The following is a 144,179-nucleotide window of genomic DNA, read 5'->3' as shown; positions in this document are numbered from 1 at the left end:
TCATGCACTGAGGTCTGTTTGTTGCAAATTTCTTTGACTTGTTTTTATGTCTTGTAATGTTTATGTGTGTATTTATGTCTTGTATTGCTGGTAAGTAACGTTCTTTTACTGAGGTCTGTTTGTTGCAAATATCTTTGACTTGTTTTTATGTCTTGTAATGTTTATATTTGTATTTATGTCTTTTAATGTTTATGTGTGTATTTATGTGTTGTATTGCTGGTAAGTAACTTTCTTGCACTGAGGTCTGTTTGTTGCAAAATTCTTTGACTTGTTTTTATGTCTTGTAATGTTTATGTGTGTATTTATGTCTTGTATTGCTTGTAAGTAACGTTCTTGCACTGAGGTCTGTTTATTGCAAATATCTTTGACTTGTTTTTATGTCTTATAATGTTTATATGTGTATTTATGTCTTGTATTGCTGGTAAGTAACTTTCTTGCACTGAGGTCTGTTTATTGCAAATATCTTTGACTTGTTTTTATGTCTTGTAATGTTTATGTGTGTATTTATGTCTTGTATTGCTTGTAAGTAACGTTCTTGCACTGAGGTCTGTTTGTTGCAAATATCTTTGACTTGTTTTTATGTCTTATAATGTTTATATGTGTATTTATGTCTTGTATTGCTGGTAAGTAACTTTCTTGCACTGAGGTCTGTTTATTGCAAATATCTTTGACTTGTTTTTATGTCTTATAATGTTTATGTGTGTATTTATGTCTTGTATTGCTGGTAAGTAACGTTCTTGCACTGAGGTCTGTTTGTTGCAAATATCTTTGACTTGTTTTTATGTCTTGTAATGTTTATGGGTGTGTATATGTCTTGTATTGCTGGTAAGTAACGTTCTTGCACTGAGGTCTGTTCATTGCAAATATCTTTGACTTGTTTTTATGTCGTATAATGTTTATGTGTGTATTTATGTCTTATATTGCTGGTAAGTAACGTTCTTGCACTGAGGTCTGTTTGTTGCAAATATCTTTGACTTGTTTTTTTGTCTTATAATGTTTATGTGTGTATTTATGTCTTATATTGCTGGTAAGTAACTTTCTTGCACTGAGGTCTGTTCATTGCAAATTTCTTTGACCTGTTTTTATGTCTTATAATGTTTATATTTGTATTTATGTCTTATAATGTTTATGTGTGTATTTATGTCTTATATTGCTGGTAAGTAACGTTCTTGCACTGAGGTCTGTTCATTGCAAATTTCTTTGACCTGTTTTTATGTCTTATAATGTTTATATGTGTATTTATGTCTTATAATGTTTATGTGTGTATTTATGCCCTTTATTGCTGGTAAGTAAAGTTCTTGCACTGAGGTCTGTTTGTTGCAAATATCTTTGACTTGTTTTTTTGTCTTATAATGTTTATGTGTGTATTTATGTCTTATATTGCTGGTAAGTAAAGTTCTTGCACTGAGGTCTGTTTGTTGCAAATATCTTTGACTTGTTTTTTTGTCTTATAATGTTTATATTTGTATTTATGTCTTATAATGTTTATGTGTGTATTTATGTCTTATATTGCTGGTAAGTAACTTTCTTGCACTGAGGTCTGTTTGTTGCAAATATCTTTGACTTGTTTTTTTGTCTTATAATGTTTATGTGTGTATTTATGTCTTATATTGCTGGTAAGTAACGTTCTTGCACTGAGGTCTGTTTGTTGCAAATATCTTTGACTTGTTTTTTTGTCTTATAATGTTTATGTGTGTATTTATGTCTTATATTGCTGGTAAGTAACTTTCTTGCACTGAGGTCTGTTCATTGCAAATTTCTTTGACCTGTTTTTATGTCTTGTAATGTTTATGTGTGTATTTATGTCTTGTATTGCTGGTAAGTAACTTTCTTGCACTGAGGTCTGTTTGTTGCAAAATTCTTTGACTTGTTTTTATGTCTTATATTGCTGGTAAGTAACGTTCTTGCACTGAGGTCTGTTCATTGCAAATTTCTTTGACCTGTTTTTATGTCTTGTAATGTTTATGTGTGTATTTATGTCTTATATTGCTGGTAAGTAACGTTCTTGCACTGAGGTCTGTTTGTTGCAAATATCTTTGACTTGTTTTTTTGTCTTATAATGTTTATGTGTGTATTTATGTCTTATATTGCTGGTAAGTAACTTTCTTGCACTGAGGTCTGTTCATTGCAAATTTCTTTGACCTGTTTTTATGTCTTGTAATGTTTATGTGTGTATTTATGTCTTGTATTGCTGGTAAGTAACTTTCTTGCACTGAGGTCTGTTTATTGCAAATATCTTTGACCTGTTTTTATGTCTTATAATGTTTATATTTGTATTTATGTCTTATAATGTTTATGTGTGTATTTATGTCTTATATTGCTGGTAAGTAACGTTCTTGCACTGAGGTCTGTTTGTTGCAAATATCTTTGACTTGTTTTTTTGTCTTATAATGTTTATGTGTGTATTTATGTCTTATATTGCTGGTAAGTAACTTTCTTGCACTGAGGTCTGTTTGTTGCAAAATTCTTTGACTTGTTTTTATGTCTTGTAATGTTTATGTGTGTATTTATGTCTTGTATTGCTTGTAAGTAACGTTCTTTTCCTGAGGTCTGTTTGTTGCAAATATCTTTGACTTGTTTTTATGTCTTGTAATGTTTATATTTGTATTTATGTCTTGTAATGTTTATGTGTGTATTTATGTCTTGTATTGCTGGTAAGTAACGTTCTTGCACTCAGGTCTGTTTATTGCAAATATCTTTGACTTGTTTTTATGTCTTGTAATGTTTATGTGTGTATTTATGTCTTGTATTGCTGGTAAGTAACTGTCATGCACTGAGGTCTGTTTGTTGCAAATTTCTTTGACTTGTTTTTATGTCTTGTAATGTTTATGTGTGTATTTATGTCTTGTATTGCTGGTAAGTAACGTTCTTTTACTGAGGTCTGTTTGTTGCAAATATCTTTGACTTGTTTTTATGTCTTGTAATGTTTATGTGTGTATTTATGTCTTGTATTGCTGGTAAGTAACTGTCATGCACTGAGGTCTGTTTGTTGCAAATTTCTTTGACCTGTTTTTATGTCTTGTAATGTTTATATTTGTATTTATGTCTTTTAATGTTTATGTGTGTATTTATGTGTTGTATTGCTGGTAAGTAACTTTCTTGCACTGAGGTCTGTTTGTTGCAAAATTCTTTGACTTGTTTTTATGTCTTGTAATGTTTATGTGTGTATTTATGTCTTGTATTGCTTGTAAGTAACGTTCTTGCACTGAGGTCTGTTTATTGCAAATATCTTTGACTTGTTTTTATGTCTTATAATGTTTATATGTGTATTTATGTCTTGTATTGCTTGTAAGTAACTTTCTTGCACTGAGGTCTGTTTGTTGCAAAATTCTTTGACTTGTTTTTATGTCTTATAATGTTTATATGTGTATTTATGTCTTGTATTGCTGGTAAGTAACTTTCTTGCACTGAGGTCTGTTTATTGCAAATATCTTTGACTTGTTTTTATGTCTTGTAATGTTTATGTGTGTATTTATGTCTTGTATTGCTGGTAAGTAACTTTCTTGCACTGAGGTCTGTTCATTGCAAATATCTTTGACGTGTTTTTATGTCTTATAATGTTTATATTTGTATTTATGTCTTATATTGCTGTTAAGTAACGTTCTTGCACTGAGGTCTGTTTGTTGCAAATATCTTTGACTTGTTTTTATGTCTTATAATGTTTATATGTGTATTTATGTCTTGTATTGCTGGTAAGTAACTTTCTTGCACTGAGGTCTGTTTATTGCAAATATCTTTGACTTGTTTTTATGTCTTATAATGTTTATGTGTGTATTTATGTCTTGTATTGCTGGTAAGTAACTTTCTTGCACTGAGGTCTGTTTATTGCAAATATCTTTGACTTGTTTTTATGTCTTGTAATGTTTATGGGTGTATTTATGTCTTATATTGCTGGTAAGTAACGTTCTTGCACTGAGGTCTGTTTGTTGCAAATATCTTTGACTTGTTTTTTTGTCTTATAATGTTTATGTGTGTATTTATGTCTTATATTGCTGGTAAGTAACGTTCTTGCACTGAGGTCTGTTCATTGCAAATTTCTTTGACCTGTTTTTATGTCTTATAATGTTTATATTTGTATTTATGTCTTATAATGTTTATGTGTGTATTTATGTCTTATATTGCTGGTAAGTAACGTTCTTGCACTGAGGTCTGTTTGTTGCAAATATCTTTCACCTGTTTTTATGTCTTATAATGTTTATATGTGTATTTATGTCTTATAATGTTTATGTGTGTATTTATGCCCTTTATTGCTGGTAAGTAAAGTTCTTGCACTGAGGTCTGTTTGTTGCAAATATCTTTGACTTGTTTTTTTGTCTTGTAATGTTTATGTGTGTATTTATGTCTTATATTGCTGGTAAGTAACGTTCTTGCACTGAGGTCTGTTTGTTGCAAATATCTTTGACTTGTTTTTATGTCTTGTAATGTTTATGGGTGTGTATATGTCTTGTATTGCTGGTAAGTAACGTTCTTGCACTGAGGTCTGTTCATTGCAAATATCTTTGACTTGTTTTTATGTCGTATAATGTTTATGTGTGTATTTATGTCTTATATTGCTGGTAAGTAACGTTCTTGCACTGAGGTCTGTTTGTTGCAAATATCTTTGACTTGTTTTTTTGTCTTATAATGTTTATGTGTGTATTTATGTCTTATATTGCTGGTAAGTAACTTTCTTGCACTGAGGTCTGTTCATTGCAAATTTCTTTGACCTGTTTTTATGTCTTATAATGTTTATATTTGTATTTATGTCTTATAATGTTTATGTGTGTATTTATGTCTTATATTGCTGGTAAATAACTTTCTTGCACTGAGGTCTGTTTGTTGCAAATATCTTTGACCTGTTTTTATGTCTTATAATGTTTATATGTGTATTTATGTCTTATAATGTTTATGTGTGTATTTATGCCCTTTATTGCTGGTAAGTAAAGTTCTTGCACTGAGGTCTGTTTGTTGCAAATATCTTTGACTTGTTTTTTTGTCTTGTAATGTTTATGTGTGTATTTATGTCTTATATTGCTGGTAAGTAACTTTCTTGCACTGAGGTCTGTTCATTGCAAATATCTTTGACTTGTTTTTATGTCTTGTAATGTTTATATGTGTATTTATGTCTTTTAATGTTTATGTGTGTATTTATGTCTTATATTGCTGGTAAGTAACGTTCTTGCACTGAGGTCTGTTTATTGCAAATATCTTTGACCTGTTTTTATGTCTTATAATGTTTATGTGTGTATTTATGTCTTATATTGCTGGTAAGTAACTTTCTTGCACTGAGGTCTGTTCATTGCAAATATCTTTGACTTGTTTTTATGTCTTGTAATGTTTATATTTGTATTTATGTCTTTTAATGTTTATGTGTGTATTTATGTCTTGTATTGCTGGTAAGTAACTTTCTTTCACTGAGGTCTGTTTATTGCAAATATCTTTGACTTGTTTTTATGTCTTGTAATGTTTATATTTGTATTTATGTCTTTTAATGTTTATGTGTGTATTTATGTCTTGTATTGCTGGTAAGTAACTTTCTTTCACTGAGGTCTGTTTGTTGCAAATATCTTTGACTTGTTTTTATGTCTTGTAATGTTTATGTGTGTTTTTATGTCTTATATTGCTGGTAAATAACGTTCTTGCACTGAGGTCTGTTTGTTGCAAATATCTTTGACTTGTTTTTTTGTCTTATAATGTTTATGTGTGTATGTATGTCTTGTAATGTTTATGTGTGTATTTATGTCTAATATTGCAGGTAAATAACGTTCTTGCACTGAGGTCTGTTTATTGCAAATATCTTTGACTTGTTTTTATGTCTTGTAATGTTTATGTGTGTTTTTATGTCTTGTAATGTTTATGTGTGTTTTTATGTCTTGTAATGTTTATGTGTGTATTTATGTCTTATATTGCTGGTAAATAACGTTCTTGCACTGAGGTCTGTTTATTGCAAATATCTTTGACTTGTTTTTATGTCTTATAATGTTTATGTGTGTATTTATGTCTTATATTGCTTGTAAGTAACGTTCTTGCACTGAGGTCTGTTTATTGCAAATATCTTTGACTTGTTTTTATGTCTTATAATGTTTATATGTGTATTTATGTCTTATATTGCTGGTAAATAACGTTCTTGCACTGAGGTCTGTTTGTTGCAAATATCTTTGACTTGTTTTTATGTCTTGTAATGTTTATGTGTGTTTTTATGTCTTGTAATGTTTATGTGTGTATTTATGTCTTATATTGCTGGTAAATAACGTTCTTGCACTGAGGTCTGTTTATTGCAAATATCTTTGACTTGTTTTTATGTCTTATAATGTTTATATGTGTATAGTAATGTTTATGTGTGTATATATGTCTTGTATTGCTGATAAGTAACTTTCTTGCACTTTATTTTGCTGTGGAAAATTTAACAATAACCAGCAACACAACCAGTGAGCTTGATTTGAATTGAGTTTAATAAACACATTCCAATGTTGAGAGAGCATCCCAGTGAAACACCAGGGCCCTGTTTCAGGAAGCCGGTTTAGTGGAAAAACTGAGTAAGTATACCCTGAGTTAACGAAAACTCTGGGTTTTCGGTTTCACAAAGCGAGTTCAGCTGCAGCCTGAGTGAGTCACTATGACGACACACGCCGTGAAGCTAACCTGCCCCCTAGCAGGTTTACCACAACTAACCCTGACTGTCTCCGCCCCTTTGTCGGAAACCTGACAGTAGGAAGTCTCAGACATGGCGTGTCCCTTCCTTGAAGAGCCGGTAGATATCGAAGCCCAAATTCTCCGCAGAGCTCTCCGCCGGGAGAGAGTGATTCGAGCGCGTCTGGACATCTTATCATTACCTGATGATTTCCTGTGCGAACGTTACCGTTTCTCAGCACAATCAATAAGTTATTTGGATAACATCCTCAGGCCATATATTACGCATGTGACACATCGCGGACATGCGCTCAGTCCATTACATATTCTTTGTACCGCACTCCGTTTCTTTGCAAACGGGAGCTTCCTGTACAATATCGGTGACGCTGAGCACGTTTCCAAGGCTACCGTCTGTCGGGCAGTCAGGAATGTCACAGTAGCACTGAAACGTCTCCTGCACTCGTTTGTGGTGTTCCCCGGTCACAGACCCACAAGATTCATCAAAGAGGGATTCCACAAAATTGCAGGTATCAGGAGGACCTAAACGTAATGTATGATGTGGTGATACTTGAACTACTACTCAAATGGTACATAAATTTACAGGGTTCCCAGGCGTGATTGGCTGTATAGATGGCACCCACATCCCAATCATTGCACCCTCAGCAAATGAAGGAGACTTTGTGAACAGGAAGTCTTTCCACAGCATCAATGTACAGGTACATAATTCCCTGTAGCATTTCACACCAACAAGTGATGGCATCATGGTAACGGATGCTAATATGTGTACTCTGCACTGTGTAGATCATATGTGATGCTGCCAACATCATCACAAATGTGGAAGCCAAGTGGCCAGGCTCTGTCCATGACTCACGGATCTTCCGAGAATGTACACTGAGCAACAGATTTGGACATGGTGGGTCGAAGTAACTGTGAAATATACAGAGACCAATTGCCACAGGGACGTTTGCACTGACATGTATTCTTCTGTCCTAGGAGAGTTCACTGGCCACCTGCTCGGTGATAGGGGGTACCCATGTCTACCCTATTTGCTCACCCCTTACCCTGACCCTGAACCGGGCCCACAGCAGCGTTATAATCTGGCCCATTGCAGGACACGGGCCAGAGTTGAGATGACCATCGGAATGCTCAAGGCCCGGTTCCAGTGCCTTCGTGGACTCAGAGTCACCCCAGAAAGGGCATGTGACATCATTGTGGCATGTGTGATCCTACACAACATTGCCACGATTAGAGGTGAACAGTGTCCAGCTGAACCAGACGACAGCAGTGATCCACATGATGAACATCCTGACCCACCCACGAACGTACAGGATGGGCGAGCAGTCAGAGACACCATATGCCACAACCATTTCCTGTGACCCGGCAACCCAACATGTCACGAGACAAATACACAGATACTGTGGTCAACTTGTTTTATTGCTCACCCTGTATGTCCTGTGCACAATGAATAAATGCGAATATTAGTATGTTGTACGAACACTGACATGATTCGTCCATCTATGATCACTCCACCCACCCTTAACTGTTGTTCCAGCAGTACAATCTCCAGCTTCGACTTCTGGATCTGCAGCTGGAGGTGCACCATTTCCATATCACACTTCCTTATCCTCCTGGCCAGATATGTTCTATACAGCTGCTTCACAGGGAGCTATTGCAACAAAGGACATAGCATTGGCATCCATAGTACATGCCTACTTAGGTTGGTTGTGAATGTGTGCTGGACAACCCACTGCGGAAAGCTTCGTTGTAGGAGTGGCTGGACCCTCTTCCTCCTCATTTGCAGCATCACTCTGCCGGGGACATAGTAGGTCCATGGTGTCATCATAGTGCCACATTGTAGTCAGTTGTTATATTTTCCACTGTACACTGTATACCTCATAGTGTGGCACTGATGCGGCCTCCTCTGTAGCAGCTGTCACTGTGTCGTCATCATGTGCCTGTGGTGGAGACATTTAACAACATTGCTGTTCCACTGTTGACACATGTAGTCTGTGGAGTATTACGAGTACTCACAACTGCATGTCGGTCTGGCTCAACAGGGGGCTGCACCAGATGCAGTACACCATCACCGTCAACTGGGGGAATATGGGGTTCATACAGGTCACTCATGACTTATGTGGGCGCAAATGGCAATTACCAGACATACCAATCACCATACACCTCATTGTCAGTATGCTCTCGGAGACAACCGACACTGAGGGAAGGCAAAATCAGTAGGTGTCAGGGTGGGAACGCCTTTATGAGCTCTATGTTGCATTGAGGTATATGTTCATATGTTACACTCATTGGGGAGGGTACGGAATGTACTACTCGCTCTGTCTCTGGGAACAGGGAGCTCACCCTGTGGGGGGTTAACACACACACACGTATGCAAAATTAACGGACACCGCTATGCACATAATAAAGACGTACCACTGCAGCTCGGTGTGTGTGAGTCTCTCCCTGGGCCCTCACCCGTGCAGCACGTTAACAGTTCCCAAGTGTCTCAGTGTTGTCTATTCACCTAACTGTTTGATGACTGTCATTCTCTGTCAGTAGGACAGTAACTGCACTGCGACATAGTTCATTTTGGTCATGGTGACTGTGCAGAATGGATGTGTGCACGCCATGTATTGTTTTGGATTTACCCCTTATGTAGGCACTTGTGTCTTGCGGGGTTATTGACTCAGAGGATGTCCCCGCAGAGATGCCTTCAGCCACAGGGCGCCCACTGTTTTGGCTGAGGGCCAACTGCTCAGCCTCTGTGAGTGGTGGTGGTGGAGGACCCCCACCTGTTTTCCGGGCCTCCGCTTTTTTTCTGTTGGCTGTGACAGCACACATTTGAGCATACAGAGTAAGCAAGTATGTACTTGTAATGTGCTCAGATAGTTTCAATAAGTGCTCACAGAGGGGAAATTACTGTGGCCTCTAACTGCAATTGATCTACATAGGACACACAGACCAAGCACTATGGCTCATGATACAATTACACCTCACCTGTTTGGACTATGTTCTTGTATTTCATTTTTACTTGCTGCCAGGTACGTTTGGGGCCTGTTGGGTTGCACCTGCGCTCACATCACATCACATATTAATATGTAGCACAGGACAAATGGGGTAACATATAATGAAATAACGTGTTAAATGGGTGGGAATCCCTAGATCAATGTTTACATTACCACTCACGCATTGACTCTGTCGGCTATGTTTTGCCATGCATGCTCCCTTTCCTTTGCAGCTGCGGCTGTGTTGCTTTTTTTCTGCATGATGTGCATGCTGTCGGCATATGCTGCCATCAGAATTTCCACCTCGAGCGCTGTGAAATACGTCGCCCGCGCCTTCTTTCCCTCCGTCTCCATGGTGACTCGCTTAATCTGTGCTCCGCTTATCAGGGCTTTATGTATCCTCGTCCGCGCGCTTCACTTGGGGTTAAAGCAACTCCGCCTTGATTGAACTAATTGTTATCAGCCTTTCTGGAACGGAATATTCCGAGTTGGACAGTTCGGGGTTACTCAACCGTGAGTGTCGTTTTTCACTCTGAGTTTTCCAAACCGGCTTCCTGAAACAGGGCCCAGGACCGTCTCTGAATTGTGGCCACCGCTCTTACATCTTATATACAGACACATAGACAAAGAACCTTCCACAAACTCACATGTTGGCCCCTCTCACAGGGGGGCTATACCTTCTCCCTCACAGAGAGAATTATGACCTTGTTTTCTGCTTGGCCGTCACGTAAGGATTTACATCCCTGATAAGCAGAAGGAGTCCCACTATCTGTTTAACATCTCCCATTACAATGGCCTCACTGTGTTAACATTCCACATGCATGTAAACTAGTGACAGGAGTGCTCTTACTATAGTAAAGTGAGATAGTGATATTACTATAACTAATGTGATATGATTCAATATGTGATTAATACATGAGAAAAGAAATCTGCCACCACAATTTCAAATATTTGTTCAATCTGTAAAGGTGGTCTCTTGTTTTTACATAAGGTATAGCCTGTGGCTAAGGGATCAGAGGTAAGGTAAAAACACATAACAGATGAAAAGTAAATTGAACAACTCTGTGATCTGTGAATTCATGCTTTTCTCTTTGTCTTTTTGTCTTCGGGTGCTTTAGACTTGTCCTCTCCCAGCATTCAGCACTTCAGACACTCAACGTCCAAGACTGAGCTAACACAGAGAGATACTCCACCCAGAAGACAGCCTTACCCCAACCCGATGAGAAGGATGGATGACCAAATGACAAACTGGAGAGTGGTGCTGTGTTCCAGCTATGTAAGTTATCCCCTCACATTGGCTACAAACTGTCTTGAAGACTAAATCCTTCCAATAGCTGGTGTAAATCATCGTCCTACAGTACTGTAGGTTTAAGTTTATTTATAGTTATTGTGTGTATATGTTGGGTTTAAAATTGCATTTTAACAACATGCTGCAGCTGCCAACAATGAAAATGCTGTATTGTGTTAAAATGACGTCTTTCTCGTGTTATTGCTTTGCAGAGCAGCTGAGAGTGGACAGAGCTGCACAGAGGACCAAAGATCCACTCTCAGCACTTCATACCTGACTGGCCACAGCACCACCCCTCCTCAGGGGTGGTGATTTGCCCCAGCTGTGTTTCCCTCCTGTTATTCATTCCCTGATTGCTCCTTCTGTGTATTTAAGCCCTGTGTTTCTCTGTGTCCGTGTCGCGATCTACCGTTTATTTTGCTGTGTGTTTTGTCAATCCGCTGGTGTTAGTTTATTTTTTGACCTTTTTTCCCAGTTATGTTATGTTTGAGTTCAGCATTAAAGCTGTTTTGGTTTAAGTTCTGTCTCCGGAGTCTGCACCTTGGGTCCTATTCCTGTCTGCACACAGCCACACCTAACAATGGGACAAAAGGGTAATGTGACAGCCACATTAGTTCCCTTCCCTTGTTTAACAATGTGTAAGCAGACTGCTTTAACCTGCAATTTACTGCATGTTGTTAGGCTGCATGGTACAACCACAGTCTGTGGTGGTCTGTAAGTGAATAAAATACTGAAAAAAACATCTAGACACTAAATACAGTCACTGTCCACTTCATTAGTTACACCTGCCAGTACTGTTTCACCTTCAGAACCGCCTTAATTCTTTGTGGCACAGATTCAACAAAGACCTGGAAACATTCCTCACAGATTTAGTTTCATATTGACATGATAGCATAATCTGCTGGACTGACATCCATTATAAGATGAGTATACTGTGGTCATAAAACGATGGACATGGGTCATTGTCACGACCGCGCTGGCAGACGTGTGGAATTGGAGAAAGGACCCAAAATGCGGCAGCTCTGGTGCAGATGAGTATTTATTTAACAAAAGAAAATACAAACAGCAAAGGTGTGGGTGAAGGTGAAACAGGAAAACCTAAACTGGGTAAAACTAACAAAACAAACCAGAAACGAGGATGCAGGGAGGTCCGGAGAAATACATGCAGGGAGGTCCGGAGAAATACATACGGGGAGACCAAGGGGAAACAACACAGACGAACCAGCAATTACTAAGACAGAAAATACAACTTAAATACACTCAGAGAACACAGGGAGATTACACACAGGTGGGAAACACAGCTGGGAGTGATTAACATGACGAGACTAGGGAGGCAACTGAAAACACTCACATAAGACGCAGACCTTCACAATAAAACAGGAACTTACACATGAAAGGACACAAACTAAGAAACGCGGACTAGATACAGGAACACACGGGGGGAACAGGGTAAACACTAATCAGAGGAAGAGCAGAACCAAAATCGTGAAGAGAAAAACACAAAACGCTGGGTCAAAAGGACCCAGGATCATGACAGTCATGGGCCTTTGAAATCATCAACTTGCCTCAAAGCAGAGGCTATAAGGGCTGCGCTTTGTACAATGGCGGCTGCTCTTAAGGCTCAGGAGGAGCAAATTAGGCAAAAAAGGAAACTGAATCAAATTGCTGCCCAAACTGCAAGAGTGACTGTGCTCCAGTACAAGCATTTATGTACAGAGTTTATGAATTCATTCATCACGAAATGCAAAATACAAACCTCTTCCTAGCTTCAATACCACTGAGTTTGTTCCATAAAGCTCAAGGCAACAGTTTAATTGTCCACCTATAAGAGGAAACAACGCTGCTGTTCCAGGGGAAACACATCACAAAGAAATTGGCGTAAAAGAAGTTGGACCAAAAACTCATGATCATTAAGTATTCTTCTGTCACGGCTGCCGAAGCGAGCCATGTGGTGTTGGAGGGAGGTAGGACCCAGAATACAAGCAGTGGATGAGAATACTAGTGAAGCTTATTTACAAAGAGGGGTGGTGGCAAAACAGGCAAAGAGGGAGGACAATAAACTAAAGAAACCTAAACTGGGAAAACATATATATATATATATATATATATATATATATATATATATATATATATATATATATAAACACCCAGCACACCCCTGCGGGCGGTTTATCCTTCAAGCTCGGGTCCTCTACCAGAGGCCTGGGAGCTTGAGGGTCCTGCGCAGTATCTTAGCTGTTCCCAGGACTGCGCTCTTCTGGACAGAGATCTCCGATGTTATTCCCGGGATCTGCTGGAGCCACTCGCCTAGCTTGGGAGTCACCGCACCTAGTGCTCCAATTACCACGGGGACCACCGTTACCTTCACCCTCCACATCTTCTCGAGCTCTCCTCTGAGCCCTTGGTATTTCTCCAGCTTCTCGTGTTCCTTCTTCCTGATATTGCTGTCATTCGGAACCGCTACATCGATCACTACGGCCGTCTTCTTCTGTTTGTCTACCACCACTATGTCCGGTTGGTTAGCCACCACCATTTTGTCCGTCTGTATCTGGAAGTCCCACAGGATCTTAGCTCGGTCATTCTCCACCACCCTTGGGGGCATCTCCCATTTTGACCTCGGAACTTCCAGACAGATGTTCCTGTACACTATGCCGGCCACTTGGTTATGGCGTTCCATGTATGCCCTGCCTGCCAGCATCTTGCACCCTGCTGTTATGTGCTGGATTGTCTCTGAGGCATCTTTACACAGCCTGCACCTGGGGTCTTGCCTGGTGTGATAGACCCCAGCCTCTATGGATCTTGTACTCAGAGCTTGTTCTTGTGCTGCCATGATTAGTGCCTCTGTGCTGTCTTTCAGTCCAGCTTTGTCCAGCCACTGGTAGGATTTCTGGATATCAGCCACCTCCTCTATCTGCCGGTGGTACATACCGTGCAGGGGCCTGTCCTTCCATGATGGTTCCTTGTCTCCCTCCTCTTTCTTGGGTTTCTGCTGCCTGAGGTATTCACTGAGCACTCGGTCAGTTGGGGCCATCTTCCCAATGTGTTCTTGGATGTTCGTTGTCTCATCCTGGACTGTGGTGCTGACACTCACCAGTCCCCGGCCCCCTTCCTTCCGCTTAGCTTGGGGTGGACTTGGGGTGAAACCCTCCATGCATGGTAAGGAGCTTTCTTGTCTTTATGTCAGTGGCTTCTATCTCCTCCTTTGGCCAACTTATTATACCATCTGGATACCTGATCACGGTCAGGGCGTAGGTGTTGATAGCCTGGATCTTGTTCTTACCGTTCAGCTGACTCCTCAGGACTTGCCTGACCCTCTGCAGGTATTTGGTGGTTGCAGCTTTCCTAGCGGCCTCTTCATGGTTCCCATTCGCCTGCGGGATCTCCAGGTACTTGTAACTGTCCTCTACGTCTGCAATGTTGCCTTCTGGTAGTTTGATCCCCTCCGTTCTGACTACCTTCCCTCTCTTTGTTACCATCCGACTACACTTCTGAAGCCCGAACGACATTCCAATGTCATTGCTGTATAGCCTGGTGGTGTGGATCAGTGAATCGATGTCTCGTTCACTCTTGGCATACAGCTTGATGTCATCCATGTACAGGAGGTGGCTGACAACTGCTCCGTTCCGTAGTCGGTATCCGTAGCCAGTCTTGTTAATGATCTCACTGAGGGGGTTCAGGCTTCTCCAGAGCATCTCCTTGGTAGATCCCGCACTTGATGGTGACTTGTGCTATGGGCTTGGAGTTGGTCTCTAGTGTTGTACGCCACATCCCCATTGAGTTCCTGATGAAGGCTCTCAGGGTCCTGTTGATCTTATATAGTTCTAGGCATTCCAGTATCCAGCTGTGGGGCATTGCGTCATTGGCCTTCTTGTAATCAATCCAGGCAGTGCACAGGTTGGTCAGCCTGGTCTTGCAGTCTCGGCTGACTGTTCTGTCTACCAGTAGCTGGTGTTTGGAGGTATATTGATATAAGGCCCTGCTGATGAGGCATCACCTGGTGTGGATGTTGAACATCTTTTCTCGTGTAGCAAAAGGATTCATGGGCCAGACTTTCCCTTTTGTGTAAACCAGGAGGAACCCAAGCCTGATTTTCGGCTAAGCAAGGAGTCTCTGGCAGTGTTGCTAAATCTCCTGAACCAGGATCAGCGGCATGGTTGGGGTGCCACAATTGAGACCCTGGTGTGTGGTTTGGTAAGTGGAGCATCCTACAGGGTGGTCTCAAGAGTGTTTGGGAAGCCTTGTTCTACAGCCCACTGTACAGACACTCAGTCTACCCTCCTCCAGGGCATTTGATTCTCGCAGATGGATGGTACCCATGCCTCCAACGTCCACTCCCCAGGGCTTTAACAGCCATCATTCTAGAGCACGCTCCATTATAGAGCGTGCCCTAGAATGTGTCCGATTCCAGCGTCTCATTCCAAAAGAGCCTGATGATGTTGAAGGGCCACAGAACATGTCTGTGACCATGCTGGAGATCAGCACTGGGGTCGAGGCTGAGGAAGTCAATTGAACTGAATTCCGCGGGGCATGTTTCTCCACAGAATCTCTCTTCCAAAATACTGACCGGCTCACTAATTTTCACAGAAATATGCACTGGTGAAGACAAAGGTAAGTTTTCTCAAAGGAGCAGGCAGAGCAATCACACGAGTGAAGGAGCTGGGGCTTCACTAACTGTCAGTTGTTCAACACTCCAGCAAAGACTGAAGATTACTGACAACTGCTCGTAGACCAAGGGCAGGAATCTGGCATGAGTCCTGGCCATGCGCTAAAAAACAAAACAAAAACCCCACACACAAACACACAGAGTAAAGATAGAGTGCTTAAGGAAGAGAGAGAAAGAGAAAAAGTGGTAAGCCATCCCAGAGAGGACTCATGGACCATGGCCCTAGCCCTCCCTTAATAAGTGTTTCCTACGACCCACTAACCCATAGGTGTCAAACTCTGGCCCGCGGGCCCAATTTGGCCCGCAGCCTAATTACATTTGGCCCGCGAAGCCATACCAAATTCCTATTAGAGCTGGACGACTGGTATTATACAGCTAATATATATATTGTTTAGTATTAAGCTTTGCTTGTTCCATATTCAGTTTTCCAGCAAAACTTATTTGAGTCCATAAGAAAAGATTCATTCTTATATCTGGAGGAAGATTTTTTTTTCAATAAATATTAATGTTAGTGTTAGATTTGTATTGTTGATTGTCATTTATGCTTAGAAATATTTACTCACATATGCTTAGAGGTGTATAATCATTTGTAGATTGAAAGAATGTCTCATCCTAGGAGGTCTGTAACGGCTCTGAGTAGCATGAAGGGGGAGTGCATTCACTCCCTCTACAGAGTGTTCTGGCATAGATCACACACCTCCTAGGAGAAGTCGTATCTTCTCTTGCTGATATATGGTATAGCAAACACACGTATATCTGTTTAAGTATAAGAGCCTTTTGTTCAGATGGACCCGCTCCTGGCACCAGCGTTTGGGGAGTCTCCACAGGGTCACACCTTGACCCCACACACACACACACACACACACACACACACACACACACACACACACACACACACACACACACACACACACACACATACACCCACATACACAGGCAAGGTACTCTTTGTGTGTATGTAGACGTCATGTGTTAATGAACCGATGCATATTCATGTAACCTCAATAAAAGAACAGTGGTACGGGAGAACGGACGAGAGCGACTGGGGTCAAGCGAAGGAACGGCGCTTTGTCCGGTCATTTCTCCCGTGCACGAGAAACATGAAGTCTTTGCCTACTTGTGTCTTGCTTTGCAGTATAATTATATTGTCTTCAACGTTCCAGCGCATGGGTTCAAGCTACAAACCTATCAGGTAGCCCGCGACTTTGTTCCAGTTTTGAATTTTGGCCCACTGCGTATTTGAGTTTGACACCCCTGCACTAACCTTTTTAGGATTCCTCCAGTGGAATTCTGTGATCATTACCTTGTCCACAATGTTGAACCGGAGCAGGAGCATTCATCCAGGCCATAACCTTCTCAGTCTACTAATACTGGAAGATCGTCCCGCAATAGCTGGCATGCATAATTCGTATTATGGAGTAGGCCGGCTGGTAGTCAGTGACATGGGCAGGTGGAAGTAGCCTAGAAGATGGGACTTGATGGATTAAACTGGATCGGTTTCAACTGGGAGGCATGGGAAACATTATCAATCCTCATAATTCAACGTTTCACATTTCAAGGCAATTTAGGTGAGCAGAGTTGATTGTGGATTTAATTCGAAACGCACTAATGTAGTTGAAAGAAAGTTTCTTTGTCTCAGAATTTAATGGGACATTTTTAGCTAATAACCAGACCTTCTGATACGGATGATATGCGAGTGCTGAAATCTGATAGTGTTTGTAATGTTCCTTTGTTCTCAGGAACGTGGCTTGGGTGGACTTGCATACACACTGAAAATGGTTTCAAGTTTTATTGTCATGTACAGATAAACAGTGTAGCCCATAATGAAATTCTTTGGCTTGTGCTCCTCTGCTTTACATGAGCATATAGAAAGTGTTAAATTAAGACATTTTAAATGTGTGTTTCCTTGCAGCCATTGTTGCATTATGCTGGTGCGGACAGCCCGGCTGTTCCCCTTCATCATCTCCCATCACCTGCATCCCTCTCGCACACATTCAGCCGGACAGGGATTTCGGTGGAGTGCAGCTGCTGCTAGCAGGGGAGTGAGAGTCATGGAAACTGAAGTTCCTACCTCTAACCCTCCAGCTGCATCTGCTGAATCTTCAGCAGATGGCTCTGTACCCACTCCTGTAACCTGTGCGGTAGCGTGTGTGGTGTAAATAGAGCGTTTTGCTTAGCACAAGGATATTACTTCTGTAAAACAAATTACAGCAGGTGGTAATTGTGTCTAGCATGCCCATTATACTAATAAAATAGTATGTATTCCCCAAACATATGCACTGTGAACATATGCAGTTTCTTTATTTTCATGGCTCAGATGATCCATGCATTGACTGTCCTGAAGTCTCACTTCTTCCTGTGTTTCTGTTATAGTAACTCGTGTTTAATTAATTATCCAGAGCAACACAAACACAAACCAGTATGCAATCTCAAGTGCAAAAAGTTGGGACCCTGTGTAAAATGTAAATAAAAACACATTGTAGTGCATAAACTGAGACATTTTATTAAATTATTTGCTCATTTTGAATTTAATGGCAATTGCACGTCTTAAATGTTGGGCTGTGGGGAATAAAAGGCTGAAAAAGTAAGTGATACTATAAAGGGTCACTGGGACAAACATTTTTCAACTAATTAGGTTATTTGGCAACAGGTCAGTAACATGAAGGAGAATCAAAAAAGTATCTTAGAGAGACAGTTTGTCAGAAATAAAGTTGGCCACAGGTTCACCAATCTGAGAAAAATCAAAATCCAAAAAATCTGTAAAATTACAGAAATCTCTGTGCGGACTGGACAAGGCCATAAATCATTACTGGATGCCCTCAGGCAGCACTGCATTAGAAACAGGCATGTTTCTTTTATGGAAACCATTGCGTGGGGTCAGGAAGACTTCCAGAAATCAGTGTCAGCGGGCTAGCTGCTGGCGGTTAAATCATGGGATGAACATGCTCCAGAAACACTGTCGTTTTAGGGGCAAAAGCCCATTTAAAATGGGCTGAGCCAAAGTGGAAAACTGTTCATAATATGCAATTCTGTTTGGGAAAACATGAACACTGACTGCATCATTTAACATGGTAGTAGAAGAGTCCCGGTGCTGAAGTGGCCTGCCTCGGGGCAGGATTTCACTTTCATCAGACGGTGACGTCCCTGTGGCTTCATCCATCCTTTATGTACAGTAATAATCTGCTTTTCCTGTCATTTCATTAACAAAAGTGTGTTAATTAATAGAAAAAAGTCACAAAGTCACTGCTCATTCCCTGGAGGACGGGGCTGTGGCCCCCCCACACCCTCTAGCAGATCATTACATGAAGGAACCTTTTAAAAAAACAAGCGCGTCCATGCTCACAGGTGTACACACGGGTGATCACACCCACAAACTACACCCTTTTTGGCTCCTACCTCAAAGCACACTGTGTTCTGTTGATCTTATGTGCTGCACAATAATGTTTAACATTTAGTATTTACTGTCATATTCCCATATATCATTGTGATGTTGTTTATTCTATTACTCTTGTTCTCTTCTGCTTGTTTTCTTTTTTCTTTCTCAACAGGTGATCCAGGTGGTCGATATATGAATTTTTTTTTTCTTCTCTGCTTATTCTGTTGGTTTTTGTTTTTTGCCCTTCTCCCCCGTCCCTCTTCTCAGCTGTTTCTCTTTCCCTCTTTCTTTCTCCCCCTCATTCCCCCAGTCAAGTCTGTCCCGTATTCAGCAAGTGAAAATAAAATAAAGAATAAAAGGTGAATCAAATGGACCATTACGGCAAGGCTGGGATGGTCAGTTTGGTAAAGTAAATCCGTTGGGCATCTTTCTTTGCCTTTAGACAATAATTCTGATGGCAAAAGAGCCAAACGGGACAGGCAAAAAAAAAGTCACAAAAACCCCTGAAATGCTGGTGACTTTCCCTGGTCAGGGAGAAGATTGTTAAAAATCGCTTCTACAGTGGCCTCAAAAGTATTTGCAATGTTAAACAATCAGCAAACTTCCTGAGCTTTGTTGACCTTTCTTTTTTACAGGATGAATTTTTAAGAACTTGCCATTAAAACAAAAAACAAAACAAAAAAACATACCATAACGTATATTTTTTACTACTGGCCACAAAGTGGCACAATCGAGACCTGCTCTTTGTTCTCAAGAAACCATCTAGATTCATTAAATTTGTCTTTTTGCAAGGTAGTTTTGAGAGACGAACACTTCAGAGCAACACTCAAGACCGAAAACCTAAAACCTTCAGCAGGACATGGCTGCTCTCTTTACATAGAAAACTCATCACTCAGTTGCTGTTTGACAACCTTGTTTGAGCATCTTTGGAAAGATCGAGCCACAACTACAAGAAACTACAGAGCAGGATTTGTGATTTTTTTTCTCTCTCTAATTTTCTTATTGGTCTTTCATCTGTGTGGACACATCTCCCGTGTCACAGGAGATGTGTCTGAAGGAGAGAGAAAGTCCTGAGAGTTACTGCTCTGCCTGGACCCCGTTCTCATTTTTCTCTCACGTGTGCGTTTATAAGTAAACATTCCCTTTCTTCTTTCCAGATGTGCTGTGATCACAGAGTTTGCGAGAGAGCTGCTGGCTCAGCGAGGGGTGAAGGTGGTGTTGCCAGGCGAACAGGAGAGGGTGGTGGTCTCTCTGTCAGAGGAGACAAACGAGGCCGAGGCACAGACGGAGGAGAAAAACGGATCAGAGGAGCCAGCTGTAACGGCAGCTGCGGGGGAGAGATGTGAGGTATGTAAGAGTGATTTATTTATGTATTTTTTAGTGCAGTGGCACACCAACAGGCTTTTATTGCTATGTATGAATACAAATGCAGGATTTTAATGGTACATGTATCCAGCTTCTAGTTTAGAAGGTTTTGTTCATGCGTACGATCCAGAGCCTGATTTATTCACGTGTGGAAGTTAAATTAAATACCATCTGAAGACTTTAGGATGATAATGAACATGAACAAGGCAGAACAAGTGGTGTACTTGTATTTCTATGTGAATGGTTCTGTATCTAAAAGCCAGGTATTATTACTGCCCAGAGGGAGCTCCCATGCTAAAATCATATGCACTGGTTCCAGTGGAAAATCCTTCGATAGAGGCCAATTTCACACTTTGGGGGCCACAAGTAGTCGAGAGGCAATTGGATCATTTTCAAGAAACTTCAAAACATGTCATGAAGTTGATATAATCTCATTAGTGTCATTAGACTGAAGGTTTTTGTCTTTGTTTTGTTAATTAGAACAGTTGCTGGTGATCCCAGCTTTCCCTGAATACAGCTCTCACATTTTTTAATTAGTTTCAGTTTCACTTTGAGTTGATTAATTCTCAATAAGGAAGGAAAAACATGAGAGCAGCGACCAGCTTCAAAATGAAAATGTTTTTTTGAGGGAATATGTACACAGAGGGAGCAACGTTTTCACATTTTCTGTTCCAGCAGTTGTGAATTGACCTGAGAAAAATAAAGAGTTGTTCCACACAAGTAAACATAAAATCCTCCTCAGCACTGTTTCTGTGTCTTCCAGTCAGTCTTTGCATTCTTTTGCAGAGTCGATGATCAATCATGAGCTCAGTGAAGAATGTTGTTGTTAAAGAGTTGGATTCTTTTTTTTATTGTTATTATCGAGTTATTGGAGACCAAAATGAAGCGAAATGAGAGTAAATGTAGTTGTAACTGTAAACTTGCTCTCTTGTGGGAAAATCTTACTCAAGGTTTAGGAGTGTTTATGGGAATTTTTGAGCATTCTTGTAGAAGTGTATTGTGAGGTGAGACACAGATATTGGATGAGAAGCCCTGGCTAACAGTCTCCACTCTAATTCATCCCGAAGGTGTTCTGTCGAGTTGAGGTCAGGGTTCTGTGAAAGCCAGTCAAGTTATTCCAAACCAAACTCGCTCATCCGTGTCTTTATGGACTTTGCTTTGTGCACTGATGTGCAGTCATGCTGGAACAGGAAGGGGCCATCCCCAAACTGTTCCCACAAATTTGCTTGTTTTTATACACCTGTGGCCATGGAAGTGATAGGAACACCTGAATTATATCAGAGACTACTACACCATATATCTGGAAGATGTGGTGTATATTCAAAAACGTAAAGCAACTCTTTGATTAAAGAGCTCGTAATTTTTGGCCAGCAATGTGTAATTTTCGTTTTCAGGGCTTGTTTCTGTTGCTGCCAAGAGGCCAAAGAGTGCATGTGTGTGTCTTTGTGGAACGTTAAGTGTGTTTCCCCAAACCTTTTGTGTCAGCGTGGTCTGCGTGTCCTGGAGGGCCTAGCAGCATCTGGTTTGCGCTCGGTGCGTTTTGCTCTGGAGGTCCCAGGCCTGCAGAGCGTCACTGCCAACGACTTCCCTGCATGTGAGTGAAGTTGGCCCCCCCACCTTCTTCAAATCCAACAAAAGTGGTATCAAACGTTTGTGCTACGTTTGTGCTACTATCATTTTAAAGATATTAATAAAAATTTCTAGAGGTCATCAGAGGTCAACCAGCCCCCCCACATTAATTAAATCAAACAAAATGGGTGTCAATCAACTGTGCTACGTTTGTGCTGGTTTGTGCTGCTAAAATTTTCACTTGTGCTGCTTCTGTTTTAAAGATATTAATGAAAATGTAAAGGTCAAAAGGTCAACCAGCCCCCCCACATTACCCAAATCAAACAAAATTGATGTCAAACGTTTGTGCTACGTTTGTGCTGCAAAAACTTTCGTTTGTGCTGCTATCATTTTAAAGATATTAATAAAAATTTCTAGAGGTCATCAAAGGTCAACCAGCCCCCCCCCATATAAATGGAATCAAACAAAATTGGTGTCAATCAGTTGTGCTACGTTTGTGCTGGTTTGTGCTGCACAAATGTTTGTTTGTGCCGCTATTATTTTAAAGATATTAACAAAAATTTCTAGAGGTCAACCAGCCCCCCCCCATATTAATGGAATCAAACAAAATTGATGTCAAACGTTTGTGCTGGTTTGTGCTGCAAAAATGTTTGTTTGTGCTGCTAACATTTTAAAATTTTTAATAAAATAACATCTTGATGCGTGCTTAATCATCCAGGTAAGTCAATCCCAAAAGGTTGATTCTGTTCATCTGGACATTTTCAGTTGGAGAAATGTTTCGTCACTCATCCAAGTGACTTCTTCAGTCTCAGCTGACTGCAGGTTTCCCCAACCTTATAAACACACGTGAGTGAAGTTGGCCCCCCTACCTTCTTCAAATCGAACAAAATTGATGTCAACCATTTGTCCTGCAAATTATTTTGTTTGTGCAGGTTATGTTTCCCTAATTTTATAAACAGTACATGTACAGTGAGAGAGAGATGTTACATCTGTCTTCACTTGCATCCCAGTCATAGAGGCGTTGGAGGTCGTTCATAAGAGATTACAGGATCATCCCAACCTCAGCAACAGGACCACTCTCAGCACTGATCAGTTGTGTTTGCTTTTGGAACTGTGTCTTAATTCCACCTATTTTGCATAAGGGTCAGTACAGGCAGAAATCTAGGTGTGCCATGGGTTCCCACAGGCCCCTGGTCAAAGTCACCAAACCAGTTCGTAAGCAGGTACAGGTGTGGCCAGAAGGGTCCTCAGAGGCACTGCTTTTCCACCACAGGCTGCCACACACGACAACACCACAGACTTTCAGGAATATACAGAAACTGTCACTGCCTACATCCCAAAATGCATCGATGATGTCACAGAGACCAGGACTATCACTGTCCGGGCCAATCAGAAATGCAAGCCTTCAGAGCCAGGAATTAGGAGAGTCTAAGAACAGCAAGGGCAAACCTGTCACGTGGCATCAGCTACAGCAAAGCTTCAGCGACAGCAGAGATACTTGGAGGCAGTGGCAAGGAATACAAACCATTACAGACTACAAGCCCACTCTACAGACCGTGGTGACACAATCCCCAGACAGTGTGTGGAGATCCCTTGCCAAAATCAGTACACGCAAAGCTCCAGGTGCTGATAACATCCTTGGACGAGCACTGACGGACTATGCTGTGGAACTCACAAATGTCTTCACAGACATCTTTAACACATCACTAGGGTCAGGCCGTCGTTCCCACATGCCTCAAAGCCTCAACCATCATTAGTGTACCCAAGAAGTCATCTATCTCCTGCTTTAAGGACTACCGTCCTGTCAAACTCACCTCCATCATTATTAAGTTAAGTGCTTTGAACGGTTAGTCATGCATCAAATCAAATTATCGCTTTCCCCCAACCTGGATCCATTTCAGTTCGCATACTGGTCAAAACGCTCAACCGATGATGGAATTTCAACTGCCCCTCACTCAGCCCTCACACATCTGAACACTAGAGACTCATATGTCAGAGTGCTGTTCATAGACTTCAGTTCAGCATTCAACACCATCATTCCCCAGCAACTCATTCACAAACTGGATCTGCTGGGGATCAGCACCTTGCTGTATAACGGGCTGCTAGATTTCTTGACAGGAAGACAGCAGACAGTACGGGTCGACAGCAACACCTCCAGCCCAAGAACACTGAATACGAGGGCTCCCCAAGGATATGTGTGTTGAGCCCCCTTCTCTTCACTCTGCTGACCCACGATGAGATCTACTACAGGGGTGAAGTTAACCATCTGGTAGAGTGGTACAGCAACAACAATCTGTCCCTGAATGTGGAGAAGACCAACAGCGACTCTACTTCCTCTGCAAACTGAGAAGCACAAGAGATTCAACCCCCATTATGAGCACCTTTTACAGAGGCACAGTTAAGAGTATCCTCACCAGCTGCATCACTGTATGGTATGACTCCTGCACTGGGTTCTGCAGGAAAAAATGACAATCAGTAGATCTCCCCAGGAGATCTACTGCACCTGCCTCATCTGGAAGGTCCTCTCCATTACAGGTGACTCCACTCATCTCTTCAACAGCGTCTTCAGTTTGCTGCCATCAGGAAGGATACTGAAGAGCCTCCGGGCCAAAACCAGCAGACTGAGAGACAGCTTCGTCCATTGGGCCGTCAGGATGCTGACCATCTCTGAATCGAGAAGGGGGGCCCAAGGGTACATCTTTCGCCATCCTAAAATGCTGTGATTGTAGCCATTCCCCACTTTCTGTGAATGGTACTCATGGCCATTGATCAGTAGGCTTTGATTAGTTGTCATTGATCAATGGTCATAAGAATTTGCATACTAACAATCATGAAACTAACCCCCCAGCACATTGTTCATTCAGTGGCGCTAGTTTCCTTCACTATGCAAATGTACTGTTTATAAGGTTGGGGAAACCTGCAGTCAGCTGAGACTGAAGAAGTCACTTGGATGAGTGACGAAACGTTTCTCCAACTGAAAATGTCCAGATGAACAGAATCAACCTTTTGGGATTGACTTACCTGGATGATTAAGCACGCATCAAGACGTTATTTTATTAAAAATTTAACATGTTAGCAGCACAAACAAACATTTTTGCAGCACAAACCAGCACAAACGTTTGACATCAATTTTGTTTGATTCCATTAATATGGGGGGGCTGGTTGACCTCTAGAAATTTTTGTTAATATCTTTAAAATAATAGCGGCACAAACAAAAATTTGTGCAGCACAAACCAGCACAAACGTAGCACAAACGTTTAACATCAATTTTGTTTGATTTGGGTAATGTGGGGGGGGCTGGTTGACCTTTTGACCTTTACATTTTCATTAATATCTTTAAAACAGAGGCAGCACAAACGAAAATTTTTGCAGCACAAACCAGCACAAACGTTTGATACCACTTTTGTTGGATTTGAAGAAGGTGGGGGGGGCAACTTCACTCACATCTTCCCTGCTAAGGCGGCGGCTCTGATCGCCAGGAATGCCCAGTACAACGGAGTGAGCCACCTGCTCCACGCCAGCTGCAGAGATGCCAGGTATGACTAGTCAGCATGTTTCCTCTGCTTTACTTCCCACTTTTATCAGCTCCACTGTTCAGTACCATCTTCTTTCCCCCCATACTTCTTGTTTCATTGTTCTTCACTTTTGACCTTTGACCATTTAAAATAAATAAATAAAAATTTCTCTCCCGGGTTTTAAACACAGCATGCTGATGCATGGTAAATGGCCTGCATTTGTATAGCGCTTTTCTAGTCCATAGGACCCCAAAGCGCTTTACACTACAGTCAGTCATTCACCCATTCACACACTGGCGATAGCAAGCTACATTGTAGCCACAGCTGCCCTGGGGCGCACTGACAGAGGCGAGGCTGCCGGACACAGGCGCCACCGGGCCCTCTGACCACCACCAGTAGGCAAACATGGGGTTAGTATCTTACCCAAGGATATTTGGCATGCAGCCAGGATGCAGCCTGGGATCGAACCACCGACCTTCTGATTAGTGGCTGACCTGCTCTGCCACCTGAGCTACAGCCACCCCTGTGTATGACATGCGAGCGAAGAAGGATCGCTATGACGTCATTGATCTGGATCCCTACGGTAGCCCGGCCTCTTTCCTGGATGCTGCCGTTCAGTCTGTCAGTGAAGGAGGTGGGTAGTTCACCGTAGCAGCTCCTCTAGGTTTCATCACTGTCAGGGATGTGGAAAGTTTCAGATCACTGTTGTAACTGCAAGTATTCAACTAGTGCAGAGGCTGCTGACACATGCATGTATGCAGTCTTTTAAAAAGCCAACAGCATGGTGCATGTGTGTGATAGACTAAATGTTAACTGGCTGAAAGTTTCAATTAAATGTGATTTTTATAGCAACAAATCACAACAACAGCCACCTCTAGGTGCTTTATATTCTAAAGTAAAGATCGTACTCTAAGGAGCTCGGTCAAGTGCTCCTTGCCAGCTTAATGGCCTGTTGTATGTAGCCCAATAATGGAGGTAGAAGCTGACACCACACGGAGCTGTTTTCAACACTGCGTTTCATCTGAAGTGAATTCAGATTACTTTTCAAAATTCACCATAAAATCAGTTTGGCAGCTGATCAGAAGTGGGCGAGAGATTGTTAGTGAAATAATTCTTGTTTGGTTTGATCCACTTTAAGTGTCAAAATCACTTTGTTTGTCACAAAGCAGAGAATAGTGTGTGTGTGTGTGTGTGTGTGTGTGTGTGTGTGTGTGTGTGTGTGTGTCTCTTTTTGTGTATATGTATGATGTCTAATCTACACGGTTAAGCCGCCACTGCAGGTTTATAAATTTCAGTCTTTTAGATTTCTCGTCTTCTCTCCCCCCCCTCTCAGGTCTTTTATGTATAACCTGTACAGACATGGCGGTGATGGCAGGAAACAGTGGAGAAACTTGCTACAGCAAATACGGTTCAGTCTCCATCAAAGCCAAATATTGTCATGAAATGGTGAGTATACAGAGTATACACACAAACAAACACACTCTCCACACTCTGGCTCACTCTCAGAAATGTGAAAATGACACATTGCAGTACATGCACAGTCATGTTTGCATTAGTGTGTAAGCATGCAGAATGTATCTGAGTGAGACGGTGACGCTGTAAGTAATCGTACGTTCAATTTAGCCAAGTGAGTTTTCGTGACGTCAAAAACAAATGATATTTTATTCTTGTTGCGATTGTCTGAGGTTATAATCCTTCAGTGTGCACACTTTGGGAAAAGAAATAGCAGAGCAATGATTGGCTACCTCTCCAGAAGTTCCTCTTCTTGTGGATCATCTCCAGCTCCTCCATTTTGGACCGCAGATGGTGACTCTACTTTCTGTTCAACCTGAAGGCATCAAGCCTGCACTTGCTTCAGGTACAGTATAAGTTGGACCTCCGGCTAGTAACGGATCACCGGGACAGCCGTCACCAGCTGCAGTCCAAGATGTTGGAGTCAGTTTTGGGATGAGAGACTCAGAATTGACTGTTTTATTACATGTAATTAGAAAACTCCCTGAAAAGCCTTCAGTTGATCCAAAATGATGCAGCGAGAGTACTGACAGGGACTAGAAAGGAAGAGCATATTTCTCCTATTTTGGTTTCTTTTCACTGGCTCCCTGTTAAATCCAGGACATAAAAGATCTTTAATAATCATCCCCCATCTTATCTTAAAAACCTCAGAGTACTGTATCACCCCAGTAGATAACTTCACTCTCAGACTGCAGGCTTACTTGTGGCTCCCTTTCCTGTTGAGATTTGGGAGACAAACACTCTCTACCTTTAAGATTAGGCTTAAAACTTTCCTTTTTGATAAGGGATAAAGTTAGGGTTGGATCAGGTGACCCCGAATCCTCCCTTATATATGCAGCAATAGGCCTTGGCTGCTCGGTGCTTCCCCTGATCCACTGGGTGTTTCTTCTAAACTCATTATGTGTTTAATTATTAGTAATTGATTAATCTTTGGATCACGTTCACAGTATGCCTTTGTCTCGTCTCCCTCCCCTCATCCCAACGGGTCACAGCAGATGGCCCCGCCCCTCCCTGAGCCTGGTTCTGCTGGAGGTTTCTTCCTGTTAAAAGGGAGTTTTTCTTTCCCACCATCACTAAGTGCTTTCTCATGTTTTGTCAGATTTGTGAGTTTTCTCTGTATTATTGCAGGGTCTTTACCTTTATAATATAAGGACACTGTTGTTGTGATTTGGCACTATATAAATAAAAATGAATTGGATTGAAATTAAATATTAGTAAAATAACAAAATATATGCAAAAAATACAGAAAAAAGTAAAAGACATAAAATATCTCTATATACCACACAATTCTACATGTTTGAAAAGCAGAAGGATAAATTTTACACTTATTTGATGAGTGAAAGTCACGACTGTTACCTGCCTGTAGGGAAACATGAGACAGGAAGACTGTAGGTGGCTTTTTAAAATAAGGGTGAAGGGCTTATCGAGTCATCTAAGTCAAACATGCAGCTGTCTCAGTGGGATCCAGATGGATAACAATAAATTACACAGTATACTTGGGCAACCATCCAAAGAGTCATCGTGTAGACAACGCCGTTCGTGTTGAATATTTTCTTTGGCAGAAATACAAGAAAAGAGCAACTGGTGAATATGTTTGCACCACAGCCAGAACATGTGTGGTGTTCTCATAAAGGTCTTTTCTTCTTTTTCCCACCTTCTCATGTGCTATCATGATCTGATTTCATGCTGCATATAGCACAAGTAGTTTTCCACACAGTAGTGGAATTCACACCTTCTCTAGCTGTGAGTGGCAGTAATGGAACATAAATGCAAGGATCATTAAAAAAACCTCATAAATTCTATTTGATTTGATGAAAAAGAAACCCCTCTGCAGCCGAATAAAACTTCTTATCCAACATAATTTCCTCACATCCCTGTAAACAGATCCGAGATGTTTTCCAGATTTTCACAGCAAGAGAAAAAAAGTGCTGAATACGTACCTCTCTCCATCTTTGAACTCCAGGCTCTGCGTATCATCCTGCACAGTTTGGACCAGAGGGCAGGAGTGTACCAGCGATACATCCAGCCCCTGCTGTCCGTCAGCGTCGACTTTTACATTCGAGTCTTCATCCGTGTCTTCACAGGACAGGCTACAGTCAAAAACTCAGCCAGGTGCTCGCTCACACACACGCACGCACTGTCTGCTAACAAAGGCTGATCTATCCTGTGTGATGAAAGATGAATGATCCTGAAACTGGGTCATTGCAGGAACAAATGCACAAAGTAACAGCAGCAGGGGGATTTGTGAGGGTAAAAGTAAAGTGCTAATAGAATAATAGAAATCTGGGTACGTGACACTAAAAGATGATATTATGACTGATGTGCTCAGTATTGAAACACAATATGACACTGCAGTTGAGTCCCGTCTCTCTTTGTTGCAGTAAGCAGGCGCTGGTGTACAACTGTGTCGGCTGCGGGGCTTTCCACTTGCAGAGAATGGGCAGGAGAACAAGCAACGGAAAACAGTGAACACTAAACACTCTGCTGCTTCTTCTAATGAGGTTCTGTGTGTGATGGTTCAGTCGAGGTGTGCTCATCAGCGAACTGGCGGCTTGAAATAAAGTCCTCAGTTTATGGTGTTTCTGTAAAATAACATTCTTTTTGGATGTAAAAATCTTAGGTTGAACTCAATCAAAAGGTTGCGTTCAAGGAGCCATGGATGGAGACGTTAGGCTAAATGCTTTACTATTAAATGTGAGGTTTGCTGTTCAGAGTATGGAACGCCAGGACTGCCATAATGAATTAATTAAATACACCATTAAATAATTAATTAAATGTGGCAATAATTAATTAAAATTGGAATTAATTAATTAAATAAATAGTACTGACCTTACTTTAAGTTTGATTCCATAAAAAGTGACAAAAACATTAGCGTCCATTAGCATTGTGCGTGGGAAGAAAACATCTTTTTACAGCGAAAAAAACCCCTAAACTTCCAAGCAAGCTCCGAGTGCGCTACCACGTAATGGGAAATTCACAGAGAAACTGCCGTATCCTTCCACTGACCGCTGCGGCACACCTGCACCAAGGTAAACCTCCGCCTACCCAACTCCTGCTTTACAGGTGAAAATAGAGCAAAAGGATATATGGAACGCCAGGACTGCCATAACGAATTAATTAAATACACCATTAAATAATTAATTAAATGTGGCAACAATTAATTAAAATGTGAAATACATAAATAATTAATAAAATGTGTCAATAATTAATTACATGTGTCATACCTATTTATTTAATTAATTAATTCCAATTGTAATTAATTATTGACACATTTAATTAATTATTTAATGGTGTATTTAATTAATTCATTATGGCAGTCCTGGCGTTCCATAAAAGGACCGCTAGTCTTTGACTTTATTTATTTTCTGCTGTGCTTTACTTGCATCTATTTGAAAGACTGAGTGTAAACACAAAAAAATATATATTTTATGTGCTGGAATGTGCAGAAAATAGGTTTAAATATTAAACAAATTTCTTCCAGTCAGAGAATGTTGCATATAATTACATTTTTGCTTGATGCATAAAGTTAAAAGATTAAAATTAATAAAACTATAAAAGTTTTAAAAAGAGACTTTTCCATTTGATTACATTTTGTATGATGGATTATGCAGAAAAAGTAGAATTGGGCTGAAAGATCTATCGCTTTATCACCTATTCAGGTTGTAAATCGTGTTTTTAAAAAGTAACTAAGTAACTAAGTAATTAATTACTTTTGAAAATAAGTAATCAGTAAAGTAACGGGATTACTTTTGGGGGGAAGTAATCAGTAATTAGTTACTGATTACTTTTTTCAAGTAACTTGACCAACACTGGACATGACATTAAAATGTTAGCTTTAGATTTCCAAATTGCCTTAGTGGATTAACCACCACTAGAGGGAGACAGAAGACTGCATTTCATTTAGTAGTCTTTGAAATTTTCTCAAAATTTCACTGAATTATTTTCATGTAATTTTTTTCACATAGCAATTAACAAATGAAATGAAATATTTAAGTCAATGATCCATGACACTGTGTCCATGATGATGTGTTAATTGGTTTTTCCAGTACATATACTCCTGTAACATGTTGAAAAACTTGATCTTGATGAGATGGCACATTTTAAGCCTGAATTATTTTTCTTTTTCTTTTGTAAAGAACCACATATAACACAAGGTTCATTCAAAGCTCATCTGAATGTTGGTGTTTGTATACAGTGGGGCAAAAAAGTATTTAGTCAGCCACCGATTGTGCAAGTTCCTCCACTTAAAATGATGACAGAGGTCAGTAATTTGCACCAGAGGTACACTTCAACTGTGAGAGACAGAATGTGAAAAAAAAAATCCATGAATTCACATGGTAGGATTTGTAAAGAATTTATACGTAAATCAGGGTGGAAAATAAGTATTTGGTCACCTCAAACAAGGAAGATCTCTGGCTCTCACAGACCTGTAACGTCTTCTGTAAGAAGCTTTTCTGTCCCCCACTCGTTACCTGTATGAATGGCACCTGTTTGAACTCATCATCTGTATAAAAGACACCTGTCCACAGCCTCAAACAGTCAGACTCCAAACGCCGCCATGGTCAAGACCAAAGAGCTTTCGAAGGACACCAGGAAAAGTATTGTAGACCTGCACCTAGTGATGGCCAAATGAAGCTTTCCGAAGCACTGAAGCTTGTATTGAAAAACGGTTCATTACTCGAAGCTTTTCAACACAGTCCTCTCCGGTGACATCTGGTGGTGAAAATTTTGAAGAGCAGCTTGAATCTGCAAAATAAAACGGACTGCTCAATCATCGCTGCTCACTCAAGAGTGGAGTTCTCTCTGATATTGGGCCACCGTTCCGTTGCTTTGAACATGTAATTGGTTTTGTTTTCTCGATTGGGGGGCTGAAAAAAATGTAATGCGTATTTGCGTAATACATTTTGATCAATAAACTTTCCCTATTTAAACATGCACTATGGTGTGGCCTTTCTTTGCTCATAACTCCTTGATGTTGGTAAATACAATAAGTGAGCAATATATATAATATACATATGAGAATGCACAGCACATTATGGAGTATGCCCCTGCTGTGAAGTCCTGCCTCCATCTACTTGTCGTTTAATCACTGGACAGCTGGACAGGTTCATACAAAATATTAGATGAGGCCAATTCCTATACATATTTTTGACCTAGGGGTGGGATTGATTGTGAACTGGAAAGGGAAAATGCTTAGGGAGCTGAGTACGGCTGCATCGTCACTGATTTGTAGAATCATTTTTGATTCGATACAGGATCCGATTCAATTTGATTGGAATCTGGAAAGTTTTGCCTCAGTCAGAAATATTACAATTCTGATCATTTAACAGTATATATCCATAATTTCGTATCTATTAAAAGAAAGCTGACACATGTGAGACTTAATTAGAGATGTAAACAGAGAGTTATGAAACCTGCAGCTGCAGAAGCCAGCGGGAAAAAAAAGAGGCAAACACAGCGCGGACCCGACGACGCACCAAAATCTGACTCTGACGCGTCGGGTCCGCGCTCTGTGTTCACGTTTGTATGCAGAATCCGTAAACCTGCTCCCAGTTACTGTTTTAGCTGTATGGTGTTTGACGACATGTTGTGAGGTTTAACCTGAGATGCTGGCGTTTCAGGCATAATAACGTTAATTTACAAATCGACACGGGATTTTAATGAATCAATATCACTTTATTCAATTTAGCATGGATTGTAATCAGAAAAGCGATAATCAAAACCCATCCCTAATCAAGAACTTGCAAAGTAAAAACATGATCAATGTAAGGTAGCCCTTTTGTTATTTACATTTAAAAAGAGTGTTACTGTGCGCTGGCTGAGTCTGTTTCTTTTCTTAGAAATAGTTTCTCCTGCCCTGGAGAAAATCCACTTGCATGGAACAGAAGAGGCTGTGGAGTGCAGGAACTACACTGCAAGCTGGTAGATATGCAGGTATTCCTGGGTCCTGCAGACTATCACCTAAAAACAATAAACAAAATGATTTTCTAAACTGTGTAGCAATGTAATGTACGTATAGTGTCAAATACATTGTTGTAGTCTTCATTAGCTTTAATTCACATGGAAGTGTTCCTAAAGTCATATGCTGTAATGATATTTACATTATGAAAACATGATTTTGGACATTTCAAGTTTTTCACTTCGGCAGATAAAATGAATTGAGCAAAATCAACTCAAAATATTCCCACACGCCAGAACGTCCTCTCTTCCTCGCTGGCTCCATATCTGTCAGTGGAATGATCACCTCTTCGCTCTCTGTCACCATCAACACACTCCACGAATCCCGTGGATGATTCACTTCCTTATATCCGTTTGAATCAGGTACCGAAGCAGTTACGTGCGTAATGAAGCTTCGGACGTCACTGGTCACGTGACTTTTGCCAAACGAAGCAAGCCTCGACACAGTGCTTCTGAACCAGTGTGTTGTTTTTTTCGACACACGCTCCGGAGCGTCAGCTTCAAGCGGGCCATCACTACCTGCACCAGACTGGGAAGAGTGAATCTACAATGGGCAAGCAGCTTGGTGTGAAAAAATCAACTGTGGGAGCAATCATCAGAAAATGGAAGACATATAAGACCACTGATAATCTCCCTCGATCTGGGGCTCCACGCAAGATCTCATCCCGTGGGGTCAAAATGATCATGAGAACGGTGAGCAAAGATCCCAGAACCACACGGGGGGACCTGGTGAATGACCTGCAGAGAGCTGGGGCCAAAGTAACAAAGGACACCATCAGTAACACACTACAACGGCAGGGAATCAAATCCCGCAGTGCCAGACGTGTTCCGCTGCTGAAGCCAGTGCATGTCCAGGCCCGTCTGAAGTTTGCCAGAGAGCACATGGATGATACAGCAGAGGATTGGGAGAATGTCATGTGGTCAGATGAAACCAAAGTAGAACTTTTTGGTATAAACTCAACTCGTCGTGTTTGGAGGAAGAAGAATACTGAGTTGCATCCCAAGAACACCATACCTACTGTGAAGCGTGGGGGTGGAAACATCATGCTATGGGGCTGTTTTTCTGCCAAGGGGACAGGACGACTGATCCGTGTTAAGGACAGAATGAATGGGGCCATGTATCGTGAGATTTTGAGCCAAAACCTCCTTCCATCAGTGAGAACTTTGAAGATGAGACGAGGCTGGGTCTTCCAACATGACAATGATCCAAAACACACCGCCCGGGCAACAAAGGAGTGGCTCCGTAAGAAGCATTTGAAAGTCCTGGAGTGGCCTAGCCAGTCTCCAGACCTCAACCCCATAGAAAATCTGTGGCGGGAGTTGAAAGTCCGTGTTGCTCGGTGACAGCCCCAAAACATCACTGCTCTCGAGAAGATCTGCATGGAGGAATGGGCCAAAATACCAGCTACTGTGTGTGCAAACCTGGTAAAGACCTATAGTAAACGTTTGACCTCTGTTATTGCCAACAAAGGTTATGTTACAAAGTATTGAGTTGTATTTTTGTTATTGACCAAATACTTATTTTCCACCCTGATTTACGAATAAATTCTTTACAAATCCTACCATGTGGATTCATGGATTTTTTTTTTATTTTTATTTTTTTCACATTCTGTCTCTCACAGTTGAAGTGTACCTCTGGTGCAAATTACTGACCTCTGTCATCATTTTAGGTGGGGGAACTTGCACAATCGGTGGCTGACTAAATACTTTTTTGCCCCACTGTACATCTCAACAGATGAGCTGTTACTTAGAGAGTTCAGGGTCTTATGGTGGAAAAGTTTGTAATTATGCGAGCTGCTCTGGATAAATCCTCTGCTCCATCTGAGTCTCAGTCCACAGAACCTCACAGTATTCCCAGCAAACAGATGACTTCACCTTATAGAAACCTTTTAGAACTATTAATTTATCTTAACTGTTTTTTTTTTTTCAGTAGGTAAGTTTCTACCACAAACTTTGTCTTTATTAGCTTTATGACGTAGTCCCAAGGGAACAACAGAATTTCAACCACTTAAGCTGTAAATAATTTATTTCCTCTAAATAAATAAAATAAAGTAATGATAATAACGCTAATAACAGCAGCCATGTGTAGTCCTCTGGAACACAACTCTGTTTGCATTATTACAGGGGTGGTTGTAGCTTAGGTGGTAGAGCAAGAGCAGGTCATCTAACCGGAACGTTAGTGTTTTGATCCCAGTCTGCATGCCAAATATTCCTGGCCAAGATACTAACCCCATGTTGCTCGTATGCTTTAGACAAAAGGCGCATAGAAACAGCATATAAAAAAGTGCTTGGGTGAATGAGGTTGTGTAGTGCTCAGACTAGAAAAACGTCTGACGAACCTAATTTCTTTTTGCCAGTAAGAACTGAAGCGCTAATGTCAGGTGCACCTACACTCTAGCGCCTCATGAGGGCAGCATTTCGTCTTTGCGAACGTATTCGTGACGTCATCCCGTGTAACTTCCTGTAATCTCGGGTCCGTTCCTCAAATCGTCCGCTGTTGTGGTTCAGAAGGCCAAGTACCGACGTGTCGGTCATTTCAAAAACCTTAAAGGTAGAGAAACAATTTCCAAGTTGTTTTATGACAGTGAATTGTTGACTTGGCGTCATGCTCGGTTAATATAAGATGGGATATAGATACAGCAATTTAGCTAAAAGGAAATGTGCAAAAGTCCTTGACAATGTGCGCTACAAATCGGCTGCTATTCAGTGCTAGCTTAGTTTAAGAAACAGGTGAGCTTAGCAAGAATCGCTTACGTTCCGTTTGGAAGGCAAACCTAAACTCTGCTAGTATTTATTGTGTATTAAATGATGGGAAGTTGGTTGTCAATTTGTCATGACGTGTGTGTTTTAGTAGTCACTGTCACTATCGCGTTCTGCCGAAGTACTTTTATTTCCAAATGTTGGTATTGTTATGTAATCTAGAAAGGATATGTTGCATTGTACATTACATCTAATATTAGAAAGTAACAATACAGGATTAATAAACGTTTGCATGCATATTGTTTCATATGGCATAACTTACCTGTGCCCCCCCATAAAAAAAAAAAGAACTTTAATCTGTTAATGTTATCCACGTTGTGTTCTCTTTCAACTATTACACCTTAATGCATAAACTTTGATGTCTGGTTTCAGATTTAGGACGTGATGGCTGCAACACTGCGTGTACTTTACTCTGCATCAAGGCCAGGTATGACGGCCTTACATTCTTATTCACTCAACAGTTCAGAGAGCCTTGTTGCCACATATCCTTTCTTACTTCTCACCCCTGTCATGCATTTATGTATACCAGGGGTCCCCAACTCCAGGCCTCGAGGGCCGGTGTCCGCGATCCAACACAGCTGATTCAAATGGCTAAATTACCTCCTCAACATGTCTTGCCGTTCTCCAGAGGCCTGATAATGAACTAATCATTTGATTCAGGTGTGTAGACCCAGAGTGAAATCTAAAACCTGCAGGACACCGGCCCTCGAGGCCTGGAGTTGGGGACCCCTGATGTATACAGATGTCGGTAAAGTTGCAGCCTAGCCCTAGCACAGAATGAGAGTGAGCATTATCACGTTAAATGCTTTTTTAAGCTTTAGAAGTAGCAGGTAATGTCAAACACCTCAATAAGGAAACTGTAGTTTTGAAGTTTAACTCTAACACAATATTTCTGCTACCTAAAGGTAACGTTTCTGTTTTTACAAGGAAGTTATTGTGTGATAAAATCATTCTTACAAGTAGAGAGAGCCGTTGCCGCACAGCAAGAAGGTCCTGAGTTCAATTCCAACATCAGTCTTTCTGTGTGGAGTTTGCATGTTCTCCCCGTGTTTGCGTGGGTTCCCTCCGGGTACTCCGGCTTCCTCCCACCGTCCAAAGACATGCAGCTTGTGGGGATAGGTTAATTGGATAATCCAAATTGTCACTAGGTGTGAATGTGTGAATGAATGTGAGTGCGAATGTCTCTGTGTGTTGGCCCTGTGACAGACTGGCGACCTGTCCAGGGTGTACCCCGTCTCTCGCCCTATGACAGCTGGGATAGGCTCCAGCGCCCCCCGCGACCCTGAAAAGGATAAGCGGAAGCGAATGGATGGATGGATGGATGGAAGTAGAGAGAGATGTAAGAAAGAGGTGACAGGAGAGGAAACATTATTCTGTTGCTGATGTCATCTGGGTATTTACCATAAAGAGATGTCTTGAAAAGCAAAGTGATTTATAAACATTTCATTATTCAAAATCAGTGTTGTATGACAACAATAGGCTGTTCACTTTATTGGAATGTAGACTAAGTTGGTTTGTTTGTAGTCTTGTTGTATTATTTAATGTAAGGGATTATATTTGACTGGTGCAGATTAGGCTGTGATATCCATAACTATTGCTAGGTTCAGTGAAGAGACAATAAAAGCTAGTTAGTTGTTGTTTAATGCTGATAATTAAAGCAAACAGTACAAGCTTAAAGTGCTTTTAGTGCTCAGTAGTAAGGCAAGAATAGAAAACGGCAATATAATTAGCAATTCATTTACCATCACAAGAGTTTTAAATTTTTCTGGACAGAAGCTAAAAGTGAGAAAGATTTATACTCTGTGTTGATGGAAAATTCTATTGTATTACTCCACTCTAGACTGCTTCCTGTAGTGTCAAGTTGACTGCATTGTAGTAGGTTTACTGTTTATCTTTTCTGAAATGTTTTTACCTTCAGGTTTTTTTGTGGCCAGCCAGAATCTAGCAAGGTCCTTCAGTGTGTCGGCACAAAGGGACGGATTCAGTAAGTGCTGCTACAACACAACTCAATTCAAGGGCTTTCAGAGGCTGTACCACGATATTTTCATTCACACATGGACTTCAGACAGTTTTAGAATTTAGTTCAGGATGTTTTCCTTAGTTGGGCTTTCCTCACATTCTTACATCCTGAAGAAGGATGTACTCAGCTTCACTTGATGAAAAAACAAAAAAGATTTATGAATTACACTGATATTTTACAGTTTACACTCATGTAAATTGGGCGTATTACCATTATTTTGTTTTGGCTGTGTGTGTGTGTGTGTGTGTGTGTGTGTGTGTGTGTGTTCCTTTCTTTGTCTACATAAGAGTATGTGAATGCTCAGGAGATCCCTGTCGACATGAAGTCCATCACAGACAGAGCAGCACAAACACTGCTATGGACAGAGCTCTTCAGAGGTCAGTTGAATGTTTCTCTGTCCTGTACGAATAATTGGATCTTTGTGTTTTCCTTTACCAGTGGAAGTAGTTGGGGTACTGTCACTTCATGGAAAATGTTCTTTGTATTTGTTATCTTACAGATGAGGGTAACATTAGTCCCCCCATGATATTTTAACGTTTTTGTCCCAGTAGGTTGATTCTGTGCATCTGGATGTTACATTTCAATGGTAAATGGTTTGAAATAAAACCTCAAGCAGTTAGCAGCAAAACTGGGTCTGGAACGTCAATTTATCTTCCAATACGTCACCGACCACCAACACCTAATCCCTGCCCATGATCAGGTACCCTGCTGGGATAATAAGCTAGCCAAAGGAGGAGATGCAAACTGGACCGAAAGACAGCACAGTGTAAAGATGCCCCTGAGACAATCCAGCACATAAGTAGGGTGCAAGATGCTGGCAGGCAGGGCACACTTTGAACGCCATAACCAAGTGGCCGGCATAGTATACTGTGCCAAGTATGACCTGGAAGTCCCGAGGTCAAAATGGTGGTCCTGTAGGACTTCCAGATACAAACGGATAAACTGGTGATAGCTAACCAACCGGACGTAGTAGTGGTAGGGAAGCAGAGGAAGACAGCTGTACTGATAGATGTAGTGATACTAAATGACAGCAAATCAGAAGCTGGACAAATACCAAGGGCTCAGAAAAGAGCTCGAGAAGATGTGGAGGGTGAAGGTAACAGTGGTCCCAGTGGTAACTGGAGCACTCGGTGCAATGACCCCCAAACTAGGCAAGTTTCTCCAGCAGATCCCTGGAACAACATCTGAAATCTCTGTCCAGAAGAGCGCCGTCCTAGGAACAGCAAGGGTGCATGACCTTCAAGTTCCAAGGCCTCTGTCAGGGGACCTGAGCTTGAGAGATAAAAGATGGGGAATTTTTTTTTTGATAGATGGGGAATTTTTTTTGATACAGATGCATAAAATTTTCATGGAGGTGTTAATAATTGTAAGCGTTCTCATTTGAAAATGTGGTTTTATTGTAATGCCAGGTCTAGGCATGACAATGAGCTACCTGTTCAGAGAGCCTGCCACCATTAACTACCCGTTTGAAAAAGGACCACTGTCGCCACGCTTCAGAGGAGAACATGCGTTGCGCAGGTGAGGATGATTATTTGACAAACACCAGTCAGTGTAATATGATTGGTAGCAATGATAAGATGTCAGAATAATAAATTTGATAGTCATTGATTGGTGCTTTGATATATATATATATATATATATATATATATATATATATATATATATATATATACATACACACAATACAGTGTGTTTGTGTCTGTTTAACAAATCGACCAGTAACTTCTTATATAAGGAGGATCATATGCAATGCAAGAAAAACATTGTAACTTTTTAGATTTAACTTTTTTTCTAAACTATTAGCATCTTTGAATAGTATCTGAAAACACCTCCATACATCTGAGATTTTATAGGAGGCTCTGAGATGACACTGTATTAGTAATCAAACCTCACCAAGTTTTTGGAATGTGTCAAAACAGGTATCCCTCAGGAGAAGAGCGTTGCATTGCTTGCAAGCTGTGTGAAGCAATCTGTCCTGCCCAGGTATAAACAAATAGTCATACCTATGTGAACAAATATGAATGAGGTAAAAACAACTTTGGCTATAGATTAGGGCTGCCACGATTAGTCGACTAGTCACGATTACGTCGACTATCAAAAGCTGATTATCAGAACTGTGAGATGCTCGAGAATTTACTAAGATAAGATAAGATAACCTTTATTAGTCCCACACGTGGGAAATTTGTTTTGTCACAGCAGGAAGTGGACAGTGCAAAAGTTATGAGGCAAAAATTAGAATACAATAAGAATAAATACAGTACACAACTGTACAGAATAGAATAAAATAAAATACTATATACAGTAGAATAAAATAAAATAAATATACAATAAGATAAGAATAGAATACAAATACAAATACTATATACAACTGAGTAAAAATACAACAATGACAGATAGGATTATTGCACTTAGTATTATTGCATATGTATGGATGTGTGTGCTTGATCAGTTAAAGTCTTTATTATGGAGTCTGACAGCAGTGGGGAGGAAAGACCTGCGAAATCTCTCCGTCCCACACCGTGGGTGCCGCAGTCTCCCACTGAAGGAGCTGCTCAGTGCTGTCACAGTCTGCTGCATGGGGTGGGAGATGTTGTCCATCAGGGATGACAGCTTAGCCGCCGTTCTCCTGTCACTCACCACCTCCACTGGGTCCAGAGGGCATCCTAGAACAGAGCTGGCCCTTCGGATCACCCTGTTCAGTCTCTTCCTGTCCCCAGCAGAGATGCTGCCGCCCCAGCAGACCACGCCATAAAAGATAGCAGAAGCCACAACAGAGTCATAGAATTTCTTCAGGAGTGGGCCCTCCACTCCAAACGACCTGAGTCTCCGCAGCAGGTACAGCCTGCTCTGCCCTTTCCTGTAGAGGGCGTCTGAGTTATGAGTCCAGTCCAGTCTATTGTTCAGATGAACACCAAGGTACCTGTAGCTGTCCACAGCCTCAATGTCCATACCTTGGATGTTCAGTGGTTGCAGTGGAGAATGCTTGTGCCTGCGGAAGTCTACCACCAGTTCCTTGGTTTTACTGGCGTTGATCTGGAGGTAGTTCAGCTGGCACCAGTCCACAAAGTCTTGGGTCAGACCTCTGTACTCCTTGTCGTCCCCATCAGTGATGAGGCCGACTATTGCAGAGTCATCAGAGAACTTCTGCAGGAAGCACTGGGTGGAATTGTGGGAGAAGTCTGCAGTGTAGATGGTGAAGAGGAACGGAGCCAGAACCGTTCCCTGTGGGGCCCCCGTACTGCAGACGACCCTGTCCGACACAAAGCCCTGAGTCCTCACATACTGAAGTCGGTCGGTGAGGTAGTCCAGGATCCAGGTAGTGAGGTGATGGTCCACTCCAGAGTTCACCAGCTTGTCCTTTAGAACCGAGGGAAGAATAGTGTTGAAGGCACTGGAGAAATCAAAGAACATGATTCTCACAGTGCTTCCAGCGGTCTCCAGGTGAGCGAGGGAACGATGTAGGAGGTGAATGACGGCATCATCCGCTCCAATGCCAGGCTGGTAGGCAAACTGAAGTGGGTCCAGTGATGAGCTTATTAGGCGCCGAAGCTGAGCCAGGACCAACCGCTCCAGGGTCTTCATCAGGTGGGATGTCAGAGCCACCGGCCTGTAGCTGTTGAGGTCCTTGGGGCGTGAAGTCTTTGGCACTGGTACAACACAGGAGGTTTTCCAGAGCTGTGGGACTCTTCCCAACCTCAGGCTCAGGTTGAAGAGGTGCTCCATCACCCCACACAGTTGGTCCGCGCAGGACCTGACGACCCTCGAGCTGATGCCATCTGGACCCGCTGCCTTCTTGCCATTAAGTACTCTGGTGTCCTGTTATATCTTAGATAGCAAGGAGTTTATTAAACTTCACCGAAACAATCTGCAAATTTCATTAAAATTTAATAAACTATCATCTTGTCTTTATTTTTAGTTAGCTTAAACACTTAAAGCTGTAAGCTAATGATAGTTATATAAGAGCAGATGCTGCTGGTGCAATAAGCTGAACGTTTTACGTCCAATGGATGATGATCTGATTAGTCGACTAATCGCAAAAATAATCGGTGACTAGTCGACTATCAGAATAATCGTTTGTGGCAGCCCTACTATAGATACGTTTGCAGCATAACTGTCCTCACAGGACCTCAACTGTATAACTGAACATGTATATGATACAGTGCAAAAGTCTTGAGCCACCTATCATTTCTTTGTATTTTGCTGGGAAATTTGGAAATATGTGCAGAGATTTATTCAAACATGTTCGAGCATAAATGGAAATACAATAGATAAGTCAAAAACATAATTTGTACAATTCTAATGAGCTTGAAAATCAATATTTGGTAGGAGCAGCTTTGAATTCTCTTTGTGTAATTTCTTTAAGCAGTCTTCAGGAATGGTTCACCAGGCTTCTTGAAGGGCATTTAAAGCTCTTCTTTGGATGCCACCCTCCACTGCGAGCAATTCTGAGGCTTTGGCAAACAGTAGATGGTGAACCACGGGAGTCAGATGCATCTATCAGGTCATGTGTCAGGTCTATGCTGGATTTTTTTATGACTTTCAGATACCTGCCACTTTTTTTTTTTTTTTTGTCCCCTAATTGTCCAATTTCCTCAAAGCTTAGCCCACTTAGCTGAGATATGCCAGGTTCTTGGTTAGCAGTTCTTAGAACTAATCTTGTTGCTGTAAAAATCGTATTTCATGCTTCTCAAACTGTTGTCTTTGAAATATAGGACTAAATAATGGATTTATGTGACAGGCTGAAAGGATGCAATCTAAAATTGTTTTGTTGCTAAGTTGTCTGTTGTGTGTAGACACAACACTGGTTCCCAGGAGTTAGGTGCCTTTTTATTGCTTGAATGATTCAAAAGTCAGTGTTAAAAGTGTCTTAAAAAACTTTTGTCCTCTGAAAGTCATTTTCAGTCAAGGACTGGACTGAAAAAGCGCACCTGAATATTAGCCGCACAAGCTAAAATTAGGGGAAAATCCTGTTTTGTACATACATTAGCCGCACCTGACTAAAAGCCGCAGGTGTTTTAATGTTTACTTACCATATGTACGAGAATGCGCACAAAGGGGATTGTCAGGAAAGAGATGGCTGTTTGGGACCACATCCCTTTTATTAATATTTTGAAAAACAAGTTACCGGTACATATTTGCATAACTTTTTACGTATATGCACAAGTACCGGTAATTACAAGTACGAAACATGTGCTGTGCTTTATAAACGAGTAACAAATGTAGTACATAACAATAACCTACAGCACACCAGAAAAAGAGATTTGGCCTACCTTTTAGGCTCAGGTGCAGTAACACGGCTTTAACAAGAAGAAAAGTCAGTCATTCACCACCATCTTTCTCTTCTTCCTGCGCACTAAAACCCATAAAGTCCTCAGGCTCAGGATGGCTTCGTCATCCACTCTCCGCTACTCCCCTTCGTTGTCACTTTCAAAACCAAAGAAATCCTCGTCAGTGTCGGAGTCGAAAACCCTCTGAAGGGCAGTGGTGGTGTCCCCCTCTCCATCATGCAGCAGTCCAGCCCTTCGAAATCCTTTGGTGATCGTGGATGCTTTTACACTTCTCCACGCTGTCAGAATCCACTGGCAGACTTGGGCAAAACTTGCTCTTCGCATGCGACCAGTTTTGGTGAATGATTTATTACCGCTCGTCATCCAATCCTCCCACTGAACGCGTAGTGCTACTTTGAACGCACGATTCACACTGATGTCGAGTGGCTGCAGGTGCTTCGTTGTGCCTCCAGGAATCAAAGCTGGAATCGAGTTTGTGCTCTTAATGGCTGCTTTCACAGAATCTGTGATATGGGCCCTCATGCTGTCCAAAACAAGCAACGCTTTTTTTTTTTTTTTTTTTGGCGAAAGAATCCTCCAGGCTGCTTCCCATAGCACTCTTGCAGCCATTCCTTCATTACGCTTTCCACCATCCACCCATTCTTGTTGACCTTAACAGAGATGCCGCTCGGGATCTCTTCTCTTGGCATAGTCATCCGCTTAAAGATCACCATTGGCGGAAGTTGAAACCCTGATGCTGTGCAGCCCAGCGCACAAGTGAAATTCGTTCTCTCATGGCCAGTGGTTCTCACCGTGGTGGTTGATTCGCCTTGCTTGTTAACAGTCCTAGTGAGGGGGCAGGTCAAACGTCAATAGCACTTCATCCATGTTTATGATCTCGTCCGGTCCGATGGAATATTCGTTTATCTTTCTTAGTGTGAATTAGCGGAAGTTTGTTATTTTCCTCTGCGTAGTCGGGAGGGAGTTGCTGACACACAGTCGTCCGTGCCCTCATGGACAGTCCTTTTCGTTTCATAAATCTGTGACACCAGGATGGCCCACCTCTGAAATTTTCTATCTTCATTTCGTTGGTGACTGTTTTGGCTTTTAGTTGGATCTGCACAGTTTAAACACCTCGCCCGTTTGCTCTCTGCGTGTTCACCCAGTCTTCAATACAGTCTTCAAGTTTGGGCCATCTGCTCTTATTTCCTCTGAAAGCTTTTTTCGTCTTTTTGCACAGAGCCAGTTCGTCTCCAACGTCTCACCATTGATTCGTTTATACCAAGGGTACGTGCAGCAGCTCTATTTCCCTTGCTGAGTGCCAAATAGACTGCCTTTAATTTGAAAGCTGCATCATATGCATTTCTTTTGTTTGCCATACTGAGGGTTTTTGAATGATCACATGCCCTTCCACCAGGCAACGTAGTGCCGTACAACAGCGGAGCAACCAAAACAAATCCTCTTACGATATCACAAAAATCATGGACGATCCATAGAAAAGCCGCGGGGTTCAAAGCTTGTGCAAAAAGTAGTGGCTTATAGCCCGAAACTAACGGTAATGTCCAAAGAAACCCTGGAGAACTATTACTCAAGACCACTCATTAAGGATGCGATCAGAGTAGAGCCTTGATTTGAATGTATCGCTCCATGGAAGCAAAAAACACAAACAAAAGAAAAGATAGGAGGGTCAAGACGTTTGCACAGTACTGTATACTGGGGAATGAATGTTTGTATTCATTATTAGTACAAATACCAGATAGCGCTGTTGATATCATCACTAACAATTTTCCTTTCCAGGCCATCACCATAGAGGCAGAGACGCGTGCTGATGGCAGCAGGAGGACAACTCGCTACGACATTGACATGACCAAATGTATCTACTGCGGTTTCTGTCAGGAGGCATGTCCTGTGGATGCCATTGTAGAGGTGTGTCTTTTTCCACAACATAGACAGTCTTGGATAGTGTGGGTAGCCCCACTGCATGTTTGATTGATTGACTGATTGATTGATTGATTAATTGAATGATTGATTTATTTTGAACATGTTGAAAAAGTACAACAACATAGAAATAAAAAGAGATAAATAAACAAAGCAAAACAAAAGGAAAACGAGCAACCACAACTACAAATAACTTTGATGTTCAAAAAGGAGCAGGAAGAAGCATAAGCTTATTTAATCCCACCCCTTTTCCACTATCTAGTAATCAATAGACTACAGAAGTACCTCCTTGCAATTAGTCAAAGGAGCTTGCAAAGAAAAGCGTCTGGACTTCTTTAAGTTGCTTGAAGACGTTTCACCTCTCATCCGAGAAGCTTCTTCTGTTCTAAGGTCAATTACATTATATGTTACATGTATTTTTTTAAATATATATAAACCACCCAGCTCACCCCTGCGGGCAGTTTATCCTTCAAGCTCGGGTCCTCTACCAGAGGCCTGGGAGCTTGAGGGTCCTGCGCAGTATCTTAGCTGTTCCCAGGACTGCGCTCTTCTGGACAGAGATCTCCGATGTTGTTCCCGGCATCTGCTGGAGCCACTCGCCTAGCTTGGGAGTCACCGCACCTAGTGCTCCGATTACCACGGGGACCACCGTTACCTTCACCCTCCACATCCTCTCGAGCTCTTCAGGATCAGAATACTTTATTAATCCCGAAGGAAATTAGGGTTACAGCAGGCAGCACGCTAATGGCGCATGCGCACTTACAAAGGAACCTTCTGACCAACTTTACACAAACATCATGTCACAGACATGTCAGAAAGGCTGATAGGAAAAAAACAACGAAAATGAATAACATGAGGTAAGAGGAGGAGAAAAAAAACTCCACTCAGACTGAGCTCCTAGTGGGAGAACAGTTTGATAACAGAAAAAACATCTCAGCACAAAAAGCACATGACTATCAATACACCATAGAAACACAAGACAAGCAACAGGGGTGGGTAAAGGGTAAGAGAGAGCCGGTGTAGACAGGGCATCCGCTCCTGCAGCATGTCTGCGCTGGTCCAGTCGACTGCCATCTTCCCCAGTAGGGCACAAGCATCGAAGGTGTTTGGAAAGGGAGGGGTGATCTGTGTGTGTGTGTGTGTGTGTGTGTGTGTGTGTGTGTGTGTGTGTGTGTGTGTGTGTGTGTGTGTGTGTGTGTGTGTGTGTGTGTGTGTGTGTGTGTGTGTGTGTGTCCAGAGTTCAGCTGAGACAGTGTCCTTCGCCCCGCCAGGCTAGGTAAACAGTCTTCCAGCCAACCCAGGTGGCCTTGCATGGAATGGGGGGAACAGTCTAAACACAGTTGTTGTCAGGGTGTTTTGTTCAGCTCCAGCCTTGAGGCCGCAGCTGGCGCCGAAGGGGTCTCCGCATGAAGTGATGATGGTTTTTCCTTTAGTGCAAACAACTCATATGAATTTCAAAGCTGTTCTAACAGTCCAACACTGGTCTCTTAATCTCCCGTTGGAGAGCCGTGAGCTTTCTATGATGTTATCCAAACTTACGTTCCGTGATGTTGTCATTCTTTTTGCTCAAAGAGCAGGTTCTGAGAACTCACGACCGCAGTGCACTTCCCCAAGATGTGATCGAATTTGCGCTCAAAGGTGTTATTCGAGCTAGCCCCTCCAGATGTAATCGAGTTTTTCACTCAGATGTCTTGTTCTGAGTATTCGCGGCAGCCGTGCGTTCTCCAAGATCTTCTCCGTGCTGCACTCAATGAGCCCATGGTATTTCTCCAGCTTCTCGTGTTCCTTCTTTCTGATGTTGCTGTCATTCGTAACCGCTACATCGATCACTACGGCCGTCTTCTCATGTTTGTCTACCACCACTATGTCCGGTTGGTTAGCCACCACCATTTTGTCCGTCTGTATCTGGAAGTCCCACAGGATCTTAGCTCCACCACCCTTGGGGGCATCTCCCATTTTGACCTCGGGACTTCCAGGTTATACTCGGCACAGATGTTCCTGTACACTATGCCGGCCACTTGGTTATGGCGTTCCATGTATGCCTTGCCTGCTAGCATCTTGCACCCTGCTGTTATGTGCTGGATTGTCTCTGGGGCATCTTTACACAGCCTGCACCTGGGGTCTTGCCTGGTGTGATAGACCCCAGCCTCTATGGATCTTGTGCTCAGAGCTTGTTCTTGTGCTGCCATGATTAGTGCCTCTGTGCTGTCTTTCAGTCCAGCTTTGTCCAGCCACTGGTAGGATTAGATGTTCTTGTACACTATGCCGGCCACTTGGTTATGGTGTTCCACGTATGCCTTGCCTACTAGCATCTTGCACCCTGCTGTTATGTGCTGGTAGGATATATATATATACACATGTACATGTTTTGGCTGTTTTGGCTTCCCTTCATTGGCTTCCTGTTAAATCCAGAAGTTAATTCCAAATCCTGCTCCTCACATACAAGGTCTTAAATAATCAGGCCCCATCTTATCTTAATGACCTTGTAGTACCATATCACCCTATTAGAGCACTTCGCTCTCGCTCTGCAGGCCTACTTGTTGTTCCTAGAGTATTTAAAAGTAGAATGGGAGGCAGAGCCTTCAGTTTTCAGGCCCCTCTTCTGTGGAACCAGCTTCCAGTTTGGATTCAGGAGACAGACACTATCTCTACTTTTAAGATTAGGCTTAAAACTTTCCTTTTTGCTAAAGCATATAGTTAGGGCTGGACCAGGTGACCCTGAATCCTCCCTTAGTTATGCTGCAATAGACGTAGGCTGCTGGGGATTCCCATGATGCATTGAGTTTTTCCTTTCCAGTCACCTTTCTCACTCACTATGTGTTAACAGACCTCTCTGCACTCAATCACACTTGTTATTAATCTCTGTCTCTTTTCCACAGCATGTATTTATCCTGTTTTCCTTCTCTCACCCCAACCGGTCGCAGCAGATGGCCCCGCCCCTCCCTGAGCCTGGTTCTGGACGTTTCTTCCTGTTAAAAGGGAGTTTTTCCTTCTCACTGTCGCCAAAGTACTTGCTAATAGGGGGTTATATGATTGTTGGGTTTTTCTCTGTATCTATTATTGTACGATCTACTGTGCAATATAAAGCGCCTTGAGGCGACTGTTGTTGTGATTTGGCACTATATAAATAAAATTGAATTGAATCGAATGGCCCAGCCAATCACATGACCTAAATCAAACTAAAAGTCTATGGAAAGAAGAGTTCATAGAATGGGCCCACAGAACCGTCAGGATATAAAAAAAAATGGGCCAAAATCACCTTTGCAATGCCTGCGACTAGTTTCTCCATACAGAAGGAGCCTTGAAGCTGTTTTACCAACAAAGGCTTTTGCACAAAGTGTTAAAACAAATTTCAGTAAAGCATGTTTAATACTTTTTTCATTATTACACGTAATATATGAACATCTGTGGTTTGAGTTTTTTGCGTTTGTAGATTGGATGGGTTGTTACTGATTTCTAATGAGTATTTCATGTCAGTATCACCTTTAGAAATATATTCTGGGAGCGGCCGGCCCAGGTCTTCCCTTCTCTCTACCCCTGCTTTCCTGTCCTCTCATCACTGTCTATCGACTAAAGTCCCCCCCAAAAAAGAATATTTAATTAGTTACACTTTGTGAAAAGGGCTGAAATACGGGCAGAGTCATAATAAAAGTTGGCAGTAATTTTTATTGCAAAGATCTTTATCTTTTTGTTTGTGCTTTCATTATTCTTATTCTTTGCGGTCTCTTTTCTCCACGTTTTGTTTCTGTTATTTTCTTCGGTTCCTCTCCTCGTGTTTGCAGACCTGTTGTAATCCATTTTTCCTTTTTTTTCAGGGTCCTAACTTTGAATTTTCTACTGAAACTCATGAAGAACTGCTCTACAATAAGGAAAAGCTCCTCAACAATGGAGACAAGTGGGAAGCAGAGATTGCTGCCAACATACAAGCTGATTACCTATATCGATAGACATCACACACAGACATGCAGGTGTACAAATGTACAGTATACACAAACCATCTTTTGCGCCCCACACACATTTTGACTCAAACCCAGAGGAAATGGATGGTCAGTTTAGATTTAGTTTTGTTGTCCATTCTTATTTTAAACATAACATAAATATCCTCAGTATCATATTATTCGATATTTATTGTAGAACAATCAATACCCCACTGGCTATTTGTGTAAGGAGTCTAAAGCTGTCACAGCCTGGTCTAGTATATTATCATTCAATGAAGACTATACTTTGTGTGGAAATTGAATTTAATAACATGTAGACTGAGTCAAGCTATGTCAGTCTGAGCATGTACCCCGAGGGTAGACTGCAATCTGGATTTCATCTTCACTGTCAGTGTAAGGGTGCATGGATTATCATCTAGTGAGTTGTATGTTCGTCATGCTGCTTCCACTTTCAAGCAAATAAAGAACCATCTGGGAGAAATTTGTTTCAAGTGTTGAAAAACGATGTACAGAAAATGTTTCAATGCAATTTTTATTTATATAATGCCAAATACAACAACAGCCGCCTCAAGGTGCTTTATATTGTAAGGTAAAGACCCTACAATATTGCAGAGAAAACCCCAGCAATCAGACGACCTCCTATGAGCAAGCACTTGGTGACAAGCTTTATGTTAAAAGCTTCCTTTTAGGCTACGTTCACACTGCAGGCGAAAGCGCATCAAATCCTATTTGCGACCCATATCCGATCATGGTATGACAGTGTGAACGGCACAAATCCGATATTTTCAAATCCGATCTGGGTCACTTTCGTATGTGGTACTGAATCCGATACATATCCGATGTCTCAGAAAGCGACTGCTGTGTGATCGGTCAGGTCGCATTAAATCCGTCTTTTACGTCACTGACACAAGACAGACGCCAATTATCAGCTCCGGAGAAGACATCGTGAACGCTTCCTGGCCATCCAGTGTAGATGTCAGTGAAACTGTTGGGAAGACAACGTGAACATTTTATTTGTACTGTATAATCTGCAGATTCTGACAGAAATCTGCAACTATCCTTTGAAGCACCGCTTCTCTAAAACAGCAATAAGGATAATTATTAGGTTATCTACATTATTATGTAAATAACAAAATAACTTAAAGCAAAAATTGGGAAACGTAAAGTCCGAAGTCTTTATATTAAGGGCCATCAGTCAAACAATACTGTTTGGTCTGGGTCTAAACAGAGCGCGTTGTGTGTGACGTCTTCTTTTGCGCATGCGGGCTGCTTTGAGCGTTCACACTAGAGCGCGTTTGCTGTCGCATTTTATTTGTAGTGTGAACGAGGAGACAAAAAAATCGGATTTGATCAAAAAATCGGAATTGAGCATTAAGACCTGCAGTGTGAACGTAGCCTTAGAAGGAAAACTGGCAAAACCAGGCTCAGTGGAGGCCAGTCATCTGCTGCGATCAACTAGGAATGAGGGCAGGGGAGATGGGACAAAAAACCACTGTGGAAAACAGCCAGAGATTAAAAATAACTGATTAAATGAACAGTAGTGTATACACACAGTGTGAAAAAAAAAAAAAAAAGGTGAGTGAAGAAGAAGTAGTCCATTCCCTGGGAATCCCCCAGCAGCCTTGATCTACTGCAGCATAAATAATCACCTGATTGAGCCCAGATTAGAAGCATTAACAAAACTGGCTGTGGTTACCAACTGCAGAACGGATGACATCAAGCATTATGCCACGAGTGAATGAGATATATATTGACTGACACGACTAGGATCTACAACAATGACACTGGAATGTCATTCAGATTGGAGAAGTGTATTTGGATGGTAACAAAGAGAGGAAAGGTAGTCACAACTGAGGGGACTGCACTAGCAGAAGGCAACATTGCAAACATTGAGGATAGTCCTAAACAGTCAGGTAAATCTGAAGAACAAGATCTGGGAAATGAACACTGTCTTGGAATTTCCTGTTAGTAAAGTCTGCAACGCGGTCAGCTGTGGCCAAAGCTTTTTAATTACAGGATGCAAGAGAGAAAACAGACTGCAAACATCACAGTTATGCAGTCAGGATAGCTCTGCCCTTGAGACGTCGCGCCGCCTCTTTTATACCTTCACACACAACTCCTGGTGCATCACTACAGTTACAACAGCTTCTTGTCTCAACCCTCGCTGGGCAGGGAGCAACTCCTGCTATCCATATTCCAGGAAGCACCTGGAATATGGTTTCCCTGGGAATTTCATCCTTCTATGCCCTAACAGTAAGCAGATAACATAGTGAAACATAGTTAAGCATAGTTACACCAGGTCATATTGACACACAGACTCACCTAAGAAATACAAAAAGTTCCAAGCACCTACTAATACATATAAGAATGAACTAGAAACTTTCCATCACAACACCTACCCTCTGATGGCTGTTGGATGCCCTGCTGGGAGAATAAGGGACAACTGAATCTTTCTAATTATGTGCAGTACTACTTTAATTAACCCTTGTGTTCGTTTTATATTAAACTATTTTGTGTTCACAGTTAAAAAATGACTGTTTCATTACGACTCATCATAAAAGCTATAATAATAGATATATTTCCTTTCTTGTCATGTTAGATTGTTTTATCAACTAAAGTTTTTGAACTTCTGTTATTTATGATGTATGTATGTCTCATTAATATGACTTTATATGCCTTATATTTGAGTCAAAACACATCATTTCTATTTTGACTATAATAACCAGATCAAACATAGTATACTGTTTATCACAGCTGTCAAAGTGACCAGGAATATTTTAGCTGTGTATGGACCAAATGATTCCAACATTATACTAAAATGACCTCTTTTCAGGAACACCATCTATGGGTGCCTGAAAGATGGGATATAGATGAGTGGCTGGCGCTCCACAAACCTGTCAACATGTAAAATTTATAGAGTAACATGGTGGCCCAAAAAATTGTCCGACTGAACTCTACATCCATAAACTGTTGGTAGATTCATTCTCGGATCTCCACTGAAAATAAAAAAAACCCCTCATGTATGCTTTGATGTCTTTCTGTCTTACCTCCATGTTTACCACTATAGTTTACCATTATTTTCAAATTAGGGTTTCAGCTGAAAGCCCAAGTTGATTCTCAGGTGGGGATAAGTTCCCATTCTTTGACTGTTGACATGGCAACAGATGACAACAGTCGTCATGGCGATCCTCTTCCTCACTGAATTTGTCCTCATCAGTTTTTTCTTGGTCTCGGTTGCATGGATTATATTCCATGCCATCTTCAGCTTCTGACACTTCCTCTCTAATCCATGCTCACCGTGAGTTTCCTGGTCTCTCTCTAGTCATGGGGCAGGCTGTGTGGTGGGCAGTGTAGGACCAAAATACAATACTTGGCACACAGACATTAGACTCAAAATGCAGCTGTATTGCTGGAAAAAACGAAATAACTAAAGATATCAGGAAAAGACTCACTGGCAAAGGAGCATGGATATGGATAACGTAATCGGACAACATGACAAAGAATGAAGGAAAACTGAGGGCTTAAATACACATGGAGTAGCTTCAGGAAAAACTGAACAGGATGGAGGTGGACCCCTGCCTGGTGGCTTGGATCTCCGACTACCTCACCGACAGACCACAGTACGTCAGGCTGAAGGACATCACGTCTGACACAGTGGTCAGCAGCACAGGAGCACCACAGGGAACTGTGCTGTCCCCTCTTCTCTTCACCCTGTACACCTCTGACTTCTGCTACAACTCTGAATTATGCCATATTCAAAAGTTTGCAGATGACACGGCCATCATGGGGTGTATCTGGGATGATCAGGAAGAGGAGTACAGAAGTCTGGTGAGGAACTTTGTCGCATGGAGTCACACAAACCACCTGCAACTCAACACCTCAAAGACTAAGGAACTGGTTGTGGACTTCGGGAGGTCCAGAGAAGGTCCACTGCCAGTTCAGATAGAGGGGGAGGAGATGGAGGTGGTCAACAAGTACAAGTACCTCGGGCTGTGGGTGGACAACAAACTGGACTGGTCATGCAACACAGAGCACCTGTATAAAAAAGCCCAAAGCCGACTGTACTTCCTCAGGAGGCTGAGGTCTTTTAACATCTGCAGGAAGCTCCTGAGGATGTTTTACCAGTCAGTGGTTGCTGGAGTACTTTTCTATGCTGTGGTGTGCTGGGGGAGCAGCACAGCAAAGAGGGACTCATCCAGGCTGGAGAAACTGATCAGGAGGGCTAGCTCTGTGGTCGGCATGAAGCTGGACACTCTGGTGACAGTGGCAGAGAAAAGGACATTAAAGAAACTGATGGACATTATGGACAATGCTGGGCATCCTCTGCACACGGCCATAAACAACCAGAAGAGTCTGTTCAGTGACAGGTTGCTTCTCCCCAAGACAAGAACTAACAGACTTAAAAACTCCTTTGTCCCACACGCCATCAGACTGTTTAACTCCTCTCTGGAGGGGAGAGGGAGGGGAAACAGGAGGACAAAGGAGGGGGGAACAACTAAGCTGTAGTGCCTCTGCACCTCACTGTACAATACCTTGTGCAATACTTTTTGTAAATAGTCAACAGTGCAATAGACTCAATACTTGAAATGTGCAATTCACTTGTATTTTTATTTTTTATTCCTATTTATTCTATTTATCCCCTTTGTATATTTTATTTATATTTGTCTCTGTATTTATATATGTGTGTGTGTGTGTGTGTGTGTGTATATATATATATATATAACAGTTCTGTAACTGTAACTTCGGTCGTTGCTGTGCTTTTTTTGGAAGTCGAATTTCCCAGAGGAACCCACCCGAGGGATTAATAAAGTTCTATCTTATCTTATCTTATCTTATCTTATCTCTCTTTCCCTGGTGACAGTACTGGGTGTTAAAACTCAAGCAGCTTGACAACATAAGAACAGTGTTGGTCAAGTTACTTGAAAAAAGTAATCAGTAACTAATTACTGATTACTTCCCCCAAAAAGTAATCCCGTTACTTTACTGATTACTTATTTTCAAAAGTAATTAATTACTTAGTTACTTAGTTACTTTTAAAAAACACGATTTACAACCTGAATAGGTGATAAAGCGATAGATCTTTCAGCCCAATTCTACTTTTTCTACATAATCCATCATACAAAATGTAATCAGATGGAAAAGTCTGTTTTTAAAACTTGTTTTATTAGTTTTAATCTTTTAACTTTATGCATCAAGCAAAAATTTAATTATATGCAACATTCTCTGAGTGGAAGAAATTTGTTTAATATTTAAACCTATTTTCTGCACATTCCAGCGCATAAAATATATATTTTTTTGTGTTTACACTCACTCTTTCAAATAGATGCAAGTAAAACACAGCAGAAAATAAATAAAGTCAAAGACTAGCGGTCCTTTTGCTCTATTTTCACCTGTAAAGCAGGAGTGGGGTAGGCGGAGGTTTTCCCTGGTGCACAGTAGCGTTTTTTGATACGGGCGACACGGGCGGTTGCCCGGGGCGGCATCGTGGTGGGGGGCGGCATCACGGGCATCGGCAAAAAAAATTTGCTCATACTCATGCTGCCCGACATCAGCCGGCGCATATCGGGAATGGCATAGGCACCGATCGGTTTTCTATCGCCCATTTGCTGGGAGTAAGGGCGCCCTCCGTTTGCCAGGTGCGCCTGCTGCTTGCGGCACAGGGAGGAGAGGGCGGGGCGGCGGGGGATTCTCTGACTGGCTGGAGCAGCATCTAATAACCAACTTGCAAAATAAAACAAAATAAAAACAAAACAACAAACACGAAAACACCAGACATCATGATACAGACTTATAATGTGCACTGATGTTTTTTGGAAACGTCAAAAGTGAGCGCGAGAGCCCTCGGTGCGCCTGCTCGCTGCTGAAGTCAAAGTAAACTTTGTCATCTCCGCTACAGTCCAGTACATAGAGAAGAGACGAGACGAGGTTCCAGTTACAGCAGTGCAAGTAAACAAACAATATATATAAGAAGAGTAAGAAAATAAATATAAACGTTAGGACTCGGGCTAAAGGGATCAATAACAATTTAAAATGTATATTTTACAGTTTGATGATTTAAAGTCTCACACACAACCCGTCGAAAGGGGAGGGGGGGCGGCTGCTTCCAAATAGAACACATTTCATTCATAATATTGTAAATCCAATTCCATTATGTATTCATGATCTGAATCCTGGGTTGTGTGAAATCCCAGAAATACACCTTAGACAAAGTGAATCTGTGAACTAAGGTGTAGGTCTATTAGGTTATGTTTTGGCGATCCTCGAGTTTGTGGATTTGTGTTCATACTGGAGTGCAAAATTAAAACCAATGTAAGATGGACAAGAAAAGTTCAAAGCCATCAGGTGCTCAATTTAGAAAAAAGAGAAAAGAAGAGGAGGAGAAACGAGCAAAAGATGCAGGTAAGCAGATGTGTCATTGGATAATGGCAGGTCATCCTGAAACAATCAGAATCAGAATACTTTATTACTCCCTAAGGAAGTTATGTGGGTTACAGTTGCTCCAAAAAAAAGGGTAAAAATAGTAACAGACTAAACTCCAAAAAATACATTGGGTTACAGATTTTAATATTAGTTAGTCATTGTCAATTGTTGATTTGTCCTGTTCTCATTGTATGACGAATTATGATGGCTGTTTGGTAGCCGTTTGCATGTAATGCATACCCTCTCTCTCTCTTATGCGTGTGTGTTTCTCTGGTGAAATTCAGTATGGTTCCGACAACAGTTTTATGTTCATGTACAATCCTTAATATGTTTTATGTATGTGTGTGTGTGTGTGGGAGGGGCGGCACCAGAGGGAGTGTTCGCCCGGGGCGCCAAACAGGCTAGGACCGCCACTGCTGGTGCAGGTGTGCTGCAGTGGTCAGTGGAAGGATCCGCGAGTTTCTCTGAATTTCCCATTACGTCGTAGCGCACTTGGTGCTTGCTTGGAAGTTTAGGGGGTTTTTTTTCGCTGTAAAAAGAAGTTTTCTTCCCACGCACAACGGACGCTAATGTTTTTGTCACTTTTTATGGAATCAACAAGTAAGGTCAGTACTTCCACGCTTTAAACGCTGCACGTTCACACTCTCTCCCGCACTCCATATATGAGCCATTGTTGATCTGCATACAGCTGTTGTCACCAACGTCGCACTCGCTTACGTCACTGTCATGAGACATTTTCGCAAAAAAAATCACGGTTTTAGTAACGCAGTAATGCAGTGTTCCTACGGCAATGTAACAGTAATCTAATTACAGTTTTTGCAATAGTAATCCCTTACTTTACTCGTTACTTGAAAAAAGTAATCGGCTTACGCGTTACTGCCCATCTCTGCATAAGAAGTGCAAGCGGTGTGTTTGTGGTCAGATATGTGGGCGGGGTTTGTTGCAGCAACTCCACCCCAAATCACTACTACACATACTGTGGCAGTAAAAATGCAAGATGGCAGTTTTCTTCACATTAGTACAGAGGGAGGAAGTGGAGCCAGGCCATCCCTCTTTTATATAAGCATAGGCAGAAATGCAGGACCCAAACCAAGCATCCAAAACGTTTTGGCTGTAGACAGTGACTGTTGTTCCTTGCTGACAACCTCCTCCATTCATAATCCATATATATTGCCAACAATCTGAACCAAAATTTTCACATTTGGATTCATCACGGCATCAAACATTTTGATAAAGTTTTTTGTTGTTGTTGTGTTTACCTTAACCTTTTCACCCTATGTCTTTCCTTAAAAATAATTTCTTGACAACCACGCTCCCATCTGACTGTCCAGATGCATCTCTCAGGTGCTGTGTCAGGTCTTTGCTGGGTTTTCTTTCTGTTTTTAGGGATATAACTTTCAAATACTGTTAATCTGTTGTAGATAGATTTTAGACTTCTTGCTTCCTCTTTTCTTCTCCATTTGTTAAATATGTTTTAAAAAAGGGAATAAATAAATAAGCAATTAGCACACAAGTAATGTAATATGTATAAAATTCCCTACTCATGAGCTGTTAATCAGTGACATTACTGTGCTACTTCCTCTAGCCAGACAGACAGGAACTTGGAATAGACGACAAGAGCAGTGCAGATAAAGGAACATGCACCAGAGAGTGCAGCAGAGAAGGAGAGGGAGAGAGGATGTAGCCTAGCTCTAGCCAGAGCAGCATCACCCTGACTAACCGCTGAATCTCAGTAATGCAGCAGAATCAATGGCCCAACTAAAGAAAGGTAAGAATCAAAGGAATGCTGAATATCTCTGACTGTTTTCTGTGGCTGCAGTTGTAGGGCAGATTGCATGCGCATAGTCGAGACAGAAAAAGAGAAGAGAGAACATAACAGATAGTTGTAAATCATATTATACCAAAAGGCTTTAGTATTGTCCTGTCCTTGTGACGCTGTACATTTTGTACCTGTGATGTATGAGTTTTTGCTACACTTGCAGTTTTCTTGCACCAGAGAGCAATTCCTATGTAAAACTACAGCAGCATCAGTGAGCTGTGTCATTGCATCTCGACAGTGTGATCTAACGCCGCAGTACCCACCCCCCACCTCCCCTACATGCTATGCTTCTCTCTGTCACTTCCCCTTTCTCTGTTCCACTAGTTTCTCTGAATGATTATTCTTCTAACTTAATCTTCTCAAGGTAAAACTTGTCAGATGCAGAGGGCTGGGTCACCAATAGATATAGTTCTGCTGTAAATAAATAATATATTACTTTGCTATGTATAGATGGAAAGGGCATCTATTCAATCTAGATGGGCAAACAGATGACAAAAGGGGAGGGGGTGATATATTTTACCATGAACCTATTTACTGTTTTTGCTATATTTGCTGATGAACAAGGTGTTTGTCACCTTCAGTGTCAGTCTTGCAATATAACCAGAAAAATCTCTTTCCAAAAGTTCTTGAAGAAAATAACTTTTCTTAAAACAATAAAAGAATAGGAGTCACATTGCTAAATAAAAATGATCCAACCAAGCCCTGAAAAATTTGAGACAAAGTCTGATATCACCACCGGGGGTGGGAGTTGTCACCATAGTAACAGTGGATGAAAAAGCTTTTTGCAGATTGAATGGCAAGGCAAGGCAAGGCAAGTTTATTTGTATAGCACAATTCAACAACAAGGTGATTCAAAGTGCTTTACAGAGACATTAGAAACAAAAGCAAATAAAAAGCATGATTTAAAATTGATTAAAACAAGCAAACAAACAAACTAATTAACAAACAAACAAAACAGTATATAAAATCAAAACAGATAAAATCAGAACAGTAGATAAAATCAGTAGGTAAATGTAAGTTTTGAAATTTAAGCTTAAAAGTGTGGATTTGTTGCTTTATTCAAATGCAGCTGAGAACAGGTGAGTCTTCAACCTGGATTTGAATAAACTGAGTGTTTCAGCTGATCTGAGGCTTTCTGGGAGTTTGTTCCAGGTATAAGGAGCATAAAAGCTGAATGCAGCTTCTCCGTGTCTGGTTCTGACTCTGGGAACTGATAAAAGACCGGATCCAGATGACCTGAGGGATCTGGAAGGTTCATACTGTGTCAGGAGGTCACTGATGTATTTTGGTCCTAAACCATTCAGAGCTTTATAGACCAGCATCAGAACTTTAAAGTCTATTCTCTGACGGACAGGCAGCCAGTGTAAAGACCTCAGAGCTGGACTGATGTGGTCCACTTTTTTGGTCTTAGTGAGGACTCGAGCAGCAGAGTTCTGAATGAGCTGTAGTTGTCTGACTGATTTTTTTTTTTTTAGGTAGACCTGTAAAGATGCTGTTACAGTAGTCAAGCCTACTAAAGATGAATGCATGGACTAGTTTTTCCAGGTCCTGTTGAGACATCAGATCTTTTATCCTTGAAATATTCTTGAGGTGATAGTAAGCTGACTTTGTAATTGTCTTAATGTGTTTTTCTAAGTTTAGGTCTGCATCCATCACTACACCCAAATTTCTCTGTTAAACAGAAGGGGTCCCAAGATGGAACCTTGGGGAACTCCACATGTGATACTTGTCTGCTCAGATGTGAAGTTACCTATTGATACAAAGTATTTCCTGTTTTCTAAGTATGTTTTGAACCAGTTTAGTACAGTTCCTGAAAGACTTGTCCAGTTCTCCAGTCGTTTGAGTAATATGTTGTGGTCAACTGTATCAAATGCTGCACTGAGATCCAGTAAAACTAAATGGAAGTAACATTTTAACTAACCAGCTCTAACTTTTAATACAAATCTATTGCTGTTTTGCTTTTATTCTGTACATGTACATTTGAAACATTTTACAATTCCATGAGCAATTTAGAATCACCGGTCATCTAACATGCATGTCTATGGACTGTGGGAGGAAACTAGAATGGCTAAAGGAAACCTATTACGTACAACCTCCACACAAAGGCCATGTGTGGTCTGAACAAGAAACCAACTTGCAGTAATTTTACCAATGTTAACTGCAGTTCCACTGTGCAGCCATTGTGTACTTTAGGTGCCAAATAGTTGTGTTGTTCAAACCTAATCAAACCATGAAAATTAAAGTCAGAATTTCTTGCCTAAACCTTATAAAACAGCTACAGAGAATAAAAGTCTTGTAGTTATAAAATAGGTCTAAAAGATCTGAAAAGATGTGACAGTTCAGATCCTGAGACTGACACAAAGTCAGAGCTCTATTACAGGGAGTGCAGAATTATTAGGCAAGTTGTATTTTTGAGGAATAATTTTATTATTGAACAACAACCATGTTCTCAATGAACCCAAAAAACTCATTAATATCAAAGCTGAATGTTTTTGGAAGTAGTTTTTAGTTTGTTTTTAGTTTTAGCTATTTTAGGGGGATATCTGTGTGTGCAGGTGACTATTACTGTGCATAATTATTAGGCAACTTAACAAAAAACAAATATATACCCATTTCAATTATTTATTTTTACCAGTGAAACCAATATAACATCTCCACATTCACAAATATACATTTCTGACATTCAAAAACAAAACAAAAACAAATCAGCGACCAATATAGCCACCTTTCTTTGCAAGGACACTCAAAAGCCTGCCATCCATGGATTCTGTCAGTGTTTTGATCTGTTCACCATCAACATTGCGTGCAGCAGCAACCACAGCCTCCCAGACACTGTTCAGAGAGGTGTACTGTTTTCCCTCCTTGTAAATCTCACATTTGATGATGGACCACAGGTTCTCAATGGGGTTCAGATCAGGTGAACAAGGTGGCCATGTCATTAGTTTTTCTTCTTTTATACCCTTTCTTGCCAGCCACGCTGTGTACTCCACAGCGTGGCTGGCGTGTGATGGAGCATTGTCCTGCATGAAAATCATGTTTTTCTTGAAGGATGCAGACTTCTTCCTGTACCACTGCTTGAAGAAGGTGTCTTCCAGAAACTGGCAGTAGGACTGGGAGTTGAGCTTGACTCCATCCTCAACCCGAAAAGGCCCCACAAGCTCATCTTTGATGATACCAGCCCAAACCAGTACTCCACCTCCACCTTGCTGGCGTCTGAGTCAGACTGGAGCTCTCTGCCCTTTACCAATCCAGCCACGGGCCCATCCATCTGGCCCATCAAGACTCACTCTCATTTCATCAGTCCATAAAACCTTAGAAAAACCAGTCTTGAGATATTTCTTGGCCCAGTCTTGACGTTTCAGCTTGTGTGTCTTGTTCAGTGGTGGTCGTCTTTCAGCCTTTCTTACCTTGGCCATGTCTCTGAGTATTGCACACCTTGTGCTTTTGGGCACTCCAGTGATGTTGCAGCTCTGAAATATGGCCAAACTGGTGGCAAGTGGCATCTTGGCAGCTGCACGCTTGACTTTTCTCAGTTCATGGGCAGTTATTTTGCGCCTTGGTTTTTCCACACGCTTCTTGCGACCCTGTTGACTATTTTGAATGAAACGCTTGATTGTTCGATGATCACGCTTCAGAAGCTTTGCAATTTTGAGACTGCTGCATCCCTCTGCAAGATATCTCACTATTTTTGACTTTTCTGAGCCTGTCAAGTCCTTCTTTTGACCCATTTTGCCAAAGGAAAGGACGTTGCCTAATAATTATGCACACCTGATATAGGGTGTTGATGTCATTAGACCACACCCCTTCTCATTACAGAGATGCACATCACCTAATATGCTTAATTGGTAGTAGGCTTTCGAGCCTATACAGCTTGGAGTAAGACAACATGCATGAAGAGGATGATGTGGACAAAATACTCATTTGCCTAATAATTCTGCACTCCCTGTAAGATAAGCATTTGTTTAACCTTAACTAATATTTACTTCATGAATTTCTTCACAAATAAAATTTTAACCATTGAAGAGGAAATAAAATACTCAGTTCAATTCAATTTTATTTATACTCACCATATCACAACAACAGTCGCCTCAAGGTGTTTTATACAGTATTTTAAGTTAAGTTTGGGAACCACTGCCTTAGGCAGTATCATAAGGGATAGAACGCATTGTCACTGCTATGCAGACGACTGTCAGGGTTTCTGGGTCTTTGACCCAGTATTCTTAGTTCATGTTCACTGTTTATATTCTGTCTGCTTCACCTCCTGTTTATTGTGTTAGCCTTGGTCCATGTGCATTATGTTCCGTCCTCTTCCCGTTTATCATTAGGTCATTATGTTCAGCTGTGTACTCACCAGGTTCTAATCTCTCATCACTCAGCCTGTGTATTTATGTCCCTCAGTTCAACCAGTCCAATGTCGTGTCATTGATGTTATTGTGATGTTGTTCTCGCCGCTGTTAGGTTGTCCTCTGTTCAGTTCCGTCAGGTCAGCCGGTCAGTTGTCAGTCAGTCTTTCATTCATCCATTCAGTCAGTCGTCCAGCCGGCCAGCCATTTCCTACTTCTGTTCTGTTTGTTCACTCCGTTGACAATAAAACACCAATCTTCACCTACCTGTGAGTCCAGCGTTTGGGTCCTCCTTCTTTCGTCCACGACCTCATCCTGACAGAATGACACGACCCGTGCCACGAAGACACGATGTGGACCCAGCGGACTCGGACCTCTTCGAGCGGCAGGACGCAGCGCTCTCCATTTGGGCGGAGAAGCTCAGGTGGAAACAGCGGCTCTTCTCAGAGAGGGAGCACGTCTTCGAGGGGACTCGTCTGGCTCTGGGCGGGCCTCGGAGACGCCGCGGTCCTCCACCTGCTGCCTCACCTGCAGCGGAGCATTCGCCGCGGAGAGTGGGCGTCACAGGCCAAGCTTCGGCCGCTCGCTCTCCCGCTGCTCCGCTCCTCGCTCGCCCGCCAGCCGTTCTACTCACCGGACCTTCAACCTCGCCATGGCACAGTGGCTCCGCCTACCACCTCGGCTCAATGGAGGCTCCCGTGCCAGAGGCTCATCTGTTTACCCCGCCCGCTTCCTCTACCCGGAGAAAGCGGCACACACGCCACCGTAACATGGACTATTTCCAGCCACTCCCGGCGGTGAGTCCCAGTGACTTTTTGCCACCTTCCTCAGTTGACTCTTCACATAAGATAAATAATAGACGCCTCTCCGATTCATGGGGAACGTCCCTCTTGGACGACAATGTGGACTGGGTAGACTTTTTCTGCTCTGTTTCCCCAAAGACAGCTCAGTTAAAGACTGTAAATAGCGGTGGCAGGAAGACCAGAACACTCCCCAATAAACCCGTCAGTATCACTCACCCAGTCGTTATTTCCACACCCATTATTCAGCCATTTCCCACCAGCATGGGGGCCCAGCCTACGCCCACACCAGTGCCAGCCCCCAGGAGGAGGGCAGCTGTGACCCGGTCTGCCTCCACACCTGCTTCTGTTTCTCAGGTGGGGGTGACTGGTGTCCAGCCACCTTCCGTGCCCGTCCCAGCGCCCAGGTTGAGGGCAACCAGAACCCAGCTTGACCCCCCTGGAGGCTTGGAAGAGCTAACCGGTCCACCTGCCACTTCACCTCTTCATCCACCTCCTGATCCAGCTTTTCATGCCCTCGCACTATCACTGGTTGGGCTAGCTGAGGTGTCCCCTGCTCAGGCCCCAGCTTTATTAGCCCAGGCTGCACTGTTGTCCCCTTCACTAGCTCACTCTTTAGCTCAGCCATTAGCCTCACCGGCCTCTGTTTATCCATCAGTCTCCTTAGTCCAATCAGTTCACTCACCTGCTGTTCAGCTTCCAGTCCAGTCAGTTCCCTCACCTGCTGTTCAGCTTTCACTCCAGTCAGTTCACTCACCTGCTGTCCAGTCTCCTGCTGCCCTCCAGTCAGTTCAGTCACCTGTAGCTCAGTCTCCACCTGTCCTCCAGTCACCTGTAGCTCAGTCTCCACCTGTCCTCCAGTCACCTGTAGCTCAGTCTGCCGCCCAGTGCCCTGTAGTCCAGTTGCCTCCTGTTTCCCAGTCGCCTGTCCACCATCCCGTCCAGTTCCCGGACCTGCAGCCACAGCACCCAGAGCCAGCTGTGAGCTCTCCTGCTCCTCAGCCAGGGGTCTCCGCACCCGCTGGCCCGGCCGCTCCTCAGCCAGGGGTCTCCGCACCCGCTGGCCCGGCCGCTCCTCAGCCAGGGGTCTCCGCGCCCGCTGGCCCGGCCGCTCCTCAGCCAGAGGCGTCCGCGCCTACTGGCCCTGCCTGTCTCCAGCCAGAGGCCTCAGCTGCACCCACGCCCGGCCCGGCCTCTGCCTCAGCTGCACCCACGCCCGGCCCGGCCTCTGCCTCAGCTGCACCCACGCCCGGTCTGGCGTCGGCCTCTGCTTCTGCTCCGCCTGGTCCGGCTCCAGCCTCAGAGCCTTCAGCCTCAGAGCCTTCAGCCTCAGAGCCTTCAGCCTCGCTGCCTTCAGCCTCGCTGCCTTCAGCCTCGCCTGGCCCAGCCTCCGTGCCTTCAGCCTCGCCTGGCCCAGCCTCCGTGCCTTCAGCCTCGCCTGGCCCAGCCTCGTTTGGGTCTGAAGCTAAACGGCCATTTTCTAGACCGCTGGCTAGGCCACTGGCCGGGCGCCATCGCCGTCGTGGGCGGCCCCCGGACCCTCTTCGCCTGAGTGGCCGCCGTCGCCTTCCGCACGGCCGGCCCCCGGACCCTCTTCGCCTGAGTGGCCGCCGTCGCCTTCCGCACGGCCGGCCCCCGGACCCTCTTCTCCTGAGTGGCCGCCGTTGCCTTCCGCACGGCCGGCCCCCGGACCCTCTTCGCCTGAGTGGCCGCCGTCGCCGCCGTCGCCTTCCGCACGGTCGGCCCCCGGACCAGCGCTGTCATCGTCGCCGTTGCCGTCCGCACGGTCGGCCTCCCGAACTGTGTCCACGTCGCCGCCGTTGCCGTCCGCACGGTCGGCCCCCTGAACTGTCTCATCTCGACCGCCGCAGCCGCCCACCAGACCGGCTCAGTGGTCACTGCTGCCTTCCACGTGGCCGCCCTCCTGAACTGTCTCTGTGTGGACTCCGTCCCTCCGTCCTGGGCCCCCTCCGCCCGCCCTGTTCTGGTTTTTCGTTCTTTTGGCCGTCGGGTGCCGGCCTTTGCGGGGGGGGGGTACTGTCAGGGTTTCTGGGTCTTTGACCCAGTATTCTTAGTTCATGTTCACTGTTTATATTCTGTCTGCTTCACCTCCTGTTTTATTGTGTTAGCCTTGGTCCATGTGCATTATGTTCCGTCCTCTTCCCGTTTATCATTAGGTCATTATGTTCAGCTGTGTACTCACCAGGTTCTAATCTCTCATCACTCAGCCTGTGTATTTATGTCCCTCAGTTCAACCAGTCCAATGTCGTGTCATTGATGTTATTGTGATGTTGTTCTCGCCGCTGTTAGGTTGTCCTCTGTTCAGTTCCGTCAGGTCAGCCGGTCAGTTGTCAGTCAGTCTTTCATTCATCCATTCAGTCAGTCGTCCAGCCGGCCAGCCGTTTCCTACTTCTGTTCTGTTTGTTCACTCCGTTGACAATAAAACACCAATCTTCACCTACCTGTGAGTCCAGCGTTTGGGTCCTCCTTCTTTCGTCCACGACCTCATCCTGACAACGACAACTTTATCTATTCATGAAGCCAGATAAAACACACCAATTAGTTAAACTGCAGGAATGTCTTAAAGACATAAAGACCTGGATGGCCTCTAACTTTCTGCTTCTTAATTCAGATAAAACTGAAGTTTTTGTACTCAGCCCAGAAAATCTTAGAAATATGGTATCTAACCAGATGCTTACTCTGAATGGCATTACCTTGGTCTCCAGTAACACTGTGGAGTCATTTTTGACTAGGATAAGTCCTTCAATGCACATATTAAACAAATATGTAGAACTACTTTCTTCCATTTTGCATATTATCTCTAAAATTATGTCTTGATGCATGCTCAATCATCCAGGTAAGGAAATCCCCAAAATTGATTCTGTTCACCATGGACGTAGTGTTCAGTGAGAGAAACTGTCATGTCTGTGTGTAGGCAGGCAGGAAGAGAGGACCCAAAATGCAGGACTCACTGAGGCAGAAGTAACTCAAAACACACAGCTTTATTGCTGGTAAGAAGCAGAACAGAAAAACACTAAGTAAACTGGAAGAACAGAATAACTAGGCAGGAAGGCTGGCTGGCAAACGGAACACACAGAGGAAGCGAGGGTGAACAGACGTTAACGACGCGACACCGAGTAGGGGAAGACACAGACACTAAATACAAGAGGTGAACGGAGCGAAGAGGAAACAGCTGGGAGACACGGCTGACGCTGATTACACTGACGAGACAGGGAGAGCACAAAGCTGAACGCACTGACATAGGACACAGACCTACAAAATAAAACAGGAAGCACACGACAGACAGAGACACAGACTCGTAAACAGGCATAATGACGTCATGGGCAAACAGCGGGACATACGGGCAGAAAAACCCAGATGGTCAAGTTCAGGGGGCCGACCCGGAGGCCGACAGCGCAGGAGGCCAAAACAGTTCAGTTCTGGGGGCCGACCGTGTGGACGGCAACGGCGGAGACGGGCAAACAGTTCTGGGGGCCGGCCACGCGGAAGGCAGTGGCGGCGACAGAGCAGATCCGGGGACCGGCCATGTGGAAGGCAGCGGCGGCGTTCAGGAGGTCATCACCGACGGCAATGACACCCAGCCGGTGGCCTGGAAAGTGGCCGGTGATGTTGAGGAGGCAGTTTGGGACCTGAAGACTGCTTGGCCCCCGCAGCACCAGGCGAGGCAGAGGCTGCAGGCGGCGTGGATGAAGACTCAGAGGCTGCAGGTGGCGTGGATGACAGAAACGTTTCGTCATTCATCCAAGTGACTTCTTCAGTGTCTGTTCACTGCAGGTTTCCCCAACCCTATAAACGGTACTGTTTATAGTCAAAGGAGCTTGCAAAGAACAGCGTCTGGACTTCTTTAAGTTGCTTGAAGACGTTTCACCTCTCATCCGAGAAGCTTCTTCAGTTCTAAGGTCAACTGGTGGGGAGTCCCAGATTTAAACCTAGTGGGAGTATCCCCCCCCCCCCTTGTGAGGGGATACTCCCACTAGGTTTAAATCTGGGACTCCCCACCATTTGACCTTAGAACTGAAGAAGCTTCTCGGATGAGAGGTGAAACATCTTCAAGCAACTTAAAGAAGTCCAGACGCTTTTCTTTGCAAGCTCCTTTGACTACAATGACCTGGATGACTGAGAACCTTCACAGACGGTACAGTTTATAAGGTCATTCAGCTCTTCAGGTAGGGAACCAGTCATCTCCACTGTGCTGTAGCTCTTCCCCTTGAAATGTGTTATGGTTTTTAGCCCACTCCACATGCGCCTGATGTTTGAGACAACGTCAACCACACTGATTCATTTGTGGATGTATCCAGTAAGCAGTTTGTGTGGTCATTTACGTTATTGTTGGCAGCAGTTTGAAAAACCTCCCAGTACATAGTGTGGAAGGAGTGATGCAGGACCATGTGTGATTAGTTGGTTCAGCATTGAACCCAATCATTTCATTGTCGCTGGTTGCTCGTGCTTCAGCCTCTGCCTATTGGCTGGTAGCAGCAGGACTGAGGAGTAATCTGATTTGCTGAAAGGTGGGCTTTATAGGCACATGTGAAAGGGGTCTAAAGGTGATCCAGGATGTTATAGCCACTGTAGAACCACTGTTGAAATCAGCCACATATCTCACTGATCTAAACTGCACTACTGTAAATGCTTTATAGGCAATCATTCTGTACAATACAATAATTATAGTTCTTCAACTGTTTATAACATATTTCATATTTCTGTATAGTTTCATATTTCATATCTCTGTATAGTTTTCATATTTATATCCTGTTCATAGCCTGTACATACCTTGTACACTCAGTACAGTATAGCATATTCATAACATACCTTCATACCATGTACATTGTAACATACCCATAATAGACCCATTTTTGTAGTATACCTATATATCAATTTTATTGCTAATATATATTTTGTAATATATCTATTGCTAAAGCACTTTCTGGATGGATGCAAACTGCATATCGTTGCCTTGTACTTGTGACATGTGCAATGACAATAAAGTTGAATTCTATTCTAATTCATGTTGGAAAGCTTACATGGCAGAACTTTCTTCAGGCTGGCTTTGTCGCTTTGGGGTGTAGTACTTCTTGCCAGTGGTTGACATCATATAGCTTGGGCAGCACCCACACAGTGTCAGCGTAGGGGGAAAAAATATAAACAGCGGTACAGAACACATTTGATCATGAGGTGTTCAACATCAGGGGAGCACCTTGATGAAACACGCCATTGCTTGTTAGTCATTATAGACACGCCACCTCTCCTCCACTTACCGGACTCCTTTGTCCAGTCCTGACGATGAATGGAGAAGGAAGAATAGCCGATTCAGGGATTGAGGCATCCAACCAAATAAAGACATTGCAGTCCATAATATGCTGTGGAAAGCAGTTCATCCATTTTTTTCCCCAAAATTTGGATGTTAGCTAGAAGAATCTTGGAAAAAGGGGAAACGTGTTGTCTGTTTCTCAGCCTGACCAGAACTCTGGCTCTTTTCTCCCTTTTCCTCCAGCGTTGTTTCTGCTCAGGTATCCAAGTTAAGCCACCAGTGTGGTCCCAGATTATGAATGTTGTAGGATGTCTAAAAGAGTCTGTCTGTCATAGGTGGTTAGTTGTTGCCAAAAAAACTAGAAAATAGCACTTACAACACAAGAAGAATGCAAAATTGAGGAGGACGCTGAGTGGTAGTAGTCATCCTCACTGGCATAATCTTAGTGAGGGTGAAGTCTTCTGACATGGCCCACCAGGAGGAAGCCGACCCAGGAGGTTAATTCTCTCGCTTGATCTGGGAATGCCTTGGTGTTCTCCCCGGATAAGCTATAGGAGGTGGCTGGGGAGAGGGAGGTCTAGGCTTCTATATTTAGGCTACCGCCCCGCGACCAGGCCCTGGAAGAAAATGGAGCACCTCTTCAACCTGAGCCTGAGGTTGGGAAGAGTCCCACAGCTCTGGAAAACCTCCTGTGTTGTACCAGTGCCAAAGACTTCACGCCCCAAGGACCTCAACAGCTACAGGCCGGTGGCTCTGACATCCCACCTGATGAAGACCCTGGAGCGGTTGGTCCTGGCTCAGCTTCGGCGCCTAATAAGCTCATCACTGGACCCACTTCAGTTTGCCTACCAGCCTGGCATTGGAGCGGATGATGCCGTCATTCACCTCCTACATCGTTCCCTCGCTCACCTGGAGACCGCTGGAAGCACTGTGAGAATCATGTTCTTTGATTTCTCCAGTGCCTTCAACACTATTCTTCCCTCGGTTCTAAAGGACAAGCTGGTGAACTCTGGAGTGGACCATCACCTCACTACCTGGATCCTGGACTACCTCACCGACCGACTTCAGTATGTGAGGACTCAGGGCTGTGTGTCGGACAGGGTCGTCTGCAGTACGGGGGCCCCACAGGGAACGGTTCTGGCTCCGTTCCTCTTCACCATCTACACTGCAGACTTCTCCCACAATTCCACCCAGTGCTTCCTGCAGAAGTTCTCTGATGACTCTGCAATAGTCGGCCTCATCACTGATGGGGACGACAAGGAGTACAGAGGTCTGACCCAAGACTTTGTGGACTGGTGCCAGCTGAACTACCTCCAGATCAACGCCAGTAAAACCAAGGAACTGGTGGTAGACTTCCGCAGGCACAAGCATTCTCCACTGCAACCACTGAACATCCAAGGTATGGACATTGAGGCTGTGGACAGCTACAGGTACCTTGGTGTTCATCTGAACAATAGACTGGACTGGACTCATAACTCAGACGCCCTCTACAGGAAAGGGCAGAGCAGGCTGTACCTGCTGCGGAGACTCAGGTCGTTTGGAGTGGAGGGCCCACTCCTGAAGAAATTCTATGACTCTGTTGTGGCTTCTGCTATCTTTTATGGCGTGGTCTGCTGGGGCGGCAGCATCTCTGCTGGGGACAGGAAGAGACTGAACAGGGTGATCCGAAGGGCCAGCTCTGTTCTAGGATGCCCTCTGGACCCAGTGGAGGTGGTGAGTGACAGGAGAACGGCGGCTAAGCTGTCATCCCTGATGGACAACATCTCCCACCCCATGCAGCAGACTGTGACAGCACTGAGCAGCTTCTTCAGTGGGAGACTGCGGCACCCACGGTGTGGGACGGAGAGATTTCGCAGGTCTTTCCTCCCCACTGCTGTCAGACTCCATAATAAAGACTTTAACTGATCAAGCACACACATCCATACATATGCAATAATACTAAGTGCAATAATCCTATCTGTCATTGTTGTATTTTTACTCAGTTGTATATAGTATTTGTATTTGTATTCTATTCTTATCTTATTGTATATTTATTTTATTTTATTCTACTGTATATAGTATTTTATTTTATTCTATTCTGTACAGTTGTGTACTGTATTTATTCTTATTGTATTCTAATTTTTGCATCATAACTTTTGCACCGTCCACTTCCTGCTGTGACAAAACAAATTTCCCACGTGTGGGACTAATAAAGGTTATCTTATCTTATCTTATCTTAAAAATGGATGAATGAATGAATGGATGGATGGATGGATGGATGGATGGATGGATGGATGGATGGATGCATGTTTAAAAAAATATGACACACAAACACACACGCTCCTATAAGCCACTATGACTAGGTAAATTAAGCCAGCATCCAGTTACTTAGCTTGTTATTGGCAGTGATAAGATTGGTGTAATAAAACAGTTATATAAGCCATCCGGTGATATTAAAATCACTCCACTGATAATAAATGCCAATGGTGAAACAAGCTTGGGTCTGCATGTTCGATGTATCAGAGGAGTTTGGAGAAATTTAAAATATTTCCTCAATTATCTGTCAGTCTATCATTATAAAAAAGAGGAGAATTTTGATGTACAGCATATAATGCTTTTGAATAGAAGAACCTTTCCTTTTGATTTGTGATTATTTATATATTTATTGTATTCATGTTTTTTATTAAAGACAAACATTCAAATTGCTGGTAGAAAGGGCAAGAGAATCTTCGATCCCAGTAACTGGTCAAAAGTAAACAACAACAACAGAGTGTTTAATTTGGGAATTTTGCTTGTGCTTGGATAGCTCTTTTAAAATGATGGGCAAGGAGTACAGAAATCTTGTTCATTTTATTGACTCATCATCTTCTGAATCTTAATAAGGCCAAAGACAAAGAAATGGTGATCAACTTCAGATGGAATGAGGAGGATGTATAAAGGCTATTATTAATTAAACAATTTTCCAAAAAGTTGCAAAATATTTTCCAAAAACCTTTGAATGAAAGTTGAACTTTAACCAAATATTAATTGTTTATATAGCAATAGCAAAAACATTCATAAACTTGAAATGTTGGAATTAGCATTACTATCCCAGAAAAAAACATTCTATGGACAGGCTCTATTTTCCGAGGAAGCTGAGGTCTTTCAACATGTGCCACAAAATTCTTCAGTTTATAGTGAAGAGGATGTTGTATTTTGATGTGGTCAGCTCGGGGAGCATCAGAGCCAGTGACACCTACAGATCAGGAAGGGCAATCACACTGAACTTTTTTGATTGGCTGCAAACTGTGCACCATTAAAACTGTGTCAGAAAGGTCACTGAACATGTCATTATTATTGTTACTCATAGACAATCAAGGCCATCCTACCAATATGTACCAATGCTGCATTACTGAGTATACAGACTTTTAGTACATATACTGTAAGCTACATGTATAAAACCAAAGAATGTAAAAAGTGATTTCTGTAGCTATGAATTTATTTCTTCTTAACATGATTTTTAGTCACATTAAATATCTTGATAAAATATAATGGTAAAATACTTCAAGTGAGGCATCTCAAAAACCTACATATACCATTTTCATGTAGAAAGTGGCATCCTGCTTTTAAAAAATGTCCTTGACCGTAGATATATGGATTAACACTTAATGAATTGAATAACTATATCCAATTAAGATGAGGCGAGTATAAATGGTGCTGCCACTCCTAGGTTTATAAGGGACACAGCAATAATAGATCATTACTATTATTTATTTTCATTATTATTTCTGTCTGGCTAGTTTGTCAGCTAAATACCTTTCTGTTTTATACTCCGTGAACATTTCTAGGACAAATTTCAGTGAAGTATTTTTCAAGCTTTAAGCTGAATGTGATAGCATAGACACAGATAAATACTGTAAAGAGTCTCAAACAAAGTGATGTATTTCCAAAACGTAATCACATCTATAATGATATGCATAAAAAAATAAATTCTAGTGGATTCCTACATGTGGTGAAATCTTGTGCTAAGTTTGCAACAATATTGTTCTTTTTTAAAGCTATATGTTGTATGTACTGAGGCCAGTATTAAACTCTGTTTCAGGCACCATGGCTGTTGGATTGAGGCCAGTGATTTTGCTGCTTTTGCTGCTCTGCTGTTGGCAACTTGCCTCAAGTAAAGAAGGAAAATCCACAAAGAAAGGAAAAAAAGGAAAGCAAGTTGTCTGTCCATCGTGAGTAACATACAGTTGTCATATATATATATATATATATATTTGGTGTCACGGTTCGATATTTTTTCGATACAAAAAAATGTTCATGCCTTTTTAATTTGTCATTTATTAAAATTATAAATATATATTTTAACTCAAAAGTACAGTTTTTAAATTTAATGTTGCTGAAACAACAAAGTAATAAAAAAAATAAATCTATCTGATCGAGAAATCACTGATCTTTGGAAAAGAGAGTTTATTACAGAGAAATGGCTCTTTCCAAAATAAAAGCTATACTATACGCTTCTTCAGGGCTATATTCTCAGCAGCATATTAAACATATCAGGTCCCCATAAGGAGAATCATGTGCTAACGGCTGTCTAAATTACTCTGTAAAGTTTGTAGCATGCATGCTTGTTGTTTTTGTCTGCTTCCACTTGTCTTTGCACTAGGATGATGTCAGAGTAAATGTGCAGTCATATTCGTTGTGTTCCCACTAGTGCTGTCAGCGTTAATCTGAAATGACGTTAACGCCACAACTAGGGTTGCCAACCGTCCCTTAAAAAACCGAATCGTCCCGTATTTAGAAACAAAAGTACACGTCCCGTATTGAGCTAATAAGGGACGCACTTTGTCCCGTAATACAGTGAGAATCAAAAGTAGTCTATAAATGTTTATGGAATTAACGCTTTGTTTGAAATCATAATTCCCAGCCCCTCTCCTGCTTTGTGACCAATGAGCTGACACCACACTTATGACAATTTGAGTATGACAATTCAGATTACCGCTCATCTCATTGGTCGAGGAAAGGTCGCTTACGGAGAAAATACCGGAAGACAACAGATGACCACAACAAGAAGCATGGCCAACAGGGAAACAAACGCCGACACTGCGGTGCAAGTCTCGGACGACAGTACACCTAAAGCTGAGCAGACACTGTGCGATTTTTTCAGTCACGTTATTCAGCTCCTGCTCAAACTGCACGATTGACTCGCAGAGGTTAGAAGTTGGTCGGTCACGATGCAGGGTCTCACACTATACCGCCTGATGCTCTGATGCGACCTGAGTGCTCACACTGTGCCTCCATAAAATGAAGGTTATAACAGAAATTATGTCGCTCGCTCGCGCTCTCTCTCTGTCTTTCACAGACACGCACACCACCACCATCAACTTTGCTAAATTGCTAATGAAAAACATTGATCAGGCAGCTGTGATTAAGCAGCAATGTAAATCCAACTATTTTCACGGTTGTTGTGGTCGTGATAATTTTGTGATGCCACATCGAAAAGGCTCGGATGAGCTTTCCAAAGTTCTACAAGTTGTGCCTCCATCGCTTGTGTCCAGATCACAGGCCGCACAGCCGTGCTGCTTCGTCTTTTTCACCGACGTTTACGTGTTTGCCCGTGAGCAGTGTGAGCGGCTGTGGTGACACCCTCACGAGCGATTGATGATCGGGAGCTGGTCGTGAGGTGTTAATCGCTTCTCGTTACCCCATGTATACTACAAGATGCACGATCAGTGGCATGTCTAGAAAATTTTTGTTGGGGGGGCCAGGTAGGGGCACAGATTTGGAGAAGGGTGGCAGATGTAATTGGCAGATAATGTTAAAAACAATTCTACCAACCGTTAACCATAATTCAATAACCCTGTAAACCTAATAACCGAATGCGCTTTTAACTCTTATTAGAATGAGATTTTAACCACTACGGTGCAAAGTTTTTAGATACTGCGTTGATAAAGTACAAGAGATACAATCAGTCAGTGTTTACTCAGCATTCAAGGACATCAATATTTGCATAGTATTTTTACTGACATGTAGTGCACATATGTTTTGGGCAAAAACATTTTTGAATATTAAAATATGAACATTTTTGACATACAATTGGCAAATTAGCCAATGCCTGTTAAAAAAAAAGAAGATAATCTTCTCACAAACTGGTGTTTGATTTTGAAACAGGAAAAAAGTGGGGAAACAAATGAAAAGACTAACATTTGAATAAAACCTGAAAGCAAGTAAATACTTTCTATGCTGCGTTATGGTAAACTTTGGTAATATTGATAAAGAACAACACTGGCTGATGATGAAATCCAGTCAGCTGGCATGGTGACACTGCCAGTATTAACCTGCAGGGCTGGACTGGGACAGAAAATTGGGCATTTTGACTACAGACCGGCCCACCAGGTATTAAAGCCATAAAGCCTTTGAATGAAAACAAACACTGTTGTGACAGTGATGTACACTGTCTTTTTGGTATATGTATGATTTCTATACATTTTATGTCAGATAAAAACTTTGGTTGTACGATTTAGATAATTATTTAATAAAAGCGAGATATTTTAAATGAGAATAAAAAAGAAAAGTATTTCTTTGTGCCCCCCTCTCCCTGTTAATGCCCTACCTGCCCCCCTGGCAACACTTTGCTAGACCCGCCCCTGCACAGTTACCAGCTGTCAGCTACTTAGAAAGGGATCCTGGTGTTATTTGTCTCTCAGAAACAGTTCATAACTTCCCTTCAACTCATTCATGTCACCTAAAAGGTAAACCTGTTTCTCCATCACCTGTTCAGCTCTGATGATTCAGTAAGGACATCGCCTGGTTTCATCTTCATGTTTCCCTCTCACCACATATCCAAACCGACATCATGACCAGCAGCTTTACAGCTGTGGCTCCAGCAAACATCAGCTGATACTAGAAAGTAATATTAAATAAATTCTAACAACAGCTGATCAAGCTTAAACGTGCTGCTGTTGTTTAGCGCGACATCCGCTGGTTTCCTCTTTCATGGCGCAAAGTGGGCGATAAACAAACAAGAGAGACGATCAGCTGATCATTGATCAGTTTCATGATTGAAGTAGCAATAGAAGAGGCAGCTGTAAAGACAGAATAACTCCAGCTTTGTGTCTTTTTCCATCCTAGCTGAAGTACGGGACAAACTGCGTCTCTTCTCAGCTCAATACGAAACGCGTAATATTTTCTCTGAATGAGGGACCATTCCATTTTTTAAGGAGCTGTTGGCAACTCTACTAACTAACCTTATGAATAAAATAAAGTTCACTATCAGTAACATCATAGCAACTGAACAGCTGTATAGAAACTCCTCATGCTAGCTCACGCAGTATGAGGTATTGTAACTGACTGTAAAAAGTCAGCACAATGAAAATAAACTGCACCTAAACTTGGTTTATATCTGACCCAGATAGACTGCAGGTCATAACTTCTTACCTGAAGTTCAGTTCACCTGACACTTGGACCGGCGGCTGCCTCGGGTCTCTCCTCCTGCCTCACCTTCCCTCATCCACCTGTTGCCTCTGTGGAAGCTCCGCCATAGCCACCACCAAACAACTGAGTTATTTTTACACATCGGCCAGCATGTGGCCAATCCACCACTTCTCATTGTTCATGCCGTTACAAAAAAAATAAATAAATGGTAAATGGCCTGTACTTGTATAGCGCTTTTCTAGTCCCTAAGGACCCCAAAGCGCTTTACACATCCAGTCATCCACCCATTCACACACTGGTGACGGCAAGCTACATTGTAGCCACAGCCACCCTGGGGCGCACTGACAGAGGCGAGGCTGCCGGACACTGGTGCCACCGGGCCCTCTGACCACCACCAGTAGGCAACGGGTGAAGTGTCTTGCCCAAGGACACAACGACCGAGACTGTCCGAGCCGGGGCTCGAACCGGCAACCTTCCGATTACAAGGCGAACTATTCAATTCAATTCAATTCAATTTTATTTATATAGCGCCAAATCACAACAAAAGTCGCCTCAAGGCGCTTCATAGATACAGAGAAAAACCCAACAATCATATGACCCCCTATGAGCAAGCACTTTGGCGACAGTGGGAAGGAAAAACTCCCTTTTAACAGGAAGAAACCTCCGGCAGAACCAGGCTCAGGGAGGGGCGGCCATCTGCTGCGACCGGTTGGGGTGAGAGAAGGAAGACAGGATAAAGACATGCTGTGGAAGAGAGACAGAGGTTAATAACAGATATGATTCAATGCAGAGAGGTCTATTAATACATAGTGAGTGAGAAAGGTGACTGGAAAGGAAAAACTCAATGCATCATGGGAATCCCCCGGCAGCCTACATCTATTGCAGCATAACAAAGGGAGGATTCAGGGTCACCTGGTCCAGCCCTAACTATATGCTTTAGAAAAAAGGAAAGTTTTAAGCCTAATCTTAAAAGTAGAGATAGTGTCTGTCTCCCGAATCCAAACTGGAAGCTGGTTCCACAGAAGAGGGGCCTGAAAACTGAAGGCTCTCCCTCCCATTCTACTTTTAAATACTCTAGGAACAACAAGTAGGCCTGCAGAGCGAGAGCGGAGCGCTCTAATAGGGTGATATGGTACTACAAGGTCATTAAGATAAGATGGGGCCTGATTATTTAAGACCTTGTATGTGAGGAGCAGGATTTTGAATTCAATTCTGGATTTAACAGGAAGCCAATGAAGGGAAGCCAAAACAGGAGAAATATGCTCTCTCTTTCTAGTCCCTGTCAGGACTCTTGCTGCAGCATTTTGGATTAGCTGAAGGCTTTTCAGTGAGTTTTTTGGACATCCTGATAATAATGAATTACAGTAGTCCAGCCTGGAAGTAATAAATGCATGAACTAGTTTTTCAGCATCACTCTGAGACAGGATATTTCTAATTTTAGAGATGTTGCGCAAATGGAAGAAAGCAGTCTTACATATTTGTTTAATATGTGCGTTGAAGGACATGTCCTGGTCAAAAATGACTCCAAGGTTCCTCACCGCGTTACTGGAGGCCAAGGTAATGCCATCCAGAGTAAGAATCTGATTAGATACCATATTTCTAAGATTTTCAGGGCCGAGTACAATAACCTCAGTTTTATCTGAATTAAGAAGCAGAAAGTTAGCGGCCATCCAGGTCTTTATGTCTTTAAGACATTCCTGCAGTTTAACTAATTGGTGTGTGTTATCTGGCTTCATGGACAGATAGAGCTGGGTGTCATCTGCATAGCAGTGAAAATGTATGCTATGTCTTCTAATGATACTGCCTAAGGGAAGCATGTATAATGTAAACAGAATTGGTCCTAGCACTGAACCCTGTGGAACTCCATAATTAACCTCAGTGTGTGAAGAGGACTCTCCATTTACATGCACGAATTGGAGTCTATTAGATAGATATGATACAAACCACTGCAGCGCAGTACTTGTAATACCTACAGCATGTTCTAATCGCTCTAATAGGATATTATGATCAACAGTATCGAACGCTGCACTGAGGTCTAGCAGGACAAGCACAGAGATGAGTCCACTGTCAGAGGCCATAAGAAGATCATTTGTAACCTTCACTAAAGCTGTTTCTGTGCTGTGCTGAGCTCTGAAACCTGACTGAAACTCTTCAAATAAACCATTCCTCTGCAGATGATCTGTTAGCTGTTTGACAACTACTCTTTCAAGGATTTTTGATATGAAAGGAAGGTTGGAGATTGGCCTATAATTAGCAATTATTAGAACTCCCAACTCTTGAGCCACGATCGCCCCTAATAAGTCATCAGCCCACCATGCAAACGTCCGATGGCTAGTCCAGCTATGTTAACTTGTTAATCTTTCGCCGAAAAAATGTTTTCTGCGGTGCCGTCTTTCGTGCTTGGCTCTCCTACCTTTGCTAACATGATGCGCATATTGCAGAAGCCGGTGCTGCATTCAGTTACCCTCGGATATCTGAGCTTCACTGTGAAACCATAATCGTACATTTGATAATTCATTAAATTTTATTGTTTTAGCTTCGGGGTGGCACCTGGGGTGGCCAGTCTGGTTGGGGGGGTGGCCTGTGCCCCCCCAGGCCACCCCGCTGGACACGCCACTGTGCACGATGAAGGCCAAAATTGGGCCAATCACCAAATCGGTCGCACGACTCAAAAATCATCTCAAAATGGGCCAGAATTAAGCCCAGTAAGCCCAGCATTAGAGCAGCAATGTTTGTTCCCCTCAGAGAAAGAAAAATAGGCTGCAAAAGTACAGGGAGGAATGGGAAAAGGAAAACACCTGGCTGGGAAAGTGCACGATAACACCTATAAAGCGCACTGCACTGTGTGCCGGCGCACTTTTTCCATAGGCATGCTTCTAGTGGTGGGCACATGAAGAACATGAGGGGCGTGAAAGCTCGGGGAACCCTTAACCAATTTTTTGTCCACCAGGCACAAACTCCGAAGCACATACAAACTCCAAAACACGTAAAAACTCAGAAGCACATAAAAACTCAAAACAGTACAATGACAACAGAAGTACTCCAGGATGCTAGGGGCAGTGTTGAGCTTTTGTTACCTAGTGGCTACACAAGCCAGCAAGTACCAACGACCGGATCTGGTAATAACAGGTAAATAAACTTTTTTGTTTTTTATTATTTGACTATATATGAATGCTTGTGTATAAATACACAAACAATACACATATGCTTTCATGCTTTCAATTGTGTAATTTAAGTCATCTAGGTAGCTCTGCTTTGGAAGTTTGGAAGTTCAGTTCATGCTAGAAATGTGTTTTGGAGTTTGTACGTGTTTTGTCTCTAGGGGCCACCGCATATATTTATATATAAACATATATAAATATAGCTGGATAAACCCCCATAATACAAAGTAACACAGTACGACATGAAAAACAGTACAACGTAATGGAACACAGGCAAACTAAGGTAATGAGTGAAGTGGAAACAAACAAAAAAAACCCCCCAGAAATTAAAAGTCCAAAAACACAAACACAGGGTCATAGGACGTGACAAGTCTACGTGTACAGTAACTTGTTTATCATAAACACCATATGGGGCAGGGATAGCTCAGTAGGTAAAGTGGTCGCCCCATGATCGGAAGGTCGGCGGTTCGAATCCACTTAATGGCTACCCTGAGGTACCCCTGAGCAAGGTACCGTCCGGGCGCCTGCTTAGTGGGCTGCCCACTGCTTCACAGAGTGAATGGGTCAAATGCAGAGAAAAACAAGTAATTTCCCCATGGGGATCAATAAAGTATCCATTATTATTATTACTGATTAACGTAAATATTTTTTTAAGATTTCTAAAATCCTATGTTTGTTATGTGATCTAAAATCTTACTTATAGCCACTTATAGCAACTAATAATATAATCACTTATTTGTCAGTATTGCCATTCATATATTTTAAGTTTGATGCTTTGTATATACCAGTGTCCTACATTTTGTTTCTGAACAGAGCCCATCAGTGACTTAACATTGCTAATCTGTAACAGTGAAAAAATGAAAGAAAATCTGTATGCCCATGCTAGGAGCAGAGACCATGCAATTCAATACGGCAAGTAATTCAGTATTTAGCTCAAATCAAGACTTTTTCATAAGAGAAACTGTAGAAATGAAATGTGTGTCTCTGGTTCTACCATGATGTATACAGTGACAACAGAAATCCAATAAAGCTGTAAAGCTCCATTAAGCAAAGTTTAGCATTCATTTAAAAAAATGAAATGTACGGATCCTAACACTCAACACTGAACTCAAAACCTTATAAAGATCTCTAAATTCATTGTTCTGACTTATAAGTCCAGCGTGTTAAATCCTAGTCCTTAGCAACTAGCAACTGTTGGCTAATACTCAAGTCCTGTTCCTTACATATAGTTTAAAACATTTTCAAGGCCCATATCCTCATTGGGATTTCTTTGTTCCAATTAGCCACAATCTAAACAAACAATAGGAGTGAAATTTTCCTTCAGTCTTCTATAACTAGATAGCAGAGGTGGTAAACGTACAGAAACGTAGTAGAAGTATGGATATACGAGTGTTAAAAATTACTACAGTAAACGTTGAAATACTCAGTTCAATTCAATTATATTTATACAGTGCTAAATCACAACAACAGTCACCTCAAAGCGCTTTATATTGTAAGGTAGACCCAACAATAATATATACCAGGGGTCAGCAACCTTTAACACTGAAAGAGCCATTTGGACCTGGTTTCCACGCAAAAGAAAACACTGGGAGCCGCAAATACTTTTTGACATCTAAAATGAAGATAACACTGTATATATTGTTTTTTACCTTTATGCTTTGTTTGAACAACTAACGTGTGTTGCTTATGAAATCCATGAAGTGCTACAGAGAAAATTAACATTTTATTTATGTAATTAACACATTTTGAACTCTTTAAGAAATATAACGAAAGGAAAGACACCAACATGAATTAAAATGATCCATGTAGCAAACAAAAACTGTATATGTATATATATATATACATATATATATACATATACACACACACGTGTATATGTATATATATATATATTTTTTTTATTTTTACACATATACATACATGCATATATATATATATATATATATATATATAAAAAACACCCAGCACGCCCCTGCGGGCGGTTTATCCTTCAAGCTCGGGTCCTCTACCAGAGGCCTGGGAGCTTGAGGGTCCTGCGCAGTATCTTAGCTGTTCCCAGGACTGCGCTCTTCTGGACAGAGATCTCCGATGTTGTTCCTGGGATCTGCTGGAGCCACTCGCCTAGCTTGGGAGTCACCGCACCTAGTGCTCCGATTACCACGGGGACCACCGTTACCTTCACCCTCCACATCCTCTCGAGCTCTTCTCTGAGCCCTTGGTATTTCTCCAGCTTCTCGTGTTCCTTCTTCCTGATATTGCTGTCATTCGGAACCGCTACATCGATCACTACGGCCATCTTCTTCTGTTTGTCTACCACCACTATGTCCGGTTGGTTAGCCACCACCATTTTGTCCGTCTGTATCTGGAAGTCCCACAGGATCTTAGCTCGGTCATTCTCCACCACCCTTATATATATATATATATAATACACACAAGCCTAAGCAGATGTTCATTGGAGGTCTTATGATTATTGGGTTTTTCTCTGTATGTATTATTGTAGCATCTACCTTACTATATAAGGCACCTCGAGCTGACTGTTGTTGTGATTTCATGCTCTATGAATAAAATTTAATTGAATTGAGGTGAATTGAACTGAGTGAGTAGATCTGAGCAGATTTACAACATTAGGAAATTGCTGCGGTACTTTGTGCGAGACATATGATAAGAGAAACATTTAAATAAAAATAAAAAGTGCTAAGCAGGTTGATATATACATGAATGCAGGTGATGATCAGTGCAAAAATGGAACAGGTACAGAGAACACAATACAGGGTCATGTGTTTGAGCAAGTGGTGGGAACAGTCTTATGGTTATTGTTCATGAGTCCAACAGCAGAGGGGAAGAGACTGTTCGTATGGCAGGCAGGAGTTGGACCCAAAATGCAGGCACTCAGGCACGAGGTTTAAACACAAAGAACTCAGGGTACACAGGGTTTAAATACACTGGGAAGTAACGAGGGGAATGAGACACAGAAGGAGGGCACAGCTGGGAGAAATCAGGACTGACGAGACAAGCAAAGCAGGACGCATTCACATAAGACACGGACCTACAAAGTAAAACGGAAGTATCAAACACAGACGCGAACTTGACACGGTGGAGACAGCAACTAAAAAACACAGAGACATAAACCATAAGGCAGAGGACTCTAAGAACCGAAAGACACAGAGGGAAACTCAAACATGCAGACACAGACTTACACAGAACAGAGGGGACACAGAGAAACATGAAGGGCAAGGGATCGAAACTAGAAACCATAGAATAACTCACACAAGTACAATAATACAAAAATCACAAAGAATTAAACATGCTGGGTCAGGATACCCAGGACCCTGACAGCCTCAGGACATACATCCTCTGCTGGGCCTTCTTTATGACGGAGGGAATGGTGGGCTCCCACTTGAGGTCCTGGGTGATGATGGTACCCACAAAGCAGAATGTGTCCATAGTGGTGATGAGGGTGTCAGTCAGGATGATGGGGAGGAGTCGGGATGTTTGCTTCCTGAAGTCCACAATAATCTCCACTGTCTTCTCGGCATTCAGCACCAGGTTGTTGCGGCCTCACCAGGACACCCGAGTTCAGCCTCCATCCTGTAGGCAGACTCATCCCCGTCCGAGATGAGTCTGATAACTGTGGTGTCATCTGCAAACTTAATTATCTTGACAGGCTGGTGGTTGGAGGTGCACTAGTTGGTCTACAGGGAGAAAAGCAGAGGAGAAAGAACACAGCTCTGAGGGGAGCCGGTGCTGATTGTCTGGGAATCCGGGACATTCTTCCCCAGCCTCACATGTTGCTTCCTGTCTGTCAGGAAGTCAGTGATCCACCGGCAGATGGGATCAGGCATATTCCCTCGGAGAAGGTCTGGAATGATGGTGTTGAAGGCAGAAGCATCATCTGCAGACCTGTTTGCTCTGTATGCAAACTGCAGAGGGTCCAGGAGGGGGGCCTTGAGTGTCTTGAGATAGGAGAGAACCAGGCGCTCAAAAGACTTTATGACCAGAGCCACAGGTCTGTAGTCATTTAGACCAGTGATCCTTGGCTTCTTGGGGACAGGGACTATGGTGGAGGACTTGAAGCAGGCAGGCACATGACATGTCTGCAGTGAGGATTTGAAAATGCCAGAAAACACTGGGGGCAGCTCGTTTGCACAGTGTCTGAGAGTGGCAGGAGACACACCATCTGGGCTGGGAGCTTTACGAGCATTCAGGCTCTTAAACTGTTTCCTCACAGATACAGACAGACAACCTGTTGATGGCTAACCAACCGGACATAGTAGTGGTGGACAAGCAGAGGAAGACAGCCATAGTGATAGATGAACCACATCCAAGATCTCTTTCCAGAACAGCGCAGTCCTAGGAACAGCAGCAATACTGCGTAGGACTCTCAAGCTCCCAAGCCTCTGATATATATGTGTGAGTGTGTGAACAAACAACATGCTTTGGTTAGCATCATGGATGTTATTTCAGTACAGATATTATGTGAGTATGGCCAGTAGAAAGAACAGAACAGATATCTGCTTGTCTGTCTGTATTGGCATACAGTGCTTCAACAGCACCTAGCATAGGAGAAAAATTGGAACAGTCAGTGACCAGGGTGTGATGGGTCTGCACTGTTGTCTTGTCGTTTCCTGACTTCAGATTTCTACAAATCCTGAATCGAGAGCAAGTACTAATGATGTTTTTTCTGCAAACCTATCTGGGCTTTTGAGAGTATTCAGGTCCATGTTGTTTTGACTGCATCACAGGACCAGTGCTTCAACTCCACATCTGTATTTAGATTCATCACAATACTTAATGAATCTGCATCCAGGATTACTATTTCATTTTGTTTTCTGTTCTGATTCTGGTTGTGATCCCTAGCCAGTGCATTGCTTGCAGATATATTTATATGCTCACACGCTCACCTCGCAGTTGTCTCTGAGGTTAATGGTAGGGCAACCAGGGCCCTGGATTTTAACCTGAGAACCCTGTGGCATTCACATCTGAGTTTGAGGAACCCACACAGTGTCGACCCTTGCAGATGGAGTTGCAGCCTCTGCCTGACTTAAAATACCTGGTGTGAAGACAATATGAATCACCCACTGTTTTGCACAGATGGTCCTCTCTATGTAGGAGAGGTTTGCTAACATGCACGACCAAGAACATTTCTCAGCCTGTCTCAGCAAAGCCACCTGCGGCAGCAGGAACTGCAAGGTTATAGATGGCTTTCTAACTAATGCTGAACTGCCAGTTAACCCTTCAGATATGTTGGCCCAGTAGGAGGCCAACTATTGCAGCAGACTTGGAAGACTTGACAGAGGAGATGCAAAGTAGCCTGTCCAGATGCACTAGGGGCTCAAGAAGGGTCAGGTCCAGGGGGGCCTAGGATCTCCCTTCTTCTGCAAGGTATCAACTGGGTTGTGGCAGTTGACTCACCCCCTCTTCCACTCACTCAGAGCAGTTCATGTGCCAGGGCCCTTGCATGTGGTGGCAGACATGTTGAGAGGGGGCCTGAGTCCTCGAGAGTGGAGACTCTGTCCTCAGGTAGTCACTTTGGAAGGGCAGAGGTCAGCCTTTTTTCATCCAGGGAGTTGACACACTGCCATCTATTCTTCTCCCTGCAGAAAAACAATGTTCCACTCAGGTGGGACAGAGTTCTCAGTTCCAAAGAGCCCCTTCAAGAGCAGAGGGACCCCCATTCTAACCCTGCATTCTGTCAAAGACTCTATCTGACTTCAATTTATCTCAGTTTATGGAGCTACAGTCACTTCCCACTGGTGGACCAGGAGGTAGCTCACTGCCAGGATGCAGTATGCTCTGTCTGGGTTTTCACAGTGTATATCACATGCACTCAGACCATTAGGACAGGGGTGGCTGTAGCTCAGATGGCAGAGCAGGTCATCCACTAATTGGAATGTTGGTGGTTTAACCCCTGACTGTTTTTTTGTCTGGTAAATACTAACCCCAAGTTGCGTCACAATGCATTAATCAGAGTATGAATGTTAGCTAGAAAGCACTTAACCCTTTAGAGCCGGTCGGAGCGGGCATGCTCTGTTTTGCGTAACTATTTTTAAATCCCGGTAGCTCTGCAGCCACGTAAGCTAGCGCAATAATTTTTTTTGCATATGAAACCGGAGGAGTTGTACTTACATCTTATGCCATCAGCTTGTCCTAGGTCACAGTTTCCTTCCACATATAGCTTTGCAAAAACAGCATAAAAAGCACTTGCAGCAACAAAAACATAATATTCCAGAAACACGCTTTGCCGATCCGATCAGCTGTTCATAACACTTCCTACGTTGGAATAGACGTCAGCGCGAACTTTTGCATGTCCGCCATTACCTGCCCATAATGGGAGGTGATGTAATTTTCGCGGAAATGTAGTTTTTTTTACCATCAGGGCCTCAGGGCCTATACTGGTGTTTTTAAAAGTTATCTTTGACTTTATGACTTTCTGTGTCTTTTCTGGGAAGCTTAGGACTCATATTGCACTGCTGGAAATAGTTTATTTTGATGCATATGCTGCTTTTTTGCAAATTTGCAGTATAATATTTATTTTCGTTTTTCCTGCAGTATATAAAAATTGGTGTATTTCAAAAATAAAACTATGAAGACACTCAAAATAAATTTCCTGTGGTAGGAAACTATTTTGTGCAACTTTTTTGTATTTACAGTTTTGAGGGATAAGCCTCTCAAATTTCTCTAACTAGAAATATATGTTAAAAAAGCAAAAATGATTTTAAATTTTTTTGTAGTTTATTGCACTTTTTTGCAATTTATGTAATTACTATGCACTTAATGAATACATATTATTAAAATCTGGGCTATAATTGTTGTATTGATGTATAGCAACTTGAAATGCTCCCAAAAATGGCACCACACCATGTAAAAATATAATATAAGCTCTGGCGGACTTGGTTCTGTGGTAGGTCTTAAAGGGTTAAGCACAGAAAAAGTACTTGTCTGAATCGATGAGTGAACGTGTTATATGTAACTTTAAAATACTGAACCTGGTGGTCCTCAGCTTACAGATTACAAGGACACTGAATTAGCCGGAGCACTATCAGCCGCTGCCTGCTTGTGGCACCCCCAGAAGTATGAAGTCATATGTATCCATCAAGAAACCATCATTTCTAACACTTTTAGTATTTTAGATTTAAATTATTTTATTTACATTACTTTTATCTGTCATCTGCTCAAATCATATTAATTATTGTCCAATATCATCCTCTTTAACAGGCAGTTGTCTCCAGAAGATTTGGCACAGGTTCCAGCTAACTCTACCTCCAACATTTTGAATCGTCTGATGGTCAGTTATGACCCAAGAATAAGACCTAACTTTCAAGGTAAAGTTCCAGTGTATACAACCACCATGCAGAATTACATTTGTCTTTTCATCAAGTCAAAACACATTTCCCAAAATACATGCAAAGTCTGCACTCATGACTTTTGTTTAAAGACAGACTTTGGTTTAAATATGTTGAAATGGTCATGACACTGACATTCCTGACATAAAACACATGCATAATACATACCATAAATCTTTTCAACATTCTATTGCAGATGTGCATGGTGACATTGGTCAAATCCTATCAATCCCACCTGTTAATGATAGCTCCTCTATTGATTGTGGCACGATTGTATAAGCCTCTATTATAGTAAATTTGAATCATGCTTTTCCTTCCATATATGAAAAGTGTAGGGATTTCAAACAGTTTGTCAGTACAGACAGTGTCCCATTGTTTAATACCATATATTGATTATAAAATGATTATTAAATGGGATACCTTTAGCTAAAGGACCCCATTTTTCAAACAGGTATCATGAAAAGAAAGCTGAATGCAGACTGGACAGAATCTGGAAAGTATGTTAAATATATGATAAGTAACACATACAAATCTATCGTTATAAATCTCTTTATGAAAGTTCAGGTAAATACTTTACATTTTTTGACTCTCTTATATCTGATAACTACCATTAGTGTGATTTATGTCTTATGATATGCCATAAAATAATCATGAATTTGAGTGAATTTTGTTTGTATATATTCTTCATTTATTTATTCACTGATATGACACATTGAGATTTAAAACTATTTTTTGAAGAGAAACGTGAGCAAGAGGGCAGCAGAGGTTACAACAGATTATAGCACCTAACAACATAACAAGTAAAAAACACAAATCCTAGCTTTCAAAATACAGGGTGGGCCATTTATATGGATACACCGTAATAACATGGGAATGGTTGGTGATATTAAAGTCCTGTTTGTGGCACATTAGTATATGTGAGGGGGCAAACTCCTCAAGATGGATGGTGACCATGGTGGCCATTTAGAAGTCGGCCATCTTGGATACAACTTTTGTTTTCTCAATAGGAACAGGGCCATGTGACACATCATAGTTATTGGTAATGTCACAAGAAAAACAATGGTGTGCTTGTTTTCAACATAACTTTATTCTTTCATGAGTTATTTACAAGTTTCTGACCACTTATAAAATGTGTTCAATGTGCTGCCCATTGTGTTGGATTGTCAATGCAACCCTCTTCTCCCACTCTTCACACACTGATAGCAACACCGCAGGAGAAATGCCAGCACAGGCACCCAATATCCGTAGTTTCAGGTGCTGCACATCTCGTATCTTCACACCATAGACAATTGCCTTCAGATGACCCCAAAGATAAAAGTCTAAGGGAGTCAGATCGGGAGACCTTGGGGGCTTTTCAACTGGCCCACGACGACCAATCCACTTTCCAGGAAACTGTTCATCTAGGAATGCTCGGACCTGGCACCCATAATGTGGTGGTGCACCATCTTGCTGGAAAAACTCAGGGAACGTGCCAGCTTCAGTGCATAAAGAGGGAAACACATCATCATGTAGCAATTTCAAATATCCAGTGGCCTTGAGGTTTCCATTGATGAAGAATGGACCCACTATCGTTGTACCCCATATACCACACCAAACCATCACTTTTGTTGTTCCAACAGTCTTGGAGGATCCATCCAATGTGGGTTAGTATCAGACCAATAGCGGTGGTTTTGTTTGTTAACTTCACCATTTACATAAAAGTTTGTCTCATCACTGAACAAAATCTTCTGCGTGAACTGAGGGTCCTGTGCCAATTTTTGTTTTGCCCATTCTGCAAATTCTGTGTGCCGATCTGGGTCATCCTCGTTGAGATGCTGCAGTAGCTGGAGTTTGTAAGGGTGCCATTTGTGAGTAGCCAATATCCGCCGAAGGGATGTTCGACTAATGCCACTCTCCAGTGACATGCGGCGAGTGCTACGCTGTGGGCTCTTGCTGAATGAAGCTAAGACAGCCACTGATGTTTCTTCATTAGTGATATTTTTCTTGCGTCCACATTTTGGCAAATTCAACACTGAACCAGTTTCACGAAACTTAGCAAGCAGTTTGCTAACTGTAGCATGGGAGATGGGTGGTCTCGTAGGGTGTCTTGCATTGAAATCTGCTGCAATGACCCGGTTACTGCGTTCACCAGATATCAACACAATTTAGATCCGCTCCTCACGTGTTAACCTCTTCGACATGTAAATGGCTGTGAACAAAGAGAAACTTGTAAATAACTCATGAAAGAATAAAGTTACGTTGAAAACAAGCACACCATTGTTTTTCTTGTGACATTACCAATAAGTTTGATGTGTCACATGGCCCTGTTCCTATTGAAAAAACAAAAGTTGTATCCAAGATGGCCGACTTCTAAATGGCCACCATGGTCACCACCAGAGATGGGCAGTAACGCGTTACTTGTAACGCGTTACTGTAATCTGATTACTTTTTTCAAGTAACGAGTAAAGTAAGGGATTACTATTGCAAAAACGGTAATTAGATTACCGTTACTTTCCCGTAGGAACGCTGCGTTACTGCGTTACTAAAACCGTGATTCTTTGCGAGAATGTCTCACAACAGTGATGTAAGCGAGTGCGCCGTTAGTGACAACAGCTGTGTGCAGATCAACAATGGATCACATATCGATTGTGGGAGAGAGTATGAGCATGCAGCGTTTAAAGCGTGGAAGTACTGACCTTACTTTGAGTTTGATTCCATAAAAAGTGACAAAAACATTAGCGTCCATCGTGCGTGGGATGAAAACTTCTTTTTACAGCGAAAAAAACCCCCCTAAACTTCCAAGCAAGCACCGAGTGCGCAACGACGTAATGGGAAATTCACAGAGAAACTCGCGGATTCTTCAACTGACCGCGGCACACCTGCACCAGGGTAAACCTCCGCCTACCGCAGTCCTGCTTTACAGGTGAAAATAGAGCAACAGGACCACTGAGTCTTTGACTTTATTTATTTTCTGCTGTGTTTTACTTGCATCTATTTGAAAGAGTGAGTGTAAACACAAAAAATATTTTATTTTATGTGCTGGAATGTGTAGAAAATAGGTTTAAATGTTAAACTAATTTATTCAAGTCAGAGAATGTTGCATATAATAAAATTTTTGCTTGATGCATAAAGTTAAAAGATTAAAACTGATAAAACAAGTTAAAAAAAGAGACTTTTCCATTTGATTACATTTTGTATGATGGATTATGTAGAAAAAGTAGAATTGGGCTGAAAGATCTATCGCTTTATCACCTATTCAGGTTGTAAATCGTGTTTTTAAAAAGTAACTAAGTAACTAAGTAATTAATTACTTTTGAAAATAAGTAATCAGTAAAGTAACGGGATTACTTTTGGGGGGAAGTAATAAGTAATTAGTTACTGATTACTTTTTTCAAGTAACTTGACCAACACTGGTCACCACCCATCTTGAGGAGTTTGCCCCCTCACATATACTAATGTGCCACAAACAGGACTTTAATATCACCAACCATTCCCATGTTATTACCGTGTATCCATATAAATGGCCCACCCTGTATATTAAAAAACAAAGCAGAAAAAAAGTTGGATATGAAATTTACCATTGAACTTAAATTGTTATGATGTCCAACAGTTCTGTGAAAAAAAGTTTTACTTTAATTTATAGGAAAAAGTCAATTTTTTTCCAGTCCATTTTTTTAAAATTATTATTTTATTTTATTCATTTTTTTCTTTATCTTTTTATGTTCTGTTTTGTTGATACTTTCTATCTCCCCTGTATAATGTTTTAAAAAACCATAAAAATAAAGTATCAAAAAAAAGAAAAAAGTTCAACACTTTCAACTATTCATAGTGCAAACATCTTTCAGCTTTTTCCTATAGGGGTCACCACTGCAGATCATCTTGCATTTTATCCTATCTCTGCATCTTCCTCTGTCACATCAGCCCTCTGTATGTATCCATGAGCCTCCTCTGAGGTCTCTTTCTTTTGTTCCTTCCTTCCATCCACTATCTCTTCTCTGTACATGCCCAAACCATGTCAGCCTTGTCTTGATGCATGCTCAATCAGGCATGGATTTTTCAGTGGGAGAAACGTTTCATCACTCATGCAACTGACTTCTTCAATCTCAGCTGACTGCAGGTTTCCAACCTTATAAACAGTACATTTGCACAATGACTGAAACTACCACCACTGGCAAACAATGGGCTTTGAGGTCAGTTTCTTCATTAATATGGAAATTGTCATGACCATTGATCAAAGACCACTGATCAATGGCCATGAGTACCATTCACAGAGAGTTGGGGAATGGCTGCATTCACAGCATTGTGAGATGGTGACAGATGTACCCTTTGACCCCCTCCTCGATTCAGAGATGGTGTAGCCACATTGCCACAGGTGTATAAAATCAACCACCAAACACCATTACTAGCAATAAGGAATGCATTTTCAGAGTGGGAGAAAATGAAATAGTGGCTAAAAAGAAAATCCTTGCTCGAGTGACAGCTTTCCTATCAGGCACTGTAATTCAAGCACTCACTGAAAAGGGGTGGGGGTAGGGAGAGCGAATGTCCTGTCACTGCTATGAGTAAGTCTACCCTTTGAAAGCCACTACTGATAAAGACACGAGCCAGTGAAGAATGCAGGATATGACTTTAACATTAGCAGCTCTGTTCGTGCAAGCAAATCATTAAATAGGGCCAGAAAAGGAGGGAGGCTAAAGACAAGCTTTGAAAGATGGATACAGAAAAGAAGAGATGCTATCAAACTACTTATACTTAAAGTACTCTAGAATATGTGTATGCATTGCTAGCTGTTCAACAGTATTTACAGCCTGGCAATTTCTGCTCTAGTTATCTAGATATGACATTGCTCACGAGATTGTTTTACTGTTTTTTTGGCAGTAAAATATTATACTGATAATGGATAGAGTTGGGCAGGTCAGTGGGAGGAATATACATGTTTCTTGCTGAGTTGTGTCTTTTGGTAGACAGCATGTAGAAAATGTTTTTTGTGATCTGGGTGGGGTGGGCAAGACAGTGAAACATAAGCAAAGAGAAGGAAGGCTTTAGCTGTTTTATAACTAGTTTCATAACTTCCTTGATCTTCTGTTGAATAAAGTCATATGTCAATATGGCACCGTCAGTGGAGTCCAATCAGCATTCTCTACACACCAACAACATCTTGACAAGTATCATCTAATGCAAATTTTATATAGATTTTTCAATCTAAATTTCATTAAATGTAAAGAAAGACTTTTGCCATGAAGATGAATTTCAAAGTCTTCAAAAGAAAAATCCCAAAACACAGCTTGCTCTGTCATTTTGATGTCGCCTGTCATCATTTACACAACACTAATACAATGATTAAGGCCAACTGAACAATCACAATTCTTCTATTGATATGCATCAAAACATCCCACCTTAAAAGTTGCTTCTGAGTGAATGCATACTTACTGAAATGTAAATTTTCTGCGGAGGAGTTCACATGGTCACAAAAAACAGGCAGTTGTGTTTGCATGGATCCTCATACTAATCGTCTTATGATGATAATTTACGTCACTGGAACTCAAGCGGACCTTAGTGGAGACAGAAAGTATAATCCCTAATTTAGTCTGACAGCAGGATGATATATTGAGATGATATAATACTATAAGACTTTTGAGTCCTCATTAATACAAGCGCTATATAGTAAGGAATCACAATAATTCAGTAAGAAACAAACGCATGAACTAATTTGTCAGCATCACGGAGTCAGGATATTTCTAAATTTAGTGATGATTAAGTGAAAGAAGGCAGTCAGGGCCATTTGTTTAACATGGTCCCATCAATGTTTCTTATGGCAGTCAAAGTCTATAGAGTGATTTCTAAATAATAACATAAAACACCACAGAATTCTTGCTTCTGATGGAAAGATCAGTAGGATTATTTTTGTTGTGTTGTTTCTTCCATTAAATTTTACTTGGTTTTTTGATATTTTAGATTGAACAGTATGAGTCAAATCAAGTAAAATAGTGTGGGTTTTTTTTTAAATTAATTTATTTATTTATCTATCAATGGGACAGTGGTGACCAGAGATGGGTAATCCGATTACTTTTTTCAAGTAAGGGATTATCATTGCAAAAAAGGTAATTAGATTACTGTTACTTTCCCGTAAGCACGCTGCGTTACTGTGTTACTAAAACCGTGATTTTTTTGCGAGAGTGTCTCATGTCAATGAGGTAAGCGAGTGCAACGTTCGTGGCAACAGCTGTGTGCAGATCAAAAATGGATAATATAACAAGAGCGGGAGAGAGTATGAGTGTGCAACATTTAAAGTGTGGAAGTACTGACCTTACTTTGAGTTTGATTCCGTAAAAAGTGACAAAAACATTAGCGTCCGCTGCTCACTGCGTGGGAAGAAAACTTCTTTTTACAGCGAAAAAAACCCCTAAACTTCCAAGCAAGCACCAAATATGCTGCCACTGGAATGTGAAATTCACAGAGAAACTGCCGTATCATTCCACTGACCGCTGCGGCCTCCGCCTGCCCCACTCCTGCTATACAGGTGAAAATAGAGCAACAGGACCGCTCAGTCTTTGATTTTATTTATTTTACATGCATCTATTTGAAAGAGTGAGGGTAAACACAAAAAATGATTTTATTTTATATGCTGGAATATGCAGAAAATAGGTTTAAATGTTAAACAAATTTCTTCCAGTCAGAGAATGTTGCTTATAATGTTTGCTTGATGCATAAAGTTAAAAGATTAAAACTAATAAAACAAGTTTTAAAATGAGATATTTTTATTTGATTACATTTTATATGAAGGATTATGCAGAAAAAGTAGAATTGGGCTGAAAGATCTATTGCTTTATCACCTATTTAGGGTGTCAATCATGTTTTAAAAAGTAACTAATTACTTTTGAAAATAAGTAATCAGTAAAGTAATGGGATTATTTTTTGGGGGAGGTAATCAGTAATTAGTTACTGATTACTCTTTTCAAGTAACTTGACCAACACTGGTGGTGACAGAGTTAATGGGAGGGAGCCTTGTTCAACATACACTTAAAAACCAGCCACAGGTTGCTCTGGAATGTTTTGCTCTGTTTCTTTAGTGGAAATGGTTAATCAGAATAACAGTGAGTTACTAAAGATTTGCAGATTAGGTTTTTGCAGGGATATTATTTGTGGTCTAATAACTGATGGGCTGACATATGCCAACTAATGCAATAATACTAAAAGTGATCATTATAACACTATAGTACTAAGTACTACATATACCGCTCACGTATTACTTACTGCACAGGGAGATGGGTGTTTTCAAACACAATTTTTAGTGAAAAAGTTTATTGGTTTATAATACAAATAGTTTTATATGAGTACATTAGTATGCACAAGTGTACATGTCCATCATAATTGCTATTGTTAAGTCTGCCAATTTCATTAAATACATGTGGGTTGTGTTTTGTTTGCTTCTCCCCCTGAGAATGATAACCTAATTTTTATTTTTTAAGTTAAAGAGGTAAAAGTGTGACTGAGATTGTGCAAGAGATTAGTACAAATTGCATGAACAAATAATACACACACACACACACACACACGCACACACACACACACACACACACACACACACACACACATATATATATATATATATATATATATATATATATATACATACATACATACATGCATACATACTAGGGCTGCACGATTAATCGTTAGAAAATCGCGATCTCGATTCATACTTATGTGCGATCTCATTTCCAAATGACAACGATTAAAAAAAAAAAAAAAAAAAGACGACGACGACGATTGTACCGCATTTTGATCCGGGACGTACTCTGCATGAAAACAAGCGCTCACTCTTCCTGCTCAACAAATGACAAGGACGGAGCCTTATACCACGTGACACAGAAGCTGTGCCGTGTGATGCTAAAATTAGCAGGAAAAAACAACGGAGAGCACGTCAGGGATGACGAGAAAGTGACAGGAGAAAATCCGTCCCGGTCAACCACCCAAACATCAATAACGGGAACCTTATACAGCGCTTCCCTATACCCGTCGAACTCCCGCAGGCACAAAGAAATTACGGAGGCTATCACTTATCACCTGACCAACGATATGGCTCCCATCAACACTGTGCAAAACGAGGGATTTAGGAAAATGATCAACACCCTAGACAACACCTCAGAGTCCTCTTCTTCTTGAGGACTCTGAGGAAGAACCACCTGTCCTCAGACATCCTGGTGAACTTCTATCGTTGCACCATCGAGAGCATCCTGACCAACTGTATAACAGTCTGGTACGGGAACTGCTCTGCCTCGGACCGGAAGGCGTTGCAGAGGGTCGTGAAAACTGCCCAGCGCATCGCCGGAGCACCACTTCATGCCATAAAAGACATCTACAGGAAGCGGTGTCTGAAAAGGGCTGGGAAAATCATCAAAGACACCAGTCACCCATCACATGGACTCTTCACCCTCCTGCCCTCTGGGAGGCGCTACAGGAGCCTCCGGACTAAGACCACCAGGTACCGGAACAGCTTCTTCCCCACAGCTGTCAGACTCCTGAACTCTGCCTCCTGACATCTGACCCACGTTAACACATGGACTGGACATACACACACCCACAATGGACAACTGTACCCTCAAACACACAATAATAACATGGACTGAACCACCACTCACAACCACTAGCACTTTATATAGCCTCTGTAGGAATTATATCTCACTTATCTTAACTGCACTACTGTATAGCTCTGTGTAAATAATCATTCTGTACATTCGATAATTTTTAACCCTACAACTGTTTACAACTTGCATAGTTCCCATTTCTGTATAACTGTATATCTCAGATTTCTGTAAAGTTATTTATTTCATATTCTGTATAGTTTTTCATATTTATATCCTGTTCATAGCCTGTACATAGCTTGTACTCACTACAGCCTGTACATACTTATAGTTATAAAATATTCACAACATACTTCATACCGTGTACATTATAACATACCATAATAGACCCATTTCTGTAATATATTTACATATCTATATTATTGCTAATATATATTGTAATATATCTATATCACTAAAGCACTTCTGGATGGATGCAAACTGCATTTCGTTGCCCTGTACCTGCAATGACAATAAAGATGAATTCTATTCTATTCTATTCTAAACGCTACACAGTGCCGTCCCGCAACTATTTTTCTATTGTTGCACTACCTGCTCTATACACGCAGTGTCGAGCAACGGTGGAGACGGAATTTCAAGCAGTACAAGATTTTGCGGCAACAACAAAATGTGAGACATTTGTTGTTTTTATGTTTATTTGTTGTTTTTATGTTCAGTCTCAACTGTTACGAAGTTGATGTGCAGTTAATAAGTGCAATAAATATTTATACTGGAAAAGAAAATCGTGATCTCAATTCTAAGCCAAAAAATCGTGATTCTCATTTTATGCAAAATCGTGCAGCCCTAATACATACATATATATACACAGACACTCATGCAGTGCAGAGAAATATTATAGAGAAATTATAGGTCACTTAAGACTTTATACACAATATAACAGTTTAAATAAATCTAGAGAATTAGTGAAAATATTAAGCTGCAACCTAACAGAAAAAATGAAGGACATGCTCATAAGTCTCATAATGCTAAATGAAAAAATTTGTTCTACCACTCTCAGAAACCAGATCCCAAACAACATCTGTTTGAGATACATGTGAAAGCTTGTGTACAAGAATATTATTTTTCTATGAATTGTATGCATTTATTGGATTGGATTGAAATGGCTACATGAAGAACTGTTTACTGGAAATAGTTTTGGTGTAGTTTAGCAGTATAAAATGTCTGAATTGTCAAACTGACTTCATTTATTTTTAAATTTTCATTTTTTAATGGGTGAAGAGGTTTACAATGAAAGCTTTCATATCAATGTGAAATTCAGTTCAGTTTTATTTATTTAGCACCAAATCAAAACAGTGGCCTCAATGGGCTTTATATTATAAGGCAAAGACTTCACAATAATACTGAGGCTTTTTTTTTTTTTTTAAAGTGTCACCACAATTGAGTGAAAGGGGTGTGCTTGTAGTAGAAAATAGATAAGCCCAAAGGGAAGGAGGAGGGACTGTTAGCTGACAGCTGGCTGGGTATTTATTGCTGTGCTGTGTCTTCTTATTTCAAAAAAGGCTGAATCTTATGTAAAATTCCAGTGTAGGTGTACTGTTTGGTACCAATGCAAAAGACAAAAAAATCATTTTTTAAAGTTATAAAAATGCACAGTTTTTTTGTTTTGTTTTGTGTTTACCTGTGTTTGCATGATCACATGGGGTAACTTGCTGACCAGTAAAAGCATGTTTACTAATTTATTCAGTATGCACTCCCTTCTTTTAGAATCATCTTACTTTATATTGCTTTGTGTCCTTGTGTCTATATCTCAGGTATCCCAGTTGAGTCCAGAGTGAACATCTTCATTAACAGCTTTGGGTCTATCCAGGAGACGACTATGGTAATACAGCTACAAACAATGCATATTAGATTAATGGAATTTGGCTCAAACTACTAAATGTTGGAGAGATGCAGATAAGATAAAGATGCAGATTGTATATTTTTACAAATACGCATTGCATTAATGATAGTCATTCACTGTATTCTGTTAAATGAATGAATCACCATAACTACATTAGTATTATTAATACTGAAGAATTGAGCAGACACTTGCTACATGTTACTGTTTTAGCCTGACTCAGGATACAGCTGTTTATTGGCGACATATGGAAAAAAATAGGATTGCACAAGTATGACCAGACTTAAGAAAAATAGCAGAATAAAAAAAAGAAAAGTTTCACAATATGTTTCATTTTAAATATTAGCCCTAACAAGTAGGAGTTGATGTAGTGCAAATTATTAATACAATATTTGTCTTTGCAGGACTACAGAATAAATATATTTCTTCGACAAAGATGGAATGACCCTCGTCTACAGCTTCCTACAGATTATAAGAGTGAAGCACTAACTGTTGATCCCAAAATGTTCCAGTGTTTATGGAAACCAGATCTTTTCTTTGCAAATGAAAAAAATGCAAACTTTCATGATGTCACACAAGACAATATACTGCTCTTCATCTTCAGGAATGGAGACGTCCTGATCAGCATGAGGTGTGCTTTTAAATCTGTTTTAATCAATCTATGGGACCCATAATCCATTTTTTGCCTCATTCTTTTTAAACAATGAATACCTTTTAATATTCTGAAGAAAATAACTTCTGAATGGATTGCCATGAATTGGACAATCACTGTGATTATCCTGTCATGACTTATGTTTAAGAAATCACATTTTGGTCTCTTAAAAAAAGTGAGTGATTCTCATGAGCCTCAGCCATACATATTTAGCCCTACAAAAAGTTAACATGTTAGTATGGTGCATGAAAAGGTGGCTTGTAGTGTGTAAATCAAGAGGGTGCAAACACTTAAGGGGAGCAAGAAAGCTTTGTTTCTCTTGAAAGCTCTCATGAGTACCCGTTCGTTGTACACCCAAAGTGACCTGGAACAGTGTCATAGAAGTCATTAATACATGCAGAACTAATCAGTTGTCTGGAAAATAAAGTTATAATTTTCAGAAAAGCCCACTGACCTCAGTTTGTAGCAGAGTCTGCAGACTTTAGAGACAGTTTAAAGTTTTTGTCTTTCTCTGAGGGTCATGGAGAAATTATTGATTCATAGAAGTGACTTTAATCTTGTCTTTTTTTCAGTGACTCTAAGCTGTTTTTAGAAAAAATTGGTTAACTTTTAGGTATTATATGGTGATATATCAACAAAGAAAAGGCCTATGTGCTCAGGGAGCACATAAGCCTTTTCTTTGTTGAGCTTATATGAAATGTTAGGCAGACCTAGTTTTGAATTCTGTTTTTACATTGGTTCTTAACTTGCTCTTGCTTTCATAAAGAATAAGATGTAAAAAAAATTTATGTAAAAAATCAGAACCATTTCTATTTTGAGGGATTAGAACAGTAACAGTGGCACTGTTGTAGCATTAAATAATTCACATGCATCACTATTAAGAACAGTGGTGGCAATATATGGTCTGGCATAGCCTATAAAATTGTCAAATGGTAGGTGACAAGTATTAGTAACTGACAGCTAGAGGCTTAAAATCAGAGGCATCTATCAATGTGACAGGTTTTTTGAATTTAAATTAGATCATGCAAAATATGAATATTTTATTTTTCTCACATTTGGGAAAAAGAGTGATTAGGCTTCATTGAATAGTATAGCACTACACACATGTTGTCAGTGTGCTGACAACATGTGTGTAACTGCAGGGTTATAGTATGTTTCTAATATAGGAGCACATGCTGTGGAGTATTGTCTCTGTAAATATAAATCACAGATGACAGGTCAGGGGGGAGATATCTTCACCCCCACCCGGGATTGAGTACAAAGCCCCAAGTGTGATGGAAGAAGGATCGTTGAGTGCGAGAGGAGCTCGCTACTGTAGCCGGTTACCAAGATTATGTGAGGTGCCCTCTGAAGGTCTACTAGATGATGTAAATGCAGCACTACTGACTATACCTACCGCCGCCATTACAGAGACTAACAAGTTGATCTACACTACGGCAGCAGTAATCAGTGAGATGCTTGGCTACAAGTTGAGCAGCCACAAGGAGCAGTACCCTCCATGGAGAAGATGACTAGAGGCTAAGATCAAGGTAGCATGGAGGGAAGTAAGCCAACTATCGGAGCTGCACAAATGGGCAGTGAAGAAGGTGCTTAAGAAGTACAGCAAGCTGTCCATATCTGAGGCCTTGGAAACTGTCAAGCAAAGACTCACAGCCTTGGTCAGCTGCTTGAAGAGGTACACTAGAGAGATAAGAGTTGGTCAGCAATAGGTCCTGACATGGTTCATGCCTACTGACTGAAGAAGCTGACTGCACTGCATGCGTGTCTTGCAGCATAAATGAACCAGCTGCTAGTAAATGAGAGACACCCAGAATGGCTAACTTAAGGCCAGACAGTTCTGATCCCCAGGGACCCCCAGGTCCCCTCCAGCTACGGACCAATAACCTGCCTCAGCACCATGTGGGGCCAGTCCCATCCACCCAGAACCCACAGAGGGTCAGGCACCAGGGACTGGTGAGTGTCAGTACCACGGTCCAGGATGAGACAATGCACATCCATGAGTACATCAGGAAGATGGCCCCAACCGACCGTGTGCTCAGTGAATACCTCAGGCAGCAGAAACCCGAGGAAGAGGAGGAACCATCATAAAAGAACAAGCCCCTGCACGGTATGTACCACCGGCAGATAGAGGAAGCGGCTGACATCCAGAAGTCCTACCGGTGACTGGATAAAGCTGGACTGAAAGATAGCATAGAGGCACTAATCATGGCAGCACAAAAACAAGCTCTGACCACAAGACCCATCTACCACACCAGGCAAGACCCCAAGTGCAAACTGTGTAAAGATGCCCCTGAGACAATCCAGCACATATGGTGCAAGATGCTGGCAGGCAGGGCATACATGGAACACCACAACCAAGTGGCCGGCATAGTATACAGAAACATCTGTGTCGACTATGACCTGGAAGTCCCGGGGTCAAAATGGGAGAGGTCAAGGGTGGTAGAGAATGACTGTGCTAAGATCCTGTGGGACTTCCAGATACAGACGGACAAAATGGGATGGCTATCCAACTAGTTATAGTAGTGGTGGACAAGCAGAGGAAGACGGCTGTAGTGATAGATGAAGTGATACCAAATGACAGCAACATCAGGAAGAAGAAACACGAGAAGCTGGAGAAATACCAAGGGCTCAGAGAAGAGCTCAACAAGATGTGGAGGATGAAGGTAACAGTAGTCCCAGTGGTAATTGCAGCACTCAATGACCCCCAAGCTAGGCGACTGGCTCCAGCAGATCCCAGGAATAAAATCTGAGATCTCTGTCCAGAAGAGTGGAGTCCGAGGAACAGCTAAGATACTGAGCAGGACCCTCAAGCTCCCAGGCATCTGGTAGAGGACCCGAGTTTGAAGGATGAATACTGTGAGAGAGGGGAATTTTTTACAAGCCACAAAATGTTTTAGCACTGATAAAAATCACAATGTAATTTCCTTTACAAAACGAATCTCTCCATAGAACATTTTTGTTCAAAAGTCAATTTTTGTATGTGTTTATTGATATTAATAGCTATTAATAAGCTATTAAGCTTTAATTTAATTTTAAGTTTTAAGTTTTAATTAAAACTCTAAGAACCTTTGTTTTTTTGTGAAATTTGTTTAGGCAGTATGGATGTTCGAACACGAAGTGGAGGGGAAAGAGGGGCAGAGCAACACATGAGGACATTTTTCTTCATACTTGAGAAAATTTCCACCTAACAACTTGTGTAAAATGTTATGTTTTATTTGTGTTATTATTAGATAACATATTAAATATTATTTTTCATAGAATTGTAATTTTGCTATCTCGCTCTACATATCTCTGGAATAAGTAAGAAAGAGTTTAGGATGTGTTGTTAACATAAAAAGCTGGTAAATTAACTTATTTTTAAAAAAGGATTATACAGTAATAGGGCAATTTTTTCTTTGTCCTGTTGAGCCTGTTGTGTGTTTTCCGTTTACACATGCAGGCTGTCGGTGACACTGTCTTGTCCCTTGGATCTTACGCTTTTCCCAATGGACACACAGCTATGCAAGATGCAGCTGGAGAGTTGTGAGTATATTCCTGATCTAGCTGCTCTCTCCGCCCTTGTTATTTCTTGAGCTTCTCGCCTTCCTTCCAGCTGATGTTGCTGACACTTGTTATAGCTACATCTATGGCTGTCTTCCTCTGCTTGTCCACCATTACTCCTCGAGTTCATTAACCATCTGAAGTTTGTCTGTCTGAATACAAAAAACTAAATATACTATAAGAGGAACTACACTGTAAAAACTGTGACAAGAGGTTACTTAAAAAACCTATGGCAACAAAGTGACACTTAATTTACTTAAGTAGATTTTAATTTCAAGTGATTTATGTAAAATTTAGATAAAATGTTAATTAAATTTCAACAAAAAACAATAATAGATATTATTGACATTGTCTTTTAAATATGTGTTGAATTTAGGGACAAAATCTCAAATTGAAGGTTAAAATTGCCTAATTGTAACAAAAAATTAGTTCATTTGAAATGAATCTCTGAGAAAAATTACTTTGAATTTACTAACGATCTGGCAAAGGTTTAGTAAAAATGACTAAAATATCCATTACAAAAAAATTTAAACTTTTTGTTTTTAATTAAAACTCTAATTGGATTCACTAATTTTCCAATTAAACATTATAATTAATGACTGAATAGTAAGAGAAAATCAAATTAATTTAACTTCTTTTCTGAGTAAAATGAATCAATTTCGCAAAGACAACATTCAAACAGTAATTGTTTTTATTGTGGAATTTAAAACATATACAAAATTTATAATATAATATTTTTCTGATTAATTTAGATTGTATGCACTGAAATTCTTCACTAGTGCTTGCCCCAAAATAATAGGAAGAATAGGCCATAATTGAAAATACAGTTTCAGCCAACTTCTCGAGAATGTCAGTCTTTACTTTGGAGGTGGGCAGAAGATTTCCATTCTTTTTATACTCCTCGGTGGCTCTTTCCAGTTACATTTCAGTTTCATGTGCAGACTGTGGAATGGGGAACAGCTTTGGCCAGGGCTCACAACGTTCTGTGAACTTCTGCCTTTTGAGAATAATGGTGTCCTGAGAAGATGTGGTTGCAGCAGAGTCTGCATTGGATACAACTGGATTGGATGATGAGTCATAGTCAGTTGATCAGAGGGGCTGCCGAAAACTGGCAGGATGACCAGGGTGATGCCAACAACCTTCACAGTGTCTTTGTCTTTTATCTGGTCACTTCTGCGAATAGTGAAGTAGTCCTGAAATTTTGGTTTAAAATACTGAAGACTTAAGTTGTTTGAAATCCCAAAGGTATCCTTCACAACACCTTGCAGCTCCTCTACTGTTGGTGGGATCCCTGATGGAAGAACCAACTTCTCCGTTTGGTCATCAGTGATTACATGGAGCTTTATCTCGTTCAACCTAGAATAAAATGTAAATGGACAGAGTTAAGTTAGATTAAGTAGGGTCAACTTTGTCATTTTCTGCTGCTTCAATTCCAAAACTGGTAGTTTAATTCAATACAATCATCCATCAAAACCTATTCAAAATGCATAGTCTACATACTGATCAGCTGAATTTAAGTTGAGGGATCTTCCAACAACTGAAAAGAACACAACATTAATAACAATCGCACTCTCCAAAGTAAAAATTTTACACACACAAATTGTTAAAGACAAATTTGAATTAATACTAAAATTTTTAAAGGTGAGATTCACATATAAAACAATGAAACTCTTTATTAGATTAAAAAGGGAATAGACTCTATTTTCTGTACCGATTTGGTGACAGATCATGACATGAAATAACACTATTTGTGTATTTATATACGTATATATCTTCCCATATTTGAAAAGATGTCCTTTTAATCTACACAAGGTCATCTCTGTATCCAAACACCATTGGGTGTTAAACATAGAAATTATGAAAGACTTATGTCAGATTAAACACGTATTACTATATTATTTCCTGAATGTACCTTTGTCTTGAAGATCGTTACATTGTGACTGAGCATGGGTCTCACTGATACACCGACCAAGTTTAACTGGAAACTTGCATTATCCCTCTATGTGAGCTGTGCCTGCACTAAATTCACAGGGCTCCGACAGCATGAAAATGAAAACCAGTTATTTTGCTGGACTGAGCCACTTTAGCTTAATTACCACAACTGAAAAACACTGCGTGGAGACAAAAGCTTTGAAAAACCGTGACTGACAAAATCCCGCACAAATGATTTTAATTACATCACTCACTGCTGAGTGCAAAACTTTTTCATAAAATTTTAAAAGTAAATGAGGGAGGTTACAGCCCATCGAAATACATAATTGATATATTTTTTTAATATGGTAAAACGTGGTTAGTCAAAGCTCTTAAGTAACACAGCTGCGAAAGCTTGGAAAGTGACCTTATGCTAGCAGTCCACTTCGTGCCATTTTGTGTAAAAATACAATACTGTCATTACAGTGGTCATTATTAATCTAATTTTGACGTATCATACTGTTTAGAACTTTTACTCAAAACTGCTATACGTTATTGTTTAAAACGTGTCGTATATTCGTACAAATTCAGATAATCTTACCTCGGACAAAATGGAGATCATCCACTGCTGAAGCGTGTGTGTCCTGCATGTGGCACAACAGACTACAGGCAGAAGTGTAGAATGATTGAAATGAAAATGCTTTCATTAGTTAAATCTATTAGATTTCTTCATTTTTCACGGTACTCATACATTTTTGTTAAATCTGCTCAACAAACTATTGCTTAATTTACCCCAAACAAAATTGTGTAAATTTAAATAACTGAACATCTCAAAAATGTTTAATTTTTCTTAGATTTAATTAAAACAACACATACATGTTTTTACTGATTAATAGTTACTATTACTTTCCTATTAGATACTAATTAACCCAAATCACAGTTTTTACAGTGTAGAGCTCCGATGCAGCCATAGGTATAGCTGCTTCTGACGGACTTGGTCAGCTTTGTTCACTTATTGGGGTGAGGAGTGGAAGGTAAGTGAGTAGAGCTATGCTGTAGAGATGAGACGAAAAATATATCAGCAGCGTTGAACACAGCGTGCTACTAAATTGCATTTTAATTACTAACTCTCTGCCAATTTACTCTTTGACAACTTAAAAGGTATTAAAAATAAGAATTAATGATACATTTCAAAACTTCAGCACTCCGTAGGAATGTGAAGAAGACCTGGAAAGTTTGCAATATTTTAAAATTAAAACTACAATTAAATGAAATAATTAATGAGAGAACAAAATTTCTGATGCAAAGGCTGTGATTGGGGAACTTTGAACATGGTTATAAATCTGGAACATTCCTTGTTAACCAGCTAACGCTAAATAGTAGGGGTGCAACGATAATCGTATCGATATTGAACCGTTCGATACAGTGCTTTCGGTTCGGTACGCATATGTATCGAACATTACAAATTTTTTTATTTATTTTATCAACTTTCCTTCTGACGATGCTGTCTGTGTTGAGCGCTCAGTGGATCTGCGCTCGACAGTGCAGCCTAGGCAGAGTAGTCGAACGCAGATTCACTGAGCGCAGGGCAAGCTAGCGAGACAGAAGTTAAGCTCTCCTTGCAACATGGCAAATTGAACCTCCCCCACCCTCATTCAGATCTGGCGTTTGGAACTATTTTGGTTTTCATGTGACGTATGACCCTGAAGGTAAGCGTGTCATGGACTAAAGTAAAACAGTATGTTGGATGTGCCACGCAATGCTCAATTACATGGGTGGGAACTAGTGCGTTAGTGCAGTTAGCTCATTAACGTGTTGGCCGTCCAGCCCCATGCACGGGCGATCCGCGGTAGCTCGTTAATGGAGATTTGCCGTGTTGTGGCGTTAACGTCATTTCAACAAGATTTACGCTGACAGCACTAGTGGGAACACAACGAATATGACTGCACATTTACGCCGACATCATCCTAGTGCAAAGACAAGTGGAAGCAGACAAAAACAACAAGCACGCATGCTACAAACTTGAGTCATTTAGACAGCCGTTAGCACATGATTCTCCTTATGGGGACCTGATATGTTTAATATGCTGCTGAGAATATAGCCCAGAAGAAGCGTATAGTATAGCTTTTATTTTGGAAAGAGCCATTTCTCTGTAATAAACTCTCTTTTCCAAAGATCAGTGATTCCTCAATCAGATACAGGGCTTGCAAAATTGCCTGCCCGACGTCCCGGGGCTAGCGATTTTTCCAGTCGGGCTACCAAAATCTATCTCTGCCCTGCCCGTCGGCCTATCGTAGGAAGGAAAAATATATGTCAATGCTTTTGCATTCTTTTGGAAATGTAGCTGGGTAATTATGTCATTGGCATCTGTGAGCCACTGTCAATATGTGACATATTGAAATCGCGTTTGAATTTGCACTTGTTTTTTGCTTTCACTTTGCAATCGCACAAACTGTGTATAGAGAGCGACAGCACTGATTGGTGAGTGACGATAATTTGCTCACCAATTCCTCTGACATCGTCTCATCAATCATTAGCTTACTATGCAAACATGACAAGTGAAATCTCCCGCAGCAAGCTTAAACATGTGAGAGGTTGATCGCGCAGAGAATCGCTGAGCTTATGTGAGTGCATCTGTAAAAGCAGCAGGATATATATTTTAGTTCTGCTGAGCCAAATAAGACAGGTCAGGGTGAAGAAGTGACAGCCAAAGAAAAGCTTACCACAAAACGGAAAAGTTATGACAAATCAGACTATAAGGCAAAAAGAAAGTGCAGCTTTATGGTTTCATGGACAACAGAATTTCTGTGGCTACAATATGACGAGCTAAATAACAAGGGCTGCAATTAAGTGGTCCGCAGGTGCGCATTCGCTGTCAAAATAAAAAACACGCACTAGATAAGAAGTTGCAACGCGTGTTTGCGTACATAAGATTTTCAGGAGGAGGACAGACATTTGTTTAGAACTCTTAAAGATGTCGAAGAAGCAAGCTCCTTTAAGCAATTACTGTGATGTTCCTCCACCTCCAAAGAAATGTCAGGAGTCCGAACCACAAAAGAAGCACGTATTCTCAGAAAAGTAGTTGCAGGAGGTGAGCTGGCTTCAAACAAATGATGAACGCACAGAGATGTGGTGCGGAATGTGCCGTGAAAATTTAATAAATGACAAATTAAAAAGGCATGAACATTTTTTTTTGTATCAAAAAAATATCAAACCGTGACACCAAAGTATCGAACCGAACCGAACCGTGAATTTTGTGTATCGTTGCACCCCTACTAAATAGCTAAAGCACTGTAAAACATATGCATATGGCGTTGTACTATATCATTATATTAATCCCTTTACTATAGTATTCTTTTGTTTTTATGTTTTAGTTTCACTCTGATTTAATGGTATGTGGCGGTGCAATGTAAAATAAAGCATCGGGAGCTGGGATGCTACATCCTGACTCCTGTATTCTTTGGCTTGCTACTGAATTGTGGACCTACGCACACATGCAGACACAAGGAGAGCAGTACAGTGAAAAGATGGATATGGAGCTGAATAAACTACAGGGTGGGCCATTTATATGGATACACCGTAATAACATGGGAATGGTTGGTGATATTAAAGTCCTGTTTGTGGCACATTAGTATATGTGAGGGGGCAAACTCCTCAAGATGGGTGGTGACCATGGTGGCCATTTAGAAGTCGGCCATCTTGGATACAACTTTTGTTTTTTCAATAGGAACAGGGCCATGTGACACATCAAACTTATTGGTAATGTCACAAGAAAAACAATGGTGTGCTTGTTTTCAACGTAACTTTATTCTTTCATGAGTTATTTACAAGTTTCTGACCACTTATAAAATGTGTTCAATGTGCTGCCCATTGTGTTGGATTGTCAATGCAACCCTCTTCTCCCACTCTTCACACACTGATAGCAACACCGCAGGAGAAATGCCAGCACAGGCACCCAATATCCGTAGTTTCAGGTGCTGCACATCTCGTATCTTCACACCATAGACAATTGCCTTCAGATGACCCCAAAGATAAAAGTCTAAGGGGGTCAGATCGGGAGGCCTTGGAGGCTTTTCAACTGGCCCACGACGACCAATCCACTTTCCAGGAAACCGTTCATTTAGGAATGCTCGGACCTTGCACCCATAATGTGGTGGTGCACCATCTTGCTGGAAGAACTCAGGGAACGTGCCAGCTTCAGTGCACAAAGAGGGAAGCACATCATCATGTAGCAATTTCAAATATCCAGTGGCCTTGAGGTTTCCATTGATGAAGAATGGACCCACTATCGTTGTACCCCATATACCACCAAACCATCACTTTTGTTGTTCCAACAGTCTTGGAGGATCCATCCAATGTGGGTTAGTATCAGACCAATAGCGGTGGTTTTGTTTGTTAACTTCACCATTTACATAAAAGTTTGTCTCATCACTGAACAAAATCTTCTGCGTGATCTGAGGGTCCTGTTCCAATTTTTGTTTTGCCCATTCTGCAAATTCTGTGTGCCGATCTGGGTCATCCTCGTTGAGATGCTGCAGTAGCTGGAGTTTGTAAGGGTGCCATTTGTGAGTAGCCAATATCCGCCGAAGGGATGTTCGACTAATGCCACTCTCCAGTGACATGCGGCGAGTGCTACGCTGTGGGCTCTTGCTGAATGAAGCTAAGACAGCCACTGATGTTTCTTCATTAGTGATATTTTTCTTGCGTCCACATTTTGGCAAATCCAACACTGAACCAGTTTCACGAAACTTAGCAAGCAGTTTGCTAACTGTAGCATGGGAGATGGGTGGTCTCGTAGGGTGTCTTGCATTGAAATCTGCTGCAATGACCCGGTTACTGCGTTCACCAGATATCAACACAATTTAGATCCGCTCCTCACGTGTTAACCTCTTCGACATGTAAATGGCTGTGAACAAAGAGAAACTTGTAAATAACTCATGAAAGAATAAAGTTACGTTGAAAACAAGCACACCATTGTTTTTCTTGTGACATTACCAATAAGTTTGATGTGTCACATGGCCCTGTTCCTATTGAAAAAACAAAAGTTGTATCCAAGATGGCCGACTTCTAAATGGCCACCATGGTCACCACCCATCTTGAGGAGTTTGCCCCCTCACATATACTAATGTGCCACAAACAGGACTTTAATATCACCAACCATTCCCATGTTATTACGGTGTATCCATATAAATGGCCCACCCTGTACATCGCAGTTTTTTGACGTGAACAGTAAACATGGACAAGACATGCTGGAGAAGCCCTTCACTGAAGAAATCACTGAGCATTAAAGATAAGGCATCAGCTCTAAACATTCTGGTTCTAAATGCTCATCAAAATCATCTGGGGGTATTGAAGCGGCATGAGCAAGAGCATTGGCAGAAGCTGCAAGAGCTTGTGAAACATTTGTAGAAAGGGAAAATGCCATCAAGGTTTCCAAAGCAAGATTGGAGGCTAATTTAGATGCCCTGCATTTTGAAAAGTAGGCAGCAGCTGCATTGCCCAGGTAGACACATTAAAGGCCGCAGGCTGCTGTGGCTCAGGAGGCAGAGCAGGTCATCTACTGGAAGGTTTGGAATCAAATGTTTGGTGGATCGATCCCTGGCTCCCCCAAGTCTGCATGCCAAATATTGCAAGATATTAACCAAAGCTGCTCTCTGATGCATCCATCAGAGTATGAATATGCGTAAGCACTTTAATCATAGAAGAAGATCAGTGAGGAAGAAAGTGCTCTTGTGAATGTTAAGTGCTTTGACTGCACCATGAACAAATGAAAACCAATATGCAGCTAGTCCCCTGATGAAGAGTATGCATCCAGTGCAGGTGTGATGGACATGGCAAAAACTTTGGCACATATAGAACTGGTCGGTCACAATTATCACAATTTGATGACTGTCCAGAAACCTACAGATCATGAACGTCATCTTTCCTTACCACAATAAAGGATTTAAACCTTACCACCAGTTAAGAGTTGGACTTGCTTGCAGCATTAGCCCCATTGTGCAGAAGCCGCCATGCAACTTGCAGGACAAATGGATTTCTCAAGGATCAAAGTATAAGGAAGAGTATCATATATCTTATCATCCCGTCTCTTTCCTTACTCAGTTTATCTGCCTGGTGGCAGATAAACTGCCTGGTGGCAGTTGGGATCATTCCTTGTCAAGACAAGGAATGATCCCAGCTTTGTACATCAAAGCAACTATTTTCCCAAGCTAGAGAGGCTTTTCTTAAAGCCTGTAAAATTCAGGAAACCAGTGTCGATGCAAAAGACTAATGTCTAGTCGGATGCAGATCAGAAGGTAACAGCTAACGATGAACCAGATAAATATTGTCCCATCCACTACAAGCCTCACCCACTGAGGAAATGCTGTGGCTTTAGATTGGAAACAACTGAAGATTAGAAGGCCTGCTTAAAAGAGCAACAAAATTGTTTCAGATGCTGCTCATCATCTGGACATCTTGCCCGCACCTGCAAAGCTGCATTAAAATGTGATGAGTCCAGCTATAGATGGAACATAACCCTGACAGACCCAGCAATGTTTGCATGCTTTTCAGCATTTACTTTTTTATTATTTCACAGTTGCTGTTACAACACTTCTCGGCTGCAGTGTCCCGGCTGCCAGCCACACATACACAACAACAACAATGCAACAGGGGCCAGACTCCAAACACTTTGGAGAATGTGAGAATGTGGATGAGGGTCTGGTTTCCAAATGAACCAACTAAAGAGGAAGCCATTTGCCTGATTAAGGGAACACAAACCTCTCTTGCAGAGTCTTATTTAAGCCTTAAAAATATCGTATCAAACAGCATGAATATTCTAAGAGCATTTCCAGCAGAAGACCACATGCAGGACATCAAGTGTCCAAGCCTCTCAGTTCACTAATACCACTTGGCTGACTGGACCAGCATTCTTAAATCAACCACACAAGAGCTCTGTTGAGCAGCAAAACATCTTCAGTCTTGTTGACCCAGAATCAGATAAAAAAGGTTCAGTCACACGTCACAGCTGTGCAGCTAGGGCTACGTTCACACTCCAGGTCTTAATGCTCAATTCTGATTTTTTTGATCAAATCCAATTTTTTTTGTCTGCTTGTTCACACTACAAATAAAATGTGACAGCAAACACACTAGTGTGAACCCTCAAAGCGGCCCGCATGCGCAAAAGAAGACATCACACACAACGCGCTCTGTTTAGACCCAGACCAAACAGTATTGTTTGACTGTTTCGGATTTTATGTTTTCCAATTTTGCTTTAAGTTATAAAGTTATTTTGTTATTTACATATGGCCTAATAATGATCCTTGTTGCTGTTTAAGAGAGGAGCGGTGCTTCAAAGGATAGTTGCAGATTTCTGTCAGAATCTGCAGATTATACAGTACAAATAAAATGTTCACATATCTCCAACATTGTCTTCCCAACAGTTTCACAGACATCTACACTGGATGGCCAGGAAGCGTTCACGATGTCTTATTGGGCGCTTCTCCGGCACTGGTAATTGGTGTCTGTCTCGTGTCAGTGATGTAAAAGACGGATTTAAAGGCGACATGAAACTGCCATGGTGCTGGGTCGTTGACCCAGCGTTTTGGGTTTTATATGATTATTTTCCTCTCTTCTAGTTATTCCGATTTTGGTATTCTGTGTCCTCCCCTTGTGCCCTGTTTGTGTTCTGGATTTCCTGTTTTATTTTGAAGGTCTGTGTGTGTTGTCATTGTGTTCAGCTTGTATCCTCCAGTCGTCTTTGTGTATTAGGATCAGCTGTTCTTTCCTCCTGTGCGTGATTACCTGATTACCTTGTGTGTGTGCATAGATAGTGGGTGTCGGTCTGTGCTCGTTGTCAGCTCGTCTGTGTTTCATGGTGTTCTGTTCCTTGTTTGCGTCTCTCTGCCCCTCACCCCGTTTTGTATGATCTCTGGTTTGTTATTTAGTTTTTCCAGTCTAGGTTTCTTCAGTTAATTGTCATGCCTCACTGCCTGTTCTGTCACTCCGTCACTTGGAAATAAACGTCACTAGCATCATCAATCTACTGCCTGCATTTTGGGTCCTCTTTCCCTCCAACACCACACGGCTCGCCTCGGCAACTGTGACACAAACAGCAGTCGCTTTCTAAAACATCAGATTTGTATCGGATTCAGTACCACATACGAAAGTGACCCAGGTCGGATTTAAAAATATCGGATTTGTGCTGTTCAAACTGTCATACCATGATCGGATATGGGTCGCATGCGGTCAAAAAAGTCGTGTTCGATGTGCTTTTGCCTGCAGTGTGAACGTAGCCTAAGAATGAGGAAAAGACAACAAGAAAATAAACACGCAAACAAGAAACACATTTTTTTTCCCATTCAGGGCAACTGTGTTGGTTCTTGGTATTAGTGCAGTTTGAAACATTTTTGATGCATTTTTCAAAAGTATATAATAACAACTGATAGTCGTTTTGCTAAATTTTCCATGTTTTTATTTACCTGACCAAGTATTGGAAATACTCAGCGAAATACTTAGGTCATATCTTTTTCAATTCAATTCAATTTTATTTATATAGCGCCAAATCACAGCAACAGTCGCCTCAAGGCGCTTTATATTGTAAGGTAGACCCTACAATAATACATACAGAGGAAAACCCAACAATCATATGACCCCCTATGAGCAAACACTTTGGGAAGGAAAAACTCCCTTTTAACAGGAAGAAACCTCCAGCAGAACCAGGCTCAGGGAGGGGCGGGGCCATCTGCTGCAACCGGTTGGGGTGAGAGAAGGAAAACAGGATAAATACATGCTGTGGAAGAGAGACAGAGATTAATAACAAGTGTGATTGAGTGCAGAGAGGTCTGTTAACACATAGTGAGTGAGAAAGGTGACTGGAAATGAAAAACTCAATGCATCATGGGAATCCCCGGCAGCCTAAGTCTATTGCAGCATAACTAAGGGAGGATTCAGGGTCACCTGGTCCAGCCCTAACTATATGCTTTAGCAAAAAGGAAAGTTTTAAGCCTAATCTTGAAAGTAGAGATAGTGTCTGTCTCCTGAATCCAAACTAGAAGCTGGTTCCACAGAAGAGGGGCCTGAAAACTGAAGGCTCTGCCTCCCATTCTACTTTTAAATACTCTAGGAACAACAAGTAGGCCTGCAGAGCGAGAGCGAAGTGCTCTAATAGGGTGATATGGTACTACAAGGTCATTAAGATAAGATGTGGCCTGATTATTTAAGACCTTGTGTGTGAGGAGCAGGATTTGGAATTAACTTCTGGATTAAACAGGAAGCCAATGAAGGCAAGCCAATACTGGAGAAATCTGCTCTCTCTTTCTAGTCCCTGTATCATGGATGGATAAAGCTGTGTGTTATCTGCATAGCAGTGAAAACCTATGAAGTCTATTAGATAGATATGACACAAACCACTGCAGTGTGGTACCTGTAATGCCGACAGCGTACTCTAATCGCTCTAATAGGATATTTTGGTCGACAGCATCGAACGCAGCACTGAGGTCTCGCAGGACAAGCACAGAGATGAGTCCACTGTCAGAGGCCATAAGAAGATCATTTGTAACCTTCACTAAAGCTGTTTCTGTGCTGTGATGAGCTCTGAAACCTGACTGAAGCCATTCCTTCAAATAAGCCATTCCTCTGCAGATGATCTGTTAGCTGTTTGACAACTACTCTTTCAAGGATGTTTGATATGAAAGGAAGGTTAGAGATTGGCCTACAATTAGCTAACACTGCTGGCTCTAGAGATGGCTTTTTAAGTTTAATTACTGCCAGCTTGAAAGCCTGTAGTACATAGCCGAATATTAGAGATAGATTGATTATATTTAAGATCGAAGCTTAAATTCATGGCAGGAGTTCTCTGAGCAGTCTTATAGGAATGGGGTCTAAAAGACATTAGATGGATTGGAGAAAGGAATTACTGAAGTTAACCCAGAAAGATCAATCAGAGAAAAAGAATCTAAATGAATATCAATGGTGCTGTAGATAATGTTACATCTGTGAGATGATTATGTCTTTTTTTTTCTCTAATGGTTAAAATTTTATTTGTGAAGAAGTTCATGAAGTCATTACTAGCTGTTAAAGGGATGGTTGGCTCAACAGTGCTCTGATTTTTTGTCAGCCTGGCTACAGTGCTGAAGAGAAACCAAAGCCCAATCAAGATGGTTTAGGAGCATAGAGTGAAGTCAAAGGGGCCAACAAGTGCTCAGTACTTTGTATGTTATATTTCATGAAAACTACCACATGTGCTGTAATATAAAGAGCTCTGTTCTTCTTCCAGTAGCTTCTGGAATCTTGATTTTAAATTACTTCCAGCAGATGTTGGGGCTGCTATCCCCATTTTAACATACTCATCTAATGGTATACTGCAGTGGGAGAAGGCAAAATTTGTTGAAACAAAGAAATTAAAAAATAAATTGAAGTCAAAATGTAAACTATTCATATTATGTATTATATTGTGTACTTTTTATGTCTATTATGCTGATGCTGTAAAATTTATGATTCTAATTTTTATGTTTTAGTTGGCTACACCACCAGTGATCTTGTGTTCATGTGGCAGTCTGACCCAGTTCAAATGGATGAGATTGCTCTCCCACAGTTTGACATCAAGCAAGAGGATATAAAATATGGAAACTGCACAAAGTACTACCAAGGAACAGGTTAGTAATCTGTAATTGAATTAAAAGACTATGTCCAATTTCTGTAAATTGAAATTTTATTATACTATGCAGGCAAAAACTAGTCTGTGCATGTATTACTTCTAGGCTAGGCTATAGTAACCCGTTATTATCAGGTCACTCTAAGAGCTTCTTGTAAAGCCTTCAGTTTGTTTAGAATGCTGCAGCAAGAGTACTGACAGGGACTAGAAAGAGAGATGATATTTTCTCCTAATTCCATCGCTTACTCTCAGGCTACCTGTTAAATATAGAATTTAAGATCCTTCTTAAATAAGGTCTTAAATAATCAAGTCCAATCTTATCTTAAATAAATAATAGTAGTATATTGTCACAGTAGGCCACTTCTCTCAGACTGCAGAATTACCCGAGTTTCTCAAAGCAGAATGGGAGGAAGAGCCTTCAGTTATCAGGCCCCTCTTCTGCAGAACCAGCTTCCCTCTCTACTTTCAACATTAGGCTTAAAATTTTCCTTTTTGACAACTCTGGATCAGGTGAGCCTGAATCCTCCCATAGTTACGCAGCAATAGGCTTAGGCTGCTTGGGGCTTCCCATGATTCATTGATTGTTTCTTCTTCGCTCACCTCATTTTCGTGTTCTGTGCATTTATCGACCATTATTATTTTTATTCATTAGCAGTGATTAAACATTATCGCTCTCTTCTAGTGTGTCTTTTGTCACTTCTACTCTCCCCTCCCCTAAATAGTTTCTTCCTGTTAAAGGCGAGTTTTTTTGTTCGCGTTGTCACCAAGTGATTGCTCATAGGAGTTGTCTGATTGTCGGGATTGTCTAAAAAGATAATTTGCCATTATTAACTACAATGAAAATAAGATAGTTTGTCTCAAAGTAATGCAGAAAATATTGAATATGAACAGCTTATCTTATCTATTTAAGATCTGTGTGTTTGAGTATTTAATCATTCTCTGTTTCCAGGATACTACACCTGTGTCGAGGTTATATTTACGTTGCGACGGCAGGTCGGTTTTTACTTGATGGGAGTTTACGCTCCAACACTGTTGATTGTTGTTTTGTCCTGGTTGTCATTCTGGATCAACCCTGATGCCTCAGCTGCAAGGGTGCCACTAGGTGAGTGCCACAAAAACACATTTTGCATTCTTTGTTTGAATCACTTTACATTTAAGTAAACTGTAACCAAATGTTTGCATTTCAGTGCTGGGTACCCTATACAGAGAAGTGTTTGGCCTAAGACTCCTCATGCTTAAATTTCAATACAGGCATTGATTATTTGTGTTTGCAGGTAACACAGCTGCTTCTTTATTCAAGACAGTTGGACACCTCAAAGGAAAAAAAACATACAAATCACTTAATAATTGTTAATTTCCACTTAGGTCTTGCATTGACCATGCTGGTTCATTGTCAATACATACTGGTGCAATTAATGGGACAATGAATTACGTTCTATTACTGTGCTTCCCTTTAAAATCTCAGCTTTGAAATAGGTTTCTTGAAAACAGCAGCTGAATTCATGAAAACACTAAATTTATGAAAAGCATTTGTCAAGAGTTTGTTAATTTTGACAGATGATTTTCGTTTAATATTGTCACCTAAATTCTTTTACTTTTAGTATAGTTTTAGTTAACCAAAAGTCATAAGATTATTGTTGATTAAATCTAAAGTTGATTCAGTTGACTAAAATATAAAGTGTAGAGGTCTCATGTCTTTCCAGTGAGAGTAGCTCCAAGGGTCAACCTTTTGCTGTGTTTTCATGAGAAACAAGGAGCATGGGAGAAAGCTGTACCATGTACTGAAAAGAAAGAAAAGCAGATGTAGATTAAATGTCTATGTCTAACCTTAATGCACAAGGATCATTTCTAAACTTGTCTCACCTGTCTCCCCAGCTTTATCGGTTCTGATTGAATCCAGTCTCCCCAGCAATGCCTGATCTCATGTTACTTTATATAAAATGGACCCCATTAAGTTCCATAAAGCTTGCCATCCAGATTTTAGAATAGAGAAATGGTATGGCATCTTTGTGTGTACATGAGCATATTCTTATTTGTTGTGGCTACGACTGTTACTGGAAGACAAACTGATAAATTTGTCATTTATCTGTGTAGAGCCATATATTTTGTTTCTTACATTTCACCTTCACAAAGCTACTGTAAAGCAATACTTATCAAACCTAGTTCAGTAATCAATTGCTATGAACATGTGGTTATTTCAGCATATATAGCATGTAATTCGGGCAAATATAAAGCAAATCTGACTATGCTGGCCTTTACAGAATTGTAATTGGATTAATAAGACATGACATCAACAAATTTAATAACAAGATGCATGTCTCAGAGGGGCTTTAACCAGGCCATTTTCTGAGAAACATCCTCTTCCTGATGTTAAATTTGTTTTCAAGTCCTATTGAGAGCATTATTATATGCATGCATGAGATTTTCATTATGAATCAGTACCTAATTTCAGTCAAGATTCCTCGTTGCTCTGTTCCCACAAAGACAGATTGAATATTGAATGATGAGAAAAAAAAGTGCTAGCTGTAACTGTAGACTGATCATTCACTTCTTAAAACTTTACCTCACTAAAACATATTTTAATACTACTGTTTCCCTCTGCTCAGATTGACATAATGATGCAGCCATACATTTAATACTGTGCTTGATAAAGGATCATAATGTTCAATTTACAGAACTCTTAAAGAAGGCATTCAGATGTAACTGAGTTGTAGCAAATGCGATGTTATATGTATATTCAATATGGTGTATTATAATGATCACTACTTTTAAAATTGAATCTCCTCTTTTTGATGTATCCAAGCAGAATTAAATGATCAGAAATCTCAATTACCTGGAAATGATTATTATAAAATGGTAAAATTAACATGTTAACGTCTGTGCTTTTCTAGGTATTTTGTCAGTGCTTTCGCTATCCAGTGAGAGCATGTCCTTGGCTTCAGAGCTACCAAAGGTTTCCTATGTAAAGGCTATTGATATTTGGCTCATTGCCTGTCTGCTCTTTGGTTTTTCATCCCTGGTGGAATATGCTGTAGTCCAGGTCAGTTCTTGCAAACAACCACTCACACTGTACTGTAAAATACATCTTGCTATATATAAAATATCTGTGTACACATAGCTTAGTTGGAAAACCTACTTGGGGAACAAGCCTTGGGACAAGATAACAATAACTGCATCAGCAATTCAACAAAATATTTGCATACTATTTTGCAGTGTAGAGGTTTCTGTCAGAGTTTAGGGTCCAGATGCAGATGTGCAGAGATGGAATTCTAAACAAAAAGCAAGCGTTTATTTTGGCTGCCGTTTGCTGTTTTTGCATATTTCTCCATCTCTGAGTGAAGTCCCCTCACAGTCTTTTGAGATGCAGCACCAGGCTTATAGCCTGGTTTATAGCTTGGTGCTGCAGCACACACACTGTCTATTAAACCGACCAGAATCTGTTTGTGCGTTTGCAGTTGGAGACTATCCCAGTTGCCATTGGTGAAGAGACAGGGTATACCTGGACAGATCACCAGTCTCTAGGCTATAATAAAAATGAAAGGTTTATTACTTAAATTCAAAAATAGTACCTAGAACTTTTCATTCATGTTTCCCATGGAAATAAGTTGACAGAACTTAAAAGGAATCCTAGTAATGGTCAACAGTGGCTAACACAGAGCACTGCAGTCAAGCGAGCCGACATCAATTTTCTTACACTGACTGCACTAAGCTTTACAGTAGCGCTTCTTCTTTGTTGCTGATTGAAAACACAGGCGCAAGCACACACACACACACACACACACACACACACACACACACACACACACACACACACACACACACACACACATACAAATGAACACATTCACTTTTTTTCTCTTCAGGAAATTAAGAGAAATTAAGCTCCTGCACCATTGTTTTCCTGATTGGGTGTTCATTTATTCTTCTTTTCAGTTTGGGTGGCAATGTTATTCTTCCTTCAGCTACTCTACATCTCTGTCAAGGTTGATTTCTATCGGCAGCAATATCCCACAGAAAATAAAGGACAATTATGCTCGACTTCAAATTCTCATCAGATTCCTCTTCTTGGACATCTCATCGCAATCCACTGCACAAACATAAGGACATTTCTGTTCAAATTCAATATAATATTACATAAAAATTTATCTGTGATTGTGGACATGAAATTGCCAGTTGACTCTTCCTCTGGGTTACCTTCTCTACATGTCTGCCAACAGGCTTATTTTAATAAATAAAAATGTACATAAACAATCATCTTCAATAGTTGACATGAAATTCAGTGGAAGAATGCTTGTAAATCCCTCCCTCTTTGGGATTTGCTGACCATAACCCATCTATTAGACTGTCTTTTAATCAATTTTAACTTTGGTTTTATCGTTCTTCTATTGAGTCTGTTTTATCTCTTTGTTTGGTGGCATGGTTTGGTCAGACCTCTGTCACAGAGAAAAACTCACTAAATCAGATTTTGCCTCTCTGTACTCTAAACAGGTACAGAGGGTGGCTTTATCAGTTCTTTATAATGGTTCCCATTCTCTACGGGGTGAATTTCAGTGTCTTCCCTCTGGACGGAGGTTTCTAGTTACAAGATGCAGGACAAAGCATTATAAAAACAGCTTTGTCCCTGCTGCTCTCACTAAACCTAATAAGAACTGTTTTTGGTTTGAGTCATCTTGTCTATTTACCAAATATGTGTCTCTCAGGATTAAATACGTGTGTGTGTTTTGTGAAGGGATGCCATATGCTATCTTTTTTTCTGTAAAACAAATTTACCTAAAGGTATAAATACAGTAACCTTGAACCTTGGAGGGGCTGAACTGCTGATCTTTAATAATAATATGATTAATAATAATAATAATAATAATACATTTTATTTGAATGTGCCTTTCAGAACATTACATACATTTTTAACACAATGTTATCACATTCCTTTGATGTGATGTGATCATATTGCGTTGACTGTATTGAGCAAAATTGTCCTTTAATTTTTGTGGAATATTGCAGCCAATAGAGATTAAACTTGGCACAGATTTACAGCAGTTGGATGACAGTAAGAATGTGTTGAAAGTTTCAGGTCAACTTTCAAGGATAATTTTTAATTTATTTTCGAATGTGCCTATGTGCTGTGTCTCAGTCCAGCTCTGTCCAGCGATTGATAAGATTTCAGCCACTTCTATCTGCCAGTGGTACATGCAGGGCCCGATCCTTCCATCATAATTCTTCTCCCTGCCTCCTCTTCTTTCTCAGGTTTCTGATGCCTGAGGTATTCACTAAGTACATGATCAGTTGTGGCTGTCTTTCTGATGTATTCATGGTTCTTTATTGTTTTTTCCTGAATTTTTTTTTTTGCTTTTATTTTTTGTGGCACTCGGGCCTCTACAGCCGAAGGTTTTGTTGTCTTGATGTCAGTGGCGTCACCTCCTTTGGCCAGCTGATTATACCAACCGGCAGGGTGTAGGCGGTGATTACCTGGATCTTTTTCTCCCCATTCAGCTGACTCCTCAGCACCTACCTTCTCTCTGCAGGTATTTGCTGGTTGCGGTTTTCCTAGTGGCTTCTTCATGGTTTCCATTTGCCTGTGGGATTCCAAAGTACTTGTAGCCGTCCTCAATGTCTGCCTTCTGCTAGTGCAATCCCCACAGTTCTGACTACCTTCCCTCTCTGCTTCTCCGAATGACATTTAGCTGTTGTTGCTTTATATCCTCGTGGTGTGGATGAGTGAATCGATGTCTCGTTCACCCCTGGCATACAACTTGATGTCATCCATTTAGAGGAATTGGCTAACAGTTGCTCCATTCCACTGTCAGTATCCATATTCAATCTTGTTAAAGGTATGGGTGATGGGTTTCATGCCTATGAAGAACAGCAGTTGGGACAGAGCATCTCCTTGGTACTTGATGGTGACTTGTTCAGTTGTCTTGAATTTGGCCTATAGGTTATAGCATTGTTGTTCAAATTACAAGGACATGGATGTGAACAGCTGTCTCCCTCAGGATAACCCTGGTTTGGGCCGTACAGTTTTATACTACAACAATAACAAGTACTATTATGGGTATCTTCTTCCGGAAGCAACGTGGCAGTCCTGTTGTCTCCTTATGAGTCTTCACTCTGTCCCCACCTCCTATCTGCTCCTTTTTCCTGGAATCACAAAGACAGACACAAAAACACCTCCCTGCCTAGCGCTGATCATTTTAATATTACTGATTCTACATGTCTAGTTCAGGACATTCTGTTCAGACTCCCTTCGGTCCAGAGAATATCCTTCTAACATTATCAAGTGTGATGTGTAAGCATGTTGCAAAACCCTCTGCGCTAAGTCAACTCTTCAATATTTCAGTCCAGACATGCCGCTGGATGAAGCTTTTGACCTTCAAACATGGAGCGCTAACTTGTTTATGAGCACACTGCATTGTGTATATAAAAACAATAAAACCAGCTTTGTTTAATCATTTTAAACCCTAACACTCTTTCTTTTTTACCAATTCCTTATGTGCCTGATCCTCTTAGCTGCTATGCGGCCTGACAGGAGCTTCCGTGTTGTGCTTTGGCAGGTTATCATTCCCTTCTGGGGATCCTTGGGGATCAGGACTGTCTGGCCTTCTGTCCTATTCTGGGTGTTTCTTATCTATTAGCAGCTAGTTCATTTGTACTGGAAGCTGCTTATGGAGTGCAGTTAGCTTCTTTAGCCAATAGGTGTGAATATATGACACGTGAAGGTCTGCCACTGTGACGGTTACTGGATCCTGTTCAAGGTGGTGCTGTGGTCCTAGCTTCCCTATCTACTGAGCATTGTTGTTATGAGCCCCATCCTTGATAATACTAATATTAATAATAATTAATAATAATCATTATTAATAAATTGATTTGTATAGCACTTTTTAAAAGATAGGCTTGCAAAGTGCTTCACATTTTGAATAAAAGTCACACACTGCAGATAAGTATGCATGTTAAAACATACTGTCACACCTTCATTTCAGCCTACAGGCAATTATGGTCTATCCTTCAAACTCCACCATTAACCACCGTTACCTTCACCCTCCACATCTTGTCGAGCTCTTCTCTGAGCCCTTGGTATTCCTCAAGCTTCTCGTGTTCCCTCTTTCTGATGTTGCTGTCATTGATGCCGCTACATCGATCACTACAGCCGTCTTCTTCTGTTTGTCTACCACCACTGTGTCTGGTTGGTTAGCCACCATCATTTTGTCCGTCTGTATCTGGAAGTCCCACAGGATCTTAGCTCGGTCATTCTCCACCACCCAGTCTCCCAGTTTGACCTTGGGACTTCCAGGCCATATTCGGCACAGATGTTTCTGTACACTATGCCGGCCACTTGGTTATGGCATTCCATGTATGCCCTGCCTGCTAGCATCTTGCACCCTGCTGTTATGTGCTGGATTGTCTCAGGGGCATCTTTACACAGCCTGCACCTGGGGTCTTGCCTGGTGTGATAGACCCCAGCCTCTATGGATCTTGTGCTCAAAGCTTGTTCCTGTGCTGCCATGATCAGTGCCTCTGTGCTGTCTTTCAGTCCAGCTTTGTCCAGCCTCTGATAGGATTTCTGGATGTCAGCCACCTCTGCTATCTGCCAGTGGTACATACCGTGCAGGGGCCTGTCCTTCCATGATGGTGCCTCCTCTTCCTCCTCATTCTTGGGTTTCTGCACTGAGCACACGGTCGGTTGGGGCCATCTTCCGGATGTATTCGTGGATGTTTGTTGTCTCATCCTGGACCATGGTGCTGACACTCACCAGTCCCTGGCCTCCTTCCTTAAACTTAGCGTACAGCCTCAGGGTGCTGGACTTGGGGTGAAACCCTCCATGCATGGTAAGGAGCTTCCTTGTCTTGATGTCAGTGGCTTCTATCTCCTCCTTTGGCCAGCTCATTATCCCAGCAGTGGAGCAGTGTGATATGACCAAAAATATTTATCACGAAATACATTTGAAAATTTGCGATAACGATATAACTGATGATATAATTGGCACTAGACAAAACACTTTACATCTCCACAACTTTATTAGTGCAAAAAAAAAAATCAATGTATTTTCACTTAAACAAGCAGCTGTTTTTTATGTGCATTAAAGTTATATAAAAATTTAACAGTGCAAATGCAAATTCCTTACTGACAGTTTAACCAAAAGGCATTTCCAGTGGAAATTGGCCGACATATCCTCAGCATAACCATTTATAATATCTACAAAACTTAAAAAGAGGTTATACACACACAATACGGTAATATTATGTTGAAGCACAGTACGCATCACTCCGCGAGGCTCCTGCCTATGATAGCTGTAATGCTCCGACAATCCATCAAGCGGTGTGGATTCATAGCTTAGCAAAGTTGCACTACAACATTTGACAGATTTTCGAGCGCCGTGTACCATATAAAATTGTCATGATCCTGGGTCCTTTTGACCCAGCGTTTTGTGTTTTCTCTTCGCGATTTTGGTTCTGTTCTCTAATTGGTGTTTACCCTGTTCCCCCCGTGTGTTCCTGTTTTATTGTGAAGGTCTGCGTCTTATGTGAGTGTTTTCAGTTTGCCTCCCTGGTCTCGTCATGTTAATCACTCCCAGCTGTGTCTCCCACCTGTGTGTAATCTCCCTGTGTTCTGAGTGTATTTAAGTTGTATTTTCTGTCTTAGTAATCGCTGGTTCGTCTGTGTTGTTTCCCCTCGGTCTCCCCGTATGTATTTCTCCGGACCTCCCTGCATCCTCATTCTGGTTTGTCTTATTAGTTTACCCAGTTTAGGTTTCCGGTTTCATGTTTTGTCGCCACCGCTGTTTGTACTTACACCCCTGTAAATAAACACTCACCTGCACCAGAGCTGCCGCCTTTTGGGTCCTTACTACAAATCCACACGGCTTGCCCCGCAAACCGTGACAGAACGAACCAGCCACCATGGACCCAGCGGCAGTCAATCCGTCCGAGGAGCTCCAGGATGACATCGGCTACAATGTGGAGATCCTCCTCGGGCTGTGGCTGGAGAATCCTCCGTACGAGCTTCGCCGCGCCGTGGAAGGTCGGCTACAATGTCTCTTTTCCGGCCTGCCATGGCTACTGAATTCACTTCCTCCGACCATACAGGCTTTTCTCCGGCACACACCTCACCTTCTCTCAGCCACTCCTGCCTCGCTGCCCGACTCGCCGGATGTGATCTTGCCCGGCCCGTCGGAGCCGTCTGCGGGGAGGAAACGCCGATCGCGCCGCAAGCGCGCCACCCCACAGCCGGACGTTCGGGCTTCTAAATCGCCGGCTGTGGTGAGTGAGGACTCTTTTTCATTTTCAGACTGCATGACTGTTCATTCAGGGGCTGCGTTTTGTGTGGCGGATGTCAACGCGAGCTGCTTATCGCCTGTGCAGCTACCGGCAGCTCGGTTAGCTCCCCCGCAGCCACTCTCAGCTCGGTTAGCTCCCCCGCAGCCACTCTCAGCTCGGTTAGCTCCCCCGCAGCCATTCTCAGCTCAGTTAGCTCCCCCGCAGCCAGTGCTACTCTCAGCTCAGTCTCCTGTGCCTCCTTCAGCTCAGTCTCCTGTGTCCCCTTCAGTTCAGTCTCCAGTGTCCCCTTCAGTTCAGTCTCCAGTGTCCCCCTCAGTTCAGTCTCCAGTGCCACCCTCAGTTCAGTCTCCAGTGCCACCCTCAGTTCAGTCTCCAGTGCCACCCTCAGTTCAGTCTCCAGTGCCGCCTGTAGCGCAGGCCCCAGTAGCTCCAGTGCCGCCTGTAGCGCAGGCCCCAGTAGCTCCAGTGCCCCCGCTACCCGTAGCTCTGGCTCCAGCAGTACCGGTTCCACTCATTCACTCCATGCAGGGAGAAAATTTAAGGTCCAGTCAGGGAGTTTCTCGCGCTTTAGCTGCTTCAGGCACCGTTCTGCACTCCAGGGCTTCCCCAGAGGCTAGGTCTCAGTCCCCAGCTGATTCTGGACCCCTGAAGATTAAGCAGCCCTCAGAGAACAACTCCGTGTCAGTGCTGTCTGAGCAGGGCCAGTGCTCAGCACAGCACCCATTGCCTTCATGTCTGCCAGAGGACTCCATGCCTGCTGGCTTTGTGATGGCTTCTGCTGGAGGGTCCAAGGGGCCCGTCCAGCCTTCATCTCGTGTCTCCGCTGGAGGGTCCGAGGGACCGCTCCGGCCTTTGTTTCCTGTTTCCGCTGGAGGGTCCGAGGGACCGCTCCGGCCGTTGTCTCCAGTCTCCGCTGGGGGGCCCGAGGAGCCCGTTCAGCCACCTGTCTCAGCTGGAGGGCCCGAGGAGCCCGTCCAGCCACCTGCTGCAGCTTCATCATCATCCTCGCCGGCTGCAGCATCATCATCATCCTCGCCGGCTGCAGCATCATCATCATCCTCGCCGGCTGCAGCATCATCATCAGCCTCGTCTGGTCCAGCCTCATCATCAGCCTCGTCTGGTCCAGCCTCAGAGCCTTCAGCCTCGTCTGGTCCCCCCGAACTGTTTGGACTCCTGTGCTGTCGGCCCCCTGGCCGGCCCCCTGAACTGTTTTGGACTCCTGTGCTGTCGGCCCCCTGGACTCTTCTGTTTTGGGCTCTGTTTTTTCCTGTGTTCTGGTGTGCTTCGTTTCTTTTGGTTTTGGGCTCGTTTTTTGTTTTAGTCTTTTGGCCTTCTGGTGCTCCGGTTTTGTTTTGCTTCGAGCCCTCCTTCCTGGGCCCCCGCCGCCCGCCCTGGTCGGGTTGTTTTCTGTTTTTTCTGGCTGTTTTGTTTCTTGTTGGGCTGTCTGGAGCCAGCCTTTGAGGGGGGGTACTGTCATGATCCTGGGTCCTTTTGACCCAGCGTTTTGTGTTTTCTCTTCGCGATTTTGGTTCTGTTCTCTAATTGGTGTTTACCCTGTTCCCCCCGTGTGTTCCTGTTTTATTGTGAAGGTCTGCGTCTTATGTGAGTGTTTTCAGTTTGCCTCCCTGGTCTCGTCATGTTAATCACTCCCAGCTGTGTCTCCCACCTGTGTGTAATCTCCCTGTGTTCTGAGTGTATTTAAGTTGTATTTTCTGTCTTAGTAATCGCTGGTTCGTCTGTGTTGTTTCCCCTCGGTCTCCCCGTATGTATTTCTCCGGACCTCCCTGCATCCTCATTCTGGTTTGTCTTATTAGTTTACCCAGTTTAGGTTTCCGGTTTCATGTTTTGTCGCCACCGCTGTTTGTACTTACACCCCTGTAAATAAACACTCACCTGCACCAGAGCTGCCGCCTTTTGGGTCCTGTTGGGGGAAAACTCTGTAAAAGACCCAGGAGAAATAAAGACACAATGAGACAAGATCACTTTTTATGCTTTAACGTGCACACGGGTAAGCTGTTCAGAACAACTCACAACGTGTACAGAGGCTGGGCACTTTTTATAGGAAAGACAGTGAGAACAGGATAAGAAAATACAAAACAGATAAAATAAACAACTCCATATGTGGCGCTAGTCTCGTCAGCAGAGAGCTGTGAGAGATAAAACAATCTAAAACAATATGTCCCAAAACAGTATGTCTTTGCTGAGAAAGTCTAAAAAGATAATTCTAAACTAATCTAACCATAGACAAAAGGGCATGCTTGCACATTTAAAAGAAGGTAAAGAAACATAGAATCATTTTTCCTGTAACATTCCCTCCTGTTTTAACTTATTTTAAATGTATACAACAATTGTCTGTGAAGGTTATTTATTAAGTATCTTAAGCAATTTTTTAATTTTCAAAATGTCAGCATAGCAGAAATGGAAATCATTTGGTCTAAAGAATAAAACAAAATAAAATAATAAAAAGAACAAAGAAAATCATAGTAAATGAAATAACAAGTGGAATAAACAAGAAAAAATAATAAAACTAAACTACAAAAAATAAAGGATAAAAACCTTATATTTAAAACGAAAACTACAAAAAATAAAAGGATGAAAACCTTATGTTTAAAATGATGAAAACCTTATATTTAAAATGAAAACTTCAAAAAATAAAAGGATGAAAACCTTATATTGTACCTGCATAAACTACTAATGTGTTAATCAGTGCATGATCACTTGACAAGTCATTTTTAATCACCACGTCATTCATTAGCAGTTATTACAAGTTCTCCTCTAACAGAATTGCAACGGGATGCTGTTCTTCTTGAGGCACGGCAACATAAGCAGTCATTGTAGTTGTTATCATCTTTGAAATCATTACTCTTAGACATGGCGGTGTAGCTGCTCCAGATGTGTGGTCAGTGACATATTTCTGCAGAATGGTCAAATTCTGCAAAGCTTCATAAATGTCTCCGCTTACAAACTCCTCCTTGTGATGCTGTTAGCAGGTCTAGAGTCAGTCTGTTCTGCAGCACCATCGTTCTGATGGCCTTCTGTTCTCCTGCTAAAGCCGGTCCCAGGGTCTTTGTCAAAGTTGATGCGTCGTAGCAGAGCATATCGGTTGATCTCCACATGATCCCGCACCTCGGCAGCTCCAATGCCGGGGATCAAGCTCTGTAAGAATTTCACTCCTCCTCAGATGCGAAACTCTGGTTCCTTTACTGCTTGGTGCCGTCCGTGCACATCCTGTCTGGTACTGAGTCTTTGTTTGTAGTGGCATCCGGTAGATAGGTGAGTAGGCAGCTCCCCCACTGCCCGCAATCCATTGTTCATCACACATACTGGCAGTTGCGCTGCGTTCAGCTTGTTCAGTAGAATTACATCAGGCAGTGGGTCTGAGACTTGGGGCCAGGTCAGTAGGTAGGTCTGTCCGGAACAGTTCACATTTGTGGGTGATGATGACCTCCAGGTTGCTTTTGCTGGGATGCTGTAGTTGGCCTTGGACCAAAGAGTACCGTAGCCTGGATGTGTTGCCAGGCCCAACAGACACCAACTGCGATCTTCAGGTATGCTGTACGGCCACAGGCCAGACGTCTGCGAGGATAGGGGCATATGGGTACATGCATAGCAGTCAGTTTTATTATTCCAGTGAGCTGTAGTGTTCATAAACTGCCACCAAAAGTTAGTGGCGTAGCCATGGGGAAACTTGGTGTACTGTCCTTTGTCATACAGTGTCTGCCTTTTCTTCATATTGCGTGACTTGTTGTCCCTCACGGAAGCAAAGATGAGGAGCCCGGCCATGGTCAGGGCCACTGCAGTTATTAAGAGCCACCACCTCATGACGACGGGACACACCCTCCTGTCGCGAGTAGACCCCCCGGCCAGGAAAGCTGACCCCTCCACCGGGCGAGATCACAACAAGTGGGCAAGCCTGCTGTCAGCTGTGTTTAGATGGCTTCACTGACTCGCCTGCAGTGACTCTGATGGATCCAGGATGGTCGTTCCGCAATTTTGCAAGCGGTCGGTGTAGTGAGGAGGACTTGGTATGGCCCCTCCCACCTGGGTGTGCTCCAGTTTTTCCTTTGGAGCACCTTGATCAGAACCCAGTCACCGGGCTTTAGTCTGCAAGACACTGGAGAAACATCATCAGGTTGTTGATTATGTACAATGATCTCTTTGTTTTCTAACAGCTTAGACATCCATTCTGCTAATGTGTTTTCTCTGATTGCTTTGTCTATTGGTTGACTGGTGATGGGCAGTGGGAACGGCCTGCCATGAATGATTTCAAATGGAGTTAGTTTATGGGAGCCTTGCGTTAAGCGCATCCACATTTTCACTAAACCCAAACATTCAGGCCACGGCCTTCCTGTTTCTGCCATGCATTTCCTGAGCCTTTGTTTTATAGTGCCGTTAGTTCTCTCTACAAGGCCTGCGCTCTGAAGGTGATAAGCACAGTGGTGTTTTATGCTGAAACCGAGTGCTTCAGAGACCTTAGTGATGACATCATTTACAAAATGAGTGCCGTTGTCTGATCGTATCAAACCTGGAATGCCATATGTGGGTATGAAGTGATTGCACAGGCATTTTGCTACTGAAATTGCATCTGCCTTTTTCACTGGATAGATTTCCGGCCACTTTGAGAACACATCTATAACCACTAGGGCGTATTTCGACCCTTGACATTCGCTTAGCTCAATAAAATCCATATGAATTGTGTGGAAAGGGTGAGGCGGAGTTGGAAAACGGCCTCTTTTTGGTCGCAGGTTACCCTGAGCATTATATTTTTGACACGTCATGCACGTTCTGACAATACAGGTCATTCCCCCCGATGACAAATGCGTACAGCCATGAGTCACTAATGCCGCCATCTTGTGGAGCGATTTTGGCAACACTGGCTTGCCATAACACATCATTAAATCGTTTGTCAGAACTGCACCGTGTTTTAGCCATTTTGCCTGCTCTGCTGTGCTTGCTGCTTTTTGTTCACTTTGCAACACATCCAGTGGAATCTGATGTGTGTTTACTGCCATCAATGTCATGTTTGTCTTTTGTGCCGCCTGTTTTGCTGCTCTGTCAGCAAAATTATTGCCTGTAGCAATGAAAGAGGCGTTGTAAGAGGTTGGCATGCTGAACTGGTTTTCCGGTTGGTGTAATCATTCCTCTGGTTTTCCAGATTTTTTGCAAAATGATGCACAGCAGAGAAAACATACTGGCTGTCTATATAAATGGTTATTTGTTTATCTTTGTGTATTTCACATGCGCAAATCACAGCTGACAGCTCAGCGCTCTGTGCAGAATATGAAGAAGAAAGTGGTTTTGCTTCTATTATTTTACTATCTGTGGTTACTGCGTAACCTACACAATTTCGGCCTGTGCTGTAAGGTCAAATGCTGTTCTCCTAGCTTCCACACTTGCTGATCATAAGGTGGATCTGGGCCTGGAGTTTGTTTAAATCTCAGAATGTTGTGATACTCGGTCGGTTTCTGGAAAGTGGATGTGGCGGGTGTCATTTAGCATGCACTCAGGTGTAATACCAGAAAAGAATGGCATGACTGCTATCTTAAGTTTTGTCAGAGCGTCTCTACCTAGCAAATTTACTGGACACGACGGGTCATATATGCATTTAATAAAGCACCTGCGGCCACTTGCTGTATGTACTAGTTCTAAAGGGGCAGTTAATTGTTGTACAGTTGTGTGGCCTGAAGCTGACTTTACAACTAATTTGTCCTTTGAAAACTGTCAGTTTAAGTGGCTGCCTCAAAACTGTTTTGCATTATTTCTCTGTGGCCTACTCCTACAATCTCGTGTGAAGTGACCTTCCTCTCCACGGTTCTAGCAGGCGTTGTCTCTATGTTATCTGCTGTTTCTGCGTGGCTGTCTGCAGCCTTGGTGTTTGTGACTTTGCTCGCCTCTCTGTTCCTGATAGCCACCTGCGAATTAGTGTTTTAGTCTGTTGTCAACACGTCAGCCTTATTTCTAAGTTACAGAATGCTTCTTCTTCTCCTTTTTTTTTTTTTTTTGGTTTGGGAGAATAGATGCAACTCTACATTTTCACTTAAGGCATTTTTAGATAATTTCTAGTTCTTCAAACAATTCATGGATCTCACACATTTCAAACTTTCAAGTTAGGGTTGTTTCCCATTTATACAAATATATATATATTTAACTTTGCATTGCTCACAGCTCATAGCTCACAGCTCTAAACCTAGGCATTTTTCAATCATATGCCTAATCACTATGTGTCACTGTGATTCTCAAGTATTGTCACAAGTTCGTTTAAATTCGTTTCCAAAACCAACAAAATAATCAAACAAAAACAAAAAACATAAACGTGTCAGGACACAAAAGAAAAAAGAAAAATGCTGCCACCCGAACAAGGCAGAAGTCTGCATATGTTGGCTTGTAATAGCATGCAGCTTGTAACATGGTAGACTAATGTGCCTGTGTTAATTCAGCTCCATATTATTGTGTGAAGTTGCACTGGGTTGGGAGTGGTTTTGTGTGTGTCACATTTTTGGTGAGCCAATGGCTGGAATGGGGTTGGACTAATTAGAGGCAGGTGTACTTGATTGCACTGATACACTGGTCTACTTATAGCCCACACTACAAACACTGCTGTGTTGTTTTGTCTCTCTGTGCAGGTATGTAATGTGATGAAATCAGATATGTTTGGGATGGATGGGTTTTGCCCTATGAATTTTATATTAAGTGTGTCGTTTTGTCTCTCTGTGCAGGCCAGGGCCTATTATATGCCACAGCCTAAAGGCAGCAGAGTTGCAGAGGCTTGAGTGACCACTGACTATATGCTTGCAGGGTGGTGGGTCTCCAAGGACAACTTCTAACCCTGTTAAAGGCAACATGTGGAGTGCAACTTGGCTGTGTGGCATAGCTGGCTCTGGCCTTGGGACTGTGTGTTTTTATACAATTCTTAAGTGGGACACTGGACTGTTTTATCTTTTATCTCTTGATATATTTTTTGTCAATAAATTATCTTTTAGAATTTTATTGACTGACATCTTTTTGCCCATGACTGAAACGGTTGGTCAGACCTAGAGTCTTTCTTTGGGTGTGTTACAGCAGCTTCTGCTCTAAAAGAAACAAATAAATAAAAAGAAAAGAAAATGTGTAACATGCTCATCAGCTTAGCAGTGTCTACATATTTAATTCAGCTTCTCAATCCTGTAGTTGTAGCTGTTGTCTACAGGGTTTTGCTTATTGGTTGTTATTATAGGTGTGCTCTATATCTCAGCAATGTGTCATTCTAGGATGATAAGTTTCAAGCTGGTCAAGTGCCTCTATGCACTTCATTAGTTTAGTTATTCTCTGTATTGTCTTCATCTCACATGTCATTACACTGAGTTTCAGCAAACCTTAAGCTTGATGCAGACTACTGCTTAACAATTATCCACCTCACATCATAACCGATTAAGGTGCCTCTTCATATTAATATTATGTCATTGTTAATATTATCCTCTTTGTCTTATATAACAGCAATAGCATATTATAATATTTTATCAGTGTGTACCACTATACTACTCCTGAGCCAATTTGTTAGTTAGGATCATCTTATTCAGCAAACAGATAATTTAGAATTCATCCAATCTGCGGTCACATTTGTTCTCTCTGTTGCATGGCGGACCAGGCAGTTCTATTATAATATATTATTTATATTTTATTTTGTATCCATCAAGGGCTTCAGATGACCTGCAGAATCATCCTTTTCCCAAGGTGGAGACAGTTACCTTTTCACACACTGTCCTTGGCTGAACAATGACACAGCCTTAATATACCTTATTTATTTTATTAAAATATTTTCGTGTGAATTATTTGCTTTATATTCATTTTATACATGCTGGGCATGGTCATCATGCCAACTGTGTTTCATTGTTAATATCACTTTACAGGTTGTTATCCTTGCTATTATTAATTTCAAATACTCTAAAGATAATTTCTACTGTAACTTTCCCTTTGTTCATCTTTATTTCGTACTTTTTATATTTATATCTACTCAGTGGGGTCTGTTTTCAACCCTTTTAAACTACTACAAAACTACTGTGATCTCTAGTTTTCACTTAATAAGGGATTATTATGTTCTTCCTGATATGGGTGTTGCTGCAGATGCGGCTGCAGGAGTGAGTGATGGTTTACTAAAAGGATTGTGGGAACTGCACAGTGTCTCATCTTCTGGTTTTACTAAACTGGCAGTTGAGTTCTGTTCTTCTGACTGTTTATATTTTGTTTTCTTAAATCTCTCAGTTTACAGACACTGTTTTTGTCCGGCGTCTGGACTTTTCTTTTCTCACCACTGCTCGTCAGCAGGAGTGAGTTTTAATTTCACTTGCTTGATTACCCATCTTATTTATGTATTTACTTATTTTTGTTTAAGTAATATATACACAATACAGCTGCTATCACCTTCGCTGGTATTAGAGACGAGAGTGGTTGCTCACACGCCCTTCTACTTTCGGACTATTTCCAAAAGCGGTGTGAACTTTACGAGACGGAACTCGACCGTTCTCTCAACTCACCAGCACGTCAGTGAATAGCAGTAAAAGAAAAACACAGTAGGAGCAGCTCAGTCTCTTATTGGACCGTGAAAATTCAGCTTGCTCCATTAATTAAAACAATACACACACACACACACACACACACACTCACATTCACAGCTTCGACGCGCGCGACCGGAACCCTTATAATAAGGGGAGCTCCCAGAGCTACTTACTCCCTAGACCCAGTCTAGACCCAGCTGGGGGAGCTACCCAGAGCTCCAAAGCTACCAGTCGACGAGCTTCCAAAGCTTCCAGTCGACGAGCTACGCTACCAGTCGACGAGCTTCCAAAGCTACCAGTCGACGAGCTACTTCCGCTATTTTAAATTCCCTGAATTCAAAATGCACTTTTACGCAAGATTGTGTCAGTGTGTCTGTATCTACCTGGTCAGTGTCGCCGGGTCTGGTCCACCTCGATCGGGTCCCACCACCGTGGGTCGCTTTCTAAGACGTTGGCCAAGACCCGAATTTAAACGCTCTTGGACTTTTATCACACACCTGGTGTGTGAGCTGTCGACAGACGAACAACGTGGACTGGTCACGGAGATGGGACACGATGGAGGCGCTCCGGCTGTCGAAGGACCAAGAAATGTTGGGGGAAAACTCTGTAAAAGACCCAGGAGAAATAAAGACACAATGAGACAAGATCACTTTTTATGCTTTAACGTGCACACGGGTAAGCTGTTCAGAACAACTCACAACGTGTACAGAGGCTGGGCACTTTTTATAGGAAAGACAGTGAGAACAGGATAAGAAAATACAAAACAGATAAAATAAACAACTCCATATGTGGCGCTAGTCTCGTCAGCAGAGAGCTGTGAGAGATAAAACAATCTAAAACAATATGTCCCAAAACAGTATGTCTTTGCTGAGAAAGTCTAAAAAGATAATTCTAAACTAATCTAACCATAGACAAAAGGGCATGCTTGCACATTTAAAAGAAGGTAAAGAAACATAGAATCATTTTTCCTGTAACAGGTCCTTACTACAAATCCACACGGCTTGCCCCGCAAACCGTGACAAAAATCATTTCAAGGTCAGTAAACACAACCAGAATTCATGCATACATTCATACATTCATACATAAGGCACATGGGATTATAAGGGGCACCAGTTCCACACCACTGAAGTTGCAGCATTTTTACAAACCAATTCTGGTTTATCCGTTTCAACCATCCGCCTTTGCCCTTCTCATTCTGTGTCGCCGCCACGCTTTTTCCACCATGTGCGTATGAAAACAAAGGCACTGCGCATGCACGTTTTACCCATATTCTATCGCGATATTTCATTTTCTTATCGTTGCCCAACATTATACCGGTATTACCGTGAACGGTATGATATGGCCCAGCCCTACCTAGCAGGGTACCTGATCACGGGCAGGGCGTAGGTGTTGATAGCCCGGATCTTGTTCTTACCATTCAGCTGACTTCTCAGGACTTGCCTGACCCTCTGCAGGTATTTGGTGGTTGCAGCTTTTCTAGCGACCTCTTCATGGTTCCCATTTACCTGTGGGATCCCCAGGTACTTGTAGCTGTCCTCTATGTCTGCAATGTTGCATTCTGGTAGTTTGATCCCCTCAGTTCTGACTACCTTCTCTCTCTTTGTTATCATCCAACTGTATTTCTCCAGTCTAGTCTTGCAGTCTCGGCTGACTACTTGGTCTACCAGTATCTGGTGTTTTGCACCTCTGGTATTCTTGCCAATCCCTTTCTGTGCCCCACTCATTGGGCTATTCATCTTAGCCGCTATGATGCCTGACAGGAGCTTCCACATGGTGCTGAGGCAGGTTATTGGTCCGTAGTTGGAGGGGACCTGGGGGTCCTTGAGGATCAGGACTGTCCGGCCTTTGGTTAGCCATTCTGGGTGTCTCTCGTCAACTAGTAGCTGGTTCATTTGTGCTGCCAGCCACTCGTGGACTGCAGTCAGCTTCTTTAGCCAGTAGGCGTGAACCATGTCAGTTCCTGGTGCTGTCCAGCTCTTCACACTGGAGACCCTTTCTTGGATGCCTGCCACGGTGATGATTATGGACCCTGTTGAGGGAGTTTACTGTGGTCTGCCCTCAGATCCACTTGCCACTGAGCATTACCGTTATGGGTTGCGTCCTTCTTCCATATGCTCTTCCAGTATTGTTCCCTCTCCAGCCTTGGTGGTGCTGTTCTCATAGGCTACGTTCACACTGCAGGTCTTAATGCTCAATTCAGATTTTTTGATCAAATCCAATTTTTTTGTCTGCTTGTTCACACTACAAATAAAATGTGACAGCAAACGCACTCTAGTGTGAACGCTCAAAGTGGCCCGCATGCGCAAAAGAAGATGTCACACACAACGCGCTCTGTTTAGACCCAGAGCAAACAGTATTGTTTGACTGATGGCCCTTAATATAAAGACTTCGGACTTTACGTTTCCCAATTTTTGCTTTAAGTTTTTTTCTTATTTACATAATAATGTAGATAACTTAATAATGATCCTTATTGCTGTTTTAGAGAGGAGCGGTGCTTCAAAGGATAGTTGCAGATTTCTGTCAGAATCTGCAGATTATACAGTACAAATAAAATGTTCACGTTTTCTTCCCAACAGTTTCACTAACATCTACACTGGATGGCCAGGAAGCGTTCACGATGTCTTCTCGGGCGCTTCTCCGGCGCTGATAATTGGCGTCTGTCTTGTGTCAGTGACGTAAAAGACAGATTCAATGCGACATGACCGTTCAAACAGCAGTCGCTTTCTAAAACATCGGATATGTATCGGATTCAGTACCACATACGAAAGTGACCCAGATCGGATTTGAAAATATCGGATTTGTGCTGTTCACACTGTCATACCATGATCAGATATGGGTCACATAGGGTCAAAAAAATTGGATTTGATGCGCTTTTGCCTGCAGTGTGAACGTAGCTATATTGTTCCCCTGCCACTGAGAGTACACCTTAGCTGGTTCTGTGGAGAACAGCTGGTTTATTCTCCTACCTTCGATCTCTCTAGTGTACCTCTTCAAGCGGCTGGCCAAGGCTGTGAGTTGTTTCCAAGGCCTCAGGTATGGACAGCTTGCTGTACTTCTTAGGCACCTTCTTTGTCTCATCTTTCTGCAGCTCTGATAGTTGGCTAACCTTCCGCCGTACATATATATATATATATATATATATATATATAGATAGATAGAATGACCGAGCTAAGATCCTGTGGGACTTCCAGATACAGACGGACAAAATGGTGGTGGCTAACCAACCGGACATAGTGGTGGTAGACAAACAGAAGAAGACGGCCGTAGTGATCGATGTAGCGGTTCCGAATGACAGCAATATCAGGAAGAAGGAACACGAGAAGCTGGAGAAATACCAAGGGCTCAGAGAAGAGCTGGAGAGGATGTGGAGGGTGAAGGTAACGGTGGTCCCCGTGGTAATCGGAGCACTAGGTGCGGTGACTCCCAAGCTAGGCGAGTGGCTCCAGCAGATCCCGGGAACAACATCGGAGATCTCTGTCCAGAAGAGCGCAGTCCTGGGAACAGCTAAGATACTGCGCAGGACCCTCAAGCTCCCAGGCCTCTGGTAGAGGACCCGAGCTTGAAGGATAAACCGCCCGCAGGGGCGTGCTGGGTGTTTTTGTTATATATATATTAGGGGTGCAACGATATTCGTATCGATATTGAACCGTTCGATACAGTGCTTTCGGTTCGGTACGCATATGTATCGAACAATACAACATTTGTAATTTATTTTATCAATTTTCCTTCTGACGATGCTGTCTGTGTGGAGCGCTCAGTGAATCTGTGTTCGACTACTCCGCCTAGGCTGCACTGTCGAGCGCAGATCCACTGAGCGCTCAACACAGACAGCATAGTCAGAAGGAAGAGCGCAGGGCAAGCTAGCGAGACAGAAGTTAAGCTCTCCTTGCAACAGGCATTGAACCTCATTCAGATCTGGCGTTTGGAATTATTTTGGTTTTCATGTGACGTATGACCCTGAAGGTAAGCGAGTCATGGACTAAAGTAAAACAGTATGTTGGATGTGCCATGCAATGCTCAATTACATTGGTGTGAACTAGTGTGTTAGAGCAGTTAGCTCGTTAACGTGTTGGCCGTCTAGCCCCATGCACGGAGCGATCGGCGGTAGCTCGTTAACGGAGATTTGCCGTGTTGTGGCGTTAAGGTCATTTCAACGAGATTAACCTGAAAGCACTAGTGGGAACACAACGAATATGACTGCACATTTACGCCGACATCATCCTAGTGCAAAGACAAAAACAACAAGCATGCTACTAACTTTAGCCGAGTCATTTAGACAGCTGTTAGCACATGATTTTGCATTCTTTTGGAAATGTAGCTGGGTAATTATGTCATTGGCGGTGAGCCACTGTCAATATGTGACATATTGAAGTCGCGTTTGAATTTGCGCTTGTTTTTTTGCTTTCACTTTGCAATCGTGCGAACTGTGTATAGAGAGCGACAGCACTGATATGTGAGTGATGATAATTTGTGCACCAATTCCTCTGACATCGTCTTATTAATCGTTAGCTTACTATGCAAACATGACAAGTGAAATCTCCCGCAGCAAGCTTAAACATGTGAGAGGTTGATCGCGCAGAGAATCGCTGAGCTTATGTGAGTGCGTGTGTAAAAGCATTTCAGTTCTGCTGAGCCAAATAAGACAGGTCGGGGTGAAGAAGTGACAGCCAAAGAAAAGCTTACCACAAAACGGAGAAGTTATGACAAATCAGACTATAAGGCAAAAAGAAAGTGCAGCTTTATGGTTTCATGGACAAAAGAATTTCTGTGGCTGCAATATGATGAGCTAAATAACCAGGGCTGCACATAAGTGGTCCGCAGGTGCGCATTCGCTGTCAAAATAAAAAACACGCACAAGGGTTAGGGTTAAATTTAAAAACTGTACTTTTGAGTTAAAATATATATTTATAATTTTAATAAATGACAAATTAAAAATGCATGAACATTTTTTTGTATCGAAAAAATATCGAACCGTGACACCAAAGTATCGAACCGAACCGAACCGTGAATTTTGTGTATCGTTGCACCCCTAATATATATATATAAACACCCAGCACGCCCCTGCGGGCGGTTTATCCTTCAAGCTCGGGTCCTCTACCAGAGGCCTGGGAGCTTGAGGGTCCTGCGCAGTATCTTAGCTGTTCCCAGGACTGTGCTCTTCTGGACAGAGATCTCCGATGTTGTTCCCGGGATCTGCTGGAGCCACTCGCCTAGCTTGGGAGTCACCGCACCTAGTGCTCCAATTACCACGGGGACCACCGTTACCTTCACCCTCCACATCCTCTCGAGCTCTTCTCTGAGCCCTTGGTATTTCTCCAGCTTCTCGTGTTCCTTCTTCCTGATATTGCTGTCATTCGGAACCGCTACATCGATCACTACGACCGTCTTCTTCTGTTTGTCTACCACCACTATGTCCGGTTGGTTAGCCACCACCATTTTATCCGTCTGTATCTGGAAGTCCCACAGGATCTTAGCTCGGTCATTCTCCACCACCCTTGGGGGCATCTCCCATTTTGACCTCGGGACTTCCAGATTATACTCGGCACAGATGTTCCTGTACACTATGCCGGCCACTTGGTTATGGCGTTCCATGTATGCCTTGCCTGCTAGCATCTTGCACCCTGCTGTTATGTGCTGGATTGTCTCTGGGGCATCTTTACACAGCCTGCACCTGGGGTCTTGCCTGGTGTGATAGACCCCAGCCTCTATGGATCTTGTGCTCAGAGCTTGTTCTTGTGCTGCCATGATTAGTGCCTCTGTGCTGTCTTTCAGTCCAGCTTTGTCCAGCCACTGGTAGGATTTCTGGATATCAGCCACCTCCTCTATCTGCCGGTGGTACATACCGTGCAGGGGCCTGTCCTTCCATGATGGTTCCTCGTCTCCCTCCTCTTTCTTGGGTTTCTGCTGCCTGAGGTATTCACTGAGCACTCGGTCAGTTGGGGCCATCTTCCCAATGTATTCTTGGATGTTCCTTGTCTCATCCTGGACTGTGGTGCTGACACTCACCAGTCCCCGGCCCCCTTCCTTGCGCTTAGCGTACAGCCTCAGGGTGCTGGACTTGGGGTGAAACCCTCCATGCATGGTAAGGAGCTTTCTTGTCTTTATGTCAGTGGCTTCTATCTCCTCCTTTGGCCAGCCTATTACCCCAGCAGGGTACCTGATCACGGGCAGGGCGTACGTGTTGATGGCCCAGATCTTGTTCTTACCATTCAGCTGACTCCTCAGGACTTGCCTGACCCTCTGCAGGTACTTGGTGGTTGCAGCTTTTCTAGCGGCCTCTTCATGGTTCCCATTCACCTGCGGGATCCCCAGGTACTTGTAGCTGTCCTCTATGTCTGTAATGTTGCCTTCTGGTAGTTCAATCCCCTCACTTCTGACTAACTTCCGTCTCTTTGTTACCATCCGACTACACTTCTCCAGTCCGAATGACATTCCAATGTCATTGCTGTATAGCCTGGTAGTGTGGATCAGTGAATCGATGTCTCGTTCACTCTTGGCATACAGCTTGATGTCATCCATGTACAGGAGGTGGCTGACAACTGCTCCGTTCCGTAGTCGGTATCCGTAGCCAGTCTTGTTAATGATCTCACTGAGGGGGTTCAGGCCTATGCAGAACAGCAGTGGGGACAGAGCATCTCCTTGGTAGATCCCGCACTTGATGGTGACTTGTGCTATGGGCTTGGAGTTGGCCTCTAGTGTTGTACGCCACATCCCCATTGAGTTCCTGATGAAGGCTCTTAGGGTCCCATTGATCTTGTACAATTCTAAGCATTCCAGTATCCAGCTGTGGGGCATTGAGTCATAGGCCTTCTTGTAATCAATCCAGGCAGTGCACAGGTTGGTCAGTCTGGTCTTGCAGTCTCGGCTGACTGTTCTGTCTACCAGTAGCTGGTGTTTTGCGCCTCTGGTATTCTTGCCAATCCCTTTCTGTGTCCCGCTCATGTATTGACCCATGTGCCTGTTCATCTTAGCCAATATGATGCCTGACAGGAGCTTCCATGTAGTACTGAGGCAGGTTATTGGTCGGTAGTTGGAGGGGACCGGTCCCTTCTTGGGGTCCTTGGGGATCAGGACCGTCCGACCTTCGGTTAGCCATTCCGGGTGTCTCTCGTTAACTAGCAGCTGGTTCATTTGTGCTGCCAGACGCTCGTGGAGTGCAGTCAGCTTCTTTAGTCAGTAGGCGTGAACTCCACCAACTCTTCATACTGGAGACCCTTTCTTGGATATCTGCCACTGTGATGGTTACTGGACCCTGTTCAGGGAGGTCGCTGTGGTCTGCCCTCAGATCCACTAGCCACTGAGCATTGCCGTTATGGGTTGCGTCCTTCTCCCATATGCTCTTCCAGTATTGCTCCGTCTCCAGCCTTGGTGGTGCTGTTCTCTTATTATTATTGTTCCCTTGCCACTGAGAGTACACCTTTGCTGTATATATATATATATATATATATATGTGCGGGATCTACCAAGGAGATGCTCTGTCCCCACTGCTGTTCTGCATAGGCCTGAACCCCCTCAGTGAGATCATTAACAAGACTGGCTACGGATACCGACTACGGAACGGAGCAGTTGTCAGCCACCTCCTGTACATGGATGACATCAAGCTGTATGCCAAGAGTGAACGAGACATCGATTCACTGATCCACACTACCAGGCTATACAGCAATGACATTGGAATGTCGTTCGGACTGGAGAAGTGTAGTCGGATGGTAACAAAGAGAGGGAAGGTAGTCAGAACTGAGGGGATTGAACTACCAGAAGGCAACATTGCAGACATAGAGGACAGTTACAAGTACCTGGGGATCCCGCAGGCAAATGGGAACCATGAAGAGGCCGCTAGAAAGGCTGCAACCACCAAGTACCTGCAGAGGGTCAGGCAAGTCCTGAGGAGTCAGCTGAATGGTAAGAACAAGATCCGGGCCATCAACACATACGCCCTGCCCGTGATCAGGTACCCTGCTGGGGTAATAGGCTGGCCAAAGGAGGAGATAGAAGCCACTGACATAAAGACAAGAAAGCTCCTGACCATGCATGGAGGGTTTCACCCCAAGTCCAGCACCCTGAGGCTGTACGCTAAGCGGAAGGAAGGGGGCCGGGGACTGGTGAGTGTCAGCACCACAGTCCAGGATGAGACAAGGAACATCCAAGAATACATTGGGAAGATGGCCCCAACTGACCGAGTGCTCAGTGAATACCTCAGGCAGCAGAAACCCAAGAAAGAGGAGGGAGACGAGGAACCATCATGGAAGGACAGGCCCCTGCACGGTATGTACCACCGGCAGATAGAGGAGGTGGCTGATATCCAGAAATCCTACCAGTGGCTGGACAAAGCTGGACTGAAAGACAGCACAGAGGCACTAATCATGGCAGCACAAGAACAAGCTCTGAGCACAAGATCCATAGAGGCTGGGGTCTATCACACCAGGCAAGACCCCAGGTGCAGGCTGTGTAAAGATGCCCCAGAGACAATCCAGCACATAACAGCAGGGTGCAAGATGCTAGCAGGCAAGGCATACATGGAACGCCATAACCAAGTGGCCGGCATAGTGTACAGGAACATCTGTGCCGAGTATAACCTGGAAGTCCCGAGGTCAAAATGGGAGATGCCCCCAAGGGTGGTGGAGAATGACCGAGCTAAGATCCTGTGGGACTTCCAGATACAGACGGACAAAATGGTGGTGGCTAACCAACCGGACATAGTGGTGGTAGACAAACAGAAGAAGACGGCCGTAGTGATCGATGTAGCGGTTCCGAATGACAGCAATATCAGGAAGAAGGAACACGAGAAGCTGGAGAAATACCAAGGGCTCAGAGAAGAGCTGGAGAGGATGTGGAGGGTGAAGGTAACGGTGGTCCCCGTGGTAATCGGAGCACTAGGTGCGGTGACTCCCAAGCTAGGCGAGTGGCTCCAGCAGATCCCGGGAATAACATCGGAGATCTCTGTCCAGAAGAGCGCAGTCCTGGGAACAGCTAAGATACTGCGCAGGACCCTCAAGCTCCCAGGCCTCTGGTAGAGGACCCGAGCTTGAAGGATAAAACCGCCCGCAGGGGCGTGCTGGGTGTTTTATATATATATATATATATGTATATGTGTGTGTGTGTGTATGTATATATGCACATTCAATTCAATTTTGTTATCTACAAATTTGTAGATATGATTTTCTCAAGTCAGACATTTGAGTTTGATTAGTTGGCATGATTTATATGTCAAGCGTTGAAATAAAAAGATTCCTTAATATATAGAGAACCCTAAAAACCTTTCAATTTTCTCTCCTTTCTTGTCTCTATTTCTCTTTTCTGTGCCTCACTCCTTTTTACTTTTGTTATAAAGGTGATGCTGAACAGTCCTAAACGGATCGAAGAGGAGAAAGCCAAAATGGCCACAAAAGAAAAAGCTTTGAAGGAGAAAGAAGGAAAGAAGCCTTTAACTAAACCTAACAACACCATCAATGGCACTGGTGGAACACCAATGCACGTCAACACTCTGCAGGTGATCACAACTTGGGTAACTGACTTCTAAAATCTGTAACTATAGTGTATTTTACATTGTTTGTCATAAGTGCACATCTATCCTTAAAAATCAATACAAGAAAAAAAGAAAATTTTTGAGTCTAATAAAGAAAAATATGTGCAGGTCAATACTTAAATTGTCTAATGCATATAAAGGAAATGGCAGGTCAAGATCACCTCAGGCTTCATGCATGCAGCAGTGAGTGAAAAGAATACTAAAAGTATGGATGTGCACAAAAAGCAAAAAATGATCCAGGAATTTTTTTGATTTATAAAGCAATACATGAGCATATATATATATATATATATATATATATATATATATATAGCGATTAGACATCATAGGATAACTGGATATACCACACTAATGAGAATGCATGGTTACTTTGTAACCCTGGGATTCAGAGTAAAAGACTACAGTGGCTTGCAAAAGTATTCGGCCCCCTTGAACTTCTCCACATTTTGTCACATTACAGCCACAAATATGAATCAATTTTACTGGAATTCCACATGAAAGACCAACACAAAGTGGTGCACACGTGAGAAGTGGAAGATTTTTTACAAATAAATAACTGAAAAGTGGGGTGTGCGTAATTATTCAGCCCCCTTTGGTCTGAGTGCAGTCAGTTGCCCATAGACATTGCCTGATGAGTGCTAATGACTAAATAGAGTGCACCTCTGTGTAATCTACTGTCAGTACAAATACAGCTGCTCTGTGACAGCCTCAGAGGTTGTCTAAGAAAATACTGGGAGCAACAACACTATGAAGTCCAAAGAACACACCAGACGGGTCAGGGATAAAGTTATTGAGAAATTTAAAGCAGGCTTAGGCTACAAAAAGATTTCCGAAGACTTGAACATCCCACGGAGCACTGTTCAAGCGATCATTCAGAAATGGAAGGAGTATGGCACAACTGTAAACCTACCAAGACAAGGCCGTCCACCTAAACTCACAGGCCGAACAAGGAGAGGGCTGATCAGAAATGCAGCCAAGAGGCCCATGGTGACTCTAGACGAGCTGCAGAGATCTACAGCTCAGGTGGGGGAATCTGTCCATAGGACAACTATTAGTCGTGCACTGCACAAAGTTGGCCTTTATGGAAGACTGGCAAGAACAAAGCCATTGTTAACAGAAAACCATAAGAAGTCCCATTTGCAGTTTGCCACAAGTCATGTGGAGGACACAGCAAACATGTGGAAGAAGGTGCTCTGGTCAGATGAGACCAAAATGGAACTTTTTGGCTAAAATGCAAAACGCTATGTGTGGCGGAAAACTAACACTGCACATCACTCTGAACGCATCATCCCCAGAGCACACCCTTGGCTAGGCAAGGGTCTGCCCAAGACCCCACGTTAAGCAAACAAGAGCTTTTCCATCTTCCTAATTGTCTGAATGCACCTGCTATACACTGTGAAGACCCAGGGAGCAGCCTAGCATAGAGCTACGTTATGGTCCGACCCAAGAGGGAAGTAACCACAGCCCGAGCTAAATGGGAATACGCTAAAGCCCACCAAGAACCAGGTTCCATGGGGGAACTGGGCATCCAGGTCTACAAGTTGAAAGTCACTGGGAACCGCTAAGAAACGTCAAGATTAGGATGGAGTCAGTCCCATAAGTGCTGGGGGACCAATACGAACTGCCTTGATTGCTGCCACCACACCTCCCATTGTAACTGTAACTGCAGACTTGCCCACATCCAGCTGGGATTGCAGGAACCGCAGAGTGGTGTAAAATATGGCCTCGTGGGGGTCCAACTGGTGGACTGCACACCAGGAGGCAACAGTCTTCAGTAGTAGGAGTAGGCAGCTCTAGTGGATGGTGCACAAAACTCCTGCAGAGTTTGCACCACTGGCTAAGGCAGCCCTAGGGCACAGAGCCTCTCTCTCTAAAGGGTCGGGCCATCTGCCTGAGCCCTGCAGGGAAGAGATGGATGGTCCTGCTCTTATGAGACTGGAGGTCCTTTTGGACAGGAAGCACCCATGCGGTCCAGTTCAGGAGCGGTGGGATTGCTGAAAACCATGGCATGTGAGGCCAAGAGGAGCCACCAGGATCCACTTCCTCTCTTCGTTCTGGACCTTTTTTCTGATATTTTTCTGAGTACATAAACCACTGACCGCAGACAATACCCCAGTAAGGTCCCCAATGCCACAGCAAGGTTTCACTGAGCGTGTCATGACCCCTTGACCAATGTGCCAATAAGCCTGGATGCCCTCCCAATATTGTGGCCCAACTCTGTTCTCTGGGAACTAGCTACTGGCTAAATACAAGACAAGTTGTATTTATCAGGGGAGAAGCACAGTCTCCAGTCAACGGCTCCCCTGGAGCTAGGGCTAGAGAGGAGCTGCTAAGAGGCTAATCTGAAATAAGCCACAATCAGGGGGAGGTAGAGACACCTACCTAGGCCCTGCTCCCCCCTCACACGTGAGGCAGCCACTTTCCCAACTGCCCTAGGCATATCAGAAAGTGGAGGGCCAGTGCACTTTTCCCCAAAAAACAAGAATGGGTCTCTCCAGTTTATGCAGGCAAGACAGAACAGTCTATGAATGACTGAGGACTTTCTCTGGCCAGCATAGCATGCTTGCTTATCGCTTAAAGGCAGCACATAATAGCAGAAATAGCACTTAATGTCTAACTTCACGGCACCATGAGGAATACACTGAGCTCTCTCTGCAGCCTGGAGACAAAACTCTCACTTGCTGGTCTGACAGTTTCAGACCTGAACCCGTGAGACCACAGGAAATACGCCAGAAGGATTACAGCAGGACACAGCGACACTGAGTGGGCAACTCATTAGACTGCGATAAATAGACTAGAGATAACTTCAGTCCAGCACTTGACCAGTATGCATTGCCAATTTCCATTTTGAAAATGTTCCTTTTGATGGATCAGATTTTCTGTAGTAGTGCACAAATTCTCCTCTTAAGTTTGTTGTAATAAATCCCAACTTACTTGGGAAGTGGTATATGCCTCTTCAGGTCTGGTTTTCTATGTCTATGTTTATTCATGAGACCCCTGGTCTTATTTCTCGAACGCTGTTTTTGAAAACTGTTTTCACACATGAATTATGGACACCTGGAGGAGAATCTGGACATGAACATTGTCTTAAGCCAAGTTTTGTCACTTGCTGCATATGCGTAACAGAGCATTCTATGCATTTAATGCATTCTCACTACTGCAAACGTTCTATTTGGTTTTAATAAAAGGTGGTGATTGCTCTATTTTCGCATTAGCTCATTCAGATATTATATGGACTCTATATATGGGAATTGATTAATTGTTGTCTAAGCCAACCAATTTGATTCTCATTCAAATGTTTAGAAAAGTTAAAGACTGTGCTACATGTGTGAAAATAGCTGAAAGGCTCCATGTAACACCCTAGAGGGAAATTTCATTTCAAATCATCAAATTTTTAGAACATTTTAATTCATTAATTCAAACAATGCCAGAGATTTCAGTGTGCAACAAAATGGCCTGAAACTGGCCATTTTTCAAAGAAAAAAAATATCTTGATAAGTATTTTGAAATATAAAGATAAAACCCCACCGCACTCATTATATATGTTATGTATGTGTCATAAATTTTTTATGCAAATGAGAGACTATTTAGCAAAAGGCCTGTCTCTGTTTGAGATGGAATGACTTAATAGCAATATCTGTTTTATAAGAGCAAAAAGAAATCTATTAATGTTGTTCAGTCAGCATGTGTCTTTTACCAGGTCGTTGAAACCCGCTGTAAGAAAGTTTGCACTTCGAAGTCTGACCTTCGCTCCAGTGACTTCAGCATCGTGGGATCTTTACCTCGAGACTTTGAACTTTCTAACTTTGACTGTTATGGTAAACCAGTTGAAGTTACAGGGGCCCTCAAATCCCAAAACAAAGCCAACAAGAAACCACCACCACCTAAACCTGTCATACCGGCAGCTGCTAAGCGCATTGATCTTTATGCAAGAGCCCTTTTTCCCTTCTCTTTCCTCTTCTTCAATGTTGTCTACTGGTCAATCTATCTGTAAGAGGAAGAAGAAGAAAGTGATTTGTATCTTGGGTACAGAGCGGACAGTGCTGACATTAAAAGTACACTTTTCTTTGATAAATCATATAGTAAATTTATATATAGGTCATTCCATTAAAAAAAAATCTGTTTAATCAGATAAAAGTTCCCACCTTACTCTGTCAGAAACAGCTTTCATGTACAATATTTTTAGTATTTTCAAGGAAGCAATGAATAATATTACCTTCATCCTGTCAATATTTTCCAAGGTACATGGATGCTTGAAATTTCATTTGTAAGTGTCAACTCAACCTATGGGTTAGATATCGGGTTAAAGCAAGTTATATCATGGAAGGTCTCCT

At 42.2% G+C, this 144,179-nt stretch overlaps 3 protein-coding genes and 1 pseudogene across 4 annotated transcripts; 3 read left to right on the top strand and 1 right to left on the bottom strand.

The window, feature by feature from the left end:
- Positions 1–8,047: 8,047 nt before the first annotated feature.
- Positions 8,048–9,447, bottom strand: LOC146629998 (uncharacterized). The gene is made up of 5 exons (XM_085355534.1): positions 9,255–9,447; positions 8,641–8,702; positions 8,502–8,564; positions 8,358–8,417; positions 8,048–8,275 (listed from the first exon to the last, which is right to left on the bottom strand). Exons 1-5 carry the CDS (start codon positions 9,445–9,447, stop codon positions 8,048–8,050), a joined length of 606 nt encoding a protein of 201 aa, XP_085211660.1.
- Positions 9,448–12,802: 3,355 nt separating this feature from the next.
- On the top strand, positions 12,803–29,368 carry LOC146629997 (tRNA (guanine(26)-N(2))-dimethyltransferase-like; annotated as a pseudogene).
- A 5,972-nt stretch (positions 29,369–35,340) lies between these two features.
- LOC146629996 (NADH dehydrogenase [ubiquinone] iron-sulfur protein 8, mitochondrial-like) lies at positions 35,341–51,323 on the top strand. Its single transcript, XM_085356735.1, has 8 exons — positions 35,341–35,408; positions 35,990–36,044; positions 37,536–37,601; positions 37,925–38,014; positions 39,047–39,155; positions 39,557–39,620; positions 44,702–44,830; positions 48,658–51,323. Exons 2-8 carry the CDS (start codon positions 36,002–36,004, stop codon positions 48,787–48,789), a joined length of 633 nt encoding a protein of 210 aa, XP_085212861.1. The 5' UTR covers positions 35,341–35,408; positions 35,990–36,001; the 3' UTR covers positions 48,790–51,323.
- A 20,173-nt stretch (positions 51,324–71,496) lies between these two features.
- On the top strand, positions 71,497–143,839 carry LOC146629995 (glycine receptor subunit beta-like). 2 transcript variants are annotated; one of them, XM_085356733.1, is made up of 10 exons: positions 71,497–71,621; positions 85,197–85,303; positions 95,700–95,767; positions 96,190–96,416; positions 99,877–99,959; positions 112,385–112,522; positions 113,471–113,623; positions 115,413–115,561; positions 139,651–139,809; positions 143,546–143,839. In XM_085356733.1, exons 1-10 carry the CDS (start codon positions 71,497–71,499, stop codon positions 143,837–143,839), a joined length of 1,503 nt encoding a protein of 500 aa, XP_085212859.1. The 2 variants fall into 2 exon arrangements, with proteins under 2 accessions (XP_085212859.1, XP_085212860.1); XM_085356734.1 differs by having other exon boundaries at positions 139,651–139,824.
- The last annotated feature ends 340 nt before the right edge of the window (positions 143,840–144,179 follow it).

The sequence above is a fragment of the Diplotaxodon limnothrissa genome, linkage group LG6, assembly GCF_057381915.1.
Source record: "Diplotaxodon limnothrissa isolate DT_005_m linkage group LG6, D_limnothrissa_male_GT1.1, whole genome shotgun sequence".
Lineage (NCBI taxonomy): Eukaryota > Metazoa > Chordata > Actinopteri > Cichliformes > Cichlidae > Diplotaxodon > Diplotaxodon limnothrissa.
Note: the sequence above shows the minus strand (reverse complement) of the source record. Positions and strands in the feature narration are given on the sequence as shown.

Coding starts and splice junctions, on each gene's coding strand:
- LOC146629996 (XM_085356735.1), top strand. CDS start 36,002: ATGGCTGCAACACTGCGTGTACTTTACTCTGCATCAAGGCCAG. Junction 39,156..39,556: donor GGAGAACATGCGTTGCGCAG/GTGAGGATGATT, acceptor GTGTCAAAACAG/GTATCCCTCAGGAGAAGAGC. Junction 39,621..44,701: donor AAGCAATCTGTCCTGCCCAG/GTATAAACAAAT, acceptor TTTCCTTTCCAG/GCCATCACCATAGAGGCAGA.
- LOC146629995 (XM_085356734.1), top strand. CDS start 71,497: ATGGCTGTTGGATTGAGGCCAGTGATTTTGCTGCTTTTGCTGCTCTGC. Junction 71,622..85,196: donor AAGCAAGTTGTCTGTCCATC/GTGAGTAACATA, acceptor CCTCTTTAACAG/GCAGTTGTCTCCAGAAGATT. Junction 115,562..139,650: donor TGGAATATGCTGTAGTCCAG/GTCAGTTCTTGC, acceptor TTTGTTATAAAG/GTGATGCTGAACAGTCCTAA.
- LOC146629998 (XM_085355534.1), bottom strand. CDS start 9,447: ATGTGTGCTGTCACAGCCAACAGAAAAAAAGCGGAGGCCCGGAAAACA. Junction 8,565..8,640: donor AGCCAGACCGACATGCAGTT/GTGAGTACTCGT, acceptor TCTCCACCACAG/GCACATGATGACGACACAGT. Junction 8,276..8,357: donor CTACAACGAAGCTTTCCGCA/GTGGGTTGTCCA, acceptor TTGTTGCAATAG/CTCCCTGTGAAGCAGCTGTA.